Source organism: Heptranchias perlo, chromosome 25 (assembly GCF_035084215.1).
Source record: "Heptranchias perlo isolate sHepPer1 chromosome 25, sHepPer1.hap1, whole genome shotgun sequence".
In the NCBI taxonomy this organism is placed as follows: Eukaryota; Metazoa; Chordata; class Chondrichthyes; order Hexanchiformes; family Hexanchidae; genus Heptranchias; species Heptranchias perlo.
This window is the reverse complement of record NC_090349.1, coordinates 31,146,048-31,290,226: the sequence shown is the minus strand read 5'-3', so window position 1 is coordinate 31,290,226 and position 144,179 is coordinate 31,146,048. Positions and strand designations below refer to the sequence as shown.

The 144,179-nt window shown below is 44.3% G+C and overlaps 1 long non-coding RNA gene across 1 annotated transcript; it reads left to right on the top strand.

The window, feature by feature from the left end:
• The first annotated feature begins 41,253 nt into the window (after positions 1–41,253).
• On the top strand, positions 41,254–91,484 carry LOC137342392 (uncharacterized). The gene is made up of 2 exons (XR_010967246.1): positions 41,254–41,696; positions 90,386–91,484. It is a non-coding gene; the product is annotated as an uncharacterized lncRNA (long non-coding RNA).
• The last annotated feature ends 52,695 nt before the right edge of the window (positions 91,485–144,179 follow it).

Sequence of the window (144,179 nt, the reverse complement as noted above, 5' to 3'; positions counted from 1 at the left end):
AAAGGCTGTGTCATCCTTCCTAAAGTGTAATGCCCAGAATTGAACACAATACTCCAGCTAAGGCCTAACCAGTATTTTATAAAGGTTTAGCATAACTTCCTTACTTTTTTACTCTATGCCTCTATTAATAAAGCCCAGGATCCCATATGCTTTTTTAACAGCCTTCTCAACTTGTCCTGCCACCTTCAAAGATTTGTTTATGTGCACCCCCAGATCTCTCTGTTCCTGCACCCCCTTTAAAATTGCACCATTTTGTTTATATTGCCTCTCCTCATTCTTCCTTCCAAAATGCATCACTTCACACTTCTCTGCATTAAATTTCATCTGTCATGTGTCTGCCCATTCCACCAGTCTGTCTCTGTCCTCCTGAAACCTGTTACTATCCTCCTCATTGTTTACTACATTTCTGAGTTTTGTGTCATCTGCAAACTTTTAAATTTTACTTTGTACATCCAAGTTCAGGTCATTAATGTACATCAAAAAGAGAAGTGCTACTAATACTGACTCCTGGGGAACACCACTGTAAATGTTCCTTCAGTCTGAAAAACAACCGTTCACCACTACTCTCTGGCCCCTAGCCAATTTTGTATCCAAGCTGCCACCGTCCCTTTAATGCCATGGGCTTTACTTTTGCTTGGTATGTTCAAAAACAATTGTATACTATCAACAGAATGCACAGCAGCAACTCGCCAAGGCTTCTTCAGCTGCATCTCCCAAACCTGTGGCCTCCACCATCTAGAAGTACAAGGACAGCGGGTGCATGGGAACACTGTCATCAACAAGTTCCCCTCCAAGTCACGCACCATCCTGACTTGGACGTATATTGCCCGTTCCTTCATTGTCACTGGGTCAAAATCCTGGAACTTCCCTACCTAACAGCATCATGGGCGCACCTTCACCACACCTCCACTGCAGCGGTTCAAGAAGAAGGCCCACCACCCACTGAAGGGCAACTAGGGATGGCCAATAAATGACAGTTCTGCCAATTTCTTGAATCCATTTATACAGCTTCAGTGGCCTTCCTGGTAACCTGTTCTACAAACTTTGTGAGGAAAAAGTTCCCTCTGGCTTCTATTTTTCCTTCTTAATTTGCTAATTAGTAAGTTGTGTTCCCTGGTGTTTGGGCTCCTTCATCACAGAAAACAAATGGCCTGTATCAACTTTGTCAATTCCTTTCAAAATCTTTAAGACCTCAATTTTGGTCACTCAGAATTCTTCTGCTTCCCATAGAAAACAAGCGTGAGATATTTCAGTAATAACCGTTAATTACAATGAAAGCGCTTCAGTTTAAGTTAAATCTCGGCAGATTGATTGGGAGGAGATAGCAATGATTCAGGGCCTCTGATAATTTGAGTTTTTAGTCTATAAAGGAGGTGATTTAGTGACATCTGTGCAAGGAAAGCATTTAAAAAGCACGCCCTCCTCCCACAAACTCTTTGAACTGGAACAGCCTAAAGCAAAAACAATAAACACCTCAGCCACAGACCTGCAGCTCATTAGCATATCTCCTGCTTAATTTCAGCCAAGTATGCAAATATATGCAAAACACAACTCATATCATAATGACACGAGACGATTAAACAATTTTTATGCTTAAATATTCCATTTAATGAAATCAAACAGACTTGTGTGCATGACAAATTTACCCCGGCGTGAAGAAATTAGTTTGTATCAGAAACTGACACATCGGCGCAGAGTGAAACGACCGTGTATTTAAACAGGCGTTTCAATCCCTTTTTGTACCATCACGCGCTACTTTATGAAAGCTGCTTCATGGCAAGAAAGAAAAAAGGGGGCTGGAGGGACATTAACCCTTTGATCGCCGAACCTTTCTATAGGTATGTGCGGGGGTGACAGGTGTGTTTTTTTTTTATTCTGTCACCCTATACCTGCACAAGTGAGTCTCTGGGAGGCTGAGACGCTGCCCGGGTTCTCAGTGAAGCTTGGGCACTGTCTGTCACTAAAGGAGAAAGAGCTAATTTCTTGATTAATTACAGCCCCTGGATCAATCTCGGATACTAGTCGAAGGGTGATTGATTGCACAGGAGCTGTTCTCCTGAGTTTGAAAGATCCATCACGGCTCTCCGGTTATGAAATGTTTTACCATAAATGAAATGGTTCCCTCCTCCTCTGGTCCTGTTTTTTGTCTTCTTTTTACATTGTATTTTGCAGCAAAATAAAAAGAACGTTACATTTGAGAGTGGAGCTCCTCGATGTTACAGCGGGGTGGATTTGCTGCCTGGTGTGGTACTGGGCAATACAGACCAGGAAGGATCTGGATTTCATTGCCAAACTCTTCACCTGGCTTTCTCGATTGACAGAAGTCTCGATTATGAAGCTGTTGGGGAAACAAGGAAAGCTGATACAGAGAGAGATTTTTTTTTAGAAATGTAGCCTGGATAGTTTTAGGGGGCAGCTCTACCCTGCGGGTGGATGTGTCAAATGTAGGCCAGAACTTCACTATAGGCGGGATAAAAGGCACATGGAGGAAGTTCCCTCTCCAGGGTAGGTGAGTGCAGAGTGATATTGAGGAGCCTGGAGTCAGGATACCCTTATTTCCTCATGGTCTGAAACAGCTTGTGGCATATAGGGGAGAGGTAGGGAATGCCACAGCAAAAAAAGTAATGTTCAGCAGCCGTAGGGTTAAATGGACAGTAAGCAGTAGGTACCCGCGCAAAAAAGGGGTCATTTATTTGTGAAAAACCATTGTAAATCAAAGCGGGACTCCTTCGCCTAAAGCTCAACTTCTAGAAGAAGAAAAATAAACAGTCTGACCCAGCGTTAACTCCTGCTTTCTTGGAGCTGCGTATTCTTGCAGATTGATCAGCTTGAGGTCCCTTGAATGAGAGAGGCTCAGTTTTTTGGAATGCGTGGAGTTCTGTAGGGGGTAAAGCAGGCTCACTTTCAGCTCTGGTGAAGGACACTCCCACCAGGCCTCGTAACCAGAAGCCTGATACAAGCACTCTAAGTTTGTCGGGAAATGTTTTTTTCCCCATGTTTTGGAAATCTTCTTAACCCTGGAGCTGCTAGATGTTGACCGTAATCTGGCTGATTTAGGCTGTATCTGCTGGGAGTAATTTTTTCCCGATCCTCTCCTGAAAGCGCTATCTCATGCAGTTTCTTGGGTACCAGCTTCCCTCCAGTACCCCTCCCAAGGGACTATTCTTCACATACGAATACAGAGTAAGGAGATCATTTTAACCTAAAGTCAATGGAAAGTAAAATCGGACGGAGTGTAAAATGGACGGCAGGTCCAGTCCCTTCAGTTTCCTGCTGGGTGGGTTAGGTTAAAATTACCCGCTAAGTGTCAGCAGATGTTTTGACCATGGGGGACATCATAGCTGAGGCCAATCCTGTCCTCACCCCACACACAGATACATGCACTTGATAGTGATCAAGAAAAGGATCTCTAACTGATTTCTTCCCCTCCGTGGCCCAATGACACTGAGACCAAAAAAGTAGTGATCTACTGCTTTCCTGACTGAGATCAGTTAACTCAGCACAGACCATGGATGGAACAACATTTGCATTTATATAGCGCCTTTGACGTAGTAAAACAAACATTCCCGAGGCGCTTCACAGGAGTTTAATCAGACAAAAATTGACACTGAGCAAAAGGAGGAATTATGGACATGTGACCAAAAGCTTGGTCAAAGAGGTAGGTTTTAAGCAGTGCCCTAAAGGAGGAGAGGTGGAGGTTTGGGGAAGGCATTCCAGAGCTTAGGGCCTAGACGGCTAAAAGCACAGCCGCCAATGGTGGGGTGAAGGAAGTGGGGATGCACAAGAGGCCAGAGTTGGAGGAACACAGAGTTCTCAAAGGGTTGTAGGGCTGGACGAGGTTACAGAGATAGGGAGGGGCGCTAGGGAACCTGGGATTTTTCTGATCTACATGCCTCAGTGCCACACCAGGAAGTATATTTTCAAGTGGCACTATCAGGGAATTTATTGTGACAATTTTCGCACTTTTTGAACTTTGTGCTACTTTAATGTAGAATAAAAACCAGAAGTAATATATTCTGCATGGCAGTGTTTTAGGATCAAGGGATGGTTCATAATGTTTTTAGAATGTCATAGAGTCATAGAGTCATAGAGTTATACAGCACGGATAGAGGCCCTTCGGCCCATCGTGTCCGCGCCGGCCATCAGCCCTGTCTACTCTAATCCCATATTCCAGCATTTGGTCCGTAGCCTTGTATGCTATGGCATTTCAAGTGCTCATCCAAATGCTTCTTGAATGTTGTGAGGGTTCCTGCCTCCACAACCTTTTCAGGCAGTGAGTTCCAGACTCCAACCACCCTCTGGGTGAAAAAGTTCTTTCTCAAATCCCCTCTAAACCTCCCGCCTTTTACCTTGAATCTATGTCCCCTTGTTATAGAACCCTCAACGAAGGGAAAAAGCTCCTTAGTATCCATCCTATCTGTGCCCCTCATAATTTTGTACACCTCAATCATGTCCCCCCTCAGCCTCCTCTGCTCCAAGAAAACAAACCCAATCTTCCCAGTCTCTCTTCATAGCTGAAGTGCTCCAGCCCTGGTAACATCCTGGTGAATCTCCTCTGCACCCTCTCCAAAGCGATCACATCCTTCCTGTAGTGTGGCGACCAGAACTGCACACAGTACTCCAGCTGTGGCGTAACCAGTGTTTTATACAGCTCCATCATAACCTCCTTGCTCTTATATTCTATGCCTCGGCTAATAAAGGCAAGTATCCCATATGCCTTCTTTACCACCTTATCTACCTGTTCCGCTGCCTTCAGGGATCTGTGAACTTGCACACCAAGATCCCTCTGACCCTCTGTCTTGCCTAGGGTCCTCCCATTCATTGTGTATTCCCTTGCCTTGTTAGTCCCTCCAAAGTGCATCACCTCGCACTTTTCCGGGTTAAATTCCATTTGCCACTGTTCCGCCCATCTGACCAACCCATCTATATCGTCCTGCAGACTGAGGCTATCCTCCTCGCTATTTACCACCCTACCAATTTTTGTATCATCAGCGAACTTACTGATCATACCTTTTACATTCATATCCAAGTCATTAATGTAGACCACAAACAGCAAGGGACCCAGCACCGATCCCTGTGGTACCCCACTGGCCACAGGCTTCCAGTCACAAAAACAACCTTCGACCATCACCCTCTGCCTTCTGCCACTAAGCCAGTTTTGTATCCAAAGTGCCAAGGCACCCTGGATTCCATGGGCTCGTACCTTCTTGACCAGTCTCCTGTGGGGGACTTTATCGAAGGCCTTACTGAAATCCATGTATACCACATCCACTGCGTTACCCTCATCCACACGCCTAGTCAGCCCCTCAAAAAATTCAATCAAATTAGTCAGACATGATCTTCCCTTGACAAAGCCATGTCCAACAAGAAAAGTAATTCTGAACTTCTGATTGTTAATTCTGTTTTATTTTTGCTATTTATTTTGCTGCATTGAGCAATTACTCTGTGAAATATGTTGGTACTTTCTTCTTCAGTAGAAAATGATAGGAATTAGGAATGTGATCGCACGGCTCAGCAGTCATTCTCCACGACCTAGCTTGCACTGCTTATAACCCAGCCATGCTTGTGTCCCTGTTGCCTGTTGAGACAGGAGAATGACTCTGTGAGTAATTGCCCTGGCCGATGTGGTACTGAATCTTGCAGATCAGGAAGGTTTCAAGTTTGATTCCCAGCCTGTGCTGAGTTAGCTGATCTCAGTCAGGATGGCAACTGAAGCACAGTACACTTGGTCTCATTGCCGCTGGGCTAGGAAGGGGAAGAATCTGTCAAGGTTCCTGCTCCCAATTACTATCCGTCGACCCCTGCTGGAATGAGCACATATGTGGAGGTAAACCCAGGACTATGCTTTCAGGTATGCCAGATCTGCAGGACAATAGGGTGCAGCTACAAAGGGTGTTGAAAGGCAAATTTAGGACTGGCATCAGGAAGTATTTCTTTACATAGAGGGTGATCAACAACTGGAACAGGTTGTCAGGAAGGCTCGTTCAGGCGAGGACACTGGGCTTATTTTCCTTAAAACCATCTGGATGTTGTAATGGGAAGACAGTAGGATTGGCATTCTAGAATGATGACACTGAATGGACTGAAGCGCCTGCTTCATCACATCTATCTTGTGATTCCATGACCTTGTAAGTGGTGTGAAAATATGTTGCACAGCACAAAATAAAATGGGTCAATCAGTGCTTTGGTATGTACAGGGGTCAATTCCCTGCAAAGAAACAACATTGAGCTCCACTTCTGGGTCGATAAGCTGTCAATTTACTGGTTGAAGCTCATTGCAAGCATGCGAAGGATGCGCTCATTATAATGAGTGTTGTGTAAATGAGAAGAACAGGCTGACATACAGTATGCAACGGAGATGGGAACCAGACATCTTAACATGTCTCACCTCTCATTAAAGTAGATCAATTTTGATTGTGGGCAAAAATATTGACATTGTAGCCCATAAAAACCTATTAAATTATTTTATTGAATTCAGGATGTTCCGTGTGGCTCCTTGTTCACAGACCATTCCCCACACATACTTATTTGGCAAGAGAATTCAAGCTTGGATCTGGCATAATAGTTAGTGGGAGTGAATTGGATTATATCGATGGAAACTTCTGCCTAGATCAACTATGGATTAATCCAGACTCATCTGTCTTTAAGAGCAAAAGTTACATTCTATTCTTGTGGCTCTGTTATACAAGTTGCATCTGTTTTGCTTTCTGCTGCCCTCGATGCTCTGGTATTGTTACAGACAGACAGACCTGGCCTGCCTCCACAGCCACCTTGGCTGCTTCAGTGACAGAATCAGCACAGATGGCGAAAGAATCATCTCCCTTCCCAGGTGCAGTGACTCAGACATTTACACCGTGAGCTGCGGGATAATCGCTCTGCTATCATCCCTTAACAGTTGTTGCAGAAACAGCTGTGAAGTTCAGCTCTTTGTTTTTCAACTCCACTGTCTGTCTAAGTCCTCCTGCTTCTGACTGCTGCCCAGACATGGCTTAGGGTCCTGTCTGGAATCTGATTCTCGTAGTTGCTGTTTTTTCCAGCCCAGGAATCTGTAGAATACAGAGGGCCATTGAATACACTTAAAGATCACACAAACCGGGAAGCCCTCCACCCGATAGCCTAGTGGGTAAATAGCACTGCATGGTTTCGAAACGAGCCGTAGAGAGCAGGAAGATCTATGGTCTGTTCCGAGAGATGATTCATTTATATTGCATGAAAGTTACCTGCCACTGGCCAGCCCAAGCCTGGATGTTATGCAGGTCTTGTGGTAGGCTGACATGGACTGCTTCATTACTGAAGGAGTTGTGAATGGAGTGGAATCATTAGTGAACAGCTCCACTCCAGACCTTCTGATGGAGGGAAAGCCACTTAGGAAGCAGCTGAAGATGGGTGCCTGAAGACACTTCCACGAGGAGCTCCTGCAGTGATGTCCTGGGGCTATGATGCTCCGACAACCACAGTGATTTTCTTTTGTATTTTCTTATGACTCCAGCCCTTTTAATCCCATTGACCTTGTTTTTGCTAGGGCTCCTTAATGCTAAACTCAGTCGAATGCTGCCTGGATATCAAGGGCAGGTACTTTCACCACTCCCCAATCAAAAGCAAAATACTGCGAATGCTGGAAATCTGAAATAAAAACAGAAAATGCTGGAAAAGCTCAGCAAGTGAGGCAGCATCTGTGCAGAAAGAAACAGAGTTAACATTTCAGGTCAAAGACCTTTCATCAGAACTGAACTTTACTTTCACCTCTCCTTTGATATTTCACTTGTGTTCATGTCTGGATCAAGGCTGTGATGAGGTCTGGAGCCAATGGTTCTGGTGGATCCTGAACTGAGCACTGTGGAGCAGGTGCCACTTGATGCCACTATTGATGACTCTTTCCACTTTGCTGATGATTGTGAGGTGGATGATAGGGCTCTAATTGCCTGGGTTAGGTTTAAGCTGTTTTTTATGGCTAGGACGTACCAGGGCAATTTACCACATTTTCGGGTAGATACCAGTGTCATAGATGTGTTGGAACATCTTAGCTAGGTGAGTAGCTAGTTCTGGTGCAAAGGTCTTCAGCACTACAGCTGGGATGTTGTCAGGTCCCATAGTTTTTGATGTGTCCAATACTTCTTAATGTCATGGTGAACCAAATTGGCTGGACACTGAAATCTATGATGGTGGGTACATCAGGAGGAGGTCTAGTAAGATCATCTACTCTGTACTTTTGGCTAACAGCACTTGCAAACACCAGCCTTGTCTCTTGAACTCAACTGCTGGTGTCCACCATGGTTGAGGATGGGGCCTCCTCCTGTTAGTTGTCTGGATGTTCACCACCATTCTCGACTAGACATGGTAGGATCACAGCTTTGCTCTGATCTGATGGTTGTGGAATTGCTTAGCTCTGTCTATAACCTGCTGCTTTTGGCGCTTAGCAGGCAGGCAGTCCTGTTTAGCAGCTTCACCAGAATCATACCTCATTGTGAAACATGCCTTTCTACTCTCCAGGGTTGGTTTCCTGGCTTGAAGATGACCAAGGGGTGTGGGATGTGCCAGGTCAGGAAGACAGTAATGAACCAGTTGAGTTTTTATGATAATCTTCTGCTAGTCCACAAATTACCAGATTTATTGAATTCAATTTTGTAATTGGCTGTGGTGGGATTTGAGCTCATGACCACTGAGATTGCTAATCGAGCACCAGAACCACTAGGACATCATACCCAAATAGAAATGGCCAAATGGGCAAGGTACAAGTAGGCTGCCGACACCCATGGAACAATACTCTAGCACAAGGCACCCTTTTCAGGACCAGAGGGAAGAAAAGGAGAGAATGTATTTAAAGTAAAAAAAAATACACTATACAATGTAAACCCCTTTGTCCTTGGACCAACTGCCATGGAATTCTTCCTCCTTCAAGGACAGATATGTGCACTGAAGAGTAAGGTCTATGGTCCCTGGAATGTGACTTCAGTGTCCTCTTGCGTTGATGTGTTCACGAAACCACATACTTCAATGGAAAGAAAAGAAAAAAAACATGCATTTATATAGCGCCTTTTACAACCTCAGGATATCCCAAACGCTTTAGAGCCAATGAAGTACTTTTGAAGTGTAGTCAATGTCGTAATGTAGGAAATATGGCAGCCAATTTGCGTACAGCAAGGTTCCACAAATAGCAATGAGATAATGACCAGATAAATTGTTTTACTGATGTTGGTTGAGGGATAAATATTGGCCAGGCTAGAAATTATTGTTGGCGATAATAGTGGATGAATGCTTAACTAGGAACATAGGAACATAGGAACAGGAGTAGGTCATTCAGCCCCTCGTGCCTGCTCCGCCATTTGATAAGATCATGGCTGATCTGTGATCTAACTCCATATACCTGCCTTTGGCCCATATCCATTAATACCTTTGGTTGCCAAAAAGCTATCTATCTCACATTTAAATTTAGCAATTGAGCTCGTATCAATTGCTGTTTGCGGAAGAGAGTTCCAAACTTCTACCATCCTTTGTGTGTAGAAATGTTTTCTACTCTCGCTCCTGAAAGGTCTGGCTCTAATTTTTAGACTGTGCCCCCTACTCCTAAAATCCCCAACCAGCGGAAATAGTTTCTCTCTATCCATCTTATCTGTTCCCCTTAATATCTTAAACTTCGATCAGATCACCCCTTAACCTTTGAACCTCTAGAGAATACAACCCCAATTTGTGTAATTTCTCCTCGTAACTTAACCCTTGAAGTCCGGGTATCATTCTAGTAAACCTACGCTGCACTCCCTCAAAGGCCAATATGTCCTTCCGAAGGTGCGGTGCCCAGAACTGCTCACAGTACTCCAGATGCAGTCTAACCGGGGTTTTGTATAGCTGCAGCATAACTTCTGCCCCCTTGTACTCTCGTCCTCTAGATATAAAGGCCAGCATTCCATTAGCCTTCTTGATTATTTTCTGCACCTGTTCATGACGCTTCAATGATCTATGTACCTGAACCCCTAAGTCCCTTTGGACATCCACTGTTTTTAATATTTTACCATTTAGAAAGTACCCTGTTCTATCCTTTCTTGATCCATTTGTATAACACTCCTCTTTGCACTATTTCAATGTGGCTATTAACACATTTATTTTAAGTGGATTAATGCCTCTATTAAATTAGTGGACAGACGGATGCCATGCTGAAGGGTTAAGCATTCAGCTGCTAATATCACAATTGTACTTTCCAGCCTCTGCCTACTTGCATCAGTGAGAGGTTGAGCTACTTTTACACTAACCAGATTTGCTTGGATGTTTTCAGGGCTCATCTCTTGCTGTCTAATCACTTCAGTACCTACTGGAATCTCCAGGTGCTGCAAGTGGCTACAGTGAAAAATCAATCTGTCTGAGTGTAAGTGGAGCCTCATTAGTGGTGCCGTGTAATTGACATAATGGCAGGAGCAGCATAAATGCTCAAGCTTTCCTTACCAGCATCGGACTGCCACATGACAGCGTGCTCTGGGCTGCTAAAATCACCACCTGCATTGTTGGAACAAGTTTCAGCAATAGAGCAAGCTCTTGGACCCACAACATCCGGCAGTTCTTAATTTCAGTTAAGTGATCAGAAGCAGCCTACGAGCGAAAATCAGGCGCCATCCTCCAGGGAGGCAGGGACAATCACAGGGGTACTTATCATGGGTGATGCCTGCTGACTTCCTTAGACTGAAGAGCAGCCTTGGTAGAGGCCTGAGAGCAGGGCAGTTACCTGCCTTCCTAGTCGGGGGATATTGAGTTGCATCAACAGGGGAGGGGGAGCAGAAACTATCTGGCAGAGAGAAGAAGAGAATGAAGAATACAACACAATCATAAAAAAAAGTTAAAGAACAGGCTTCAAAAGTTCCTTTTGTACATATTGGGTTTTTGGAGGAAAGCTGTTTTGTGTATTTTTTGTGTAGTGGCTCCATTACGCTATTGAGCTTCAAAGTTATATAAAGCAGTGTAGCACTCTCAATGGCACCCTTAGCAGGTCAGGATTGGTTTACCAGCTTTAGGGAAAGTTCATCAATTGAAACTCTCTCGCACTGTCTGAGAGGCATTGAGCTGAGATAGGTTGTTTCAATCCCCACCAACTGGAGAAGCAGATTGTTTAAGAGCTCAATAGATTTGTAAGATGTCCGATTGCTACTATGATTGGTTAGGCCCATCAGCACAGATGGGTATCTGTGGCGTGTGGTGCATAGGGACTGCGCCTCTTTTCAAGAGAGGTGGGCTGCTGCGAATAGTGAAGAGCCTTGCAAGGTACCCGAGGAACTGCTAAGGGATGTTACATGAGAAAACATAACCATAGACAAGTCCGAACAGTGGCATAACACAGCAACCAGGGATTAAAAAGGAATATAAGAGAAAGGAAACATTTTCTTACCATACTAGATTAGTATTCACACTGTAGTGATTAATCCCAAAACAGGTTGTAGACCCCACTTAGTTGCTATGGTTTAGCAACAGAGGAAAAATGCCATTTTTCAGATCTATTCACTGGTTTGTGTTGTGTTAGCTTGATTGCAACTGAGGTTGCAATTGGGGCAATATAACTGGCTACAGTGCCTCTGGACAAGGGAGGGGAAAAATTAGCCAGTACCAGTTTGTGAGATCAGTACTGACTGGGAATGTATCACAACAGCAACTGCAACCACACCATCTTAGATTTCTATAGCACTCCTCAGGTAGAGAAGAATATCTTAGAGTTCTATACAAAAAAGTTGGAAGAGGAGACTGAGCATAGTTACAGAGAAAGATTTAAAGGAGGCTTTTGAAAGCAAAAATGGAGGTAGCAGAATAAAAGGGTTTAGGGAGGGAGTTCCAGAGGACAGTAGCATAGTGACTGAAAGAATGGCCATTAATGGTGGAGTGCAGAAAATGGGAACGAGGAATAATCCAGTGTCAGAGGTGTGGAGGGTTCATGTGGGATGTGTGGCTTGAACACATGGCAGAAGTAGGTGGGACAAGTTCTTGGAGGGATTTGAACTTGAGCATGAGGATCTTCTAATTGGTGAATGGGAAACCAGTAGAGCTAGGACTAGGGTGATGGCTACAGGTTAGTTTATGTGGGATAGGATGTGGGGTTCAGTATTCTGGAGAAATTGTAATTTGTGGATGTGAGGTAGCTAGCAAGGAAAACATTGGAGAAGCCTTGAGTCTGAGGTGGTAGCTGAGGAGGTTGATAAATCCACGTTCGAGGTATGGCGATACGAGTGAGAGCCTAGAGGTTTGGCTGGTTTTACCAACATTAAGAGGGAGGAAGTTACGGCTATCCCAAGTCTTAATGCCGGATAGTCTTTGAAATTTTATTAAGTAAAAGAAGCCAAATAAATGCAAATTGTAGCAGTAGTTGTTTTAGGCAATTGGTCAAGGTAGCAAAAGCAATGGAATCAATGGTGGAGACAGAATGCCACTAAAATACACATTGAAGCCGACTCCAAGCTGATGGATGATGGTGCTGAGGGGCAGCATAGAGATGAAGAAGAAGAGGGGACCAAGAATGGAGACTCTGATGTATACCAGAGGTAACCATATGGACATGAAGGGGAAAATAGATGCAAGGGTAATTTCAATGAATGCATGCTCCTGACATGGAGCCTCGCATGCCAGGAGTGTGTATTGGGAATTCACATGCCTGCCATAATGTTAATGGTTGGAAAATCATGGGGGAGAAGGGTTTCATGATTTCCCAATATGAGCTCCGAGAGGGCAGGTCTCCACCCTGGGAGGTCCCATTCATAAAATTTACCCTCATAGACTCTTTGTTTCGAACAGTAGGATTGGAAGCATGAGAGGCAAAGCCATGGAGGTGGACTGTGGAGAAGAGGCACTGGAGAAAGATAGCAAGATTGACAACGGCAAAAACCCATGAAGAGGTCAAGGAGCATGAGGAGTGGCAGCAAACTAACGTCACAGTTATTTCAGGATGTTGTTTATGACTTTATCTCCGGGATCCTCAGCGCTGTCATATTGGAGTGCTTTCACTTACCAACATATGTAGTGTGCCCAGAGATCTAACATTCATTTACATGCTGCTCCTCAGCACCATCATCCATTAACTTGGAGTCATCAACCTGCCTCCACCATTGAGTCCAAAGCTATTGTCCACCCTGTCCAAATTGTAGGGTCACAATTAGGGAGTTTTGGGCAGGTTGGCTCAAAGTTGTGAGGCAATGGCATGTTCCTTTGGCTTGTTCGAATTCAGGAGTCCCTCTGATCCTATTAACATGCTTGTCCTTCTCTTGACTTTCAGTACTGATGAAAGGTATAAACCCAAAATGTCGACTGCCTGTTCTCTCCACAGATGCTGATTGACCTGTTGGGCTCAATTTTAAACTTAAATTGCGAGGGCGGGGGGCTGCAAAAATTGCAGAAATGCAGGCGGCTCCAACCCGCCGCCTTCCGAGTTTCCCACAGACGCACCTACGTGTGCGCGGGTGTCCCGAATCCAGAAGTCCTGCCGGCAATTAAAGCCGGCAGGACGATAGTTAAAGAACCAAATGTACCTCATTGAGGTACTTAAGGCACTTGTGATATATTAGGTAGTTAGAAAGATTTTTAATTTACCTGGGCGGCTTTCCCACGGCTTCTGATTCACGCCTGGTGAAACCAGAGATGAAGGGCCGGATCAGGCAAAAAAAAAATGAAATAAATTAAATAAAAAATCATTGCACAAAGTTAAAACACAAAATCAACCTACCTTTCCACCCTGCTCTGATGTCCGATGTCTCCCTCACCGATCTCCCCTTCTTCACCCCCCCCCCCCCTGATGATCTTCCCCTCTCCCCCACCCCCCCCCGATGATCTTCCCCTCTCCCCACCCCGATCTTCCCCTCTCCCCTGCCCAGACCTTTCGTTCCAGCGCTGGATGACGTCTCGCTCTCTTTCTTTCTCTCCCCTCCCCTCCCCCCCCCCCCCCCCACCTCGACGTTGTTGAGGCTCCTGTTGGCAGCCAGCCTGTCACAGGTTTGCCATGTGCACCATTGCACCCCCCCTTGCTGCCAACCCGTCACCATTTCAAAAATTGAACCCAATTGTGTTTGCAGTTGTTTCTGTTTTAGATTTCCATCATTTGCAGAATTTTGCTTTTTATTTCTGTATATTGTAGTTTAGTGCAGCAGTTGTGATCATATGTTGTTTTCACCTTGAGGAAATAGTTAAATTTGAAACACTACTGTAAAATCTACGTGTGTCACTATTATTATTCACTTGTTCTTTTGCAGTTTAGTAAGTTTGTTTAGCAATTAAAATCTAATCACAGCCTAGTGAAATATTTATTCTGCTATCTTAAGAAGGCAAGAAAGATTTGATAAAACCAATAAGGAATAAAGTAAAGGAGTGGCCTGAGAAGTCAAAAATGTATAGATTAAAAAAAAGGTAACAATATGCAAAAGACACAATGATATCTTCGTTGTGAGACTGATAGATTTTTGTTTGATAAGGATATTAAGGGATGTAGAACCAAGGTGGGTAAATGGAGTTAAGATACAGATCAGCCATGATCCAATTGAATGGCGGAACAGGCTTGAAGGGCTGAATGGCCTACTCCTGATTCTACGCTCATGATTCAATGAGTTTGTTTGACAGGTCATATTGAGTGAATGATGTAGTTCCACCGTATACTGGGAGATAACAGGGAAAGGTTTGCCAAACATATTAATGGCCCAGAAGTTGCTGGGAGCGGCAAACCAACAGTGCTCATCGCTCCATAGAATTATACTAACTTACCTCTGCCTTTACTGGGTGCCCTTCCTCCTAAGGGAAGCTGAGACGAGCCCAGTGTCAGCTCCAGCAAAGCAAGGACCTGTGGGAGAAGCGAGAGCACCATGTTCTCCCCTCAACATTTTCATCAAACTGCAACATTAAATCCAGGAAGTAAAAGGTACAACATTAGAATCATTTGTAAAAACAGTTGCAGACAGCGAAAAAGAGAGGGTAAGAAGTAATCCAATTAAATAAAGGAGACAGAAGGGAAAAGTAAAAAAGAATTGTTTTTAATGACCAAAGACTATTAAAATAAGGAGTAATGGGACTGCGTACATTTAAAAGTTAATTTTTAGTTGTTTGGCGGTCATTAAGATTTACCGCACTGTTAAAACCTAGTTTAGACCTGGTATTTTTAAGCCTACCTGTTTTGTGGCGATATTAGTTACTTTCCAGCCGGGCAAATGAACAATTTGGCACTGGTCCATTGTTTCCACTGAATGTAGCAGGCGATATCCCTTTAATTCGAAGCAGTCATATCGCTGGCGCACCAGGAGGAACAAGTTCCGGATTTCCGCGTTTGACTGCACACGTGCAAACGCCAGAACTTGTTCCTGGATTTCGCCGCTAACATCAGTGAGCGCTGCTAAGCTCACCGTTCTTTTCTAAGCAATTTCTGGGCCAATACGTCATGGATATCACCTCTTCAACAGCATGTATATTCCTGCTGCAGACGCCACACGTTCAGTTTACTGAGGGAACCAATTTTCAATCTAACCAACTCCCCATTACCTGACTGCTGTCATTATCTGCTATTAATTTTAATTACTAACAATCTTTAAACATTCTTTCTGGATGAGTTCTCTACTAATAAATTGATCCTGTAAATATTTTGAACTTAAATGCTGCTCTTCATCCATTTCCACACAGTATTATCTCTTAAATCGTACAATATTGAGATTTGAGATTATTTTCACCGTTGAGTGGGTTATATGATTGAACAAATTTAAGTGAATTGAGATGATTGGTTTCCATCCAGTCCTATAATTGAATGGATATCCTTCTTTCTCCTCCCTGTGCTACCTGCCAAAATAGCTGCATGCAAACCTCTTCCTTCCGTACTCTCTTGATGTATCATACTTTCTGACAGGACCCATTTTGTTCATGGATCCCTCACTAACATTGAAACCATACAACAACCCATTTATGTTCAGGGTTTCCCATCAGTGGCACAGTTATAATCTAAAGTGTGTCCGCCATGGCTCAGTTGGTAACACTTTCGCCTCTGAGTTAGAAGGTTGTGGATTCAAGTCCCACTCCAGAGACTTTAGCACAAAATCTAGGCTGACACTCCAGTGCATTATTGAGGGAGTGCTGCACTGTCAGAGGTGCCGATTTTCGGATGAGATGTTAAACCGAGGCCCCGTCTGCCCTCTGAGGTGGGCACAAAAGATCCCATGGCACTATTTCGAAGAACAGCAGGGGAGTTACTCCTGGTGTCCTGGCCAATATTCATCCCTCAACCAACATTACTAAAAACAGATTATCTGGTCATTATCCATTATCATACTGCTGTTTGTGGGAGCTTGCTGTGCGCAAATTGGCTGCCGCATTTCCTACATTACAACGGTGACTACACTTCAAATGTATTTCATTGGCTGTAAAGTGCTTTGAGACATCCTGAGGTTGTAAAAGGTGCTATATAAATGTAAGTCCTTCTTTCTAAATGCAGTGCCACACCTGCTGTTAGAGGCAGAACATACCCATCAAACTAAGTGGTTTCATCCTATGCCGCTAATGGCAGTGCTTCCTCAACCTCCAATGGAAACACTCGAGGGGTGTGCCATTGGAGGAGGTGTGGACAGAAAAAACCTGGCTGCTGGTAGGTTGAATGACTGAAACTCTTTTGCTCACCTCTGTAGAAGCAGCAAAGTGTTTTTGTTACCGTTGGTCTATCCAGACCTTCACCAGACAAGCAACTGCACCTGCACGATTTGACTGCTGTAGTCACTGCTCCATATTGTAACTGAGTGGTTTCAACAGCAGTGAGACTGAGAGCTGCGACAGCAGAAACATCTCAGGAAGCAGTATTCTTATATAAAACACCTGCTGCCAGTTTCCCAGTGGTTAAGTGTGTCAATGCATAGTCAGGTCCCAGGTTCCATCCCTGGCCTGTGCTGAGTTAATAGAATACAGTGGGAATGGTTGTAGAGATACTATCATTGATACCAGCACCCTGGTTTAAAGTGGGAAAAAAACCACAGACAGGGTTTCCATTCCAGATCACCATCCCATAACCCCAGCTGGATAGGATGAGCACACACATTCGATGAGGGCAGGATTGGATTTGGGGGTGACAGCCTCTACTATCCGAATAGCCTGTCGACACTCATTGTCTCACACACGAAGAATGGCCGTGTGGGTGAGGTACTGGAGTGCACCCATCACCTTGGAAACTGTATCCCAGCAAGCAACATCGCAAATTTGATGGACACAAACCCAACATGAAGCCAGTGCCTTCAGGAGAGGCGAAAATTAGACGGGTGAATAGAAATCAAAGCTCGTGCTGAACCTCTTTGCTGCACCATGATAACCTCTTCAGTGATGTAGATTAGTAGAATGGGGGAGGGGTAGGCTGCTGTGTTTTAAATGTTGTGCTAATGAGCATACCTAGCTGATATGTTTGGCACTGACAGATAACACTTGTACCTTGACAGCAAGTGTTTCAGATGAGATCAGTTAATGACCAGCAATATTCATCTCCACGCAGTAAAGTGAGAATCGGCTTTATTCTCATGCAGATTAGGTCTTCCTCTGACTTCATTCCAAAGGCTGGATTCAGCAAAGACGTTTAACCAGTGCAGTAAATCAGTCCCCATGATGCATGCTTTCTAAGACGCACTGCAAATTAAACAGGAATTGGTTACGGGAGGGAGACAGCCCGCCTGTGGAACCATATCCCAGCTAGGGAGTCAATGCCTTCAGGAGAAGCGAGGAAGGGCGAAAACTGGAGAGATCAAAAAAACCCAGGAAACAGTAGGAACAGCTGGCCCTGTATCTTCAAATTCCTGTTGATTAGGCAACAAAGAGACACAGAAAGCCAGTGGTCTTGAGTCCTGTCCCGTTTCTGGTGCTGACTAATGTTCATTCTATATGTGAACATTTCCAGACAGTATTATCTTTTTAATTATACTGGGCAATACTGGGACTCCACGCTTGTGTTCATGGAATTACATAGAATTTACAGCACAGAAACAGGCCGCTCGGCCCAACTGGTCTATGCCGGTGTTCATATTCCACATGAGCCTCCCCCTATTTTAATTACCTCTTCCCACCCTGCCCCCCGTGTCCCTCCGTTCCCTTCTCCCTCATGAATGCATCAAACCTCCCCTTAAACACATCAATGCTATCTGCTTCAACCACTCCACATGGCAGCGAGTTCCACATTCTCACCACTCTCTGTGTAAAGCAATTGCTCCTAAATTCTTTATTTGATCTGTTGGTGACTATCTTATATTTATGCCCCCTTGTTCTGGACTGACCCACAAGTGGACAAAATGGGGACAATTTTAACCTAACCCATCCGTCGGGTGGACGAGATCGGGTGCAACGCTGGTTTTACACCCTGCCCTGGTTTTACTCTCAACTGAAGCACTTTGGGATGTTCAGAGGATGTGTTAAGGCACTATATAAATGTCAGTTCTTTCTTTTGTTGCTGTATTACCTGGAGTTCTGACAGCAGCTGGCAATAAGTCTCTCTGATTCTCACTCCTTCTCTGTGGGTGAAGTGTCCGGCCTTCACTAGGAGCCTCCCCGTAACACCACAACTGAGAGCTTGACATTAATGAAGTAACTCTGGGGGACAATTAAACCTGCACCTTCCTCTAACACACTTGGGACTGAACCTAAAATAAGCTATCCCGGTACTCATTCAATGTCTGAGATGGTGGCACACTTTAATTCACCCTTGATTTCAATTCTGTTTCCTTATCTTTCAGAACAGGGAAGCCCAACAACCTGCTAATCAGACCATCAGTGATTATTATTGGTGCTGGTTAGGTCAGGAGAACAAATTGTAGTGACATATGTCAACAAATGGGTGGGAATAATTTGAAGGTCAAAAGTTTCTGCAAATAATTGGCTTTGATTGAGCACAATATATTTACACAGGAAATAATTGGAGAAAAATGGGGAATATGGGCTCTGTGCTGTCACGCAACAGTGAAAGAAGGAATGCTTTGGTCACTATATGTTGCGACATTGTAAAAGCATTCATGAGATTTCCTCTGGTTGATATTTTTAGCAAAGGGACCACCCTTTGCAGAGGGAACATTTGCCCATGTTCCATGTTGTGAAATGTCTATGTTGATGTCATTGCACCAGTTGGATGCACAATCCACTTCATTTAATTTACTCCATTCAAATCTTCCAGGTTGCAAATATAAATGCAAGTTCTCGCCTTCTTTCCTTATGTGCCATGGTACACACTATTCCTTGCCTCTTTCCTTACTGTGTTGAAAATTCAGCCTTGTTGCACTGTCGCTTATTGTAACTCAATCTTTTCCTCATCCTTGCCTCCCAAAAGTCTTCCCTTCCTCCTGCAATCTTCAGGATTTTTAACACCCAATCTTTACCTGGTTGTCTCTATATTTTAAACCTTGTCCGTGTCCTGCGTCATTGGCCTTTACACCTTCGTTGTGGTGTAACTCCAAATTAGGCCATCCTGACTGCCGGAGACAGGAGTTTGTCTAATGCCCGAACTCCTGTTGCTTGATTTTGTGAGTAACGAGTGGTATGGGGAATGGGTGTCATAATTATTGGCTAATTCTGTTCCTTTCCGGATTTGGGTGTGATGAAAGTCAGTTATTTGAATGCAGGATGTTCGTGTTCCCTGTGAGAATAAAAGCATTGATTTGAAGAAAAATCGGTTGGAAAACTCTGAAGATAGAATATGGTTGCGTTCAGTGTAGGGTTGTCAAATCTGGTTGGATGTATTCCCAGAGGTTTAATCACATGACTTCCCGCCTTCATCCAACCCATCCAGTCAAACAGCCTATTTTCCCATCTCCAATATTTTTATAGCTAATCAATGAAAGTGTTCAAAGAAAATGAAAAAAAACAATGTTTTTAATGCCACTATGATTATTTATTTCTCTCAGGTTGCTCACATCATTGTCCAGGACATGAATCATTAATTCCTGGAGACTGCCGGACAATCCTGAAGGGTTGGCGACCCTAGTTCAGTGACCTGATCAATTGTCCTGAGAGGGTTCTGGTTCTGGTTCTGTTGCTGTAATTGGGCAATATACTTGGTTAGAGGGGGTGCAACGAAGGTTCACTAGATTGATTCCTGGGATGAGAGGGTTGTCCTATGAGGAGAGATTGAGTAGAATGGACCTATATTCTCTGGAGTTTAGAAGATGAGAGGTGATCCCATTGAAACGTATAAAATTCTTAGACCGCTTGACAAGGTAGATGCTGAGAGGCTGTTTCCCTTGACTGGAGAGTTTATAACTAGGGGGCATAGTCTCAAGGTAAGGAGTCGGCCATTTAGGACTGAGATGAGGAAAAATTTCTTCACTCAGAGGGTTGTAAATATTTGGAATTCTCTACCCCAGAAGGCTGTAGATGCTCAGTCGTTGAATATATTCAAGACTGAGATTGATAGATTTTTGTACACTAAGGGAATCACGGGGATTATGGGGATGGGTGGGGAAAATGGAGTTGAGGTAGAAGATCAGCCTTGATCTTGTTGAATGGCGGAACAAGTCCGGAGGCCCGTATGGCCTGCTCCTGTTCCTATTTCTTACTAGTGAGGCAACAATCCTGCATTGATTGACCCAGAGTTAAATGGCAGAGAGCCCGGAGCTCCGGCTCTGGCAGCAGTGACTCATCAGCAGCGCATCAAGTGGAAGTTGGGTGGGGGTTAGAATAAGCAGCACTGGGCGGCTTTGTGTCAGCGTTTCAAGGCCCTGCCCGCCGTGTTTGACCGGCCGCCCTTCTGATGCGGGTGTCAGCAGCAGGGAGGGTTTAGCTGCCCTGAGCCCCAGGGATCCCCTCCCTGCCCCTAGTACCCGCAGTGCTGTTTATTTCATAAGTCTTTCCATTTACGATCAATTAAGTAATCGGAAATTGGCTTGGATCCACCGAGAGTTAATGTCGAGGTGACGTTTTTTTTTCTCTTGCTCACTTTTGCTGTAAGTTTTATCCAAATGTGTGGGTGAGGGGACCATAGACTGCGATTTCTTTACAGTCTCCAGCTGAAGCTCGGTCGATGTAGTTGGCCGTGGAACTGTAATGAATCATGGGGGCGGGGGAGGTGGGGGACAGGTTCTCAGAGGGTGGCACAGACCAAGCAATGTGTGTTCTATTAACGCTGCTATAGACTCAAGCTGCCAAGGACTGGAGTTAGTAAAAAAAAAACTCCACAAAGCTGTCATAAATCTACTAGTCTTAAAGTACTTGGCTGTGTGAGGTGCAGGCTGTCCCTGGGCAGATGTTAAGCAGTGGATTTAGGCTGAAGGATTTAGGAAACAGGACCAAGCTGTGTCCCACCGAGGGCCCTCTGCTCCTGACTGATGAACGATTGATTCAGATAGAAATACCCCTGCCCCTCCCCCTCCCTTCCACTGGGTGGTGTGCCGGCTGCCAAAGTATACAATGGCTCAGATTTTCCTGCAATGTCGCCATCAGTGATGTACACCGTAAATTGCACCGTCTAGCTCGCCAATCCTGCCGTTGACAACTTGCTCCTTACTTTGCTAGTTAGAATACACACAGCGCCTCAGAAGCAACGCAGCCAATGGCCAATGGATGACCGCGCTCACAGGCTGTCGAAGTCGCACGGGTCCTTCTCCTGTCAGTTTCAAATGCGACCTCGACGTAACTAAAAAAGGGAACAAAAGTTATGTGAGCAAAATGCTATACCTCAAAAACAGCAATAAACAAACGACACCTCACAGCAGCTAAAAAAATATATAGGGCCAGAAATTGCTGGAGCGAGGCATCTCATGGCTTGCCCCATTAGTTCGACTTTTTCCCTCGCCCTTCAGCTCGAAATTTTTTTTTTGCCCCAAGCGCCAGCTGATAACGGCATGACGAGGGCAACGGGGCATCTGGGACCTTGGTAAACGACGGGACCAACGGTTTATCTTAACCGTCGAGATTTAGGGATTGAGAAACAGGAGAACGACTGAGAAGGAAATTGGTTGGATGAGTGTCGAATCAGATACAGAAAGAGAAATAGAGAGAGGGAAAGAAAAATTGGAATAAAAGAGAGGAAAAAAAAGAGACAGAAAGGAAAAGTAAGAGAAAAAAAACCTTAATTTGTTTTTAACGTACCGGCATCTGGCATGAATCCAGTAACTGCAAGCGAATACCATCGTGGAATTTAATTAATGGACTACAAGATCTCGATTTTAAATCCAATTGATAATCTATCATAGTATCATAGTAGGTACAGCACAGAAGGAGGCCATTCGGCCCATCGAGCCTATGCCGGCTTTTTGAAAGAGCTATTCAATTAGTCCCCTAGAATCAAATTAGCTGCTGGGAGGTGTCGTTTATTTATTGTTGCTTTTCAGATGGAGCATTTTGCTCACAACAACTTTTGTATTTGCTTTATATTCTGCCCTTCATGCCCCAATCAGAACCCAGCTACAGTTTATCCTCTGTCCCTGTAGATGTTTTGAGTGCATTGGATTTTGAAAACACACAGCCTTCTCTTCTGCATCTCAACCCCAATCCCAAACTCGATTCTTAATTTGGATCCTACCAGATGATCAATAATAAAATCACACAGGTTATCGTTGGCCATATGCAGTGATGTCATTAAATTTATTTACACTGGAGAAAGGAAGATGGAGAGAGGACCTTGGAGGACATGATCCAGGATTTATAACCCTAGGCTGATTATGTGACTTGGACTGAGTGTCGAATTAGAGGATGCAGGTTTTAAAATTAATGAGCCTTAAATGACACGAGAGATAAAGGGCTCGATTTTAAAAGTGAAAAACGGGTGGGTTGGGGGCGGGGGGCATTGAAAATTGCCACCATCTCAGCCCCGCCTCCAACCCGCCCATTTCTGGTTTTCATCGGGGCGGAAAGAGGGCGGGCAACCAACCCGCTCCCAGGAGGTGGGTCGGGCCTTAAAATCTTTCAAGGAGGCTTCGGGCCTCCATTTTTCTGGACTTCCTGATTTCAACCCCTTGGGGCTGGGATTCCCGGGCCTTCTGTTTTACGCCTCATGAAAGGAGGCAAGAAGGCCCGAGACTAACAGGTAGGTGCCTAGAAAGGTACAGCTTGTGCGCCCAGAGGAGCAGGAGTGCTTCCCCCAGACCCAACAAGCCTACCTGCACCAAATCCCTAGCGATCATGGACACCCAACCCCTGACTGCAGACCCCCCCACCACACCACTGATCACAGACCCCCGACCCCCGATCCCAGGCCCGGATCCTCTCCTCCGACCCCTGACCTCGATCCTCCCACTCCCGACCCCAATCCTCCCCCTCAATGATCGCGGAGCCCCGCGATGACACCCGATCCCGACACATCCCCCTCACCATGTCTGACCCCCGATCCCTCCCTCCATGACTCACGACCCCGTGCCAACCTATGCCCACCCATGGCCCATGCCCTCCTATGCCCATCCATGGCCTGTGCCCACTCATGCCCCCCCAGCCATACAAACAAAGACCTACCTGCAGACTTACCTGAACACGTCCTCTCCCTGGCTTGTCTCCCGTCCGACTGAGGCCAGTCTGTCAATCAGGCTGGTCAGTCGGACAGGAAACCGACAAAAAAAAAAGATGTGCTCACTTCAAAATCATAAGGATGTCCGGGAAATCGCTACTAATGGGTTTCCTGTCCTCAATTTGAACCCCCCGCCCCCTTCCCGGCTTGGTTTTAAAATCAAACCCAAAGAGACTTTGCTCCAAGTCGTGGGTCTGTGGAGCAGACTCCCAGATGATGCCCTGTCGCTCGACTCCTTCTTCAAAAAGCAGCTGAATAAATAGTTGGTGGGGATTGAGAAAAGAGGTTGTACAGATGGACCAATCAAACACTCCGTGGGGCACAGTGCCTAGGCTGCTGGGATAGGGCAGGCAAGAGACACGGATATTGTCTGAGGAAGGTTGAACAATTGAGTTAAGGGTTTGGAGGAATATGCAGAGGGTTCAGCTATTGCAAGGTGCTCTCCCTAGTGGTATTTTGCTATAGTATTATGAGGAAGCATTTATTGGAAATGCACCAGTTAACATTAAGCTTTTATGGGGCCCAGGATAAACACCTTGATTGACCTTCCCTAAACCCAGCAAGGGTCAGTCACAAGGTGAAGTATTTGAATACCGTTTCTGAAAAAAAGGCATAATCTTTCCAATCTCTATCTCCTTATAAGACTCAATTACTCAATGAGCACCCTCTGAATCCAACTTAAATATCGTCAGAGTCTTTACACAAGCTATACCGTGAGTCTGAAAAGGAACCTCTTGAAAGCAGTACTTAATCACAAGGGAGGTAACACAACCAGAAAACAGTCGGTGAGTCACTCAGTCAATCATGAGTGACTGGTATGGCATGTGGGAGCTGCATGTCATTACTGGAACGCTGTACCTCATAGTTGAGTGCATTGGGGTGGGAGATGTACATTGTGGGTGTGGGAGATGTAAATTGTCTTAGGGTGGGAGACATACAAGACATTTGGGATTTATATTTTTCTTTACCCGACTGAGCTGCTGTACAAATGAAGGACAGCTCCACCATCAGCATGTCCTGCTTCCAAATATTAGCTCCTCAATTTTGGAGGGTACACAATTCACCAAGTACACCTATTCAGAAGATGTAAAGCAGCTGCATGATGCCAGATGTGGTTAAAGAACCTGCTTTTATTTGATGCTCAATGTATAATGAAGACTTTCTAAAGCTAATGCTGCAGCAGGCTTTTCCATCCTGCTGATCTTGTGCATTTACTGGAGTAACAGGGCTTGCTTTCTAAAACTGACACACTTGTATAGTTGAATTGCCTTCCTGAGGTTGAGCTGAGGTGCATTACTCAGGCAGTTTAGAGCGAGCTCTATTCTTCAACTGACCCATGCTGTTCCTGACCTGGGAGTGCTTGATGGGCCAGTTAAAGGGTACTCTGCATCTAATTTGTGCCGTCTGAAATGAAAACATAAAATGCTGGAAATGCATGATGGATCTGTCAGTATCTGGAAGAGAAAAGACAGCTTAACATTCTGAGTGGAGACCCTTCATCAGAATTTAGATGAATTGTGCGCTGTACTTAGCCTGGGGATGCTTGATGGGCCATTGCGGTAATTCTGGTGCTGTTTGTGGTATCTGTACATTCTCAGTGCAGGGGACTCCATCCGTGGAGACTCTGAGCACTCACAAGATTAGAGTGGATTGATTGTGAATTTCCATGTGTAACAAGGTGTCAGAGCTGGCTGGAATCATACTTGGCATCCATCTGAGCACAAGCTCACTACTCTTTAACACTCAGTGTGCGAGAGCTGCCACGTGTGCAGTGCTTGTTAAGATTTAAACGTGACACATTCAGACAAACCCTGTTAATCCCCATCCCTTTTGATTCGAGCTTTACAAAGTGCCTCATTAAGCACTCCTCACTTAATCACGGTACATTTCAATGTTAAAGACTTCTCCTCAAGCACCTCTCCTGGCATATTTATTCTTAACAAAAATAATTATAGGAGTATTGCTGGCATAAAGAGTCCCCAAACACTTACTTTCAAAGGACTTTTTACACTGTCTGACAATAAGAACAGCCTGTGTAATGTGAGAACTCCTTCACTGTACCAAGGAGAACCACATTTACAATACCTGACTGGGTTAACCAGGAGCAGTCAGCAGCAGTGGAGAATCAACCGCGGCCTTACTCTGAGTGCCTGCAACACCAGTATTAGAAGATGGCCATCTTCAGAGGCTGAACAAAAAGTGGGTTCCATGTGGGTATATCAGAGTGTTACAGTGAGGGGTGTGGGGTATATCAGAATTACAGTGAGGGGTGTGGAGTACATCAGAGTGTTACAGTGAGGGGTGTGGGGTATATCAGAATTACAGTGAGGGGTGTGGGGTACATCAGAGTGTTACAGTGAGGGGTGTGGGGTATATCAGAATTACAGTGAGGGGTGTGGGGTACATCAGAGTGTTACAGTGAGGGGTGTGGGGTATATCAGAGAGCTTTTAGTGAGGGGTGTGGTGTATATCAGAGTGTTACAGTGAGGGGTGTGGGGTATAACAGAGAGCTTTTAGTGAGGGGTGTGGTGTATATCAGAGTGTTACAGTGAAGGGTGTGGGGTATATCAGAGCTAAAATGAGGGTGTGAGGTATATCAGAGAGTTATGGTGAGGGGTGTGGGGTATATCAGAGTATTACAGTGAAGGGTGTGGCGTATATCAGAGTTACAGTGAGGGTGTGGGGTATATCAGAGAGCTATGGTGAGGGGTGGGGGTGTATAAGAGAGTTATGGTGAGGGTGTGGGGTATATCAGAGAGTTATGGATTTTTTTTATTCGTTCATGGGATGAGGGCGTCACTGGCAAGGCCAGCATTTATTGCCCATCCCGAATTGCCCTTGAGAAGGTGGTGGTGAGCCACCTTCTTGAACCGCTGCAGTCCGTGTGGTGAAGGTTCTCCCATTGTGCTGTTAGTTAGGGAGTTCCAGGATTTTGACCCAGCGACGATGAAGGAACGGTGATATATTTCCAAGTCGGGATGGTGCGTGACTTGGAGGGCAATGTGCAGGTGGTGTTGTTCCCATATGCCTGCTGCTCTTGTCCTTCTAGGTGGTAGAGGTCGCGGGTTTGGGAAGTGCTGTCGAAGAAGCCTTGGCGAGTTGCTGCAGTGCATCCTGTAGACACTGCAGCCACGGTGTGCCGGTGGTGAAGGGAGTGAATGTTTTGGGTGGTGGATGGGGTGCCAATCAAGCGGGCTGCTTTGTCCTGGATGGTGTCGAGCGTCTTGAGTGTTGTTGGAGCTGCACTCATCCAGGCAAGTGGAGAGTATTCCATCACACTCCTGGCTTGTGCCTTGTAGATGGTGGAAAGGATTTGGGGAGTCAGGAGGTGAGTCACTCGCCGCAGAATACCCAGCCTCTGACCTGCTCTTGTAGCCACAGTATTTATGTGGCTGGTCCAGTTAAGTTTCTGGTCAATGGTGACCCCCAAGACGTTGATGGTGGGGGATTCGGCGATGGTAATGCTGTTGAATGTCAAGGGGAGGTGGTCAGACTCTCTCTTGTTGGAGATGGTCACTGCCTGGCACTTTTCTGGCGCGAATGTTACTTGCCACTTATCAGCCCAAACCTGGATGTTGTCCAGATCTTGCTGCATGCGGGCACGGACTGCTTCATTATCTGAGGGGTTGTGAATGGAACTGAACACTGTGCAATCATCAGCGAACATCCCCATTTCTGACCTTATGATGGAGGGAAGGTCATTGATGAAGCAGCTGAAAATGGTTGGGCCTAGGACACTGCCCTGAAGAACTCCTGCAGCAATATCCTGGGGCTAAGATGATTGGCCTCCAACAACCACTACCATCTTCATTTGTGCTAGGTATGACTCCAGACACTGGAGGGTTTTCCCCCTGATTCCCATTGACTTCAATTTTACTAGGGCTCCTTGGTGCCACACTCGGTCAAATGCTGCCTTGACGCCAATGGCAGTCACTCTCACCTCGGCTCTGGAATTCAGCTCTTTTGTCCATGTTTGGACGAAGGCTGTAATGAGGTCTGGAGCCGAGTGGTCCTGGTGGAACCCAAACTGAGCATCGGTGAGCAGGTTATTGGTGAGTAAGTGCCGCTTGATAGCACTGTTGACGACACCTTCCATCACTTTGCTGATGATTGAGAGTAGACTGATGGGGCGGTAATTGGCCGGATTGGATTTGTCCTGCTTTTTGGGAACAGGACATACCTGGGCAATTTTCCACATTGTCGGGTAGATGCCAGTGTCGTAGCTGCACTGGAACAGTTTGGCTCGAGGCGCAGCTAGTTCTGGAGCACAAGTCTTCAGCACTACAGCCGGGATGTTGTCAGGGCCCATAGCCTTTGCTGTATCCAGTGCTGAATCGAATTGGCTGAAGACTGGCTTCTGTGATGGTGGGGATATCGGGAGGAGGCCGAGATGGATCATCCACTCGGCACTTCTGGCTGAAGATGGTTGTAAACACTTCAGCCTTGTCTTTCGCACTCACGTACTGGGCTCTGCCATCATTGAAGATGGGGATGTTCACGGAGCTTCCTCCTCCTGTTAGTTGTTTAATTGTCTACCACCATTCATGACTGGATGTGGCAGGACTGCAGAGCTTTGATCTGATCCGTTGGTTGTGGAATCGCTTAGCTCTGTCTATAGCATGTTGCTTCCGCTGCTTAGCATGCATGTGGTTCTGCGATGTAGCTTCACCAGGTTGGCACTTCATTTTTAGGTACGCCTGGTGCTGCTCCTGGCATGCTCTTCGACACTCCTCATTGAACCAGGGTTGATCCCCTGGCTTGTTGGTAATGGTAGAGTGAGGAACATGCCAAGCCATGATGTTGCAGATTGTTCTGGAATACAATTTTGCTGCTGCTAATGGCCCACAGTGCTGCTGATGCCCCTCATGGATGCCCAGTTTTGAGCTGCTAGATCTGTTCTGAATCTATCCCATTTAGCACGGTGGTAGTGCCACACAACACGTTGGATGGTGTCCTCAGTGTGAAGATGGGACTTTGTCTCCACAAGAACTGTGCGGTGGTCACTCCTACCATACTGTTATGGACAGATGCATCTGTGACAGGTAGATTGGTGAGGACGAGGTCAAGTAGGTTTTTCCCTCGTGTTGGTTTGCTCACCACCTGCCGCAGGCCCAGTCTGGCAGCTATGTCCTTCGGGACTCGGCCAGCTCGGTCAATAGTGGTGCTACTGAGCCTCTCTTGGTGATGGACATTGAAGTCCCCGACCGGTGAGGGGTGTGGGGTATATCAGAGAGTTATAGTGAGGGGTGTGGGGTATATCAGAGAGTTATACCCCATATATCTGTGGGATATATCAGATATATCAGATAGTATTACATTGAAGGATATGGGGTATATCAGAGTTTCAATGAGGTTGTGGGGTATATCAGAGAGTGTTACATGGAAGGATGTGGGGTATATCAGAGAGTTATAGTGACGGATGTGGGATATATCAGAGAATTATAATGATGGGTTTGGGGTATATCAGAGAGTTACAGTGAGGGGTGTGGGGTATATCAGAGTTACAGTGAGGCATGTGGGTCTATCAGGGAGTTACAGTGAGGGGTATGTGGTACATCAGGGAATTATAATGAGGGGTTTGGGGTATATCATAGATTGTTACAATGAGGCATGTTGGTATATCAGAGAGTTATAGTGAGGGGTGTGGGGTATATCAGAGTGTTGCATCAAGGGGTGTGGAGTATATCTGAGGGTTTTTGTGAGGGGTGTGGGGGTGTATCAGAGAGTTTGTGTGAGGAGTGTCGTGTATAACAGAGTTTGTGTGAGGACTGTGGGGTATATCAGAGTGTTACAGTGAGGGGTGTGGGGTATATCAGAGTGTTACAGTGAGGGGTGTGGGGTATATCAGAGTGTTACAGTGAGGAGTGTGGGGTATATCAGAGTGTTACAGTGAGGGGTGTGGGGTATATCAGAGTGTTACAGTGAGGAGTGTGGGGTATATCAGAGTGTTACAGTGAGGGGTGTGGGGTATATCAGAGTGTTACAGTGAGGGGTGTGGGGTATATCAGAGTGTTACAGTGAGGGGTGTGGGGTGTATCAGAGTGTTACAGTGAGGGGTGTAGGGTGTATCAGAGTGTTACAGTGAGGGGTGTGAGGTATATCAGAATGTTTTGCAGTGGGAGTGTGAGGTATATCAGAGAGTTTTGCAGCAAAGGGTGTGGGGTGTATCAGAGAGTTATAATGAGGGATGTGGGGTATATCAGAGAGTTTTGCATTGAGTCGTGTGGGGTATATCAGATAATTTTGAAGTGAGGGGTATATCAGAGAGTTTTGCAGTGAGGGGAGTGGAGTATATCAGAGAGTTATAGTGAGGGTGCACGGGAATGTCAGTCTATATTTGGTGCTCAAGTGCTAGAGTGGGGCTTGAACATATGACCTTCTGACTAAGAGGCGAGAATGCTACAACTGAGCCAAGCTGAAATAGCTTGCTGACACTCACTGCCTGGGCTCACACACGTAGAACGGCCATTTGGTGAGGTACTGGAGGAGATCCGATACCTGTGGAACAGTACCCCAAAAAAGTCAGTGCCTTTAGGAGAGAAAATTGGAAGGAAAAAATTACCCCTCTCCAATATACAAATGGTAACACAATAATAATTAGAACTGTACAAATGGGGAAGCGGGCAGGAGTATTCCACCCTGACAGGCCTGGGCTGCTGTACACTGACAAGAGAAGATGGTGTGGAATTCATAGTCTCAGAAGACAGATCTCGTGTGTGCTTTCTGGCAGTCGTCAGCGCAAGGCTTCTACAGCAGTCTCCTCCAATTTGCCCCCAGCAGTATTGCACACAGGGTAATTGCTTTGTGCAGTGTACACTGGCACTCCTGATCACTGCTATGGCTAATTTCCTCCAAAATCGACCAATTCAAAGCTAAATTGAGATGAAAACAAACCGCAAATACTCTTGTCATATCCAATTCAATTGTGAACTGTTGCTGGTGAGGTAATGGAGTAATTCCTGTACTCTCCTTAGATCATTACATAGTAAACATCTTTTCTTTTTCACTCTCTTTTTTTGATCCCTTGCAAAAATAAGAAACAAGTTCTGGAGAATATTTAAAAGCTGCAATTCATTATTTGCCAGTTCTAATCTGATTTCCACGTAAGGAAAAAAAAACAACTGTTTTCCCCTGCGAATAGAATTTTTAAAAATCTTCCAGTTTTGTGTTTGTTGAGCTCCTGCTGTTCTCACAGTCCGGACTGACACTCAAAGATCTACCAAGGAGAGCTGTGCCCACACAGGGCTGTATCTCCACCTGCTGCGTGGTAGATGGAGGAGCTGCTGGTAACCGTGTGCACATGTATGCCAGGTAGCTCACTGTCATGTTCAGATATGCATGTGTCATGGATAGGACTAATATAAAATAAAATTGTATTCTCCTGTCCCTATGTCAGCCTGTTGATGTCTCTGTTGTGTCTTTGTGTCTGACTGGTTCTGTGTTTCTGTATTACTCTCTATATCCCATCAGGGTATCTTTTATGAAGCTGTCAGCCAATTGTGTAACTATCTGTAACATCATTACATTAAAAATGTCTGCTTGTGTGGGGCTGGGAGGAAGGGGGAAATGCCTCCAACCCATCAATCATCCTTAGATTTGATGGCATTAAAGTTCTGGCAAGGACAGGCCTGTTCCATTCAGGAGATGGCACCCACTGCTACGTCCGAGGGTTAATGGACAGCATGGAAGTCACGTGACATCCAGAGCCTCTAGACTGGAGATAGGAGGCACGGTAAGTTGTGTAGATGGGAGCAAGAAGTTGCAAAGGGACATAGACAGATTAAGTGAGTGGGCAAAATTGTGGCAAATGGAGCTCAATGTGGGGAAATGGTGAGGTCATCTAGTTTGGATCCAAGAATGACAAATCAGAATATTTTCTAAAGGGCGAGAGACTAGGAGCTGTGGAAGAGCAAAGGGATTTAGGTGTCCAAGTACACAAATCACTAAAAGCTAGTACAAAAAATGTAATCAAAAAGACTAACGGAATATTGGCCTTTATCTCAAGGGAGCTTCAAAAGTGAGGATGTGATGCTTCAGTTGTACAGAGCCTTGGTCAGACTCCATCTGGAGTACTGCGTTCAGTTCTGGGCACCGAACCTCAGGAGGGATATTTGGCCTTGGAAGGGGTATAGCACAGATTCACCAGAATGATATTGGGACTTAACGGATTAAATTATTAGGACAGGTTGCATAAACGTGGTTTGTATTCCCTTGAGTTTAGAAGGTAGAGAGGTGATCTAATTGAGGTGTTTAACATGACAAAAGGATTCAATAGAGGAGATACAGAGAAACTATTTCCTCTTGTGGGGGAATTCAGAACAAGGGGGCATAATCTTAAAATTAGAGTTAGGCCATTTAGGAGGAAGCATTTTTTTATACAAAGGGTAATGGAAATCCGGGACTCTCTTGACCAAAAGGCTGTGGATGCTGGATCAAATGAAATTTTCAAGACTGAGATCGATAATGTTTTGTTAGGTAAGGGTATCAGGGGATATCGATCGGGTAAATGGAGTTGAGGTACAGTTCAGCCATGATCTGACTGGATGACGGAACAGGCTCGAGGGGCCTGAATGGCCTACTCCTGTACTGCTGTCAGTTACACTCTTTCTCCAGTATTGAAGTTGTTCCCAAAGTCTAACACCACGCTGAAGGGAATAGTTTGCAAGGCTCCACACTCAGCAAGGAAACTCACTAAGACCAGAGCACAGGTCAGAGATAGGGCTATAACACTATCTGAACCCATATGGCCACCTAGCAATGTCCATGCTGACAGTGCAGCCTGACAAGAGTTAAGCTCCTGAAGTCTAACCTGGCCCCTAAAGTTAAATATTGAAACTGACAGTAAACTTTCAGTTGGTCAGATGCTGTCCTTATTGTTTTGCAGTGATCTTCAAGTAAGATTTCTGTTTAGGAAACGGGGAATAAAATGGTATTTCAAAGGGTAAAATAAATGCTGATGTTTTACTGCATTAGCTGCTGTCACCGGAGCAGCTCCTATCCGAAAGTGGTTCAGCACAGCTGCTTGACTCCAGGCTTCAATAGCTCGTCTCTGTAGGCCTCTCACTTTCAGCAGGCTAGAGGGCAGAGATTTGAAGTGTCAGAAATAAAGTGCTCCACTACTTCTGCTTGCTTTCCTGCCCATTTCCATTGGCCTCGCTTCCCTAGCTTGGCCAGAAACATCAAGCCTCTCTCAGCAGGCCAGCAAACATGCCACTTGTTGATGATTCCCATCATTCCTTGTTGCAGGATTTAATGATAGAATAATATTTACTGAGTAAACTGCTCTTGAGAACGGTATAAGCACCATAAAATGCCTTTAATGTGCAACGAGTGTTAGAGTGCTGAGGAGGGATAATGTGACAACTGTAGAAAGTAATCTGATTTGGCTCTTTCTGGGGCAATTGGAGTGGAACGGGCTTGCAAAAAAGGCTGTGGATCTCAGGGATAGCTGAAAGGAGGGGAACAGCAGGGGCAGATTATGTCTAAACAGAATGATGAGTTACTTTACATCTGCAGAAAGTCAAGCTGTGATCAGATGGCAAGGCACTGGGCAGCCAGCAGCCACTGGCAATGTTGCCTGTTTCTGAGAAAAGCCTTTGTGTATCACTTGTACAGAGAAAGCATATGCTGCCTGCAGACTGCATCCAGGGCTCTCTGCTTCTCATCTGAACTTGTAATTCCAAGATTAAAAAGGGGAATACATTTCATTTATGTACCAGGATGGAATGGCATTATAAAAACTGGAAGCTTTTATTGGCATTTTAATTATCTCCAAATGGATCAGCCCTCCCTTTCTAATGTAGCACAACAGACTGTTTTTCTCCATCTCAGTTTTCTCCCCATCTCTCTTGAAGGTGATGACACTTGTTCCACAGGCACATTTATCCTCCAGTACCTCGTCCAAGCAGCCATTTTCACGTGTGAGCCTAAGCAGTGAGTATGGATTAGCTCTTCGACAGTGGAAGGCATCAGCCAAAGCTGATCTTGTCCTTGCCTGACAATTCCATACACGCACTTCCCAGCAGGAGGCTGGAGAATGATTAAGATCAGGAACCCTGGCTGATTCACACCCATTCTAAGTCAAGGATTCTGAGGCCAATCGTAGAGATCAGCTGACACAGCCCAGGGATTGAACAATAACACCTCGCACTTCATAGTATTATAGTAGCAAAGTAGGTACAGGAGGAAGCCATTTAGCTCATTGTGCCTGTGCCGCCTCTTTGAAAGAGGTATCCAATTAGTCCCATTCCCACGCCCTTTCCCCATAGACCTGTAATTTGTTTTCCCTTCAAGTATTTATCTAATTCCCTTTTGAAAGTTACTATTGAATCTGCTTCCACCACCCTTTCAGGCAGTGCATTCCAGATCATTACAACTCGCTGCGTAAAAAAATGCTTCCTCATGTCGCCTCTGGCTCTTTTGCCGATCACCTTAAATCTACGTCCTCTGGTTACCAACCCTTCTGCCACTGGAAACAGTTTCTCCTTATTTACTGTATAATTTTGAACACCTCCATCAAATCTCTGCTTAACCTTCTCTGCTCTCAAGGAGAACAACCCCAGCTTCTCCAGTCTCTCCACATAACTGAAGTCCCTTATCCCTGGTACCATTCTAGTAAATCTCTTCTGCACCCTCTCTAAGGCCTTGACATCCTTCCTAAAGTGTGGTGCCCAGAATTGAACACAATACTCCAGCTGAGGCCTAACCAGTGTCTTATAAAGGTTTTGCATAACTTCCTTGCTTTTGTACTCTATGCCTCTATTAATAAAGCCCAGGATCCCATATGCCTTTTTAACAGCCTTGTCAACTTGTCCCGCCACCTTCAAAAATTTGTGTATGTGTACCCCCAGGTCTCTATGTTCCTGCACCCCCTTTAAAATTGTGCCATTGGTTTTATATTGCCTCTCCTCATTCTTCCTTCACAATCCTCTATGTTAAATTTCATCTGCCATGTCTCTGCCCATTTCACCAGTCTGTCTATGTCCCCCTGAAGTCTGTTATTATCCTCCACATTGTTTACTACATTTCCGAGTTTTGTGTCACCTGCAAACTTTGAAATTATGCCCTCTATACCCAAGTCCAGGTCATTAATACGTATCAAAAAGAGCAATAACACCTTGTACTTGTAGTAGAATGTCCTAAGGCACTTTATGGGGTGGGGTGGAGGGCAATAGATTCTGTGCAGGAATTAGGACAGGTGACTGAAGACTTGGTCAAAGAGAAAGATTGTAAGGAAATGTATGAAGGTTGGGAGAAATGTAGCAAGACTGAGGAGTTTAGGGAGAGAGCTCCTAAGTGCAGAGCTGTGATGGTTGTAGGCTCTGTCACCAGTGGTGGAATGGAGGTAAGGGAGGGGGGCACAATAGTCCAGAGTGAAGGGTGCAAACTGGAACTTAGGGTTGTGGGAAGACATCGGACCTTCCTAGGAACATAGGAACAGGAATAGGCCATTTAGCCCCTCGAGCCTGTTCCGTCATTCATTGAGATCATGGCTGATCTGTGATCTAACTCCATATACCCGCCTTAGCCCCATATCCCTTAATACCTTTGGTTAACAAAAATCTATCAATCTCAGATTTAAAATTAACAATTGAGCTAGCATCAACTGCTGTTTGTGCAAGAGAGTTCCAAACTTCTACCAACCTTTGTGTGTAGAAGTGTTTCCTAACTTCACTCCTGAAAGTCCTTGCTCTAACTTTTATGCTATGTCCCCTAGTCCTAGACTCCCCAACCAGCGGAAATAGTTTCTCTCTATCTACCCTATCGGTTGCCCTTAATATCTTGAAAACTTCGATCAAATCACCCCTTAATCTTCTAAATTCCAAGGAATATAACCTTAGTTTGTGTAATCGCTCCATGTAATTTAACCCTTGGAGTCCAGTTATTGTTCCAGTAAATCTATTCTACACTCCCTGCAAGGCCAATATATCCTGTCCTAGAGGGCTCAGTATAACAAGAAATACGCTGGACTAGATATACAATGAAAAAAACTAAAGTCCGTTTACCCTGCTTAGCATCTGTGAATTAACTATCAGATGTATTAACAACGAACCTCAGTGAAACCAAGCTGGACACTGTGTCTAGGTCTGATTTGATGGACTGTGGAAAGTTTGATTGGTAGTGTAATGTGACCCTGTCTGACCTGGGCTGGGAGGGGAGAGGCACTAGTATACCCTGCAGGGAGATCAGATTGCACATGAGGCTTGTTTTGATGGGCTCTCAGCTGAGCTTGACCGCCACTGCACTGCTAGCCGATTTGATCGTGGGGGTGGGGGTGGGGGGGAGTTGGCTGGAAAGTTCAGTGGGGGGGGGGGAGGGGAGTGGTAGGTGGGAAGGGGTGAGGGGGCGAAGGAGAGCAGCAATCACTGTGCCAAATCATTAAATTCTTTAATGCATCTTTCAACAGAACAAACGTCGTACAGGGCCTCTGGGATTAATTTATTTTAACTTCAGTGCGAGCCCATTTGTGTGTTTGTCTGTATCTCTGTCAGCTCCATGTATTTCTTTCTCAATCTTTTTGCCGATAAATTTCAGTCTGAAAGTTTCCCCAGTGTTGACGGTTTTGGCCTATGTGTAAATAACGTAGGGTAATCCATGCGATGGATAAAGAGATTGTTCTCAATCACACCTTCTGTCCAGACTTTTTATGGCTCCCAGCCTCAGACTGATGGCAAGTGAATACCCAGGTCTTGTCTTTACGTGGGTATCTATCAACTGTATGCTTTGTCCCAAGGGTTGGGAGTTTGTATTTAACAGCCAAAACACTTATAAAGGGGCTGCTTCACACCACTCAGAGGCAGCACTGTATTAGAAGGACACTCCAATAAGAACTGGCCTTGCACAGAGCACTGGTTCAAGGTTGGAGGGAATCCTACAATGACAGATGGTGACTTAGACCGTGCTGGTGAGAGATAATGTGACGACTGTAGAAAGTGATCTGATTTGTCGCTTTCCAGCAGGAGTCACTGGGAGTGATCAGGAGCTCTGGCTGATTTCCCCCACCCTAATCCAGGGGCAATGAGACCAGTGTCACACTCCAATTGTTGCTCTGGCTCAGATCAGCTGACTCAGCACTGACCCGAACCTGGGACCAGCCTAGTCGGTATGGGTATAGGCTGCCTTTAATAAATCATGAACCATTGGGTGAGCTATATCTTTGATGTTGCAGGGGGAGGAAACCATTTAAAAGTGGTTACTTTTATTTTTAATTTGTCTTGTATTAGTTCACCCCAGGTGAGAGGCCACAGAGGCAAACGGGGTAATATTCAATTTACCGCTGAGGCCTCAAACTGGCATTACGAGCCTGGCGTCCATTGTAGGAATTTTTCTTCCCATTGATTTCAGGTGGTTTCGATAACAGGTGCCCGACTGCAATACCAGTTTTACCCTTCAGCGGTAAGTTTGAAATTATCTCACAGACTTTAGTGAGAAGCGTTGGCAAACTTTTTCCATTTGTTTTCAAACGCTTGATACGAGTAACTTGACTGAGTAATTCATCATGTGAAAGACTTTGAGATATTTCAATATGATAACAAACAAAAACTTGCATTTATGTAGTGCCTCATCACGTCTCTCAGAAACAGTGAGAAATGCTTCACATCCAATGAATTACTTTGAACTGAAGTCACTTGAAAATGTGTCACATCACTGTGTGTGTAAGATAGAAGAAACATTTGCATTTATATAGAGCCTTATCTTGAATCTCAATGCTTGATATACAATGGATTACTCTGAAGTGCAGTAAAAGTTGTTATGTACACAAACATAACAGCTAGCTTGTGCAAAGCAAGACCCCACAGTGAACGATGAGATAAATGACCACTTAATTTGCTTTTGCTGGTGTGGGTTGAGGGAGGAATGTTAGCTGGGATACTGGGAGAGCTCCCAGCTCTTTGAATACTGCTGGGAGCTTAAAATCCGGTGGAACCACCAAAACAGGCTGATGAGGCTGAGGTTTAACGTCTCCGGGGGAAAGCACTCCCTCGTTATTGCACTGATGTGTTAGATGAGATTATGCACTCAAATTCTGGAGTGGGGCTTAGCACCTACAACACGGTGACACTGCTGAGGGAGTGCGACTAGTTGAATCTAGCATAGTAGCATCACACTGGACGTAACGCCTGGCTCCACTCTCCAACCAACCCCCCTCTCCACCCCACAAAAAAATAACAAGGTAGCTGCATTTGTCCAAACTCTCCTCCCCAGCACAGTGCCCCTGCAAACCCAGCCTTTGCGGCAGTTCAGACTATCCACAGCTGAAAAATGGGACCATGAGTTGGGGGAATGTTTTCCCTGCCAAAAGCATTAAGCAGACACCACCCCATCCACCCCCCCTCTATCTCTGCATTCACACAGTCATTCTCATTCCCTGATGGTTAGTTTCAATATTATTTGCTAATTACAGCCTTGTATGGATTTAATTAGGAAGAAACGCTCTCATTTTACTGTTCAAAGCAGATGAGAATTGATGCAACTCTCTCCGCATGTGTCCTGGGGGTTGCTGGGGGGCCACTGCTGGGTGTTAACATATATAATATACCGTATATATAAATAATGCGGAGGTAGGGGCCTCTTACTAATGTAAACTGCTTCATCAGCTCTTTTTGCCCCATCCCCCTTCACAGTTCCTTTTAATACCAGAGAGGCAGCAAGCAGAATAATTTTACTGTTTTGTTGGAGGCATCTGTTACTTTACACAGATTAATAAAAGTTCGAGGATCATGCTGGTTTCATTTGCGTTGATTTGCATATTAATAGCACGCATATTAAGCAACTACTTCAGAGGAAGAGCTGAATAATTGAGGGCAGCAATCCCGCACATTTTAACTCGATGTACCTCATCTATATTCCCATAACATCAGGGGATTCTGTGTGATTCTAGTCTGGTTGAAATTACCAAAAACCAGACCCAATTTGCATTGACCTTTCGTTAATACATTTAATTAAGCCCATTGATATGTAATGCTTCTGTTTGCGGGCCTGGTTAGACACTGACACACTGGCAGAGGGAACGTGATTGCACGGAGCCCCTGATGCCCTTTGCCTGTGTGTGCTTAGCCCGGGAATATATTCATGCCCAGGCCGATGCTGAAAGGCATGGATTGATGTCCCCAGGAACCTTGGAATGTCGGGTCAGAGGTCGGTTTCGAAACTATCTCTGCTCATGTGAACGTGGTTTCTCTATTAATGCAGTAAAGATTTTCTTTCTTTCCTTCCAGTTCTCTGCTGACCCTTGCCAAAGGGCCCTGCTCCACACCTGGTTTGACCGCCCTCCAGTATCTCGCCAAGTGACTGTGTGTTATGCCTGAGCCCAGCCAGTGAGTGCTGACAGGCTACTCAGTCATAGCCGGACAGCAATGGCAACAATTTATACTTAGGCCTTTAACATTGCAAGATGCCTCACAAAAGGGCAGATTGGACACTGAGCGGGAACAGGGAGAAGGTTAGGGGAGGTGATGGAAGTTGTAGTCGATATGAAAGGTGTTGAGGAGGCTTTTGAAGGAGGGAAACGCTCCAACAAGGTAGAGAGGATTAAGGAGAGAATCCCAGAACATTGGACCACAATTGCTGAAGGATTTGTCATTGATGGTGGAGTAGAGAGGCAAGGTGGAGGTCACATAGTAAACCAGAGTTAGAGGAGAAGAGGGTGTAAGCTGGGATGTAGGGCTGGAGAAGGTTGCACAGAAGGTTGCAGGGTGAGGCATCCTCAATGATCTGGAGGATAGGGATCCAGTGAAGGCTGCTAAGGACTTTGATGATGGGTGAGTGGGACTTTGAATGGGATAGAGGCGTAAAGGTCCGAAGTTTGTGAAAATTGGAGCTTGGGGGGGCCAGTGAGAAGGAAATTGGAAAAGTCGAGCAGCTAGATTACAAAGGAGTGGATGAGGGTTTCAGTAGCAGTAGAGGTGGTTCGGACTGAGATGGGTAAATATTTTGGAGGTGGAAATAGATGGTCTTGGTGACGGGCTGGATGTGAGGTTTGAAGCTTTGGGTCAGGCAGGACAGCAGGGTTGGGCACTGTCGAGTCAGCCAGAGCGAGCAGGAGGAGTTGGTCATGGGTAAGGGAGCAAAGTTTCTGGCAAGAACTGGGCAAGGTGGCTTTGCACTTGCTAGGGTTTTGTAGGAGGAAGTTCAGTTCATCTACAACTTTATGTCAGACAGCACAATAACAGTCATGGAGTCGAGGAGGGCATCACAGCTGATCTCAAGTGGGATTGATGACAAGGTGTTACAATTGGCCTAAGTGCCTCTGGGCTATGGAGAGAGAAAATCAACCAGGGCTCCTGCTTCTGATCGCTATAGAACAATCTCGGCTGGAAAGTGCATGTGTGTGGATATTGGGTGAGAATAGGATCAAACTCAGCTGCGATGCACCCCACAGTTGAATAGCCTGCTTACGCTTGCTGTTCAGGTTCACATGTAAAGAATGGCCACTTGCAAGGATTGCACAGAGGCCAGACGGACAACCTACCCCAGCATGAGTCATCATCTTCTGCAGAGGAGGGGAGAAAGTGGCAGTGAAGGGAAAACAATATTATCCAGAATCCGTGCAGAGTGAAACAGAGTGAAGCCCACTCTAATCTCTGATTTATTTTAACTAATTGTACTTTTTTTTTTGCCGTTACACAGTATAATCGGAGAGACTTTCTAGTTTAGCTCTTGACATCCATTGCTTGTCTCCTGACTGCTCGCTTGATTTTTTCTTTCCATTCCAACCGATCACAGCAGCAGTATAAAATCTCCCCAGCGGATTTTGCTTAGTTACAAATTACCGTTGAAAAATGAATTGCCTTGACAATATCTAATGTTTTGTGACATGCCACAAATACACGCTCAGTACTTTGAGTGGGGAAGGTACCTCATTGGAAATATTAAATTAAGCATTCTGAGAGCTGCGAGTAATTCAGTTTTCTGCTCTATTGCTCGTGGTTCGGTGGAGTGGATGATATTCCAGGGCACAGTCTAGTTTGTAATAAAGTGGATGGAGCTCGCGTATCGAGTTTCTGCACTGCTCAGTCGGACCTTCCTGCTCTCCTGCCTGTGGAGTTGATTTAAGACAGATTCAGACAGAGGCTGCATTCAAATGCTGGGCTCTTAGTCTCTGTAGGGTAGAGCTGAGCCAGATAATATGAGGGGGGGGGTGGTGGTGGGGAGGAGGGGGAGAAGGAACGAGGTAGATAGACAGTTTAGAAAGGAGGCTTGTTTCTTGTACATAATTACTTGTGGTAAGATGCTGGTAATCACAAACTGGAATGTGGAATTGTGACAGGAATTTGACTCTCCCCAAATCTGAAAGACTAAGTCCCTGACTCAAGTTTAGGGAGAAGGACTAAAATTATTTATTTTTTTCCCATTTATCTTCTCTCCTTTCCTGAAGACACTGACTCTTGTTGGAGTTGGGTCACCCTCAATACCTCACCCAAGTGGCCATTTTTCATTGTTGAGTCTAGGCAGTGAGAGTCGGCAGGCTATTCAACTGTGGGAGGGGGAATCACAACCAAGCCTGATCCTGTCCTTATCCGCCATCCACAAAGGTGCACTTTCTAGCAGGGGCCACTGGAGAGTGGTTAAGGAGTCTGACTCAAAGGTGCTGAGGCAAACTGTAGATCTTTCACTGCCACTCTGGATGAGATGAATTAACTCAGTGCAGAGATGGAACTGGGGTATTCCTGAGCTGTATCGCCCAGTACTACAGCAGGTGGTGCAGTTACCCTGCGGATGGTGCTTTTTAAAATTGCATGCTGTATTTTGCATTCTTTGTCTCAGTCTGACCGCCCCATTTGTTTCTTAACTGCCCTGTGCCACAGCCTCCACCCTCTGAGTCTATTAAATCACCTCCTCTGTCTTTCTCCTCCTACCTTTCGTTTGGGTTTATTCTTCTCGGGGAAAGATTTCCTCTGGTCCATATTTCTAGTGCAATCACACACCAATTCTTTTGGAACACATTTACCGTCTCATTTGAAACAGCGAGTCAGCAGAAATCTTCCCCCTTTCCCTCAGTCCCTCAGTCTCAAACTCTATGAGCTCTGGGCGTAGGGCGGCAGAACAAGAACAAATTTCTCTGTCGCCGATAATCCTGAACTCTGCCGCATTCCAGGCTTTAAAATAGCAATGATGTCAGGAACTGGGGATTCCAGGGGCCCAGCACAGGACGGGAGTTCAAACCTCAATTCTGATAGAATGGAGCTGCTTTATGGTGTCTTGACAAGGCACTATCAAGATCCCAGGGATGAACTAAAGGAGCTGGCTGTGTCAGGTGAGGACTGCTGTAGCTACACCGTTTGCGTCTCAATGACGGAGATGCGACTGTAATTTCTTCTGTTCTATCGATTGTGAACCAGCTGATCCATTATATGCCCAACGAGGCTCTACCTGTTTCTTTTGAATGTGATAAAAAGCTGTCTTTAATCAAACGAGTCGGATTAGACTCAAATTAGCATTGATTTCTTCTCAACGTCCTCTGCTCTGCATCACTTTCATTTTCTGTCCCTTGGGCCAAGGTCCCTCTTTAAGTAAGAGTGTTATTCAGATGTTGTTGAAGTGGTGTTGTGAACTGAGTAACAAGGGCACCACTGCCTCTTACAGGAGTTGTGCCTTTTTAATTGACGTGGATCATCGGACTGAGAGATGTTTCAGGTAAAGCCAAGACTCTACCTCAAAATCTATGTTGGCTGAATTAGGGGAAGTTTGCTTGGCTAAGTAATAGGTTATGGAGGTGTATGTTAATCTAGGCTGCCACAGCGCTGCATTGTTTGAAGATGCCGACCTGAGAAGACAGGTTAAACTGAGGTCTGTTAACCTGTTCTGGTGATCAGGTGGACATTACAAACCCCTATGACACTATTTGAAGAAGCGCATGCAGTCCTGCTGTCCTGGCCAACATTCCTGCTTCAAACACCTTCATCAAAAGCACATAAATTGGCTATTTATCTCTGCTGTTTGTGGGATCTTGCTGAGTGCAAAATTCGCTGCTGCGTCTGTGTACTTCAAAATAATCAATGCACTTCAAAGTGACTCACTCACTTGTGAAATGCTTTGAGATGTGATAAGGTGTTACATCAAAGCAAGCCTTTCACGATGCAGAACAAACTGTTCCCAATCTGCCTGCTCTCCTCAGAATTCATTGCCCTCCTGTCCTTTCTAAACCTCTCCCTCCATATAAACTCTCCTACCCATATTCACAGTCACTCCCTCAACCTTGCCATGTCCACGTGACCTCTCTACTCCCACGGTATTGATCAGACTAGAGAACTGATGCGGAAATGTTACCTGTAAGTCTAGTCATTGATTTTCCCTAATATTCTCTCTCACTTGCTGCATGAGAAAACAATTGTTCAGAATATCCACAAAATGTCTCAGCCCTGCCCTCCTCAATACTTGGTCCTCCTCTATCAGACCTTTGAATAACCGGGTAACTAAAATCCTCCATTAAACATTTACTACCTAATTTTGTAGTATGCTAATTGTATCCTTAATTAGTCAAACTAGTTATGATTTAGTTATTATTTATATTTATAGCAGCTTGGGTGGACCATTTGTTTACTAGTGGTGACCTCCTAGGGGATCACTTGTAGCAATGCTTTTTTCCTGGTGGCACTGGGTTAGCCCAATGTCACTCTACTAGTTTACTCCAAAATAGTCCTAATTCTGTAGCCCTTTTAATTTGTGCACACTGTGCCTTGTTCTGGTCAGCTTCCTGACCTGGAGGCCTATAACAGGCACTGCCAACTGCAAGGTCCAGCTGCACCAACATTGCTTCAGCTCCTCCCTGCAGACCAATATCATCTCTCTCTGTAACAATTAGATTCTCCTTAATAATTAGAGCAATATTCCCTCCACTTATAGAATCATTGAATCACACAGCATAGAAGGAGGCCATTTGGCCTATTGTGTCAGTGCCAGCTCTCTTTGAAAGAGCTATCCAATTAATCCCACTTCTCTGCTCTTTCCCCATAGTCCTGCAAATTTCTCCTTTTCAAGTATGTAACTACCGTCCCATCTCCAACCTCCCTTTCCTCTCCAAAGTCCTTGAATGTATTGTTGCCTCCCAAATCCTCATCTTTCCCTCAACTCTATGTTTGAATCCCTCCAATCAGGTTACCGCCCATGTAACTCACAGTACTGAAACGGCCCTTATCAAAGTCACAAATGACATTCTATGTGACTGTGACGATGGTAAACTATCCCTGCTCATCCTTCTTGACCTGTCTGCAGCCTTTGGCACGGTTGTCCACACCATCCTCCTCCGTCGTCCAGCTGGGTGGGACTGCACTCGCCTGGTTCCATTCTTATCTATCCAGTCGTAGCCAGAGAATCACCTGCGATGGCTTCACTTCCCACTCTTGCATTGTTGCCTCTGGAGTCCCCCAAGGATCTATCCTTGGCCCCCTCCTATTTCTCATCCACATGCTGCCCCTCGGCGACATTAGCCGGAAACACGTCAGATTCCACATGTACGTTGACGACACCCAGCTCTACCTCACAACCACCTCCCTCGACCCCTCCACTGTCTCTTATTTGTCACATTGCTTGTCCGACATCCAGTACTGGATGAGCAAAATTTTCCTCCGACTAAACATTGGCAGACTGAAGCTATTGTCTTTGGTCCCCGCCGCAAACTCCATTCCCTAGCCACCGACTCCATCCCTCTCCCTGGCCACTGTCTGAGGCTGAATAGACTGTTCGCAACCTCGGTGTCCTATTTGACCCTGAGATAAGCTTCCAACCACAAACTCGCTCCATCAGCACTTCCATAACATCACCCGTCTCCACCCCTGCCTCAGCTCATCTGCCGCTGAAACCCTCATCCCTGCCTTTGTTACCTCCAGACTGGTCTATTCCAATGCTCTCCTGTCTGGCTTGCCATCTTCCATGCTCCATAAATTTGAGCTTATCCAAAACTCTGCTGCCCGTATCCTAACTCGCACCAAGTCCTGTTCTCCCATCACCCCTGTGCTCGCTGACCTACATTGGCTCCCGGTCCTGGAACGTTTCAATTTTAAAATTTTCATCTTTGTTTTTTAAATCCCTCCATGGCCTTGCCCCTCCCTATCTCTGTAACCTCCTCCAGCCCTACAAACCTCTGAGATCTCTGTACTCTTCCAATTCTTGCCTCTTGCGCAGCCCCGGTTTTAATCGCTCCCCCATTGGCGGCCGAGCCTCTGGCTGCCTAGGCCGCAAGCTCTGGAATTCCCTCCCTAAACCTCTCCGCCTCTTTACCTCTCTCTCCTCCTTTGAGACGCTCCTTAAAACCTACCTCCTTGACCAAGCTGTCCTAATACCTCCTTATGTGGCTCGGTATCAAATTTTGTTTGATAACGCTCCTTTGAAGTGCCTTGGGACGTTTTACTATGTTACAAGCGCTGTATAAATGCAAGTTGTTGTTGTATATATCCAATTCCCTTTTGAAAGTTACTGTTGAATCTGCATCCACCACCTTTACAGGCAATGCATTTCAGATCATTGCATATCGATGCGTAAAAACACTTTCTCCTCATTTCCCCCCTGGATTTTTTGCCAATTATCTTAAATTTGTGCCCTTTGGTTACCGATCCTCCTGCCAGTGAAAACGTTTTTTCTCTCTCTACTCTATCAAAACCCCATATAATTCTGAACACCTCTATTAAATCTCCCCTTAACCTTCTCTGCTTTAAGGAGAACAATCTCAGATTCTCAAGTCTCTCCACATAACTGAAATCCCTCATCCTTGGTACCATTTGGTATATCTCCTCTGTACCGTCTCCAAGGCCTTGACATCCTTCTTAAACTATTTCATCCTTTTGATATCCCCGATTACCCTTTAACTGAAATTCAGATCTATCATTTACATCTAACTATATTTCAGAGACACTGATAATGCTCTAATTCTTCCATAGCTGCATATGACTGTAATTCAAACCTTTTAAAGCTTCTAGCATTAACATAAAAGCATTTTAAGGGTTTGTTTGCTTGCTGCTTCTGAACCCCTTCACCTTTATAACCCTGATTCTTGTGGTTTAATACAACTGAGACCTATCACTACTCTGTCTTTTTGTTCTGAAGGACCTACACCCAGAATCAACTAGAACAGCCCCAGTCCCAATTGTTTTCACAACATTTTGTGTCAAACTTTTGGCTCCAAATCAATTCAGATGTAACCCATACCTGAAAAGCTTACCTTCGCCAATTGTCCATAAAGGTGACCTTCGCCTTTCTGCTGAGGCCACCCAACCAATCATTCAGACTAATTATCCTGCTGCTCCTCTCTGACATCCCTGTAATGACGGGCACAAAGCCCGAGACCGGCTCTCTGACATGCTTACTCGTAAATTCATCAATCAAGTATGTGTGTGTTGGGAAGCCTTGCATTTTTATGTATGCGTGCTCACATTTTTGTATGTGTCCCATTCACTGGTTTTGACGTGTAACTGGCTGCCAGAACCAAATGGTTGGTCTTCCCTGCCTTAACGTACTGCTAGCTGCAGTGGCCCCAAGGTCTGTACCAATGGCTGGTGGATATAAAGTACCCTGATCTACTTCCCAGGTGGAAGAGGAGATTGGCATCTAGCCATGAGCAAGTTTGATGGAGCATCATCAGTCCCAGAAGTCTCCTGAGATACTGGGGAGGTGGAAGAGAAACTGCAAAAAGGGTTTGGAGCTGGAGTGGTTGGTAAAATAGGAGGAGGTCTGGAGCAGAGAGGGAGAGGAAGGGGAGGAAACAGAAAAGGCAGCTGCACAGATGACCTCAGTCTTAGAGACACAACAATCTTCGAGCTCCTTGGATTTGTTATTGGAAGTGAGGGTGGAGCAGGCAGGGGAAAGAGGTTTGAGGAGGTGGTTGGCCTTGGAGAAGAGCAACCAAGGATGGTGGTATTGGGATAAAAACAGAAAATGCTGGAAAAGTGCAGCAAGTGAGGCAGCATCTGTGGAGAAAGAAACAGTGGTATTGGAGGATGGTAGTGGAATGTGGGTTGTAAAGGAGATGAGGAAGTGGTCAAAGATCAAGACTTTCGTTGATCAAGACTTTTGATACAGAGAGGTCATGAGAGATGGTGAAGTCGAGGGGGTGACTGTTGTTGTGGGTGGGGAGTTTATCTGAAGGGTGGGATTGAGTGAGGATTGGAGGGTAGAGAAGCCAGAATAGAGGGGTTTAGGGGATTGTAATTGTAACAGTCAACAATGTGTTTCTTGGTAAAAAGGCTAAGATAGGGAAGAAGGGAGAATGAGATCTCATGAAAGTCAGTGTGGGGCTTGGGAGGGCAATACATGATCAGGATTTTAAAGGAAAGGTGGAAGTGATGAGAACAAGCTGAGATGCTTTAAAGAGAACAAGGTGCCAGAGGAGTAGCAGGAGAGACCAACGTATGACTAAACAACTAGGGCTATTCCGCTGCTGCGGCGATTTGAACTGAGCAAATGTTGTCAGGTGGAGAGGCTTCAGTGAAAGGGAAGGAATTGCCACATGTGAGCCATATTTATGCCAGGATATCGATCAATTCATCCATGGTGAGGTCGTGGATGCCGAGGTCCTTATTCACAAGGGAGCAAACATTCTGGGAAGCAGTGTGGAGTTGGAGGCAATAGCAGAGCCACTGGCAGGGTCAGGAGGATAGATGAAGAGGTGAGGGGGGTAGGAAGGTGGTTAGAGAGATTGGAGGAGAAATTGGACCTTGTCGCACCCGATTGGGTGGGGCCATTTTTCAGGCATTTGGGGTGGCTGCCTAAAACAGACATTAGGTCCCTCACATATGCAAATGAGGGATCTAACCCCCGTTTTAGGCTCCCTCTAAGAAATTGGATTGGATTGCTACCAAAAGGTAAGTTTAAAAAAATACAATTAAGAAAAAGTACCCTCTCCAACTCCACGGTACTTGCGATCGCGCCCCTGTTGCCGTTCCACCCCCATTGCAGGATTTATTTTAGGTGAGGCATGCGGCCTGGCATTCAGCAGTGTAAAATGTGTGAACTGCCTGTGGAGCCGGCAGCTCACCTGAAACCTTAAGATGAAGCCTGAGGACCAATTTTAGGTGGTCCTTGAGCCGGCCTCTTCTGGCCCATGCAGTGTGCGTGCCACCCGGCTCGTGCCTGAAAATGGCAGTGAACCAATTTATCCCCCATCAAATCTGGCCATTTCCCACCCCCTCTCTCAGCGGTGAGCACTCAGAGAATTCTGCAGGGTGTCAAAAAGTTTAAATGTGGCCAGAAACTCTGCTGGGTCAGGGGAGGGTAACTCAGTGAGCCTTGCCGTCATAAAGAAACATCCCAGGCAGCGACTCGGAAAAAAAACATAAAATGTACCCAAAGAAATTTAATATCTGGATTTCATGGAATGCCATGTGGTATACATGGAATCATGCACTGAGGCAAGTCCTGAATAATTACTATAGAATAATTGCCTCAGTCTCTGTAAGAGACCCAGAATAAATACAGCAGGACATTTTCTATTCACCAGAGTCTATAAGAGACCCTAAATAAATATTGCCGGACATTCCCCATTCACCAGGCTCTGACAGACACCGAATAATTACAGCAGGATATTCCAAACTTGCCATGCTCCGCGAGAGACTCTGAATAAATATTTCCCACTTATAGGACTCGACCTCTTTTTCTCCCGCTCTGTTTTTCTGTCTGTCTGTCTGTCTGTCTGTCCATCCCATGCTCTCCATCAAGACTCTCCCTCCTTCTCTAATTGTCTCTCTCTATCTAATTAAAACAACGATAGAATTTTTGAAAATTACAGACGTGGCTGGTATTACAGTAATATATGTGGTCTCTGTCTTCAGATTGTTGTGAGACACAAACAGCTTCTTTAAGGAAAGTTTTTTTCTTTGGAAACAAAATAAGGTTGTTACAGATTGCTTCATAACCCTATCAACAATCAACAATTCCAGCACAACCACACTAATCTAAACAAATCACTGGCACTGTTATTGTCTCAGTGCTTGTGCTAACTTGATGATATTCCACTCCATGTCTCTCGATGCATTTTATAACCACATTCTACACTATCTCTGGTTTCTGTCGTCACCATAGAAACCCTGTATCTGGAGAGGTTCTAGATTCTGATAATACTGGAAGGCAGAATGGGGCAAAGATTAAAAAAAAAGGCAGGAGCTTGTGGAAATGAGCAGTTTAAAAACACTCCAAACCCAACAAGATAAACACTACTTATCACCTCAAAGGCATCAGGGGCCATAAAACAATTTGTTCAGCAAACAGCTTCTCTCTTAAAGAGTGTATTGAACGAATTTCTCATTAAGCAGTTGCAAGTTCTTTTAAAAAAAAACTCTTGAGCACAGTATTGAGGCAGAGGCCAGTCAGTGCTTGTGCTTACTTCTGACTTTTTAACAGCCTATTGCTGGTGAGAGAAGCCAAAAGCATTTTGAGAAAAACTTTAATCCCTCTGCATATACACCTGTATTGCATGATAGAAATCTTGCATAAATTTTGATTTGAATAGAATACCAAATAATGGTGCTTATTACACCTTATGTACATTTTTGTGAGTAGGTTTCTTGACATGAAGCTTCCTCCTTTTTTCCATCCAATCTTCTCCCATCCTCTCCTGAAGACATGAGTGGTAATTTTTGTAGGCTTGCAGGAGATGGGTGAGGCAGGGTTATGTCCTGCCCAATTGGATGAGTTCTGATCCCAGTGTAACTTCCGGGTTCAGCCTCATTGTATCAATTCGGGAGAGCTCCCACCACGAATTATACCTCCAGTCGGGGAGTTAACTACTTGGGGGCCAGCAAGTTTGATATTGGTGCAGGATCACCTTAAAGGTAAAGTTATTTTTTTTAATGCCTAAAGTGTATAAGGCTTCGCCGTTGAATTCTTCGTGGCAAACAAAATGTCAGCTTCCAGAGCAGCTGTAGCAAGAGCCCTCAGATTCTTCACTAGAAGTGCTGATTGACCAAGGGCACCAGAGGATGGCGGCATTCTTTGGCATCCCATGCAGCAGCCACACAGACAAGCAACACAGGATACATGGAAAGACGTAATGGTGCATATCAGTGCTGAGTCAAACACTCAGAGCATCTGGAAGTAGATGAGGAAAAACTTTACAGATCATCTATCCCATAACCAACACCTAAAAACAAATTACCTAGTCATTATCACTGTTTGTGGGATCTTGCTGTGCAAAAATTGGCTGCTGCATTTCCTACATTACGACAGCAACTAAAAGTCAAAAAAGTACTTAATTGGCAGTAAAGCACTTTAGGAAGTCATGAGTTCATGAAAGGCGTTATATAAATGCAAGTCTTTCTTTCTTATTTCTTTCTCGGGAGGTCAGCAAAGGAACAACTATCTAGCATGACATTATATTAATTAGCTTTTCAAAATATGCATGACACCTATATTTCCTCCCCCTCACACTATCTTGTAGTACTTTGAAGGATTAATGTGAATGGATATTTTACAGCAGGATATACTTCGCCCCAGTAACTTACACCTGTAAGTGTTGCTTCAGTTACATCCTTAAAGGGATTCACTCAAATTAAATCTTTCCATCTTCAATGCAGCTGCATGATGCATGCACATATTACTATAGCCACAATGGGCTACACCATGACACTTGGTTATGACTGTATGACCTCTTGACAATTTTAACTTCTCACCTCAGCTTCTTTGGTTGCAGGAGAAGACTGCACATTACACTGGCAAAAATATTAGCAGTCATCTTTTGATACATTTATGAATTGCAGATTGGCTGATGTTGCTGATATTTCCTGTTGTAATTTCAATTGAACCTGAGGCATAGAAGCTAAGTGCTGTGGTGACTTTGACCGTCACTGGCAAAGAGTTTGGCTGGAGGGCAGGTTTCAGCATGCGGCTCAACTCTGTCACAATGTCACCAATGGATTGTAGTCTAGTGCATGGAGTCGCTAAACAATTTCTGATCTATGTGCATCTGCCTGTAGATCTGGTCACGTGAGGCTTGTCCTTATCTGGTAAAATCTCGGCATCATTTCTTTCCTTTTCTCCTTCCAAATAACATGAGTGTAACAGTATTCCTCATTGAGAAGCCCATGGTCCAATATAAATGGCACCAGCTGAAATTAGCAGTGGCAGCACTCTTAGCACAAATAAAAATAAATAGACTATCAAAAAAAAATCCTTTTCTGAAGCTTCCGAAAATAGGTCTGATAAAAATGACAGCTCACGTTCAGAGGTTGACTTCCTCTCAATAGCCATCCTCCTAAAAACCTGCAATGGCCATTTTATATGGGTAGGCTGAGCACATGTTGGAGTGAATGCTGGGAATCCATACATGTGTCAATTTGCATAAATTGCATGTTTATTTTAACATCTAAATGAAGCTCTTGCTTGTTCTGAGTGAAAGCTTCCAGCACTGATGTGCCAACTGACCAGAAGTGGTCGGTTAAATCCAAATGAGTGGAGATTCAATGGCTGCGATGTCCACCCGTAATTCCAATGACTTCTGCTGCCCTTCCCAACAATGGCATAACTGAGCTGAAAATCTACCCTATTATCTGTTGCTAGAGTCCAGCTCTGCAGGAATTTAAATGGTCGTTCTTCATGGGTGAGACTAGACAGTGGATGTCAGCAGACTTATTGACTGTGGAGTATATGACAGCTGAGCCTGATCCTGTCCTCACCTGATGTACAAACATGGTCACATTTCACCAGGGATCACTGGGCAAAGATCAAGAGTTGGAACCTTGGATGAATTTTTTCCCTTCCCCAACCCAGGGTCACTGAGATTAATGGTAGCCGTCCCAATTGCTGCTCTGGCTGAGATTAGCCAATTCAGTACAGATTAATACTGGGTCCTCCTAGTCTTTTAGCTCAATGCAATAGTAGCTGGTGCATTTACCCACTAAAGCAGTGAGGGAGCATCTGCGCTCAATGCCATACAATGTTTATATGATTTTGTTCATAAAAGTTGCAAAATTGTTACTGATTCAATTTACAAAAAAAAATGAATATGGAAATTTCAAAAAACGTTTGTCAAAATTATATTGCTTTTGTTCTGTTTGATGTCATCATTCAGATTAATGTTCATTTTGTAACCAGTAGGAACTTCACACTTGGCAGATACCCTTTAATGCTGAAAATAATATCACTCCAAATCTATTCCACACAGATAATTGGCTAGCTGGCACATTGGTCGGATGGCTATGTGGTTGGCTATTTGGATGCCAGTTTGGCTGCTGCTTTGGCTCACTGGTTCATTAGTCAGATGGCTATTTGGTTGGTTGGCTGCCTAGCCCTCTGTTTAGTTGACTCTTTAGCTGCCTGGTTAGCTTGGTGGCTGGTTGATTATATGGATAGTTGCTGATGGCTGATTGATTGGCTATCTAGTTGGCTAGTGTTTGGTGCCCTGATTGTTTGGACATATAGATATGAGTAAGAGTTTAATCTATTGAGATGGTTGGCTGAGTGGCCAGTTGGCTAGCTGGCCAGATAGTTGGCTGGCCAATTGATTGATATGGTTGGTTTGGTAGGTTGGCTGTTGATTCCTTGGTGATTGATTGGATATTTTGTTGATTGGGTGGTTGGTTATCTAGTTATTTGGATAGTTGCATTGTTCAGAATATGGTTTGATGCTAATGGGACGATTCTTGGATAATGGTAGGGCAGGTGAAAAATACTTCCATTATATCTGCGATAAACTCAGGGTTAATTAGAACTGTTCACCTTGCTCTTCCTTCTCCACATTAATGGGAACTTTCTCTTTTCCCACCCATTAGAGTCAATCTAAAGAGACCAAGTTATTTCCATATTCAAAATGGATGAAGAGACAAAGAAAATACGGCAAGTGAAGTATTTAAGCAGATGTTTAAGGAAGAAGGGTCAGAAAATTTATGATAGGTTACATTTTTGGGAAAGAGGTTAAAATAATAGAAAAAGGGAGAGAGAATAGGAGAGTAAAGGCAGTTGGACAAACAGATGTAAAGTGTTTAGAACATTTAATTTAAATATTTATTTCAATTTTGTAGGATTGTTACATAATAAAAGTACTGTTGGTATCCAAGTAGCATTCTTACAGTACCAGTAGTATTTATTTTACTGTCACTCTGTGGAATCTCAATCTTTAAAAATGGTTTGGCTGAGAGGGACTGAGAACAACCCTGAACAGCCTAAGGCCAAGAGAAAGAAAAGAAAAAACTTGCATTGATATAGCGCCTTCCATGACTTCAGGTCATCCTAAAGTGCTTCACAGCCCATGATGTACTTTTGAGGATGGTCACTGTAGGGAAGAACAACATAGAATCCCAAAGGGTCTTTTTCTTCTTCTTTCTATTATATGGTTCAGGAATGGAAAATCTGCAGATGTGAGAACCTAGCTTTATGTTCCACTAACTCCAGCATGTACCTGTATCCTTATTAAAGGATGCAGCACAACCCTTTAATAAATCAGCAAACTCTGTTTATCTATTTGTTTGAACTAATACACAAATGATGCTGTGTGGCTACTGGTTAGATTATAGAATAATTTTTTAAAAACCATTTAAAAAATGTTCTCCCTCCTGTTCCGAAGTTGCTAACTGATGCTGGGTATGGTTCCATGGGCTGGGTATCCTTTTGTACCTTGTGCAAGTAGCCCCTGCATACTTTACAGGTTTCCCAATCTACCTGTATGGAGTATTGAGTCAGGGAAGTTTATCTGCAACATTGGGATTTGGGAACTGATGCAGGTAAGTAGTAAGTGTTGGCAGGCTATTTGACTGTGATGGGCAGCATTGCCTGGCCCACTCCTGTGTTCACTCTGGATGCCTGTGCGCACACATTCCCTGGATAATGGTCAGGAATGTGAACCCTGGTTGATTTTTTTCCCCCTTTCTAGCTCCAGGATATTGAGGCAAATTGTAGCAAGCCTATTACCACCCCAGCTGAGATCAGTCTAATCAATATAAACTGGGAATCGAACCTTAGACCTACACGTCTCTGTGACACAGTTACACACTGATGTTACCAACTGACGTACTGGGAAAGCCTAACCACATTTTTTTTATTGAGCAACCTAGGTGAAAGGTCAAAGTCCATAGTGCACGATGGGCCGAAGGGCCTCTATCCGCGCTGTATAACTCTATGACATCACCAAGGTTTGAAAGAGCAGGGGAGAAGATGAGATGAAACAAAGAGTGGCTGGAGGACATTAAGTTTAGGTTGCAAACATTGGAGGCATGGCATAAAATCAGCCTGAGGGCTGCTCTTGAGCCATTCAACCCTGGAAACCATGCAGCAGGCAGGGAATGCAGATGTTCATGTCAGAGCTGACACAACGAAATGAGGGAAATCCTATATTGGACTGAATAAAACAAAGAGGGCAGGGAAAACTGATATAGTAACTACTTTCACAAAGAAGCAGATAACGGGGTTAACAGTCTGTACATGGATTTTTAAATGCTGGAAAGAGCTGTAAAGGGTTGTATATTATACAAAGATATCTTAGTTAGACAGCTGAAAAGAATGAGTGTGGACTCTGTCCTATAATGTGGTTTCTCCAGCCTTACTGTGCCAGCTATGCTGAAGGATTCCACCTTAAACAAGCCCTCTTTCCCTCAGATACTGACTTGACAAGCTGTGCATTTCCTGCACTTTCTGTTTATTTTCAAATTTTTAGCATTCTCATGTTTTTAAAACAAAAATCATTGTCCTTGTCTCCCTTGTGAGGATAAATAAAACACACTTTATACAAGTTGTTGTGTAGTGAAAAATAAGATGAAAAGAGAGATAGAATTGCTGCTCTTTGTTACAATTCCACCTTCGGAATTTGTTCCAAATCAAGGCATGTCTCGCTGGCACATGGCAGTGTAACCAGGGAATGATCACGGGAGCTGCAGGAATCCTCCTGCAATCAAAAGATCTAAATGTCTTCTTGTGTTACTTTATATATGAATTGGCTGTTATATTTCATTTCCAAACTAGTCTTTGAGTGGTAGTGAGGAGCTCTCATTAAGTTACAAAAGCTGGGCAAAAACTCATTGCAACAATATGTTGTCCACTTCTCATTGTTTGAAAGGAGAGGCAGCACATAGAATCATAGAAAGGTTACAGCATGGAACATTCGGCCCATTGAGTCCATGCCGGCTCTATGCAAGAGTAATCCAGCTAGTTCCACTCCCCCGCCCTTTCCCCGTAGCCCTGCAATTTTTTTCCTTTCAAGTACTTGTCCAGTTCCCTTTTGAAGGCCATGATTGAATCTACCTCTACCACCCACTCTGGCAGTCCATTCCAGATCCTAACCACTCACAATGTAAAAAAAGTTTTTCCTCATGTCATCTTTGGTCCTTTTGCCAATCACCGTAAATCGATATCCTCTGGTTCTTGACCCTTCCGCCAATGGGAACAATCTCTATCTACTCTGTCTAGACCCTTCATGATTTTGAATACCTCTATCAAATCTCCTTTCAACCTTCTCTGTTCCAAGGAGAACAACTCCAGCTTCTCCAGTCTATACACGTAACTAAAGTCCTTCATCCTTGGAATCATTCCAGTAAATCTCTTCTGCACCTCTCTAAGGCCTTCACATCTTTCCTAAAGTGCGGTGCCCAGAACTGGACACAATACTCCAGTTGTGGCCGAACCAGTGTTTTATAAAGGTTCATCGTGACTTCCATACTTTTGTACTCTATGCTTGCATTCATAAAGCCCAGGATCCCGTATGCTTTTTTAACTGCTTTCTCGCTCTGCCCTGCCACCTTCAACGGAAGGGTCAAGAACCAGAGGACATAGATTTACCCCGTACCTCTTTTAGAATTGTGCCCACGAGTTTATATTGCCTCTCCTCGTTCTTCCTACCAGAAATGTTAGGGAACCAAGGGTCTAGTGAGATGGAGGAACTGAAGGAAACCAGTATTAGTAAAAAAATAGTGTTAGGGAAATTAATGGGGCTAAAGACTGACAAATCCCCAGGGCCTGATAATCTACATCCCAGAGTACTAAAGGAAGAGGCCCTGGAAATAATGGATGCATTGGCGATCATCTTCCAAAATTCTATAGACTCTGGAATAGTTCCTACAGATTGGAGGGTGGCCCCACTATTTAAAAAAGGAAGGAGAGAAAAAACAGGAAATTACAGACCAGTTAGCCTAACATCAGAAGTGGGGAAAATGCTCTAGTCTATTATAAAGGATGTGACAACAGAAAACTTGAAGGGCATTATTGGGATTGGACAAAGTCAGCATGCGTTTATGAAAGGGAAATCATGCTTAACAAATCTACTGGAGTTTTTTGAGGATGTAACTAGTAGAATAGATAGGGGAGAACCAGTGGATATGGTGTATTTGGATTTTCAGAAGGCTTTTGATAAGGTCCCACACAAGAGGTTAGTGTGCAAAATTAAAGCACTTGGGATTGGGGGGAATATACTTGCATGGACTGAGAATTGGTTGACATACAGGAAACAGAGAGTAGGAATAAACGGTTCTTTTTCTGGGTGGCAGGCAGTGACTAGTGGGGTACCGCAGGGATCAGTGCTTGGGCCCCAGCTATTCACAATGTATATCAATGATTTTGATGAGGGAACTAAATGTAACATTTCAGAGTTTGCAGACGACACAAAGCTTGGGTGGAATGTGAGTTGTGAGGAGGATGCAAAGAGGCTCCAATGTGATTTAGACAAGTTGGGTGAGTGGGCAAGAACATGGCAGATGCAGTATAACGTGGATAAATGTGAGGTTATCCACTTTGGTTGTAAAAACAGAAAGGCAGATTATTATCTGAATGGTGATAGATTGGGAAAAGGGGAGGTGCAACGAGACCTGGGTGTCCTTGTACACCAGTCGCTGAAAGCAAGCATTCAGGTGTAGCAAGCAGTTAGGAAGGCGAATTGTATGTTGGCTTTCATTGCAAGAGGATTTGAGTACAGGAGCAGGGATGTCTTACTGCAGTTATACAGGGCCTTGGTGAGACCACATCTGGAGTATTGTGTGCAGTTTTGGTCTCCTTATCTGAGGAAGGATGTCCTTGCCATGGAGGGAGTGCAATGAAGGTTTACCAGACTGATTCCTGGGATGGCAGGACTGACGTATGAGGAGAGATTGGGTCGACTAGGCTTATATTCACGAGAGTTTAGAAGAATGAGAGGTGATCTCATTGAAACATATAAAATTCTAACAGGACTAGACAGACTAGATGCAGGGAGGATGTTCCCGATGGCTGGGGAGTCCAGAACCAGGGGTCACAGTCTCAGGGTACGGGGCATGCCATTTAGAACCGAGATGATGAGAAATTTCTTCACTCAGAGGGTGGTAAATCTGTGGAATTCTCTACCACAGAAGGCAGTGGAGGCCAAGTCATTAGATGTATTCAAGAAGGAGATAAATAAATTTCTTAATGCTAAAGGGATCAAGGGATATGGGGAAAAAGCAGGAACAGGGTGAGTTAGACTATCAGCCATGATCATTTTGAATGGCGGAGCAGGCCCGAAGGGCTGAATGGCCTACTCTTGCTCCTACTTTCTATGTTTCTATACAAATAATAGTAGAAAATCACTATCACTAGAGAAAAAGTACTGGGTAAACTAATGGGTCTAAAGGCTGACAAGTCCCCTGGACCTGATGGCTTGCATCCCAGGGTCTTAAAGGAAGTGGCTGTAGAGATAGTGGATGCATTGGTTGTAATCTTCCTGAATTCACTAGATTCTGGAAAGGTCCCAGCGGAGTGGAAAACAGCAAACGTAACACCCCTATTCAAGAAGGGAGTGAGACAGAAAGCAGGTAACTATAGACCAGTTAGCCTAACATCTGTCATTGGGAAAATGCTAGACTCCATTATTAAGGAAGTAGTAGCAGGACATTTGGACACTCATAATCCAATCAAGGAGAGTCAACATGGCTTTATGAAGGGGAAATCAAGTCTGACAAATTTATTAGAGTTCTTTGAGGAAGTAATGGGCAGGGTGGATAATGGGGAACCAATGGATGCAGTATATTTGGATTTCCAAAAGGCATTTGATAAGGTGCCACATAAAAGATTACTGCATAAGATAAGAGCTCATGGTGTTGGGGGTAATATCCTGGCATGGATAGAGGATTGGCTAACTAACAGAAAACAATGAGTCGGATAAAAGGGTCATTTTCAAAATGGCAATCTGTAACTAGTGGGGTGCCGCAGGGATCAGTGCTCGGGCCTCAACTATTTACAATATATATCAATGACTTGGATGAAGGAACAGAGTGTCTTGTGGCCAAATTTGCTGATGATACAAAGATAGGTGGAAAAGCAAGTTGTGATGAGGACACAAAGTGTCTGCAAAGGGATATTGACAGGTTAAGCGAATGGGCAAAAATTTGGCTGATGGAATATAATGTGGGAAAATGTGAAGTCATCCACTTTGGGAGGAAAAATAATAAAGCAAAATATTATTTGGATGGAGAAATGCTGCGGTACAGAGGGATCTGGGTGTCCTTGTACATGAAACACAAAAAGTCAACATACAGGTGCAGCAGGTAATCCGGAAGGCAAACAGAATATTGGCCTTTATTTCTAGGGGGATGGAGTATAAAAGCAGGGAAGTCATGCTACAATTGTACAGGGTGCTGGTGAGACCACACCTGGAGTACTACGTACAGTTCTGGTGCCCTTATTTAAGGATGGACATACTTGCATTGGAGGCAGTTCAGAGAAGGTTCACTAGGTTGATTCCGGGTATGAGGAAAGATTGAACAGGTCGGGTCTATACTCATTTGGAGTTTAGAAGAATGAGAGGAGATCTTATTGAAACATCCAAGATTCTGAGGGGACTCGATAGGATAGATGCTGAGAGGATATCCCTCATGGAGGAATCTAAAACTAGGTGGCATAGTCTCAGAATAAGGGGGTCGTCTGTTTAAGACGGAAATGAGGGGGAATTTCTTCTCCCAGAGGGTTCTGAATGTTAGGAATTCTTTACCCCAAAAAGCTGTGGAGGCTGAGTCATTGAATACATTCAAGGATGAGTTAGACAAATTTTTGATCAGCAAGGGAGTCAAAGGATATGGGGAAAGAGCGGGAAAGTGGAGTTGAGGTAAAAATCAGATCAGCCATGATCTCATTAAATGGTGGAGCAGGCTCGAGGGGCCGAATGGCCTACTCCTGCTCTTATCTCTTATGGTCTTATGGTTAGTTAAACACAATTTGCCTTTAACAAATCCATGCTAGCTTTCACTAATCAATCCACCCTCGTCCAAGTGACTATTAATTCTGTCCTGGATTATCGTTTCTAAAAGTTTCCCCACCACTGAGGTTAAACTGACTGGCCTATAGTTGCTGGGTTTATCCTTACACCCTTTTTTAACATTTGCAATTATCCAGTCCTCTGGCACCACCTCTGTATCTACTGCTGTTTGGAAGATTATGGCCAGTACCTCTGTTATTTCCACCCTTACTTCCCTCAGCAACCTAGGATGCATCCTATCCGAACCAGGTGACTTATCTGCTTTGAGTACAGCTAGACTTTCAAGTACCTCTTCTTTATCAATTTTTAGCCCATCCAGTATCTCAATTATATCTTCCTTTACTGAGGCTGTGGCAGCACCTTCTTCCTTGGTAAAGACAGATGCAAAGTACTCATTTAGCACCTCGGCCATCCCCTCTGCCGCCATGAGTAGATCTCCTTTATGGTCCCTAATCGGCCCCACCCCATCTCTTGCTACCCACTTACTGTTTACCTGCCTGTAGAAGACTTTTGGATTCCCTTTTATGTTGGCTGCCAGTCTATTCTCATACTCTCACTTTGCCCCTCTTATTTCCTTTTTCACTTCCCCCCTGAACTTTCTATATTCTGCCTGGTTCTCACTTATGTTATCAACTTGACATCTGTCATACGCCTCTTTTTTCTGTTTCATCTTACTCACTATCTCTTTTGTCATCCAGGGAGCTCTGGCTTTAGTTGCCCTACCTTTCTGTCTCGTGGGAATGTGCCTAGACTGTACCCAAACCATCTTCTCCTTAAAGGCCGCCCACTGTTCAATTACAGTTTTGTCTGCCAATCTTTGATTCCAATTTACCCGGCCCAGATCTGTTCTCATTCCATTGAAATTGATGCACCCAATGTTTAGCTCTCAATGTTTCCTACATTTAAGGTAAACTCTACAGCCCTGCTCCTATAATCTCCAGGCTTTAAAAACACAAGTTTACTGTTACCTAATTGCTATATGTTGATTTATCTTCTCTTCTCTCCTACTCTCTTCAACCTTGATGATGTGTGTCCTGGACCATGGGTCTTGACACTTCACCTGTGTTACTCAATGCAAAAACAAATGCCAGTGTCGAGGGAAGGGATGAAAAAAGAATAGAAGAAGCAAACCCTGCATCCAAATGTTGCATAGGAACGAGCTACATGCTCCATTTGGCTTAGAATGGGAAAACCTTGAATCTGCAACCTCTACCACCTAGAAGGACAAGGGCAGCAGGCGCATGGGAACAACACCACCTGCACGTTCCCCTCCAAGTCACACACCATCCCGACTTGGAAATATATCGCCGTTCCTTCATTGTCGCTGGGTCAAAATCCTGGAACTCCCTTCCTAACAGCACAGTGGGAGAACCTTCACCACACGGACTGCAGCGGTTCAAGAAGGCGGCTCACCACCACCTTCTCGAGGGCAATTAGGGATGGGCAATAAATGCCGGCCTTGCCAGCGACGCCCACATCCCGTGAACGAATTTTTAAAAAAAAATGTCATTAATGTTTATTCTAGGGTCAATTTGAGTGAATTAAAAAATACAAAATAAATTACCAGTAGCTGAGTGGAAATGCACTGTGTCACGGAATGGGGGGGCCACACAGTGAATGTACCACATTTGGATCTGATGATTTAACAAGGTACTGTTCCGTATGGAATTGAGCCATACAACAACAACGACTTATAACGCTTTTAACGTAGTAAAGCATCCCAGGAGTGATTATCAAACAAAATTTAACACCGAGCCACATATAGAGATATTAAGACAGGTGATCAAAGGCTTGGTCAAAGAGGTAGGTTTTAAGGAATGTCTTAAAGAAGGAGATAGATGGAAGAGAGGTTTAAGGAGGGAATTCCAGAGCTTAGGGCCTTGGCAGCTGAAGACATGGCCGCCAATGGTGGAGCAAAGAAAATCGGGGATGCGCAAGAGGCCAGAATTGGAGCAGCGCAGAGATCTCAGAGGGTTGTTGGGCTAGAGGAGGTTGCAGAAATAGGGAACTGCGAGGCCATGGAGGGATTTGAAAATGAGGATGAGAATTTTAAAATCGAGCCATACTGACGAGGAGGGCCCTAGCTTAAATCCTCTGTCGGTGATCAGTTAGCTGATCTCATTTGGGGTGATGGTAGAGTTACAGTACTACAACTGGCCTCAGCACCAATGGGCAAGGGAGGGGAAAAATGATCAGCAGGGGTTTCCTGATTGAGTGACTCATGCTAGAAAGTATGGACATGTGGATATTGGAAGACAACAGGGGGAAATGGAAGGGATTGAGAAACATAGGCCTTGAAAATGTATTGTGCAAATATTAGCACACACATAAGTATTTAAAAAGGAAGAGATTAGCGAAAGTAAACGTTAGAGGCAGAGACAGGAGAAATTATAATGGGGAATAAGTAAATGGCAGATGCGTTAAACAAATATTTTTTATCTGTCTTCACAGTAGAAGACACAAAAAAATACCGGAAATAACGGGGAACCAAAGGCCTAATGAGAGTGAGGAACTAAAGTAATTAAGATTAGTAAAGAAAAAGTATTAGAAAAATAAATGGGACTAAAAGCCAACAAATCCCCTGGACCTGATGGCCTACATCCTAGGGTTTTAAAAAAGAGGTGGCTGCAGAGATAGTGGATGCATTGGTTTTGATTTTCCAGAATTGCCTAGATTCTAGAGCGGTCCCTATGGATCGGAAGGTAGCAAATGTAACCCCGCTATTCAAGAAAGGACGGAGAAAGAAAATAGGGAAATATAGGCCAGCTAGCCTGACATCAATAGCGGGGAAAATGCTAGAATCTATTATTAAGGATGTAGTAACAGGGCACTTAGAAAATCATAATATGATTAGGCAAAGTCAACCTGGTTTTATGAAATGGAAATCGTGTTTGTCAAATCTATTAGAATCTTTGAGGGCATAACCAGCAGGGCAGATAAGGGGGAACCAGTGGATGTAGTATATTTGGATTTTCAAAAGGCATTTGATAAGGTGCCACACAAGAGGTTGTTACACAAGATTAGGGCTAATGGGATTGGGGGTAATATATTAGCATGGATTGAGGACTGGTTAACAGATAGAAAACAGAGAGTAGGGATAAACAGGTCATTTTTGGGTTGGCAGGCTGTAACTAGTGGGGTGCCGCAGGGATCGGTGCTTGGGCCTCAGCTATTTACAATCTATATTAATGACTTAGACGAAGGGACCAAGTGTAATGTGTCCAAGTTTGCTGATGATGCAAAGCTAGATGGAAAAGTAAACTGTAAGGAGGACGCAAAGAGTCTGCAAAGGGATACCAACAGGTTAAATGAGTGGGCAAGAAAGTAGCAAATGGAGTATAATGTGGGGGAATGTGAAGTTATTCACTTTGGTAGGAAAAATAGATAAACAGAATATTTTTTAAATGGTGAGAAACTATTAAATGTTGGTGTTCAGAGGGATTTGGGTGTCCTTGTACACGAAACACAAAAAGTTAACATGCAGGTACAACAAGCAATTAGGATGGCAAATGGTATGTTGGCCTTTATTGCAAGGAGGTTGGAGTACAAGAGTAAGGAAGTCTTGCTGCAATTGTACAGGGAGACCACATCTGGAGTACTGTGTGCAGTTTTGTTCTCCTTACCTAAGGGAGGATATACTTGCCTTAAAGGCGGTGCAACAAAGGTTCACTAGATTGATTCTTGGAATGAGAGGGTTGTCCTATGAGGAGAGATTGAGTAGAATGGGCCTATATTCTCTGGAGTTTAGAAGAATGAGAGGTGATCTCATTGAAACATACAAGATTCTAAGAGTGCTTGACAAGGTAGACGCTGAGAAGATGTTTCCTCTGGCTGGGGAGTCTAGAACTAGAGGACATAGTCTCAGGATAAGGGGTCGGACATTTAGGACTGAGATGAGAAGAAATTTCTTCACTCAGAGAGTCGTGAATATTTGGAATTCTCTACCCCAGAGGACTGTGGATGCTCAGTCGTTGAATATATTCAAGACTGAGATCGATAGATTTTTGGACTGTAAGGGAATCAAGGGATATGGGGATCAGGCGGGAAAGTGGAGTTGAGGTCGAAAATCAGCCATGATCTTACTGAATGGTGGAGTGGGTTGGGGGTCTTATGGCCTTCTCCTGCTCTTATTTCTTATGTTCTTATGTTCTCAAACCTGGTTATATTAAATAGGTTAAGATAGCCAAGGAATTTCACACAAAGCGTTTACTAATATTTGCAGAGGATCATTTCAAGGTGGGAGTTTTGAGGTGGGTAAATGCGGCTGAGATCTATAAAATGGTGACAGGCTTGATGCATCTAAAGGTCTTTTACATTCCTAAAAATTCTTCTGCAGTAACGCAAAGGCAGGCAACTGTGGTGGGGGGTGGGGAGAGGGTGGTGCAGGACTTAAGTCCTGGTCAGGCTTCAGTACAATGTAGCTAGAATATCTAAACAACAGGAAACAGCACTTAAAACAATTATCTGATTCAAAGCAATGGACATTTAGAAACTCAATGGGCCAGAGACAAGTCACTCTGAACTAGCTGATAGGAAGTCAGTCAACACTTTAACAGGGTCAGCAAGAGAGCCAAGCTCCACCCTGACACTGGCCTTTAAAACAGTCGTTTTTAGCGAGCTACAAAAAGGTTTTGATGAAAGGCTGGAGTGTGTTGATAAGGATGTTACTTTTTTTTTTAGAAAGATAAAGATTGGTGCCAAGGAAAAAAAAGGGGATTTTGTCCTTTTTTAAAATGATAGTATATATATTGCCGGGTCTCGTTCATTGTAAAACAGTAGTGAAGGAGCAAAGTAGCTTTTATTTCCTTCTAAAGGAAGTATGAAATTATCTATTATACTGCAAAATCAAACTGGTTCATCCCTCTTTCTCTAAATTACAGTGGCTTAGAGCGTCCCATCCTTATCTGGCTTCCCCTTTTTTACTAAGCTGGCCACATCTTCAGAGCACAGACGGATCCTCCAGTGCCCTCCAGAATACAAGTTCCTTCTATATTCTGCTCACGTTGGGCAGCTTGCAGACGAGTCCCTTATCTGCTACAGCACTGCTGCATTGTGGGATGTGTGTCTCTCTCTCTCTCTCTCTCTCTCTGACCAGCTGGATTCTTTTCAGGAGCTGAGTGTAAGAGAAGCAACCTCGGTGACCTTGGCTTCTGGCACCTTGGGCACAGATCTATACTGAATAAAGCAGCCTGCGTGCCTCTTGGGAGAATGTTTTGTGAGAATTCTTTTTTTTTCTCACTTTAGATACTATATTAAAAAAGCCCACAGTCACCAAGGGGGGAGGGATGTCATGTGAAATTTAAATGGATAACCCCAACAGCTACGATGCACGTCAGGGGGATGAGGGACTTCAGTTATGCGGAGAGACTAGAGAAGCTGGCAGAGCAGAGAAGGTTAAGGGGAGATTTAATTGAGGTGTTCAAAATTATATGAGGGGTTTTGATGGAGTAAATAAGGAGAAGCTGTTTCCACTGGCAGGAGGGTCAGTAAGCAAAGGAGACAGATTTAAAATAATTGGCAAAAGAACCAGAGGGGAGATGAGGAGAATTATTTTTACTCAGCGAGTTGTTATGATCTGGAATGCACTGCCTGAAAGGGTGGTGGAAGCAGATTCAATACTAAATTTCAAAAGGGAATTAGATATACACTTGAAAAGGAAAGATTTGCAGGGCCATAGGGAAAGAGCAGGGGAGTGGGACTAATTGGATAGCTCTTTCAAAGAGCTGGCGCAGGCACTTTGGGTCAAATGGCCCCCTTCTGTGCTGTATGATTCTATGATTCTGTATTTAGAGTTATTAATACAATTTTGCTTTTTTTACTGTTCAGAACCAAGTAACTTTATCTTTTAAAACCAACGTAAACATGGACTATGTCCTTTATCCAGCTGTGGGGTGTGCGGAGTTTAGCAGAAATAGCCCAATGAAAATTTTACAAAGGTCATTTTAAAGACTGCAATGTAGACGTCTTGTTAGATAGTTTGATGTCCAGACCAGATTCCCTCTGGCTGCCCTGCCTGACCTGATGCGACAATTGCTGGCCACTCCCTCCCAACCCAATCCAGCTCCCCGGAGCAATTCTAACCTGACCCATCTCCTGTTGGCAGCTCTGCCTCAAAACAATCTGCTAGCAGCTAACAAGTTAGTTACTCTTTATTTCTTAAAAGTTGTACTTTTAAGAGATCTGAAGAGTTTACGTTCATGCATATATCTTAAGAAACCACTGTAAGTTTTGGTTACACGGTGCTTATATATTCAGCTTTCTTGGCATGGTTTGGTGCAATTTCTTTGCTCTTAATCTCTAGGGTTCATTTGGGTCAGGGGACAGAGGGAGGAGGGGTAGGTCCTACCTATTAGTAATCATGTTGGTTGGGGTCATTTTCTTTTGCTGTCAATTGATGGGTTTCTATGCTAGGGTTGGAGGGGTAGGTTACATCAAATAAGCCTTCGATGATAGGCCTCGGGATGCCAAGACTTCTTCTTGTCTGGAAGCCGAAGGTGTCTTCATGGGCCTCTTGCCCAATCAGAGGAATTTTGAGATGCAGCTATTCAGTTGGAATCTTGCCAGGCATAATCTGAGCCAATCATTCTCAGTAAGGGGAGGACAGACACATAAGGATTATCAAGTTCTAAACGTTCATTTTTAAGAGATATGAATGAAATAAATAAAATACCTACACATTCAAATGAATGAATTTATGGCTGACTTGATGTTGACATTCGTGGTTTTCCTCTAATTTTACATTTCTACTTTATCAATAAACTGTGGTATTCTGAACTATCCTCTCTCATTCCTCTTTGAACTCAAATATATTGTGCTATATGCTCTTCTACCTCCCTACAGATATTAAGACTCATTGCACTGTTTTCTACTCTAACTTGTTTCTAAGCCTCAAAACTATGGATTCTCTCCCTCCCTCAGTCTTCCTTTCCTCCTACGATTTTCAGGCTTTTAAAACCCAGTTTTGGCATCCCTTAACTAGTACTACACTATCTTCCCTCCAATGCTTTTTAATTCAGGCTAATTTGGTTGCCCCTGGGGTCATGGCATTGATATTAGTTATGTAGAAGCCATAACAGCAAGCCACTCCTATGGGGAAATGATCAGAGGGATGTCAATAACCACCATGTGGATTCCTAATTCTTGTTTTCTTTCTGACTTTACACTTTGGGATGCCGTTCTTTCTAATCCATAAACTGATAGTGATCTAAACCCTTTATCGATGTTATATCATGCTCAATTCCCTACTTTTTATAAACAGGAAGCTGAGATTTCCTCTATGTAAAATTCCTCTACAAGGCGATTCCTGAATTTAATGTAATTCATTTTCATTGATCTTAACTGTGAAAACTCTTGCTGTTGGCAGGGATGTCACTGCTTTCTGTAGCTGAAGGGATCTGGCCATTGTTAAAATAGGAAAATGTTAGCATTCATCCTGTGTCTACATGTGCATGTTTTTTTATTGCAACCTTTCTTGACTTTCTATTTCATCAATACTACTAGTCAAACTACTCTGAATTTTCCTCTCTTCTCCTCAAGATCCAAGTACACCATCACATTCCTCCTTGCTGTATCTTCGCTCTTTTGAAATCAAGACTCACTGCACTGTCTCATACTTTAACTTACAACCTCAAAACTGGAACTTCTCCTTTCTTACTCATTCCTTCATCCAAGAGGTTGCCCTCGCAAGGTTCCATCCCTACCTGCCCAACACAACCAGAGCATCTCATAAGTACCCAATATCCAGAGTGAGAAAAGATCAGACAGCCCTTCAAGAACATTCCACCCAGAGTCCATGAATGATTATTCATTCAGGACTTCCCTCCATAACCATCTGTTGATCCCCTACTATTGCCAAGTCTGGGATCCGCAAGTAGAGAATGTTAAGGATCGTTAGTCAGGTTTCCTCCTACTGCTTGTCCGCATTCCGAGCCATCATTAAGGCCCGGGTGGCCACTACTATAAACATAACGCTCTTTGAATGCCTTCTGCGGTTGATGGGCCCTGCATGGATTATCCCTTATTATTTTGCTCTTTTGATTTAATTTATTACTTTCCTTTTAAAATCAGTTTGGATAGGCCAATCCTCCCCTGAAATTCTATTGCTGTCACCCCCTTAAGGGAGGGCACTTGTTAATGTCACAGTGAGGCAGGCTCTCAAACTTAATGAATCTAATCCACAGACAACCCTTCCATATCAGTCACAAATAATGTAAACAGCAAGCGTCCCAGTGGAACTCTCCTGGTTACTTTTTCCGAGGCAGAACATTTGCCATTTAGCACTACCCTCTTTCTTCTGTTGCCAAGTCAGCTCTCAACCCATCTAGGCAATTTGTCAACTATTCCATGAGCCTTAAATTTCCTAACCACTCTCAGACGAGGTACTGTATTAAACTTTTCTTGAAAATCCAAGTAAACTCCATTTACTGTATTGCTCTCTTCCATCAGCTTAGTTACCTCCTCAAGGAATTCTGGTAGGTTTTGTGATGCATGACCTCTTACTTCTAAAACCATGCTCACTGTTCCCTATGATACTTTAAATGTTCATTTATAGCATCCGCTAGAATGCCCTCTAGCATTTTCCCAATAGGGATGTTAGGCTAGCTGGACCAAGAGCTCTCTGAATTTTAAATACTTCTAATTTCTGCATTTCGTGTTATCTACTAACTTTTACATACGGATGCCTTTGTTACATTTCTTTGAGAAACTGAGGTAAAGAATCCATTCTTTATATCTGTCATATCCTGATCATCGGTAATAGTTTTATCTAATGTGTTCTTTAATGGATCCTCTTGTGCTTGACCTTTCTTCTACTTTTACCATAGTTGCAAAATTGCTACTCTCCGTCCGTGAGCCTTAAGTTTCCTTACTAGCCTCACATGAGGAACTTTGTCAAACGCCTTCTGAAAATCCAAATGGGGGAATTTTAATCTAACTAACCCAATGGGAAACTGACTGGATCGGAACGGTCGCCCGTCTTATACCTTGCCCGATTTTTATTTTCCATTGCTGGGTTAGGTTAAAATAACCTCCCAGGTATTTATTGCATTATTGTCTACTTATCTCTTACTTTTGGCAATACTTTCTTTGGCAATCGTTTTATTGGAATCCCAATCCGACCCACTTTTTGTTTCCTTTTGAAGTAGTTTTGCTTTTTTAACATGTTCTTTCAAAGTTGCTTCTTAACAGTTGTGGTCTAGGTCTTGTTATATTTTTCCTTTTTTAAATGGAATATGCTTTCTTCCCTCATCCTGTATAAAGGCCTTAAATGCATTCCCTTTCTCTTCTACACTTCTATTTTTAAGTTTGATTTCCCAATTAATATCATGTCTCTTTCAGTACCTCTGGACTCGACTTTTCCAATGCTCTTCTAACTGATGTCCCATTTTCACAAACTCCGACTTGTCCAAAACTCTACTGTCTACATCTTCTTCAACACTAAATCCTGCTTGTTACTCACCCCTGTCCTCTCCAGTTGCATTGACTTCCTGTTCTCCATGTGAAATGTATGAAGTGGGAGTGGAATATCCGAATAGATGAAGGCAAGAGGGACCCTTTCTCTCCAGGATAAATATTGTAAGTACTGACTCTTCCCACCTGTCCTATCTCAGGCCTAGGTCCCTTGGACAAAATCTTTGCACCATTTAAAACATGGGGAGGGGGAAGCATCATCATCAATAATAACTTTCTGCTTCCAAAACCATTGAAGATGCATTGGGGTGATTAGCCTGTTTTTATATTAGCACTTGTTCAGATCAAATTTTGGGAGACTGATGTTTGTGAACTGACTTGCTGAGTTTAAACTAAATCCGTCTCCCTTGTTCCAGTGACAGAATTATAGTTCCATGAACATTTTTAGGAATGATCTTGTCACTGACAATCAAACCTGGATGGAAGGAAACTTCAGACTGCATGAGAATGAGAGAGCATCCTTTGAATTTCATAAAGTCAGTGCCAAAGACTCTTCATAAGCCCTTTTTGACAGTGGGACCTCCTGCAGTTTGATCTTCCCAATTCTGATCACTATCCAGTGGCCCATGATAAAAAGTGTATGAGTGTGAATGCCCTCCTTACCTTCCTTGACCTCATTCCTTTAATGCAGTTGAGAACTCCATTTCCCTCCACTGCTTTTCCTTTGCAATCCCCTCTCCGCAGTACTACCTTCTCATTACACTCATATCTGTCCCTGTGCAGTCACTAAATCTCCTCAAGCAGTCTCTGCTCCTATGCCTGCACAGTCACCTTCAGTGTGCCCCAGGGCTCCATCTTTGGTTCCCACCTATTGATCACCTACATGCTCCCATTTAGAGATATCGGCCAGTAATTTCCACAGGAGTTCTCCTGATCATCTGCCTTAACATCAGCGGAAGGGCAGCAGCAAGCCTGGAGAAATGGGATGAATGGCTGTTTATACTGTTTCCCCAGAGTTTCCACCAAAATTACAGTAGTCAAATCGGGAACCTCCGTGGAAATTCTATCCCATCGTCTGCAAACACAAAGTTAGCTTCCGCCTGAATGTCTATGAAACCCAACTCTACCTTTCCACCACTATAATTGACATGAAGGCTGCAGTAACGGACTGCCTGTCTAATATCAAGTCCAGAATGATTCCCAGCTTGAACTGTCTGTTCCTCTGACCTTGGTTTACTCGTTCCTTGCCTCCTCCACTCCATTATTGGAGTCTGATCTTTTAGCCATTATGCCTCAGTCCTCTGGAATGCTACTCCAAAATCACTTTGCCTTTGCTACCCCATCTCATTGCTTTCAAAAGTCTTCCTAAAAACCCTTCCCCTTGCTTGTGGTTTCAGTTACACCCCTCTCAAATTCCTTTGCTTCTGGCCGATGCCCATCTCTCTCTCTAGTAAAACGATCTCAGATGGTCCTTTATGTGAGCGGTGCTATATAAATGTATATTGTTTTTGTTGTTAAAGGCAATGTTGATACTGAGTACAATGCTGCATGTCAGCTTGTTCACCAATAAAATGTCTATGGCTCCGCAAGTTAAGGTGAGAATTTGCTCATTGGCAGGATCAGGAGGAAAACAAAATCAATATCCAATTATCCATCGGCTGTGTTCTTACTGTGTTTAGTCAGGATTGTGCAGGCAGTGGATATTATAGTCTAGTGTGTGAATGTGTGTGTGCACGTGCGTATGTGTTTGTATGTCTGTGCAAGTGTGTATAAGAATAAAGAGTATGAGAAGAGAAATGGATTGAAGTTGACAGCAAGACAGATAAGCTGGGGGTGGAAGAGTGAGAGAAATAACTGGGGCAGGGAACAAAGAATAGGAACGAGCAATTGACAATTAAAGAACTGGGTAAAGAAATAAGAGAGTCTGAAAGAGTTTGTAAAAAGATAGAAACATGAGAGGAAAAAGAGGGACAGCTGAGCAGGGACTTTAATTTTCCCCAAAAGTTACTGTACAGATCAGTGATGCCTTCTTGAGTCCTCATTGCTGCAGTCAGGAAAGTATAGACACTGTGAAGGAGGTTTGCAATCAGTGGCTCTGCTGCATGTGTTAACACAGGCTCCACTACCCTGCTCTAGGGCCTTTTAACTTAATGACCAAACACTGCTTCCAGAGCAGTCAAAGTTAACAACTGCAGAAGATGATTGGATAATTGCCACATTCTCTGCCAAACACTGAACGATAAGAGTCAATTCACTTGGAAAAGTGAATGTTTGCCAGTTGCTTGCTGCTAACTGGTCACAGGATCACCTGGTTCTCTTCAAATCCAGTGACCTCTGCAGAAAAATGTGCACAAATGAATGTTGGGTGAGGGCAGAAAGATGCTTGATTGTGATGATCTCCATGGTCAAATAGCCTGCCTGCCACACCCATTCACTGTCTAGATCCATACATGTAGAATGGGCAAGGAGGATAGCTGGTGCCTGTGTAACATATCTCAATACTTCAGGAATGAAGGGATGAAAATTGGTGGGGAGTTTGGTGCTCGTTCACTACTATCCAGTCCTCAGCTGTTCCATTTTCTTCCACCATCACAATATTATCCATCTTTGCCCCCACTTCTCACCTTCCACTGCCATAACTGTAGTCTTTGCTTTGATTGCCCCAAGGCTCAACTTTTTAAATACTTCTGCTAGATGGCTGCCTTAATGGATGTTGTAGTCCATTAGACTCTAGCTGGCGTTGTATGGTAGACACTAGAGGGGATAGTCTGTTGGACCCATGGTGTTGTAGTATATTAAATCCTGTTAGACTCCCTAGAGGGTGTGGTCTGTCAGACCCCAAATGGTGCAGTATGTTAGACACTGAATGTTGCAGTATTTAGGCTGGCTTATCACATCTAGGACCTGGGTTCAAATCTAGGACCAATTTATGGGATGAAAGTCTCTTCTCCCTACTGGTTGCAAGGGGTCCTGTGTGAGATGAGTTTGGGCAATCACATTCTAGTTCCAAATCCTCATCGTCCCACAAAACTGTGACACTAATTGGCAATCTCACACCGAGAAGCCACAAGATGGCTTTTTAAAAAATTAGTTCTCGAGATGTGGGCGATGTGGGCAAGGTCTGGTTTTGTGGGAAGGTGATCCTTACTACCAGTAGGGAGATTATCCATCTCTAGTTGTCCTGAGAAGTTGGTGGTGAGCCTTCTCTTTGAACTCCTGCAGTCATTGTCATGATGGTGCTCCCACAATGATGTTGTGGTTAAGTAGGGAATTACAGGAATCTGATCCAGTGATGATGAAGGAACGGCAATGTATATCCAAGTCAAGATGGTGGTAACTTAGAGGTGATGGTATTCCTACACCATTGCTGCTCTTGTTCTTCTTGGTGGCAGAAGTCACAGGGGCGAGAGGTGCTGTCGATGCAACCTTGGTGAGTTGCTGCAGTGCATCCTGTAGATCGTACATACTGCGGCCAGTTTCTCTTCTTTGAGAAGGTCATTACCTAGCATATATGTGGCATGAATGTTACCTGCTACTTGTCAGGCCAAATCTGGATGTTACCCAGGTCCTGTCATAGGTTGGGATAGGCTGCTTCATTATCAGAGGAGTTGCGAATGGACCTGAACGTTGAGGAATTGTAAGTGAACAGCACCACTTCTGATGAAGGGAAGGTTATTAATGAAGCAATTGAAGATGGTTGGGCTGTGGACGATTGCCTGAGGAACTCCTGCAGTGATGTCTTGGGGCTGTGATGACTGGCCTTCAATAACCACTTTCGTTGTGTCAGGTAGGACTTCAGCCATTGGAGGGTTTTCCTTTCGGCCCCCCATTGACTTGGACTCCTTGGTGCTTTACTCGGTTGAATGCTGCCTTGATGTCGAGGGCAGCTACTTTCTTCTGAGGCTTGGGTCAAGAACATTGTTGAAGCAGTGTAAGGGGAGTGTTCGTCTGTTTCAACCCATACTACTATACCCGACATGAGGTGCTTGATTGGGTGTATAGAGAGCTTTGCTCTGCATCTAAACCATACAGTTCTTGACACGAGTGGTTGTTGCTGACATCAGTGCCTGAAATGGACACGTTCCATTCTGCAGGACTGACCTCCCTGCCACTTCTTTCATTCTCAGGTTGACCTTTGATCAGAAAGAAGATTCAAGAAGCCATCAAGGCTGTTAATAAAATGAGAGGGGTAGCTGGTGAGGTGTACATTGGGTACATGAGCAGGTGTAAAAGTTTCATCCACAGGTAGCTCTCCACTGTAGGATGGAGAACAGATCTGGATGAAGACTCTCAATAAAAAGAAGTTTCTGATTTACCTCAACTTCTCACTTGTTTTTCACCATGGTTATTTTCTGCACTGTGGGTCGTGACCCTTCACCTGGTATCTAAATAGTGAGGAAAAAATAGTGGAATTAATTGAACAATTTGATTTCACATTAAGTGAATAATCGAGAGCTGTATCTGAAACTTGCAGAAGCAGTAGGCCGTTAAATTAAGGAGATTGAGCAACATATGTCTGTGTGGTTAATTGGCTTAATTGCTTTTACTTGGACTATTAACACACTTGATCCAACCCAGCGATCTTGATACTGCCTTTAGTGTTGCTTACTCTAATCAACGGCAAGCGGTGGCTTCTATTACAGTGAAATTTCCAATTACAAGATTAACTTATAAATATTAATTGTAATCAGAGACCAAATAAAGCCAAGGGGTTATTAATAATGAATAACTTGGGTGGTTGAAGTTTTGTGTGGGAGTCATGGAAAGTTTTCTTGTTTAACTCAGACTTTTTTTTGTTTGAATGTAACTGATGGTTCTGTGTTATTTTTGGACCTGGTGCTAATTAGATGTGGTTGGAAATGTTATCTGGAGCACCTAATTGCTCACTACCCAACGCTGAAAGATTTTTTTCTTGTGGAGCAAATCAGAGGCAACCTGTTGGAAAGACATAGAAATCATGGACAAGAGGATCTGCTGGTAAATTTCTGCAGTTTTTCACATTTCTCTTTGCAGAAGGAACTGCGTTTGTGCAAAGAACTGAAATGTCCCATTAATGGGGTTGCTGCAGCCCAATGCTGTTTATGCCCTGATGCACCTTGGTCATCACTTGAGGCTTGCGATCCCACACTTATTGCTTCCATTATGAATGCGAAACAGTCCAAGCTGCAGGTCTCTTTTACATGCATGGATAATTCCCGCTAGAACATGGAGAGGGTAAAGCAATGGCTGGATTCTGATGCAGAACTCGGGATTCCAGTTTTCAAATCCCAAGTTTATATTTGAATTTCATGCATGTTGGGATTAGGTTTATCTATAACTATGGATGTTTTTCTGTTTCAACACTTGTGGTTACTCATATCAGGCACGGCAGGGCACTGCCCACTAACCTCGAGTTGGCCCTTCCTGTGAGTCATGTGACTGCTATATCCTTTTTTTAATTCATTCATGGGATCTGGGCGTCACTGGCAAGGCCAGCATTTATTGCCCCTTTCCCTAATTGCCCTTGAGAAGGTGGTGGTGAGCCACCTTCTTGAACTGCTGCAGTCTGTGTGGTGAAGGTTCTCCCATAGTGCCGCTAGGTAGGGAGTTCCAGGTTTTTGACCCAGCAACGATAAAGGACCGGTGATATATTTCCAAGTCAGGATGGTGTGTGACTTGGAGGGGAACTTGCAGGGGGTGGTGTTGCCATGTGCCTGCTGCCCTTGTCCTTCTAGGTGGAAGAGGTTGTGGGTTTGGGAGGTGCTGTCGAAAAGCCTTGGTGAGTTGCTGCTGTGCATCTTGTAGATGGTACACACTACAGCCACGGTGCGCCAGTGGTGGAGGGAGTGAATGTTTAAGGTGGTGGATGGGGTGCCAATCAAATGGGCTGCTTTGTCCTGGATGGTGTCGAGCTTCTTGAGTGTTGATTGAGGCTGAACTCATCCAGGCAAGTGGAGAGTATTCCATCACATTCCTGACTTGTGCCTTGTAGATGGTGGAAAGGCTTTGGTGAGTCGGGAGGTGAGTCACTCGCCACAGAATACCCAGCCTCTGACCTGCTCTTGTAGCCGCTGTTTTCACGTGGCTGATCCAGTTAAGTGTCTGGTCAATGGTGACCGAGGATGTTGATGGTGGGGGATTCGGCGATGGTAATGCCGTTGAATATCAAAGGTTGGTGGTCAGACTCTCTCTTGTTGGAGATGGTAATTGCCTGGCATTTGTGTAGCGTGAATGTTACTTGCCACTTATCAGCCCAAGCCTGGACTGCTTCATTATCTGAAGGGTTGCGAATGGAACTGAACAGCGTGCAATCATGTTCCTAGGCCACCTTCTCTACCTGGTCTACTGTGCCTTGCATTGGCAGCTTCAATATTCTCTTAGGCAGAAAACTCCTCTGCACTATTCAGTTTTGTCACTGCTGTAACGATAATTTGATACGTTCTGCTTCTTTAAGCTCACTGAGGCCAGCTTTGACCTGGAGCAAAATATTCAGTTTCTTAATGAATCTCTTCAGCTGTGTAACACTGCACAAGATTTTCACAATTGATCTGCGGCGAGTTCAAATTGTTGTTTTCCGAACTGTTCACCAATTCTTGCTACTCCATTTTCAGCGGAATCTACTGCGTTCTATCAACGCACTGTCACTCTTTACTCACAGCTACTTTTTGTTACAATTGGTGAACAGAGGAAAATCTAACCCGAGACATGGATTCCACACACAAATCTGTTTCAGTTTTGGTTTTCTTTACACTTTCATGTTTCTTTCTCTGATGTACAAATGTTGATTCTCACCAAAATGCAGACACTGAAGGAGATGGTCACAAACCCAGAGGAGCAGTTCACGTAACCATGCAAGGAAAAGAAAAAAATCTTAAAAAAAACTTCATAAAATCAGAGTGAGTTTGCACCCTGCAAATGAGACATCAGGAGTAGGCCATTCAGCCCGTCGTACCTGCTCTGCCATTTTGATAAGATCATGGCTGATCTGTAATCTAACTCCATATACCTGCCTTTGGTCCATATCTCTTAATACCTTTGGTTGCCAAAAAGCTATCTATCTCACATTTAAATTTAGCAATTGAGCTAGTATCAATTGCTGTTTGCGGAAGAGAGTTCCAAACTTCTACCACCCTTTGTGTGTAGAAATGTTTTCTAATCTCACTCCTGAAAGTCCTGGCTCTAATTTTTAGACTGTGCCCCCTACTCCTAGAATCACCAACCAGCGGAAATAGTTTCTCTCTATCCACCCTATCTGTTCCCCTTAATATCTTATAAACTTTGATCAGATCACCCCTTAACCTTCTAAACTTTAGAGAATACAACCCCAATTTGTGTAATCTCTCCTCGTAACTTAACTTTTGAAGTCCGGGTATCATTCTAGTAAACCTACGCTGCACTCCCTCCAAGGCCATTATGTCCTTCCGAAGGTGCAGTGCCCAGAACTGCTCACAGTACTCCAGGTGCAGTCTAACCAGGGTTTTGTATAGCTGCAGCATAACTTGTACTCTAGCCCTCTAGATATAAAGGCCAGCATTCCATTAGCCTTATTGATTATTTTCTGCACCTGTTCATGACACTTCAATGATCTATGTACCTGAACCCCAGGTAATAAGGCAGTTAAGAGAAATGGGGGCTCCCTGCCACTCACCATAAGTAACACCAGGTATACAGTACTCCATCCAGATATGGGCGGGCATATTGAATTGCAAATGGTAGGAATACATCATACGTTATATGTCCCATCATTTGTGCCATAGCCAAGCTGAACACTACAAAAGTCAATGTGTTCCTGGCAACTAGCATTGCTATGGCAAAGGCTCCAAGGGAGTGTAATTGATTATGGGCAAATCAGTTCAACCCTCCAGCCCTGTAATGCCGCTACACTTCAGACCCCTCACTGTATCACTCTCTGATTATCCAAACGCTCCACTTTTTTCAAAAATTCTACCCTTTCTTTGGCTGCCTCAGAGGCTCTCAGCCATGTTACACTGCTGCAGCCTTCCAAGGCCTACAGCAGGGATTACCCCCAACCCCACCCCCATCCCTAAGCAGATTCCCCAGTGGAGGTAGGAATCCAGCCTGGAACCTGCCCAGCATATTCAAATAACACTAATCCTGGGAAATCGGCCTGAGTCGTGGTACAGTTGTGAAGTGACCAGAAATTCCACCTCGCCATGGTTCCAACAGCATAAGGGCTGGGAGAAAAATTGGCTCAATAAGGAGAGGGAGCAATATGATGGCTGGGAGATATATCAGAGAATGATACGGTAAGGTTTGTGGGATCTACAGAGACAGTGGGAGTGTTGTATATATCAGAGGGTGATACGGTAAGGTTTGTGGGATCTACAGAGACAGTGGGAGTGTTGTATATATCAAAGAGTGATGCAGTGAGGGGTCTGAGATGTAGCAGTGTAAGGGGCGTAGGATATATTAGAGAGTATTCGAGTGAGGCATGTGGAATATGAGACACCATAAGGAAGAGAAAGCTTCTATGTAATGTGTGTGTTATCATGTCCACAGAACATCCCTAGGTGCGTCACATCCAATCTACTTTTTAAAAAATGTTATCATCATTATGTAAACAATTTTACAACACCAAGTTATAGTCCAACGATTTTATTTGAAATTTACAAGCTTTCGGAGGCTTCCTCCTTCCTCAGGTACGAGAAGCCTCCGAAAGCTTGTAAATTTCAAATAAAATCGTTGGACTATAACTTGGTGTTGTAAAATTGTTTACAATTGTCAACCCTAGTCCATCACCGGCATCTCCACATCATCATTATGTAGACAGATGTGGCAGCCAATTTGTGCACAGCAAGGTCACACGATCAACTTTGAGGTGAATAAACAACTCAGCGGTTGTTTTTGGGTGATGTTGGTTGCGGGAGGACTGCTTGCGAGGACACCAGGAGGACTTCCTATTCTTTTTCAGATTGTGCCCTGGGACCTATTGCATCCACCTGACTACGCTGGGAGATGGGGCCTCAGTTTAACATCTCATCTGAAAGGCTGCACCTCAAACACCACAGCACTGCCTCAGTACCGTAGTGATGTGCCAGCCAAAATTATGCGTTGAAGTCCCGTAGTGGGACTTGAACCCAAAACTTTCTGACTCAGAGGGCAGAGTACGATCAACTGAAGCAAGCCAGCATTGAGACATTGTAGAATTTGCAATAAAAGTGGTACTAATAGGATCCGAGTTTGAGGAAATGCAGTTGGCAAGATTGAGGTTTCATAATCTCTCCTAAGTTTGTAGTCCCTGCACAGTGGTAATAGGATAGCATCAGAGAGGCCCAGATAAGGGGCAGGGTGAATGCTGGGAACTCAGTCACCTAATGCTGGGTGTGGTGCCAATTGTGTTGCTATAAACACAGGTGCCTGTGAGTGCTCTTTCAAATGTTTGGGGAGTTTCTCCTCCCAGCAGCCTGCCAGCCCAGTATTGACTCACTAGGGAGCACAGCGTAGTCTGACTTCTCATTGTCATCGGTTACTGAGCCCAGCACAACAAATAAAGCCCCATTTACAGGAGATTATCAGGAGCTGTAACCTGAGAGTGAGCACATGACTTTCACAAAACCTTTTTTTTTCAACGTCCCCCTCGGTGGATTCTCACAGCTGAACAGCTCTTGTGTCTAATTTATTGTGGTGAGGAGACCTTGGTATCGAATGCAGAGGAATAAAACTGACATGATCTATGCTAATTGACCCCGACCCTCGATCACTTTGTGGGGATGACACACTAACCTTTAACACTGGCGCAATTCAATCCCCAGCGCTTTCCCCGTCTTGTATTCGAAATTCTAAGACAACAGCCAGCACCTGGATGGGAGTAAGAGCTGTGCGAATGCTCCAGTAAACTTCCTTTGTACGGTCTGAAAATTCTCCAGAGTGTTTTGTAATATACCAGACATTGATAATTCTACCCCACCTACAGATAAGCCATGCGATTTCGGAGAACAGTATGTTTGTCTTGGGGGTGGGTGAATGCATGTACAGTGGGTGGATGGTGTGTAGAGGTGGTGGGATCGGTGCAGGAGTTGTTTGGTGCACGTGTTGGAGGTTACATCAGAACATAGGAATGTACAGGAATAAAAAGGACTATGGTGGAATTTCTGGCTAGTCTTAAAGTCTTTTTAAAAAAAACACATCCTAATATATCTCTTAATCCCTCAATACTTCCAACCCCAAAAAACTATCCAGCTTCCTGTTGTATTTGCTGACATTATCTGTGACATTCATCGCCTGCTGTGTAAAATAGCTTTCTGTTTATTTACCATTCCCTGTACACTCTGCAAAGCCATGATGTTCCCACTGTATTATGTTGACCAGAGATCCGGGTAAAAGGGAGCCTGTGCTCCATATAAGCACAACATCTGGGACTTGTATACCCCAAGGTTCTTGTTTGCCGCCTTTGCTTTTGGCCCTTATTGTGTTGATAGTTTCATCGAGTTATCCACGAGGAACCTTAGATCCCTCTCCTATCTTGTGTCCTGTAGTTCACTGCCATTCATGTTGTATTTTCGCTGCTTATTCCCTTCCCCAGACTCATCACTTTCCATCTGCCTCTTGCCAGGCCAATCCTCTCCCCCCCCCCCCCCCCCCCATCCATCTACCCAGGTAGATCTCTGCTCATTCATTCACACAATAGATAGAATGTATAGCCCAGAATTTCCAATAAATACCATTCGGGCAGCCAGGGGCAGGAAATGAAGGTGGACGACCTGCACCCAATTTGTGCACGAGTTTGGGCTGCCGCTAAACTAGTCAGGGCTTTATTTTAGGTGGCTCTGGCGCCTGCCTGACATGAGTACGTGCGTCATTTCAGTATTGAAATGTGAGTCCTGATAGTTTTCCAAAATTTGTTGCTATTAGTCGCATCTTGCGCTGCACAAACTCTGACTAGTTTTTCAGACTTTGCAGCGACCCAACCAATGGTGCTTAAAGAGACCACTGGAGGCCATGGAAGAAACTGACAGGTAAGTTTTTTTTAAACTTAGGGCCTGTGAGTGCTCTTTCAAACTTTTTTAGAGGCAGAAGGAGCTAGAGTATTCCTCCTGCCACCACATTAATACTGATAGCCCCGCGCTCAATCCCCCTCCCATTTGCCTCCCTCTCCCCTTCCTGGACTTACCTGCCTGTCAGAGCCGGCTGAAATTTGAAGGTCCTGGACCGGCCAGCTATGTAGGGGCACCCGATTTGTACCTGTAGACCACTGGATTTATTCCAAGAGGCCTGAAGAAGAATTTAGGATGGCCCTCAGCCCTCTCTCTTCAGGCGTGTGAGTTTAACACGCCGATCATTTTGTGCCCGATGTGTTCTGTGATTTGATCTTCTAAAATGATATGAATTTCATTGTATCTGTAATGTAATTATTCCTCTATTTTGTGTATAAACACAAATATTTTGTGGTGATACCATTTTAACTGCATTATCAGTTATATCCAGTATTTTATATTTTTTCATACACTGTTAATTACATATTAGAAATACAATTTTAATAATATTTCATTATAATGTGGATTAGATTTTATTAACAACCTAATTCAGTTAATTCTGAGTTTTAATTAATATATTTTGCATTATATAGATACAATGTACAGGATATTGAATTAATACTAACAGGTGCTGGCTGTGTTTATAAGATGTATTTAGTAATAAAGTGCGTAATACCTGTATTAACAAACTGCTAAGATATATCGGTTGATAATGTTTCATTTTGGATCAATTGTCAATTTTATTGTACAATTTAAATTATATTTCTACGATTTTTTTATAAAAGGATACAGGGAAAGGGCAGGGAAATGGGATTAGAGTTCGATAGTTCCAGTTGAAGAGCTAACAGTGGCGCAGGAGCAATGTACTGAGCAGCCTCCTCCTGTGCTGTCATTTCCAGGATTCTAGTTTTATCCCCAGAGGGTTTTTGAATCACGTATTTTTCCCTCTTCATCCCGGTTTTTCTCCTCTTTTCTCCTGGTGGCGGGGTGACCATTAATATTGCAGACTGCTGATGGCCCGTGCTCGTCCCCCATCCCGTTTGTCTCCCCCTCCCCTCTCTGGACTTACCCGTGGGCTGGCTGAAATTTGAAGGTCCCGAGACATCCGATTTGGTGCTGGCCAGATTTATTCCAATGAGGCACGAGGATGAATTTAGGACGCATCCTCCGGTATTTTACGCAAATGGCCATTCTTCACACGTGAGCTCTCCCGCGAGGACCAGCAGACTATTCAATCAGGGAGAGGGCAATGCAGCTGGATCCAGTCCTGTCCTCATCAAACATCCACTCAATCAAACTTTCCAGCAGGGATTTCAGTGGCTGATATTTGCCCTCCTTAGACCAGGGATATTGAAGCCAATTGTAATGATTTTATTGCCACTCTGGTCGGCATCAGCTAACTCAGTGCATATCAGAGATGGAACCTGGGAGCCCCTGTGGCGATGGCAAATTCCCTATTCTCTGCAATTTCTGCCTCATTTGCCTGTTTCATACAAGTATCCATGGCAGACATGTTTAGTACTGTGTAAACTTGGAAGGTGGCTCTTGTTACCTTGACACATTGAACATTTTCTAGCACTGAGTGGGATCCATGTGGTGTAGGAGTTGGCACTGACTGCCTTGGCCTGCCTGCTTCCACTGCCCCTGAGCATCTGTCCTTGGGGGCTTGAATTGATTTGTGCCAAACAGGGTTCCTCCTCTGCCTGACTTGAGCCAGCAGCACTTCAACTGCTGCAACTGAGAACCTGAGGGCTCCCTGAGCTCCTGCTGACCTCACAGACATTTTATGTTAAGAAACTTTGGTGTTATGCTATGCTGTAAATCTGTTTGCTAGCTCAATTGTTAATTTTAAATCTGAGATTGATAGATTTTTGTTAACCAAAGGTATTAAGGGATATGGGGCTAAGGCGGGTATATGGAGTTAGGTCACAGTTCAGCCACAATCTCATTGAATGGTGGAACAGGCTCGAGGGGCTAAATGGCCTACTCCTGGTCCTATCTTCCTATGTTCCTGTTTTGTTGGGTACCTAACCACCTAAGCTGCTGCAGGCTTTTAAATTCTGCAACATCAGTTCTTGGCCCACAACAGGCAAGCAGTGATGTTCCTAATGCCTGGATTGTTTAAATTAGGCTGACCCCAGAAACTATCAGGTGGTAGGAACTAAGCAAGCACCAAATTACTTCGATTCAGGATTTCACCCAAGCAGTTTACATTTTGGAAAACTCTGGCCAGGCTGTTCAAAAACTAATTTGGTCCAAACCCAACCGATGGCATTCTGAACTCAGGGGCTTAAACACACCCACCTGGCTCCAGTTGTGGTTCTGTTTACTCTTCACTCCTCTTTCTCGCCCCCCTCCCCCCACCCCAAGCCAAAAGTGGTGCCTATTTGATTCCAACTTTGATTTTGTTAGTTCACCACAGGATTACTTGAGGCAAGTGATGACTTGGAGGGTCAAAGGGAAGGATCTGAGAAAAATTGAAAACCAATATAAAAAAAAACCTGTTCAATTCCTTTCAAAGCACTTAAGGGGTAACTTTGATTGTGGGCAATAGTGTAAAAGATATTGGATCAGCCGTCCGTTATTCGCCCATTATCCATCTCTTCCGATCGGGAGAGTCGTAAAACGGGAGGCTGATGCGATATCACCCGTTTTACACTATCGTCCAAAGACAAAATTACCCGCCTACACTTTACACAGAAGAGTATTACTGAAGCCAAGACGGAATTAAACACGTTAACCTTTATTGTTTACCCTTTAATAAATGTGGTTGCATAACAGGACACTCAGACCTGCACTCACTGCGAGCTCAACAATAGACCATTGATAACAAGGGCGTAACCAAAAGGTTCAGGCCGCCAAGCAGCGTTCCAATTTGCTGAAGTAGGTTCTGACAGGACCGCAGGGTGTCACCAACCCGTGAGGCTGTGGTAAACATAAGCTTCGCCCTCTGACATGCTTCTTGTGGGAATGCCTCCGGGCAGTAGGCCTTGCACAGACATACTTAAATTGGGAAAACAGAGAGAGTCTAAGTATAACACATGACTAACTAAGCTGCCAAGGGAAATTTGAGCCATGAGGGTTGGGGGGGGGCGCTGGGGGGGAGTCATTGACTCAATCCAAATAATATACCTGGCAGAGATTTTTTTTTAATGTTTCTGGAGAATAGTCCATCTCAGAACAAAGAACCCTTTTATCTTACCTTAAGTAGTGTGTATTAAAGCCTGGGTCTCTGTACAAAGCGATGTACCACAATTCATTATTAATTCACAGCACAGACGTGATGTATAAGAGTTAGTCAGATGTAACCTTAGACTCGACCTGAGGTGCTCTTCCAGGTGACTGATAGAGCACATTTTGCTGAAGTACGCTGGGTGCTGCTATCATGGTAGAGACTCTCAGGAGGAAAGAAGGATTCAGTAATTTAAAAAAAAAATGCCCAACAACCTAGAGAAATATTTTACTAAATTAAAAGTGACAGGAGAAAAAATATTTTTGTAGACTGTTTACTTGAGAGAGGCTGTATTTTTGGGAGAAATGTATGACTATTTTAATGGTTGAACTTCTAAATTTAGAGATAGTGAATATATATCATACAAACAAAATTTCAGGAGGCCCAGTCCTCATATTCTATTTATTGTATGAGCCTGTTAAAGGGCATCATGTTAAATGGGAACATTTGGTTACAATGCAGATGTGAGTAGGTTATTTAACTGATGGAGACATACATTACCGCCCTGTGACGAGGGTGAACATTGCTGTCCTAGCCAAATGGTTCCAAATGAAAGCACAGAGGCTGTAGAGAAACCAAGGAAAGTTATTTGGGCAATTGATAATGTATGACCTACCATGGGTGTTAGTCCTAGCCAGGATAGGTGGACAAGGTCCATCAGAAAATAGAACACAGAGCCAGGGGACTAGCTGAGGGGGATTGTCTTGTTAATACTTCTTCACAACAAAAGAAAAAGGGGAGGAGGTCATATTTCTGTTAAACTTGACCTTAAGTCTATGTGTTCCACTGAAATATCTCAACCTGTTCTCCAGCATTCTTCTAGTTTTGTCTAATGCAATGGGTTGGGCACCTATCTCATGGGCAGATGTTTCTCTGTTGTACCTCCATTTTCTATTTCCTTCAGCTACATCACTGGTATGTATGTGTCAACTTGGCTCTGAGTTAGAAAGTTTGAGAGTTCAAGCCCCACTCCAGAGCCATGAGAGCATTATCAAGGCTGACAGTTCAGTGCAATACTGAGGGAGCGCTGCATTATTGGAGGTGCTGTCTTTCAGATAATATGTTAAACCAAAGCCCTGTCTACCAGTGCAGGTGGATGTAAAAGATCCCATTGCACTGTTTGAAGGTCAGGCAGTTTCTCCTGGTGTCCTGGCCAATATTTATTGTTTAACCAACACTATCAAAGAAGATTAATCGTTCATTTATCTCACTGCTGTTTGTCAGACCTTGTTGTGCCTGATTGGCTGTCACATTTATTGAAATGACTGAGGGAGCACCTCAAAGGAGTAGTGGAGTTAGGTTTTTCTTAAAAGAAGGTTTACTAATGGGTTTACATGTGGATGAGATTAATTCAAGATAATTGTTGTATTTGGGATTAAATTAATAACTTTGATCATATTTGACACTTTAGTCTGAAGTGTTTTTATGTCATATGTCATTCATACAAAAGTTAGTTGAATGGTTCGATGTTCCTTAATGCAGGATTAAGGGAGTGATGAAGGGGGAAACAAGGACTGCTAATGTAGTGGGGCTTTGCGTAACTTTTCAAGGGAGGGGAACAAGCTGGTCACCGGAAGCGCTGTCCCAGCAACTGATGCTGGGCCTCTCCGGCTGCAATCCATTGTTCTCACTCCGTCTTCCGATCTCCCTCACCTTCAACCAGTTCTTCCTCATCGGATGATGACTCTTCCTGTTGCTCTGCCTCCTCCAACTGCAAACCTCTCTGTAATGCCATGTTGTGCAACACGCAGCACATTACAGTAATGCAACAGACTTTGTGTGGGGCATAGTGTAAGGAGACCCCCAGACTGATCTAGTCATCTAAATCTTTTTGCTTCAATAGCCCAACAGTGGTGCTCAATGGTGGGTGTTCATGATGGTCCCATGGCTGTGATTGTACCTGAGTATTTTGAGTGTTGGCATCCATGAGAAAGGTGATGTATTGGTTGGCGCTGGCAAATGGGGCACTGGTGATTGGGAGATGTGGGTGATGTCCTATGTAACAGCCGGGATGGAGCCTGAGGCAAACAGGTTAAGAGTGGTGCTGATTTTGATGGCCAATGGCAAAGCATGGCCACCTGGGCCAGCAGGCATCAGGTCCTGTTGCAGGAGGCCGCATTGATCTGTGACAGCCTGCCTGGTAAAGCGCAGCGTCCTGATGCCGTGCTCCTCAGAGATGGCCAGGAAACTGACACTTGGCCTAAGGCCTTCTACCAGCAGCCCCCCTCACCTGCTGTCTTCTAACAGGTCCACCTGCTGCTCCCCTGGTTATTGAGGCTGTTTCTGCTGCTCCTCTTCTTCCAACTGTTCCTAAATCCAAAGCAATGAAGCACAAAGGCTCCCATGATAAGCTGTGAAAGCTTACTCAAGGTAAGTAAGGCAACACCTCCCCCTCTTCCAGAAACAAGAAATCTCCAAGCACAAAAATCCCTCAGAAATCTGCTAAGTACAATACCACACAGGTCCCTTTGGTCTCAGTACCTGTCATTTAGTGTCTGAAGCCAACCCTGCAAGGTTGTACTCGGCGGGTTGGCTACTGGGCGGGCCTTCCAGCCCACCCAATTCGTACCACACCGGCGGTCTACTTACATCATTGGACCCCGATTTGCATGTATTCACGAGGCACCCGCCTGCTTCTGAAGTCAGGTATTAAAATGGTGGCCAGTGGGAACAGGGCAGTAAAACAAACTGATCAATTTTAAGGGCCTCCCCCCACCCTATTCCCACCCATCAAGAAACTCACTAGGTTTTTCACCTTGTTATCATCTATTGTAGGCCTGCTGTTAGAGGTAGACTGATGATTTTAGCTTTTGGGCCCCTACAAGACAGGTTAACAATATAAGCCCTAACAATCCCACCCCTTTTTGACAGATCAATCACACCTACCCATCTTCTCACCATCAATCCCATCTCTCTCCAGATACCCATCTCATTGGCTTTTGAACTTATTTATCTAGTCTTCTTAAATAGCCTTCCTTGGTAACTAATACCACAACTCTAATATTCTTTGGATGAAAAGATCTGTCCTGCCTTCCCTTTTATTCCTAAATTCCTGATCTTTAGCTCGTGTCCCCTGGCATTTGAACCTTTTGTCAGAATGAACAGTTCTCCTGGATCAGTATTGTTAACCAATCCCTTTCAGTTCTTGCCAGTAGGGATCATAGTATTTTTGCAATGGCGTTTTATTAATAGGAAAGTTGATTAAAAGCCATGGGGTCATTCCCATCAAGAGGTCTGTCAGTAACTTTATCACAGACACAGAAAATAAGGGATTAGCGGAAGGGAGTTATGAGAAAGTGGCAGAGTCGATGGATTCAGATGACATCACAAACGTGCAGCTGAAGTGCATTCATACATACTGTTCAATGCCTTTAACTCCCTTCCTATCTATTATTTTTATGGTCTCCTGCATTATCCTGATTTTAGTGTATTCAATTTAGAAAATACCAGTGACAGGCATTTACAGCAACTTGATCCGCGACTTACATCAGTCAGTGCATGTCAGGTGGTTTTATGTTGTAAGTATATATATATATCAACAACATGACTAACAAGAGGATATTATTATTTAATAATAAGACTATACATTGGGAATCATTAAGTCCAATACTTGTACAACAGATGGATACAATCAAATAATAAACCAAAGGCCATGAGGGGCAAGATGTTTTATAGAGGCGGTGCTCCCTGAGGGCGAGGGGAGGCGGTGCTCCCTGAGGGCGAGGGGAGGCGGTGCTCCCTGAGGGCGAGGGGAGGCGGTGCTCCCTGAGGGCGAGGGGAGGCGGTGCTCACTGAGGGCGAGGGGAGGCGGAGCTCCCTGAGGGCGAGGGGAGGCGGTGCTCCCTGAGGGCGAGGGGAGGCGGTGCTCCCTGAGGGCGAGGGGAGGCGGTGCTCCCTGAGGGCGAGGGGAGGCGGTGCTCCCTGAGGGCGAGGGGAGGCGGTGCTCCCTGAGGGCGAGGGGAGGCGGAGCTCCCTGAGGGCGAGGGGAGGCGGTGCTCCCTGAGGGCGAGGGGAGGCGGTGCTCACTGAGGGCGAGGGGAGGCGGTGCTCCCTGAGGGCGAGGGGAGGCGGAGCTCCCTGAGGGCGAGGGGAGGCGGTGCTCCCTGAGGGCGAGGGGAGGCGGAGCTCCCTGAGGGCGAGGGGAGGCGGAGCTCCCTGAGGGCGAGGGGAGGCGGAGCTCCCTGAGGGCGAGGGGAGGCGGATCTCCCTGAGGGCGAGGGGAGGCGGAGCTCCCTGAGGGCGAGGGGAGGCGGAGCTCCCTGAGGGCGAGGGGAGGCGGTGCTTACTGAGGGCGAGGGGAGGCGGAGCTCCCTGAGGGCGAGGGGAGGCGGTGCTCCCTGAGGGTGAGGGGAGGCGGAGCTCCCTGAGGGCGAGGGGAGGCGGTGCTTACTGAGGGCGAGGGGAGGCGGAGCTCCCTGAGGGCGAGGGGAGGCGGTGCTCCCTGAGGGCGAGGGGAGGCGGTGCTCACTGAGGGCGAGGGGAGGCGGTGCTCCCTGAGGGCGAGGGGAGGCGGTGCTCCCTGAGGGCGAGGGGAGGCGGAGCTCCCTGAGGGCGAGGGGAGGCGGTGCTCACTGAGGGCGAGGGGAGGCGGTGCTCACTGAGGGCGAGGGGAGGCGGTGCTCCCTGAGGGCGAGGGGAGGCGGAGCTCCCTGAGGGCGAGGGGAGGCGGAGCTCCCTGAGGGCGAGGGGAGGCGGAGCTCCCTGAGGGCGAGGGGAGGCGGAGCTCCCTGAGGGCGAGGGGAGGCGGAGCTCCCTGAGGGCGAGGGGAGGCGGAGCTCCCTGAGGGCGAGGGGAGGCGGTGCTCCCTGAGGGCGAGGGGAGGCGGAGCTCCCTGAGGGCGAGGGGAGGCGGAGCTCCCTGAGGGCGAGGGGAGGCGGAGCCCCCTGAGGGCGAGGGGAGGCGGAGCTCACTGAGGGCGAGGGGAGGCGGTGCTCCCTGAGGGCGAGGGGAGGCGGTGCTCACTGAGGGTGAGGGGAGGCGGTGCTCCCTGAGGGCGAGGGGAGGCGGTGCTCACTGAGGGTGAGGGGGAGACAGCTCACTGAGGGTGAGGGGAGGCAGTGCTCACTGTAGGTGAGTGCATTTTAAATGACCACGGTTTAGTGGGGAATTGTTTGTTTATTTTTCTATTGACTTGGCTTCTATTTTGCTGCAAGAGTGAAGCCAGATGTTGAGACTTGGATGGATCTGGAAAATCTCTGACTCATATCACCTCTCCAATCTACACTGCGATTACTATTTTATAGTCAAATGTTAGCCAGTGTACAAACCAATCCATTAGAAAATATAGCTTCTTACAACTGCTCTCCAGTTTCCTGAATCCTTGACCCTTTGGGATGAAGTTGATGAGGTTTCCCAGAAACTGATAAGTTTTGTTCATGACTCACTACAATTTTGTAGAAGCACCTGATGCCATCCAACAAGTGACCCATTCCTAAGGAGCTCAGTGAGATCTCTCAACCACATACCCAGCCAAGCCTTTGAATCCCACCAACTGTTAACCTTCACCAGCTAGACGGTATTGCTGAACGTGATATGACGTTGACATCAAATGTCAACAGCAAGCCATTGGTTATTGATGAACATTTAGTGGACATTTAAGAATTTCCACTTCATGTGCAGTTCCTTTGGAAGAATTGAAAAGAGAACATAAGAAATTTTAGCAACATGGAATGGATAGAGGGCCCAACAAACCTGTCCTTTTTGAGAGCTTAAACCTGCCTACTGACCTTCTCACCATATCCCCCCGATCTTTTGTCTCTCTAGAAACACATCAAATTGTTTCTTGAACCTATTATTGTAACTCTTTGATTACAAATGCATCTGAATCTTTAGCTGTAAATTTTTTAGGAAAAATGTATTAGCTATATATAATACTCTTTCCCTCATTTTGATTTTTGAATAAATTATTCAATCATGTGTCTCAAATAGCTTCAGAACATAGACAAGCTTAAGATTGTTCAGTACATTGACATGCATAGGAATGGAACTTGAGTTTCAGGTGAATGAAGCTAACGTGTGGCTTTGTTGAGGTTTCATAAAAAACATGAAGTCATATGTGACCTCCACGTCTGGTAGAAACCGTCCATGGATAGTAAATGCATTAACCGCCGTGAAACCACAGCCTACTGTGAATGGCTTCATTGAACGTTGCATATCTAGTGCCATGGAGGGCTGTGGGAAGGAGATGGGCCTTAGCCTGAGCTGGTAGAATTTGACAGCTATGACAGTTACTATGTTTACTCTGAGTACGACTGTGACGCCACAGACTTGTACAATTTGTTTAATGAACCTAATGATGATTCTGAGTTCCAAGGATTCGAAACGTTTTTTCAATGTTATGTCTCCACCATTTTCCATTGTAGTTATACAGTTTACTTTAAGCAATTTATTCATGTTTGGTTTCAACATTCCTGAGTATCTCATAATTGGTTTACATTTTGTATCTTTGGAAATTTTTTCATATTCAAAGTTTTCTCCTTTGTGCAAGCATGTCAGGTACACCACAGCTAGATGCAGGGTTAACTGCCACTACTCTGCCCCAACAGTGTGCCTCAGCCCCAGCCTCAGTAGAGCATCCCCTCCTGCACTAGTGTGACATTTTTTCCATTTCCCACACTTACCATCCTTACACCTGTTTGAGTGACATTACTAATTAACGCCAAATTAGGATTGGTTTTGTGCTGTAGGCCCATGCCCATGAGGAACTGGATTGCGATGGGCCAATCACATTTCACACAGTACTGTTATAGCCAGCAGGTAGAGGAAACTTTTATCCCATCAGTCTGAGCCAGATTGGAACCCAGGCCTCAGAGGTGAAAGGCCAGTGTCTAACCCACTACAACTTCCGGTTCCAATATTCAAAGATTTCTGATGCTTTCTGTTTATTCTTTTAATCTCAGTGCATCCTGTTCATCACAGATTAATAATATCCCAGGCCCTGAAATGATGGGATGGGATTCTGTCAACCAAATGCTTAGCACATTTGTTGGAAGTTCCTTTTAGTGAAGACTAACCTATTTAAAATAGTAGACAGAGGATTTCCAACAAATGTACAAAGTACTTGTATGATAGTATGCTATGGCATGATTTCAGGGTACCAGTGTTTGAAAAAATGAATAGCGTATAACTCTATTTTAAAACTAAGTTCCAGATATTGAACAGTAGCTCAGTGGATGAATGCACCTTGTGCTATAGCGCAAGCCATACAGTCAGAAGGTCTTAAGTTCTGTCCCCAATCTTACATGGAATTACATAGAAATTATAGCACAATCAGGCCAATTAGCCCAACTGGTCTATGCCGGTGTTTATGTGCCACACGAGCTTCCTCCCTCCCCACTTCATCTAACTCTGTCAACATATCCTTCTATTCCTTTCTCGCTCATGTACTTATCTAGATTCCCCTTAAATGCATCTATGTTATCCGCCTCAACTATTCCATGTGGTAACAAATTCCACATTCTAACCACACTCTGGGTAAAGAAGTTTCTCTTGAATTCCTAATTGGATTTATTAATGACTATCTTATATTTAAGACCCCCAGTTTTGGTCTCCTCCACAAGTGGAAACATCTTCTCGATGTCTACCCTATCAAACCCCTTCATAATTTTAAAGACCTCTATCAGGTCACCCCTCAGTCTTCTCTTTTCTGGAGAAAAGAGCCCTAGTCTGTTCAGTCTTTCCTGATAGTTGTAACCTATCATCCTGTGCAGTTAAATGATCTTAGCCAGGGCTGTGGTAGAAGTACCACACTGGATACGAGAAAAAATGCTACTGTTCCTTGCGCCAAGTGTTGCTATGGCAATAATGATGCAAAATATCATCACTCCATCATCACCGCACCATTTGGAAAGATCCATCCATATTTGGGCGGACTTATCCATCGGCTGTCGTCACTTTAGGAGAGGGTGGAGAAAAGGGAAGGAAATTCACATTTTTTTTAACTCTACCTTTCAAAACACCTAGGTATAGTAACTAGACAAATGGTAGAAACTATTGAACAGAAATTGCGGGCAGTTACAGAGAGAGAGAGAGAACAATACAGCGGAGATTACCTGACAGCAGTTGATAATAATCGAGGAAAGTTAAGTAACAGAGAGGAGTGATGTTGCAGGCTGCAGGAGCAGGCCCCTGAGCATCTGGAAGTCAGTGTTATAATGAGACACTCTCCCCTGGTTACTGTGGTCATTGTTTACCCGCGTCACATCACATTTCCTTCTCTTTTCCAGCAGTTTTATTTTTCGGACAAGCAGAACTGACCGCAGGAAACGCTACAGCTTTTGGTCACTTATCCTTAGGATAACAAGATCTGGAAAAAATAACCTCTTGTGTGACTTGTATTGCTATATAAAACTTGTTGATGTAGTAGCAGTCCTGGATAAATAAGGACAAATTCCTTTTCCTCCCCTTTTCTTCTCTCCTGCCTGAAGGTGCCAAGTCTTACCGAGGCCCAATTGCGTGGGCAGTAGGCACTCTCTGGTGCCTCACTCAAATGACCATTCTTCATTGGTGAGCCTAGACGGTGAGTGTCAGGAGGTTATTTAATCTTTTCCCACTCCTCTCCGCAACCTATTCAGCAGAAGTCACTAGATGGTGATCAGGAGTGGGAATCTTGGCTAATTTTATCCCTTCTGTAGTTCAGAGCCGCTGAAGCCAACTGTAGCGCTATTAATACTATAATACTATTGCTGTAATGGACTGGGAAGCGATTCTGTGGTGGTCAGCAAAGGAGATAGAAAGACTGCTTAAAAGCTACTCTGAAACTGTGCCAAATCGACGTCCGTAAGAGGGAACAACTTGCTCAAGATAAGAAAGCCTGGCGAGAAGCCATCCACGAAGGCACCTCCTCCTATGAGGCCCGTCGTATTACTGATGCTGAATGTAAACACCAGCTGAGGAAGTCTCGCTTGAAAAATCAAGATTCCCAACCTGCTGTATCTGGGATCCACTGTTCAATCTGCGGAGGCTCATTCCAAGCAAAGAACTCTACAAAGAATGAGACGATGTTCTGGCCGCCTCTTCCATATCGAAGGATGAACGACGAGGACTACTTGCTGCAGCGGAGATTAGCTAATTCAGTACAAACTGGGAATCAAACCTGGGATTTTGCTGGTCTATCCGCCTCAGTGCCACACCACGCAGTGCATGTACCCACTTAACCACTAGGGGGCACTCCCCTGGGAAATAACTCAGCAGCATTGCTGATCAACACCAAAGCCTGAAACATCCCAGAAATTGCAGAGGCTGGAATCGGCTGGCCATTCTTCTGAGCGGTTTCATCAATTTTTGAATGTTTAATGATGCAAATAAATATTTAAATACCTTTAATATCTAATTGGTAATCATTTTTACTATTGCATATTCCTTTAAAGGAAGGTTGTTACTATGGCGGCAGCTTTTTATTTTTTAAGTGAGGTTTCCTTTTGCTGATGTGTTATTCATAGGCCAATGGCTGCCCAAGAGTTACCACAGCCAGGCCCTGCCTGTCCCTCTCTGTAACCAGTGCTAGCAGGTGGATGAAAGCAGCCCAGCGTGCATCTCCCTTCAACGTTCCCACCTGTGCTGTGGGAGAACCACCTTCCTCCAGTCAGTAGCTTCTCCTGACAGGAGCAGTGCGATCAGGATCTCACAACATTTGGAATTGTATCTGGAAACAGTGTTGTGTTTCAAAAAGTCTGAAGCAGTGACCATCCTTTCAGTTATGGCATTCAGTTCAGATGTTGTTTGCTGATATATTGACCATGCTTACTAATAAACTTCACACTCATATCACTGCTTGCTACTAATCTCTGCATTGGTACATTGACCCTGCTCCTAGTAAATTCGACAGTGTTATGCTTACATTGCTCAATAATAAACAACACTATTGCAATTATCCGACTTAACAATAAAGTCTACATCGATATACTAAACGTACTCACTAACACTACATTGGTACATTTATCTTACTCACTAATAAACGACATTGATACACTGACCCTACTCACTAATAAATTCCATACTGATACTCTACCACTGCTCATTAGTAAACTATAGACTGGCAGATTGACCCTGCTAACTACTAAATTGTACACTACTACGCTGACCCTGCTTACTAATGAATCTACATTCATAAACTGACCCTGCTTGCTAATAAACTCTGTAGTGATTCCCTTACTGTTCTCACTAATAAACCTTACATTGAAACATTTATCCTGCTCAATAGTTAACTCTGCACTGATACACTTACCCTCCCCATTAATAAACTCTACACTCAAGTATTTGCTTGGCTAGGTCAGTAGTACTCTCACTTTTGAGTCAGAAGGCTGTGGGTTTAAGTCTATAACTTCAGCATATAATCTAAGCTGACATTCAGTGCAGTACTGAGGGAGAGCTGCATTATCGGATGTACTGTCCTTCGGATGAGACGTTAAACTGAGGCCCTATTTGCCTTCTCAGGTGGGCATAAAAGATCCCATGGCACTGTTTGAAAAAGAGCAGGGGAGTTCTCCCGGTGTCTGGGTCAACATTCTTCAAATGTCCCAAGGATTTTTTTTATTCATTCATGGGATGTGGGCATCGCTGGCAAGGCAGGCATTTATTGCCCATCCCTAATTGCCCTTGAGAAGGTGGTGGTGAGCCGCCTTCTTGAACCGCTGCAGTCTGTGTGGTGAAGGTTCTCCCACAGTGCTGCTGGGCAGGGAGTTCCAGGATTTTGACCCAGCGACGATGGAGGAACGGCGATATATTTCCAAGTCGGGATGGTGTGTGACTTGGAGGAGAACGTGCAGGCGGTGGTGTTCCCATGCGCCTGCTGCCTTTGTCCTTCTAAGTGGCAAAGGTCGCAGGTTTGGGAGGTGCTGTAGAAGAAGCCTTGGTGAGTTGCTGCAGTGCATCTTGTAGACTGCTTCACAAATGGAGATAGATAGGGAAAATGGATGCCAAGCCAAAGAGAGAGAGAGTAGGAAGCTTGGTTGAAAAGGTGGATTTTGAGACCATTTTTAAAAGAGGAGACAGAAGTATGGGGATAAAGGGGTTTATGGAAGGAGTTTGAGAGAGTGGCGTCAAGGCAGCTAAAGGCTGAGGAGAGTACACAAGAGGCCAGAATCAGAGCATCTAAGGGTGATTGAGGAGACATAACACTGGATGAGATTCCAGAGACAAGGTGGGGAAAGGCTATGGAAAGATTTAATGGTGAAGGCAAGAAGTTTAAATTTAAAATTTTGGGGGACAGGGAGCCAACGTAGTTCAGTGAGGATGGAAGTGCTGGATGAAAGTGATTTAACGAGAGGCAGGTTATGGGCAGCTGCATTTTGGATAAGTTGGAGTTTGTCAAGGATGAGAGGCTAGCAAGGAGGGCATTGAGGCAATTGGGTCTAGAGGTGAAAGGGTTTCAGCAGTCAAGGAGCAGAGGTTGGGGTGGAGACTGGCCACGACACACAGGCAGAAATAGACAGTCTTTGTAATGGATAGGATGTGGGGTTTGAAGTTTAGCTGTGGGTCAAACAGGTTCCAAGGTTCTTCAGAGTCTGGATCAACCTGAGGGAAAGACCATGGAGGGGGATGGAGCCAGTGCCACAGGAGCAGAGCTTATGGCAGGGGGTCCAAAATGATGGCTTCAGTCTTCCTGATGTTTAGTTGGAGGAAGTTGTGATTCAATCAAGACTTGATGTCAATCAGGCAGTTTGACATAACGAAGGTGATCTTGGTGTCAACAGAAGTGGTGGAGAGGTAGAGCTGGATGTTGTCAGCACACATGTGGAAGCTAATCTCGTGCCTACGGATAATGTCACAAAGGGGTAGCATGTAGATTGAGGAAGAGGAGAGGGTCAAGGATAGATCCTTGGGTGTCAGGGTGAAGAGTTGAGTGGGGAGTGGATTGGGGCAGGAGGTGCATCTCATGGAGGAAATGGGTGAGGAAAGGGAATGGAGGATGTATGGGAGAAACTGGAGAGTGATGGGAAATCAGGACTAGAATGGGTGGGAAGACTGGGGGGAAAGGAACTAGGGTTTATTCCCACTAATAAACTCTAAACTTACCCTACTCACCAATAAACTCCACATTGATACCTTTATATAGCTCAATGATGAAACTCTATAATGATTCCCTTACTCAGCCCAACAATAAACTGCACATGGATACAAATTACCCTACTCACTACTAAACTCTACATTGATAACTTAGTGTACTCACTGATATACTCAGCAATATACTTTTCTTTTTCATTAATAAATTCTACCCTGATACACTTCAGCTGCTCACTAATAAATCCTATACTGATATACTCACACTTCTCCCTGATAAACTCTACACTTAGAAGGTTTAGTAATAAACTCTACACTGATACATTTATCCTACTCACTAATACTCATACGCTTGCATTGCTCACCAGTAAACTGTACACTGATACATGTACATGGCTCATTATAAGCTCTATGCTGATACATTTACCCTACTTAACCTAGATTCTGTGTGAAGCATGTGGCAGGGAGTGAATCCTGATTAAGTTTGAATCCTGAGTGGCAGATAGTTTCTGTCAGACCAGCCTGAATCTAGAGTAAGTTTGATAGAGATAGATTAACAGGAAACAGAGTGAGTAAATAAAGAACTAAAGACATCCCGGGCTGCTTTGCATCTGAGCCAGGTAAGTGAGGAAGAGCCACTGACCCTGCAATATTCTGTTAACACAGAGTGAAGTGAATTCTTTTACTGGCCTTGGAGTGAAGGAATTTGGATGCCTTGTGTTAAATGTGTTCAGTTGGATTCTGGTCAATTGTTGCTACATTTCACAATCTGCACTGGATCCTCACTCATTTCATCAGATGTTGGTAACACATTACAGAGATAACTTTAAATGGAATTCAGACATATCTCTAAGTTTTGGCACAGACAGAGTTACAAAAGAGAATTGACAAAATTGATCCAGAAGAATTGTTCACTGTAGCGAAGGGTTCAAATATCAGGGGCCACAAGTTGAAAATTAAGGAGTTTGGAGTAAGAAGGAAAGTCAGGCACATGTTTTTCACCCAAAGGGTAAATAGAGTCATGGAATAAATTAAGTGTTATTTATTCAGGCCAAGAAAAGGCTGTCAAGTTCATCTGCACTCGCTCCATTTCTTCCTGGACTCATCCCCGTGTCCCTACCCTTCCTTCCTGCCCCCAACAGGAAAGATCATTGAGTGGGCAGTATTAGTAAGTTCATGAGACAATTGAATGTGTGTCCAGAGAGAGAAGGGATTGAGGGATATGGTGAGAAGATGGGTAGGTGGGGTTGATCTAGGGATGAGCTCATTGAAGCTAATGGCCTTTTCCTGTTCTTAAAACTTTTTACATTAACATTATTGTTTGGATTTAATTCATTTATGTAGCCAAACAATGAAACAAATGAGTGACATTGGTACTGAGTTTAGTTCGCTGACTCTGCATCCAACTCGTTTCATACTTGACCAGGGAGCAGTGCTGGACTGACTCCATGTCCAGTTTATATTCCAGTCCGAAACACTGTAACAATGATTGCAGCTGCCCTCTGGACAGCATGTAATGAGAACAAAATCAAAATCAAAAGCTGCTTAAGCTTCCCTAATGGCCCAGTGCATAAAGGCAGCACTAGCAAAGGTACTTAGCCGTACTACAGAAGGGACCGAGTTTTGATTGCTAGTCTATGCTGAGTTAGCTGATCTCAGCCAGGACAGTAGCAGGACACTGCAATTAGCCTCAGTGTCCCTGGACTGGGGAAGGGAAAACCAACGAGGGTTTTCCCTCCTGATTAACATTCAGTGACTCCTACTGGATAGTGTGGGTGTGTGGACATCACAATCAGGCTTGCCCTCCGAAAGCCCAAAAACCTTCTAATTCTCACGGTTTGGCCTCACACATGAAGAATAGCCACCAAGGGCTGCTGGAGGAGAGAAACAACCGTCAATCTGTCCTCTGGCAGGAATCACTGGTCCTGAAATTCCTGCAAAGCTGCTCCGCCGATGGAGGAATGGTAGCACGGACCCTAAGTCCACCGGATCATTTCCATGGACTGGGCGGGCTGGCGATGCCTGCGAGTAGGCATCAGAGGTGCCCACCCCTAGATCACCCAGGAAGATCAGAGCGGTGACTTGGTGCTTTGGCGGCAGAAAAGGAAGCTCAGGAGGGACCCAACGATCAAATAGCTTTTCTTGAATTTCGGCTCCTGATGGAGCCAGTGGAACAATTTTTAAAGTTAATTGATTCTGGAAGGCATTGATTACCTTTGGCCCGTGACAGTTTAGGACCTTTCAAAAATGATCAGTCAAACTCATGCCAGCTCTCAGTTGCTGAGAGTTTTGCTGAGGTCTTATAAAGGCTTACTAGGCGGAATTCTCAGGGTAGCCTGGGAACTCCATCAGACACGCCTCTTTCATGTGGCGGAAGTTGGGGGGGTGGGTTTGTAGGGCTGGGTCTGGATGAAATGCTCACGGCTCCCCCTGCTAGAAAATGGCTACATTAAAATAAGAACGGGATGGAATCTTAGTGGAATCGGGTTCCATCCCAAATTCTGGCTGCTGGCCGCTGACACACCCATTCTTTACTCTTGATCCAGGCCGGAATTTCGGCCCCGCTGTCTTCAGGAGAGAAGGGGGAAATTTGGAAAATTGTCAGTGCTGTACTGCTTATCTATCACTAGATGTCACTAACACGTTTAGTAAGGGTCAGTAACATAGCATGCTGAGGACATCTAGGGGTGAAGCATCATCACTGCAACTGCCCGATTTCAGCATTGACTCCGTCAGTAATGGATGCTTGGGACAGGGGAATTTGAATGGATTCCTAGACTCCCAGTCCCAGATGTCTGTCTGGGAATACTCCAAACATCATCAGTAGCTCGAAAGAAAAGCTCAGTGCGATTTTTCAACACTGTGATTTTTTGTTGCCTTGTTGTAAAAGTTGTTAAATTAAAATGGGGTTTGTAAGAAATATTTGATTGGCAAGAGTGGCTATTGGCTAATGATTGGATCTCGGTAGCTTGGCGTCTGCTTTTACCTCCACAGTTTAATAAAGCTCTGGGATATTTAAAACACCCGTTAAACACTCACTGCTTCCTGTTCTCCTCTTTTTATATGGACAGTAGTAGTGCCTGTAAATTTGTAATTGAATTAAAGCCCGGAGAGAAACAGCCCACACAAATGCCAAAGTCGAGCAATAAAAAAAATGTTACTGTGCCTCTGAGATCAGTTTAAGCTGAGCAGACGAGCTGACAGAGTGTAGACTAGAGTATATACATTGCAACAGACAGAACAGAATGAGCAGCATGTGGTGCTGACACATGGCTCCCTAATCTCTTACTGTAGGGTCAAAACACATTAAAGCCTTTTTAAGAAAAAAATCATTTCAAATAACATGACTTTTGCACTGAATACAAATTAATTTTGGAACAGACGTGTCCACTTCTGGAATTTTTTTGGTATCTTTGGTGAGATTTATCTTATTGTGTTGTCCCCGATTAAGTCCATTTTCTTTTTTCAGACACAGAATCAGTTGTCCTTTCATTTGAGGCTGAGGGTCAAAATATCTATATATTTCAGACGTACCATGACCCTGGGATTTAGTCCTTTAAGGAGGGCCTGAAGGTGTTGGAGAGAAGCTGGAAGTGACTCAGTTATTTCAGCTGCCTCAGCTCCTGAATACTGCGCTAGCAACAAGGGGCCACTGCTCAGAGATTGAAGTTAAAATCAAAACTGATCAGGGTTCCTGTTTCTTCATTAATAAAATGCAATCAATAAAATGGCTTCATGCACTAATTTTCACAACGGGCATGTCTTGCTTAACAAAGAATGAAGTTGAATTTACTTCTAAAGAGATGCTGGCAAAACAGGCTTGGATACGGAAGTGTGTGGAATGTTTTAAGTCCTAATTTGAAGGGACACTACGGAGATGATTCTGGGATGTCTTAGGGTGTTTGTTTTGTGGCAGTATATAATACAGATGAATAATGCATGTTTTGGGGTGATTCTTTTGGGGGGCAAACTATGCAGGCAATAGTGGATGTTTTAGAGTAATTGTTTTATGAGATATACAATGGAGGTTCTCATGGATGTTTTGAGGTATTTATTTTCTGAAGTTACGTTATGGACGTCATTATGGGAGGTCTTGGGTTTATTTCATGGGATACATTATGGAGGTGCTCATGTGTGTTTTCGGGTTTAAGGTTTGTACTACGGAAGTGATCAGGGGTGTTCTACATGCTTGTTATGAAGGTACACAATGGAGATCATTATGGGGTACCTTGTTTGTTTGTTGTATGGTATGTGCTATGGAGGTTGTTTTATACAGCATATTATGGAGGCGATAACAGGTATTTGGGGCTGTTTTATACAGTATGTTATGGAGGTGATTACAGGTGTTTGGGGCTGTTTTATACAGTATATTATGGAGGTGATTACAGGTGTTTGGGGCTGTTTTATACAGTATATTATGGAGGTGGTTACAGGTGTTTGGGGCTGTTTTATACAGTATATTATGGAGGTGATTACAGGTGTTTGGGGCTGTTTTATACAGTATATTATGGAGGTGGTTACAGGTGTTTGGGGCTGTTTTATACAGTATATTATGGAGATGATTACAGGTGTTTTTTTTTTATTTTTTATTCGTTCACGGGATGTGGGCGTCGCTGGCAAGGCCGGCATTTATTGCCCATCCCTAATTGCCCTTGAGAAGGTGGTGGTGAGCCGCCTTCTTGAACCGCTGCAGTCCGTGTGGTGACGGTTCTCCCACAGTGCTGTTAGGAAGGGAGTTCCAGGATTTTGACCCAGCGACAATGAAGGAACGGCGATATATTTCCAAGTCGGGATGGTGTGTGACTTGGAGGGGAACGTGTAGGTGGTGTTGTTCCCATGCGCCTGCTGCCCTTGTCCTTCTAGGTGGTAGAGGTCGCGGGTTTGGGAGGTGCTGTCGAAGAAGCCTTGGCGAGTTGCTGCAGTGCATCCTGTGGATGGTGCACACTGCAGCCACAGTGCGCCGGTGGTGAAGGGAGTGAATGTTTAGGGTGGTGGATGGGGTGCCAATCAAGCGGGCTGCTTTATCTTGGATGGTGTCGAGCTTCTTGAGTGTTGTTGGAGCTGCACTCATCCAGGCAAGTGGAGAGTATTCCATCACACTCCTGACTTGTGCCTTGTAGATGGTGGAAAGGCTTTGGGGAGTCAGGAGGTGAGTCACTCGCCGCAGAATACCCAGCCTCTGACCTGCTCTCGTAGCCACAGTATTTATATGGCTGGTCCAGTTCAGTTTCTGGTCAATGGTGACCCCCAGGATGTTGATGGTGGGGGATTCGGCGATGGTAATGCCGTTGAATGTCAAGGGGAGGTGGTTAGACTCTCTCTTGTTGGAGATGGTCATTGCCTGGCACTTATCTGGCGCGAATGTTACTTGCCACTTATCAGCCCAAGCCTGGATGTTGTCCAGGTCTTGCTGCATGCTGGCTCGGAATGCTTCATTATCTGAGGGGTTGCGAATGGAACTGAACACTGTGCAGTCATCAGCGAACATCCCCATTTCTGACCTTATGATGGAGGGAAGGTCATTGATGAAGCAGCTGAAGATGGTTGGGCCTAAGACACTGCCCTGAGGAACTCCTGCAGCAATGCCCTGGGGCTGAGATGATTGGCCTCCAACAACCACTACCATCTTCCTTTGTGCTAGGTATGACTCCAGCCACTGGAGAGTTTTCCCCCTGATTCCCATTGACTTCAATTTTACTAGGGCTCCTTGGTGCCACACTCGGTCAAATGCTGCCTTGATGTCAAGGGCAGTCACTCTCACCTCACCTCTGGAATTCAGCTCTTTTGTCCATGTTTGGACCAACGCTGTAATGAGGTCTGGAGCCGAGTGGTCCTGGCGGAACCCAAACTGAGCATCGGTGAGCAGGTTATTGGTGAGTAAGTGCCGCTTGATAGCACTGTCGACGACACCTTCCATCACTTTGCTGATGATTGAGAGTAGACTGATGGGGCGGTAATTGGCCGGATTGGATTTGTCCTGCTTTTTGTGGACAGGACATACCTGGGCAATTTTCCACATTGTCGGGTGGATGCCAGTGTTGTAGCTGTACTGGAACAGCTTGGCTAGAGGCGCAGCTAGTTCTGGAGCACAAGTCTTCAGCACTACAGCTGGGATGTTGTCAGGGCCCATAGCCTTTGCTGTATCCAGTGCACTCAGCCGTTTCTTGATATCACGTGGAGTGAATCGAATTGGCCGAAGACTGGCTTCCGTGATGGTGGGGATATCAGGAGGAGGCTGAGATGGATTATCCACTCGGCACTTCTGGCTGAAGATGGTTGCAAACGCTTCAGCCTTGTCTTTTGCACTCACGTGCTGGACTCCACCATCATTGAGAATGGGGATGTTTGCAGAGCCTCCTCCTCCCGTTAGTTGTTTAATTGTCCACCACCATTCACGACTGGATGTGGCAGGACTGCAGAGCTTTGATCTGATCCATTGGTTGTGGAATCGCTTAGCTCTGTCTATAGCATGTTGCTTCCGCTGTTTAGCATGCATGTAGTCCTGAGTTGTAGCTTCACCAGGTTGGCACCTCATTTTTAGGTACGCCTGGTGCTGCTCCTGGCATGCTCTTCTACACTCCTCATTGAACCAGGGTTGATCCCCTGGCTTGTTGGTAATGGTAGAGTGAGGAATATGCCGGGCCATGAGGTTACAGATTGTGCTGGAATACAATTCTGCTGCTGCTGATGGCCCACAGCGCCTCATGGATGCCCAGTTTTGAGCTGCTAGATCTGTTCTGAATCTATCCCATTTAGCACGGTGGTAGTGCCACACAACACGTTGGATGGTGTCCTCAGTGCGAAGACGGGATTTCATCTCCACGAGGACTGTGCGGTGGTCACTCCTACCAATACTGTCATGGACAGATGCATTTGCGACAGGTAGATTGGTGAGGACGAGGTCAAGTAAGTTTTTCCCTCGTGTTGGTTCGCTCACCACCTGCCGCAGGCCCAGTCTGGCAGCTATGTCCTTCAGGACTCGGCCAGCTTGGTCAGTTGTGGTGCTACCGAGCCACTCTTGGTGATGGACATTGAAGTCCCCCACCCAGAGTACATTTTGTGCCCTTGCTACCCTCAGTGCTTCCTCCAAGTGGTGTTCAACATGGAGGAGGACTGATTCATCAGCTGAGGGAGGACAGTAGGTGGTAATCAGCAGGAGGTTTCCTTGCCCATGTTTGACCTGATGCCATGAGATTTCATGGGGTCCAGAGTCAATGTTGAGGACTCCCAGGGCCACTCCCTCCTGACTGTATATCACTGTACTGCCACCTCTGGTGGGTCTGTCCTGCCGGTGGGACAGGACATACCCAGGGATGGTGATGGAAGAGTCTGGGACATTGGCTGAAAGATATGATTCTGTGAGTATGGCTATGTCAGGCTGTTGCTTGACTAGTCTGTGGGACAGCTCTCCCAATTTTGGCACAAGTCCCCAGATGTTAGTAAGGAGGACCTTGCAGGGTCGACTGGGCTTGGTGTTTTGCCGTTGTCGTGTCCGGTGCCTAGTGGTCCAATGCCGGGTGGTCCGTCCGGTTTTATTCTTATTATGACTTTTCGTAGCGAGATTTTACAACTGAGTGGCTTGCTAGGCCATTTCAGAGGGCAATTAAGAATCAACCACATTGCTGTGGGTCTGGAGTCACATATAGGCCAGACCGGGTAAGGGCGGCAGGCTTCCTTCCCTAAAGGACATTAGTGAACCAGATGGGTTGTTACGACAATCCGGTAGTTTCATGACCATCATTACTGATACTAGTATTTTAATTCCAGATTTTTATTTAATTAATTGAATTTAATTAATTAATTGAATTTAAATTCGCCAGCTGCCGTGGCGGGATTTGAACTCATGACTCTGGATTTCGTCCAGGCCTCTGGATTACTAGCCCAGTAACATAACCACTATGCTACCGTACTGTGTTTGGGGCTGTTTTATACAGTATATTATGGAGATGATTACAGGTGTTTGGGGTTGTTTTATACAGTATATTATGGAGATGATTACAGGTGTTTGGGGCTGTTTTATACAGTATATTGAGATGATTACAGGTGTTTGGGGCTGTTTTATACAGTATATTATGGAGATGATTCCAGGTGTTTGGGGCTGTTTTATACAGTATATTATGGAGGTGATTACAGGTGTTTGGGGTTGTTTTATACAGTATATTATGGAGATGATTACAGGTGTTTGGGGCTGTTTTATACAGTATATTATGGAGATGATTACAGGTGTTTGGGGCTGTTTTATACAGTATATTGAGATGATTACAGGTGTTTGGGGCTGTTTTATACAGTATATTATGGAGATGATTCCAGGTGTTTGGGGCTGTTTTATACAGTATATTATGGAGATGATTACAGGTGTTTGGGGCTATTTTATACAGTATATTATGGAGATGATTACAGGTGTTTGGGGCTGTTTTATACAGTATATTATGGAGATGATTACAGGTGTTTGGGGCTATTTTATACAGTATATTATGGAGATGATTACAGGTGTTTGGGGCTGTTTTATACATTATATTATGGAGGTGATTACAGGTGTTTGGGGCTGTTTTATACAGTATATTATGGAGGTGATTACAGGTGTTTGGGGCTGTTTTATACAGTATATTATGGAGATGATTACAGGTGTTTGGGGTTGTTTTATACAGTATATTATGGAGATGATTCCAGGTGTTTGGGGCTGTTTTATACAGTATATTATGGAGATGATTACAGGTGTTTGGGGTTGTTTTATACAGTATATTATGGAGATGATTCCAGGTGTTTGGGGCTGTTTTATACAGTATATTATGGAGATGATTACAGGTGTTTGGGGCTGTTTTATACAGTATATTATGGAGATGATTCCAGGTGTTTGGGGCTGTTTTATACAGTATATTATTGAGATGATTACAGGTGTTTGGGGCTGTTTTATACAGTATATTATTGAGATGATTCCAGGTGTTTGGGGCTGTTTTATACAGTATATTATGGAGATGATTACAGGTGTTTGGGGCTATTTTATACAGTATATTATGGAGATGATTACAGGTGTTTGGGGCTGTTTTATACAGTATATTATGGAGATGATTACAGGTGTTTGGGGCTATTTTATACAGTATATTATGGAGATGATTACAGGTGTTTGGGGCTGTTTTATACAGTGTATTATTGAGATGATTACAGGTGTTTGGGGCTGTTTTATACAGTATATTATGGAGGTGATTACAGGTGTTTGGGGCTGTTTTATACAGTATATTATGGGGGTGATTACAGGCATTTGGGGCTGTTTTATACAGTATATTATGGAGATGATTACAGGTGTTTGGGGTTGTTTTATACAGTATATTATGGAGGTGATTACAGGTGTTTGGGGCTGTTTTATACAGTATATTATGGAGATGATTACAGGTGTTTGGGGCTGTTTTATACAGTATATTATGGAGGTGATTACAGGTGTTTGGGGCTGTTTTATACAGTATATTATGGAGATGATTACAGGTGTTTGGGGCTGTTTTATACAGTATATTATGGAGGTGATTACAGGTGTTTGGGGCTGTTTTATACAGTATATTATGGAGATGATTCCAGGTGTTTGGGGCTGTTTTATACAGTATATTATGGAGATGATTACAGGTGTTTGGGGCTGTTTTATATAGTATATTATGGAGATGATTACAGGTGTTTGGGGTTGTTTTATACAGTATATTATGGAGGTGATTACAGGTGTTTGGGGCTGTTTTATACAGTATATTATGGAGATGATTACAGGTGTTTGGGGCTGTTTTATACAGTATATTATTGAGATGATTACAGGTGTTTGGGGCTGTTTTATACAGTATATTATTGAGATGATTACAGGTGTTTGGGGTTGTTTTATACAGTATATTATGGAGGTGATTACAGGTGTTTGGGGCTGTTTTATACAGTATATTATGGAGATGATTACAGGTGTTTGGGGTTGTTTTATACAGTATATTATGGAGGTGATTACAGGTGTTTGGGGCTGTTTTATACAGTATATTATGGAGATGATTACAGGTGTTTGGGGCTGTTTTATACAGTATATTATTGAGATGATTACAGGTGTTTGGGGCTGTTTTATACAGTATATTATTGAGATGATTACAGGTGTTTGGGGCTGTTTTATACAGTATATTATGGAGATGATTACAGGTGTTTGGGGCTGTTTTATACAGTATATTATGGAGGTGATTACAGGTGTTTGGGGCTGTTTTATACAGTATATTATGGAGATGATTACAGGTGTTTGGGGCTGTTTTATACAGTATATTATGGAGGTGATTACAGGTGTTTGGGGCTGTTTTATACAGTATATTATGGAGGTGATTACAGGTGTTTGGGGCTGTTTTATACAGTATATTATGGAGGTGATTACAGGTGTTTGGGGCTGTTTTATACAGTATATTATGGAGGTGATTACAGGTGTTTGGGGCTGTTTTATACAGTATATTATGGAGGTGATTACAGGTGTTTCGGGCTGTTTTATACAGTAATTTTAGAGGTGATTACAGGTGTTTGGGGCTGTTTTATACAGTATATAATGGGGGTGATTACAGGCATTTGGGGCTGTTTTATACAGTATATTATGGAGGTGATTACAGGTGTTTGGCAAGATAAGAGACAGAAAAGAAAAACTTGCATTTATAGAACGCCTTTCATGACCTCAGGACGTTCCAAAGCGTTTTACAGGTGATGAAGTGTACTCACTGTTGTAATGTAGGAAACACAGCAGCCAATTTGGTACAGCAAGGCCCCACAAACAGCAATGAAACAATGACCACATAAACTGTTTTTTTATGTGCTGTTGGTTGAGGGATAAATATTGACCACGACGCCGGGGAGAACTCCCCTGCTCTTCTTCAAAATAGTGCAATGGGACCTTTCACGTGCACCTGAGAGGGCAGACAGGGCTACTGATTAACGTCTCACGTGAGACGGTACCTCCGACAGTGCAGCACTCCCTCAGTACCACAATGGAGTGTCAGCTTAGATTTTGTGCTCAAGTCTCTGGAGTGGGGTTTGAACCCACGCCAAAAATAACTCTCGAGCTTTAATGTCCTTGATTGCTGATTTTTATTTGTAATGCAATGAAATAACTTGAATTTTATCAACAGCAGTCAGCAGGGGTACTGGGAGTGAGAAGGATTTAAAGCTGCAGATGGTTCCAAGGGACTGAGCCCCTCTGTGAATGTGTTTATAACATAACAGCTTTGCTGAAAATGAGATCGGTGTCGCTGAGCTCTATTATAAAGCAGTTGTCTCCTGAATGAAATTACTGCCTTGATACAGCCATTTAAGTTTATAGAATTTCATGTGAATTACACACCAGTGCTATCTATTGAGACCCACTGTGATCAGATGCTGGCTTTCAGCTGCGAACTGGAATTTCTCCCTTTCCTTAAACCAGAAATATCTCTGGAAATAAAAACAGAAAATGTTGGAAGCATTCAGCAGGTCAGACAGCATCTGTACACAATTCTGATGAAGGGTCAACGACCTGAAAAGTTAACTCTGTTTCTCTCTCCACAGATGCTGCCTGACCTGCTGAGCGTTTCCAGCATTTTCTGGTTTTATTTCAGATTTCCAGCATCCGCAGTATTTTGCTTTTGTAGAAACCTCTGGAATGGGCGCCTGCATTTCCAGCCATTTGATTCAGAACTCAGAGCTACAAATCATTTGGTTCTTTCTGGTATTCCTTTTTTGGGTGGAGTTTTTCTTTTGTTTGTCACCGAGGTGAGAGATAGAATCATGGGGCTATAAATTGGGTCGGGTAGCGCCCGTTGTGTATGCATTATGCAGCCTCCTAGGGACCCAAAATGGCATCCGGAATGCACGCGCACACTTCCAGCGTGATGTGCGCCAGACGCCATCTTGGTAAAAGCGTTTGCGCACAAGCAGATAACGAACGCCAGCAGCATGTAAAGTAGGGAGAATATGTGGTTGATCAGTGTGCAATGCTGATTTAAAGGGATAGATACGATTTTGGAACTCAATGCTCCAGCCAGTGCGCTGTCTTAACCACGCACAGCTGAACAGGTCATAGGCGGCCTGGAGGACCCTCCCACCAGCGCTATTTAAAGGAATCATGCAGATGTTGCAGGTTAGTTGCTGGATTATTGCTTCTGGCTGCTGGTACAATTGTAAATGTCCGTTGAAGCTTCCTTTACTTGGAGAAAGTTGCAATATTATATAGCGAGTGGTCTGGCAGGTCCTGCATTACTGTTTGTGGCATTTAAAACAGTGTGCTGAACAAGGTTGCTGCCAACCATGGGTGGCCTGCGAGGGCTCCCGCTGGGCATTGATCATGACTGGGAGCATGCAGAGAGGCCATGCAGATCAGGTCAAGCTGCGAGGAGAGGGAAGAGGAGAAGGAGACACAGGACAGTGAGCAGGAGGTCATATCCCAATGAAGGCCATCAGGGACCAATTCTCTTACCTCAACCTGAGTGAAGATCAGTGCTTCTGACGGCTGCAGTTCATGAAAGAGGTCGTGACGGAGATTTGTCAACTGCTGCAGCCACAACTGCAGCCTCAGAGCAGGGCAAGGACAGCATTGCCTGTGGCCGTGAAGGTAACTGTGGCACTGAACTTTTATGGCTCTGGATTCTTTCAGGCTGCTGCATGCGATATGTGCAACATCTCTCAGTCTGCAGTGCACTATTGAATAAGGGAGGTCATGGAGCCTCTGTACGAGCTGCGCAACAGATTCATAATGTTCCCTCTTGACAGACAGAAGCAGAATGCGTGGGCACGAGGGTTTGCTCACATTGTAGTCTTCCCCATGGTGCAGGGGGCCATTGCCTTGCTGCACATTGCCATGCGTGCTCCACATCTCAACTCGGCCATCTTTATGAACAGGAAGGGGTTCCACTCCCTCAATGTGCAGCTGGTGTGCAACCACAGGCATCGCGTCATGCAGGTCAATGCCGCTACCCTGGCAGCAGTCATGATTCCTTCATTCTGCGGCAGTCCAAAGTCCTACTTATCTTTCAACTGGCATGGCAAGTCAAAGGCTGGCTATTGGATGACAAGGGCTATCCCCTCATGAAGTGGCTCATGACTCCTGTCAGGAATGCGCACACACGTGCAGAGCAGGCCTATAATGAGAGCCATGCAGCCACACGAAATGTCATCGAGCACACCGTAGGTGTCCTAAAGCAACGCTTCCACTGCCTGGACCGTTCTGGAGGAGCCCTGCAGAACTCAGCTGAGCAGGTGTCAAGATTCGTTGTTGTATGCTGCATGCTGAACAACCTGGTCATTATGAGAGGTCAGCCCTTGCCACCGCTACCCAGCAAGACCCTGAGCCAGAAGCAGAGGAAGAGGCGGAGGAGGAGGAGACGGAGGAGGAAGTGGAGGAAGAGGCTGAGGAGACAACAAGGTGCACAGGCCCTGTCTGCCACGGCTCTGCATGCTCACCTTATTTATGAGCGATATCAGTAACCTCAACGACACCTCCCCATTCGCTAACAGTCCTACACTTCTCACCTTTCTTCTCCCACATGACCATCAAATCATCCTCCTTATGATTACACATTGCTTCCTCCCTCAGCTCATCGCATAAATAAAACCCACCACAAACTGCGACTTCAAATACAAATTTTATAAACTAACACATGAAATCATGTATACAACATTACCCTATTCACCCTTGTGCATTCCCTTAGTGCATGTAGTTCATGTGTCTTTTCCTTTCCTAATGCTCCTACGAGGTGCATCCCCAGTGGCTGGAGCATGGGTGGTGGAAGGCTGCTGATCTTCAATTGAGGAGAGTGCAGATGGCCATGGAGGATGACCTCGAGCAGCTCTGGGCCAGGAGGACCCGGCTTCAGACTGCACCATCTCAGCCTGGGCTGCAGCAGTCTGGCCTGGCTGGCTGACAGGCAACAGCAAGAGCATTGGTGGAATGACAGGGGTGGGAGCAGGAATGCTGTCATCCTGAGAGAGGACAGCAGTTTCGACTGCCATAGCGCCACCGCCAGTTGCACGGGGCAACGCCTCAGCACGACCGGGTGACCTGCTGGAGAACAGATTACCAGACAGCTGTGACTCCCTGGAAGCCCCGTTCCACAGTGGAACCCAGAGCCATGATAGCAGCAGTCTGAACTCCAAATGCAGCAGTCAGATCTTGGATGGCAGATGTTTGAGTTGCAGTGGAAGCTGTGACATCGGTCATCAGACATTGCATCATGGTGGGTTCCACAGGTGTGCTGATGGAGGTGACCATACATTCCATGTGGGAAAGGATGGACTCCAACCTCTGCGCAAAGCCCTGTACCAAGTTTGAGATGGACTTCTCCATGCCCTGTGACATTGTGCGCACCAAGCACTTGGTTGTGTACGCCCATCAGCCTTCTTCTGTAGCCTGGCCCATCAAAGTCATCATCTGACTCCTCTGCAGCAGAACTAGTGTGCAACATCGTCCTCCGGCGAGCTGGTACCTGTGGTATCTGTTCCCCCCGCCCCGGCTCCTGCGCACTTGTGCCCAAGGTCTCACCACGTGCAGATCCCTCCTCTAACCTAGTCTCTACACTATAGGTAGTGTCAGTGTCTGAGCTGGTAGCTGCAAGGATACAGGATGGTCCTCTGTGCGTCCACCTCATCCACCAAGGCCTCTAGTGAGTCATACGAGAACCTTGGTGCATGCTCTCTCGCAGGCCCAGCCATTAGCTTTTTCTTCCACTACCTATTGAATTGACAGTGCACCTCCCCTTTAAGAGGAGTAGGCTGCCTTTAAGTAGTGCTGGCCATGCCCCATATCGGGCTCCCTGCAGGTGCGTGCAGCCACTTAGCAGTGCAGGTAGCGCTGGCTGCACGCAGCAATCATGCAGATTATCAGGTAGCACGAATCTCATGTGCTGCCTGCATCGCGATGACTGGGTGTGGGTTAATCGTGCACCATGACCCCCGCGCCCGGTTTCGGGGTTATGCAATTTAACCTCCATAGAATCATATAGCACAGAAAGAGGCCATTTCATCGTGCCTGAGCCGGCTCTCTGACCAATTAGCCCCACTCCCTGCTCTTTCCCCATAGCCCTACAATTTTTTTCCTTTTTAAGTATTTATCCAATTCTCTTTTGAAAGTTACTACTGGATCTGCTTCCACCACCCTTTCAGGCAGTGCATTCCAGATCATAACAACTCGCTACACAAAAAAAAATTCTCCTTTTCTCCCATTAGTTCTTTTGCCAATTATCTTAAGTCTGTGTCCTTTGGTTATCGACCCTCTTGCCACTGGAAATAGATTCTCTCGATCTACTCTATCAAAACCCTTCATAATTATGAACATCTCTATTAAATCTCCCCGTAACTTTCGCTGCTCTAAAGATGCTAGTGCTGAGGAATGGAACACTCTCCCAGACACTGGAGGAGCACCCCTACTCCACCAATGGAACACTCTCCCAGACACTGGAGGAGCACCCCTACTCCACCAATGGAACACTCTCCCAGACACTGGAGGAGCACCCCTACTCCACCAATGGAACACTCTCCCAGACACTGGAGGAGCACCCCTACTCCACCAATGGAACACTCTCCCAGACACTGGAGGAGCACCCCTACTCCACCAATGGAACACTCTCCCAGACACTGGAGGAGCACCCCTACTGCACCAATGGAACACTCTCCCAGACACTGGAGGAGCACCCCTACTCCACCAATGGAACACTCTCCCAGACACTGGAGGAGCACCCCTACTCCACCAATGGAACACTCTCCCAGACACTGGAGGAGCACCCCTACTCCACCAATGGAACACTCTCCCAGACACTGGAGGAGCACCCCTACTCCACCAATGGAACACTCTCCCAGACACTGGAGGAGCACCCCTATTCCACTAATGGAACACTCTCCCAGACACTGGAGGAGCACCCCTATTCCACTAATGGAACACTCTCCCAGACACTGGAGGAGCACCCCTACTCCACCAATGGAACACTCTCCCAGACACTGGAGGAGCACCCCTACTCCACCAATGGAACACTCTCCCAGACACTGGAGGAGCACCCCTACTCCACCAATGGAACACTCTCCCAGACACTGGAGGAGCACCCCTATTCCACCAATGGAACACTCTCCCAGACACTGGAGGAGCACCCCTACTCCACCAATGGAACACTCTCCCACACACTGGAGGAGCACCCCTACTCCACCAATGGAACACTCTCCCAGACACTGGAGGAGCACCCCTATTCCACTAATGGAACACTCTCCCAGACACTGGAGGAGCACCCCTACTCCACCAATGGAACACTCTCCCAGACACTGGAGGAGCACCCCTACTCCACCAATGGAACACTCTCCCAGACACTGGAGGAGCACCCCTACTCCACCAATGGAACACTTCTGTTTCTTGCACCAGCCAACCTGTGGCCTCTCTGAATTAAATTTCCACCTCAGCGATAATTAGTATTGAATTTGGGGCAATTTTGTGATGTAGCCTGTGCCCACTAGTAACTGTTTTCAAAATTTATATCACACAGGACCCTTACAGCTAGCAGAGAGAGGTGACTTTCATCGTATTCATCTGGGTTAGATGTAAAACCAGGTGCCAGAGGCGAAGAGCTTGTGCCTGACACACTACACCACGCAATAGCCCAATGCTTTTTATTTCTACATTTCTTTATGTCTCAGGGCAAGAGAACAGATAGGTCTTTCTTCCTGACCTCTGCTTGTGCTGTTCTGTAAGTGGCCACCAGGAAATTATGTGCGAGGAGCAAGGGCGTTTAGGGGAGATTTTGGTAAGAAGAATATAGAAAATAAACTTTAAATTTGCAACCTCCACTTCCACCACCATTACACAAAAAGACACAATCTGATTCCTTAAAAATAAAGTGTCTGGTGTTTGCGTTCTGTGATAGAAGGAGGTTGATTAGCACTAAAATGAATTGGCAGAAATAATTTTGTAAGTTCACGTTCTGGCTCAATGAGTGACTGAGTCATGCAGATCCAGAAGGTCGCAGGTTTCACTCTGGCTTGTGCTGAGTTAATGATCGTATTCAGGACAGCGGTTGCGATGGTACAATTGATTTCAACTTCCTCGAACAGAGAAACGATGAAACCACACGGGTCCTCATACCTGCTCACTCTAGAGTGACCCCTGCTGGAAGGAATGTGCACGCGTGTGTTCACATGTGTGTGCGCATGCACGCGTGTTTGGACATCAGGTGAGGATATGGTCAAGATTGGTTGTGATGGCCCATATAGTTGACTAGTTTGCTGATACTCCAGGATAGATTTACTGTGTAGGCCTCTGATAAGGCATTAGTTAGACTATGTGTTATTAGCACCTGCCCAACTATTAGTGTGTTCACCCTGCCTGATTTTGCAGAGTCAGCTTCATTTACAGTGAAAGCCAACTCCTGGTCCATATTGGACTTGGCATTAGGGGTTCATTAGAAGCCAGTGGAAAATTGGGTGTAAGTAGCCCTTAAAGGGTTACTTACAAGGGTTGGTAGGTAAATTTTAAAGAGATGTGACAATTTAAAGGTAAGTAATGCATATGGGGACAAATATGTCTGCAGCTCTTACAAAAGCTGCTGATATTGTATGTCAGCCAGTACAAAGGTTGTTTGGGTAACAAAAATGGCTGGCAAAATCGAGAGGTTGGCACAATATATGCGGAGGTAGGAAATTGAGCTTGTGGCCAAGTGATGGTTGGCAAAGCAGAGGTGGTGGTGAATGAGGTGGTAGCACTGTTTGCCACCCCAGAGCACCCTTCCCATAAGAGAGCATGAAGGCACAACTGACTGTAACTGCCACTCGCTGTGCCAGCCCTGTGATGCATATTAACTGATCCAGAGTCTGTGAAGATGGTTCCAAATGGTTTTTGCCAAATAGGTGCATCTCTCCCTGTAGTTACAGGTGGGAGGAAAGTAGCAGGTAGTTGCAGTCTACCTCTGAGTACGGCCTGACTTGCTTGGTATCCCACCATTGCTCCTGCTCTTCATCCTCTGAAATACATAAGTAAAGGGGGCTTCACATTCAGAAATTCAAATATACCAAAAAAAAATGACTATGCCAGAACACTTAGAACAAAGCCTCCTCACCAACCAAGTGGAAACAAAAACCAAGTCAAGCAAGAAAAAAGATTCAGAAGTAGCCTCAAAAGGCTACTACAGATCTTATTGTAGGGCTCTTTAAACCCACTTGTGTAAACAGTGCTTTCTGTAGCATCTTCAATGGCCATTTTATATGAGTGGGTTGATGACTGAATACTAAACTGGTGTTAATGCAAACTGGCAGTTGCTTCTGGCACCAGTAAAACAACAACCATACAACTGAATGAGATACTATCCAGAGTGATGGGTCGCTGCCTATTTTTCCAATCGTTCGGCCCACTTTACACCCACTTACCAGGCGTGGCCCATCAGGAAACCTATCTCTAACTTCTCAGCACAGGTGTAATGAGCGACTCCTTGAGCAAGATCATGGAGGGCTGCTGGGGCCTGTCGAGGCCAATCCAAGTGAGTCAGTATTTTCAGGAGAGGAGAGGAGGAATGGGGAGGAAACCTGAGGAGGGGAAAAAAAACCCACCCCATCCAGGATTGCTAATCGTATGGTTAGGACTGTGCAATACTAGATTCTGTCAGGGGAGCACATTATTAATCCTGTAGGATTTAAGATTCCTAATTGTTTTTTTCAAATGAACAATTGTTAACCTGGTGCAGTTTTTTTGGCAAAGAGTTACTCGTGCTGTCACACCAAATTCCTTTCTCCGGTTTTTTTTGGGATGTGGTGCGGGTTATGGTGGGCGAGGAGCAGTGACTGATGGTGAGATTCTCTTGGTCTGATGGTGCAGTACATACAGAAGCTGACCATATCAGTTGTGGTCAGGCTATCTGTGGATCAATTGTAGTTTCCAGTCTGTTTTTCTCTCATGATGCATTCATCAATGTCAGTGGCTGGTTGATTAGATGAGGCGGCTGGTTACAAACCCTGCCTCTTCATTGATAGCAGCTGTGCTTGCCCTGACTCTGCATGAGAAACCTCGGCTTTGGATTTACATTCTAGTGCCTGGTTTGTACTCAAGCTGTAGATTTGGTTTGAACAGCTTGTTTCTTTTTACTATATTGATGCTCTTATAGCCCATGTCCCAAGTAAACTGAATTTTTTCTTTCAAAAGTGGGGCCTATATGTGAGTTAATATTGTACTCTTTCGAAATTGATTTGCTTTGCTCATCAAGGTGAAGGATGCCAGTGCTAGGAATAGAACCCTTTCCATTTCAGGCACCCAGTGTCAGCATCAAACACTCCCAGGTCAGATACAGCACAGTTAGATGCACAGCAAAGCTCCCTGTACTCTGCCCAAAGAAGTGCCTCAGCTCAAACCTCCGAAGAATACCCCTTATTGCATTTTCCATTTCCCACAACAGCCATCGTGTGACGTGACTGGAATCGACCATTTTAGTTCCAAATTAGTGGCAGTTTTTGTGCTGTAGCTTCATGCTGGGAACTATTTTGAAACTCATTTTGCGTAAGATCCTAACAACCAGCAGAAATAATTGACTTTCGTCCCATCGATCTGGGCTGAGTTTGACTCCAGAGGTCCCTGAAGTGAAAAGCCAGTGGGGCTGGAAATCCTCGCCATTGGGATCGCACCCTGCTGAACTCATAGGAGTTTGCAGGGTCAGTGGGAGGGCACCTCATTAGTATAAGGCAGGCAGGTGGGCATGAGGATTTCAGGCACATCCTTGGTGCCTGCCTGCCCACAGTAGCTGTAATCGCACCACCCCCCCAAACCAACCACGTCTTCTTTGGCTCCCTCTGTTAGGGGTGGATCTCCCTTTTTATTTAAAAAAAACCTTTGGCGGCTTTGTGGGTCCTGGCCACTACTTTAGCCTGGATCCCACTGATGAGGCCCACATCTGCTCACTAGTACGTTTCGCTTCATTGGGCATGCTGTCGTGCACTCATATGCCAAGTCCTGACTGAGTCAAGAAGTAGGAACTCCTGGCATAGGTTGTCCCTGTCCCTGACTCTGTCCCATTGTTGTCATTTGCCTTGTAAGGGGTGGATGGAGGTTTGGCCCCTCACGAAGCAAAGAAGAAACTCTCTGATGCGGCAAGACAAGGCAAGAGACCATCTAAACCTTCAGAACCCTTGAGGAATTTTGATCCCAGTGTTTTGTTTGAATTCAAATTGTGTTGTCTACATGTTACTAATTAATTGTCTTGGATTCTATTTGGGATTAAAAATGACCACCTCCACCTCCCAGTATGCTCCATCTCTCTTATTCTCTATCACGCGCTAATCTCCAGATGTCGGATTGAGTGTGTGACTCTCAGTCATGCCAATGCCACTCTTGGTCCAACTGCCAGAAGGTTCATGACAGTGGCACATGCTGATTTGCTCTAACCTTGTCCCAGGCTTGGTGTAGATATAATCCTAAGAAATAGAGTAAGAGATTTGGAAGAACACAGTGAGAGAGGAAGAGAAGAGGATGGAGAAAGAAAGTACAAAAGAGGGAGAGAAGAGAGAAAAAGGGACAGTGAGCAGTTGGATAAGGGAAGGAAGACAGAAGGGAAGGAGGCAGAAATTAGAAAAAGTGAAAGGGAGAAATTCCATAATATGTGCACTTGACATGGGACCAGTGAATCTGCCTCATGTACTGCATACCTAAACTTCTGGATTCAGGCCTTATTATGTATTCATAACAAGCACGCATTTCCAATGTGTGCTGCATCTGGGATCTTGCATACAGAGAAGTGGGACCTCTTGTACTGCTGCAGTTATTTAAAGGGTAGCAGCAGCCATTCAAAGGGAAGGGGCAGTTTAAAGGCAAGTGACAATTAGAAGACAAATAAAAAATTCAGCCAGTATCTATATAACTGATGGAATACCTCAGGAACTAAACCCTCCTGCTGTTGGGATAACAAAGTAGAAACATTAATGTATCTCAACTCCAGATACTTGCCTTTTCCCCACACCTCTTAATCCCTAACAAAAATATATCAATCGTAGCCTTGAAAATTTCAATTATCCCAACACCACAGCCTTTTGGGGGTGAGCGTTTCAGATTTCCACTACTCTTTGTGTGAAAAAGTGCTTCCCAATTTCACTCCTGATTGACCTAGCTCTAATTTCAAGATTATGCCCTCTAGTTCTGGATTCTCTCACCAGCGGAAATAGTATTCCAGGAAAGTTATTGCCTTCATTAGGAGAGGAGAGAGAATGAGTAGAGATCTGTGAAGCTGAAATCCAAATTACTGGTTTATTTAAAGGGGCTGAAGAGTGCAAGAGGAACTGTTCCTCAGCACGCAATTCCAAAACATCAGCCAACTTTCTCCTTGTCCCTCTACAATCTGTCACACTTTATACCCTTAACGGAGTGAACCATCACAAACATTTTTGCAATGAATTTTCCTGCTGGCCACGAAGAGGTTGGATTTACTGGACATACACAGAGACCCTTTCAGTGATGGCCTGGGCATGATATGCCCTGATACCAGCACTCCCATGGCAACAGCCCTGACATCACTGTGCGATTCACTTCCCAATCGTCCAGGGACTTTCAGTCGATAACTTTGATTCTCTCTCTCTCTCCTTCTCCCTGGCATCTCCCTGCAAGACTCAAGATTCCATTTCATCTGATTTCTAAATTAAATATTTCCTTCTATATTTGTTGCTTTCCGCTGTTATATTCTTTCTAAAATCTTTCAGAGCATAAATGCAGCCTGAACAGATTTGTTGTAAGCCTGCACTGGGCCCGCTTTCTTCCCCTTTCCTTTTCCTTTTAAAATAAAAAAACGCTAGAACATTTGAAATATTCAATCACAAGTCTGCTCGGTCTTTTTAATAAAACTCCCATCTTGAAATGATAATCACAAAAGATTTCCTAAAAAATTGTTATCAGGCTCCAGCCGATGTAATATGCTTGTGTGACACTTGAGGTTTGAGTGGTTGCCTGCTGCCCTCTCTCAGGGGCCGATCTGTTTGTAGCCGTTGGCAATCGTTCAGGCCGCCTGGTGAAATAAATTGATTTTTTATAGCTGCTGTGCCACGCGTTTAATGAATCTGTTAGTAGCTGCTCTCTGCTCAAACCATCCCGGCCTTCTCTGAACCTTGATTTCATTAAACAAAGAGGCTCCAGCTCATCTGTTAAGAAAAGGCCGTATCTTCCTTACGTGGGACAACTTTAAAAAAAAACGTTGTTGTGCTTGCTTGCTAGACGATACAGAGAGCTGCTAGGCTAAAGCAGAGTACTGCATTCTGCACAGGGTCCATACAGTGTTGGGAGCTTTTGCTATTTGTGTAAATAAATACATATGAAAAGGCCCTTAAAACCAAACTCCAGTGACAACCTTCTACCAATCCTACAGTGAAACATGTGAAAATACCATTTTCTCTGGTCATCTGTGAATCAATGTGGAACAAAATATCTTTTAAAATTGCACTAATTTTTATAAAATTGTGTAATACTTCTGTTCGTCCTAATTTTCCTCCCCCAAAAGTGTTGTACTATTGCACAGTTTGCCGTCTAGTACCTTACACAAGTGGCCCATTCTTTGTGTGATCCTAGGCCAGTGAGACCTAGAAATTGGTTTGCGTCGGCCTGCAAGTGGGAACTGGGTGCAGGGAACTATCCCTGCCTTGGAACGCGTAGGCCCGAGGCAGACCCGAAATCAGGTCTCAGGCATCATTTACATGAGTCTGGCGAGCTGAGGGCACCTGTTGGGTGCCCCCAGAAGGCTCAGCGGTGAATCGGATTTAAATTTCAGGGCAGTACGTCACCGGCATGAGTCCTTGCCGGTGGAGGAGGTGAGAAGTGATTGGGACCGAGTTTTTAAAAAAATTCATTCATGGGATGTGGGTGTTGCTGGCAAGGCCAGCATTTATTGCCCATCCCTTAATTGGCCTAGAGAAGTTGGTGGTGAGCCACCTGCTTGACAACTGAGTGGCTTGCTAGGCCATTTCAGAGGGCGATTAAGAATCAACCACATTGCTGTGGGTCTGGAGTCACATATAGGCCAGACCAGGGAAGGACGGCAGGTTTCCTTCCCTAAAGGGCATGAGTGAACCAGATGGGTTTTTACAACAATCCAGTAGTTTCATGGCCACTATTACTGATACTAGTTTTTTTTTAATTAATTGAATTTAAATTCCCCAGCTGTTATGGGGGGATTTGAACTCATGACTCTGGATTATTAGTCCAGGCCTCTAGATTACTAGTCTATTAACATAACCACTATGCCACCGTACCCTATATGCTGGCACTCCTGCTCCTCATTCAGGTAAGTACTTTTTAAAAAACTTACCTTTTTGGTGGCGGTCTCCAGTGGTCCCTTTAATGACTGCTGGTTACAGCGGGTGTAGACCTAGTTTTCCTGCACACAGTCGGTCCGGCGTTGGCAGTGTTCAGGGCAGACCAATTTTGGGAAGGGGACCTGAAACAGTCTTTAGGCTTCTTATTTGCATATGCATACTGTTTCAGACGTGGGCCCTGGACACGTCTTTTTCTGCCTTCACCAATATGGCCGGCGGCGCACGTCCAGCGCTGAATGTAGGCGTGCATGCCGTCCACCATATTGGTACCCTTTTTACGCTGCGTCAACCAATTTCTAGACCTGAATATTCGCCAGCTATTTGACTATAGAGGACATCAAAACTATGCCCAATCCTGTCCTGACCCAAGGTCCACGCATGAAAACTTTCCAGCGTGTAGTCGCTGGATAGTGATCGGGAACAGGAGCCCTGGCTGATTTTCTCCTCATTAATCCAGATGCGATATGGCCAATATTACTGCCCCAATTGCTACCTACCTGGCTAAGATCAGCCAACAGCAGAGTAGAGACTTTCTAGTCTGTATGGCCCATATTTGTCACTCACACTGGGTAGTGCATGTTCCAGAATTGCTGTACTAATTATGATTCTGGGTCCCGGTCTGTTTTTTCAGACTTCATGTAGTGATCTGTTTACTGGACGATTTGATAATTTTGCCCTGTTTGCAAAGTGAACTCATTGGTTAGTTCTCAGAGTGCATGAATCGGCCCAATTTTGATAAGTTGTTCCACTGGGAATGTATTTTTTCCTCTTTTTTTTATATAAAGCTCTAAGCTGTTGCTGTTTGTTGTAGTCGCTCGATTTTTCTTAAGTGTTTCAGTCGCAAGTGAACGACAAAACTAAATGTAGCACAGCCGTAAACAATCAGCTGTACATGTCAGAGAAACAGCAATATCTTCAAACCCAATAGATCACATCTCTATGGTTAATATTCCAAATCAATTTGTTACACATAATAACAATTCCTGTTTTATCTCCATACCCAACTTGACCTCCAGGAATGGGGGGGGGGATGTAGAGAAGGGGGTGATATTGATCAGAGCTCAGGTGGTTTAAGATCAGTTTCATCTTATCTTGGTGATGGAACCCCATTAGATTTCAAGCTGCCGTAGATTAATGGAATGTGCAGAAGAAATATTAAACACACCTCAACTTGTCTCTCTGAGGTGTTTACTGTAGTAGAGGAAATGTCAATCTCGGTTTTAGTACAAGTATAGACTTCAGATTTAGAACGTGTCCAAGTGTGAAGAAGGGGATGGTGAAGATTTAAGGTAAAATGAAGAAAATGCCATTTAATTTTATCCCTGATTTCTGCTTTACTACTTGAGTCTCCTTGTTTCATGTCATATAAGTTTTTCTATATAAGTGATGGGTCAGTAGCTAAATACACCACATGATGTGCAAATAAGCCATCCAGAGCAAGAAACCCCAGGTTCACTTCTTCTTCTGTGCTCTGTGCTTTGAGGCAGCAATATGGTACGACAACTGGCCTCTTTGTCACTAGGCTACGGAGGTAAACAAAATTAGCCAGAGTACCAGCTCCTGATCACTATCTAGCGACCCTTGCTAGCAAGTGCATGTGTTCGGGTGAGGACAGGATCAAGCTTGCCTGTGATGCTTCTCACAGTAGAATTGCCTGCCAACACTCACTGTCTAGGGTCACACGTGAAGCTTGATCACTTGGGTGAGGTACCAGAGAGCATCCATGCAAGGGTTAACAGGATACATTTTCATCCTTACCGCCTGGACATAAAGCATCATCTGGGCAGAGCACAGAGAGGAAAGTCAGACAGCAAGTCTGTATTGGAGTTTATCCGATTCTCCTCTTTGCCCTCTGCCCAAGTGACACTTAAACCTCAGGCGGTAAAGACAAAAATCTACTAAAGTGTCCCCAGCAGAGGAGGGGAGTAAATTGGAATTTTGAAAAAAAAACCTTTTCTTTTAAAATCTGCAAAGGCATTCAGCAGATGTTTCACTTTAAGGAGTGCAGCTGTCAGATGCGAGGTTCTCTTACCATTGGCTGCAGTCCTAAGTATAAATGGCCTAACCTGAAAGGAATTAATGTGAACCTAACAATCTGCTCTTGTATTAAGACCTCCTGTTGAATCAACTATAAACATGGAATTAGTCCCGTGTGTTTGCTCTTTCTTGCAATTGTGTCATTGTATGTTATATTGCAGCCCAGCAGTTCCATGGAGACCAGCACCTGACAACAAATGTATAAAGGAGAGGGCAGGGTAAGGAGGCCGATCTCCCATGACAGAAACAAAGAAAGGCAAAGTTAAAGCACCTTGAAATCTCAAAGGGTTGATGTAGCTCAGCTGTGAATATTTGTTGGTTCTAATCTCTTTATGGTGTGGAAGCAAATATTTTTCATTAATATATAGTGGTGTAATGATTTTAAAATTACAGCAAATTCATTCCATCATTAGAAGGTATTAGGCACGGGATAATTGATGGCTGATAGTCTAGCTCGCTGCTTGGATGTGACAATGGGCTTTAATTGGATGAGGTAGCTAGCTTTATCTACAACCCAGGAAGCAATAACTTTGAAGCAATCACTCTTGACTTTGGGAAGGAGCCCTGTGGTAAAGAAATCTTTAAAATGCAGCCATCGCTATACAAAGGGATCATGTCAAGAGCCATTCCCAAACCCATAATCCATCATTGACCCTTGCAATGAATTTTCCTGGGAATTCCTACCCAGGCTGGCAGCAAGGGCAGTCTTAGGGTTTTGGGGACCCAGTAAAAAAATCACTGGGGCCTCCTTTGAGTTAATTGCAATGCCACATTTTTTTGCGGGGGGGGCAAGTACAAGAAATTGCTAATCCTAATTCATCTAAAATGCAAGTTGAACATATGATACAAAAAGACTAACAGAATAGTTTTTTTTAAACAGATGTCTAATCATATATTCATTGTAAACTTCCTTGGTGACTGATTAGGAGACTACCAGCATCCTTCGATGTTGGGATTGGCTGATTTGGTATGTGCGCTGCTGCTAACAACTGAAGATTCCTACTCCAGCACTTTCCTCCAACAGACAAGCAGACCACTGAATTGGGATCCATCAGGGGGTCCCACATGCACCCTTTGCCACACATTTCAATCAAGCTAATGTGAATCACCTTGTTGCAACAGTTTGTCATTCTTTCTTTCCCCCAAGTCTTATCATTGAAGGATAGGGGACGTGAGTTTGAGGTTTAATCGAGCCCCTCTCCCTCATGCAAATCAATTTATTAACTTTAAATTCCAGCACCAGTACATTTCTTTAATGAGATAAGCTTAGGAATTAATGCACTGCATCCTTGCCCTCAAAATAGAATCAATCCCCTTCCATAAGCCCTAGAGAAAGATATGTTGCTTGTTCAGACTATTAGATGAGATTATATTGCATGTTCCTTCCTCACTCAATGCTTCTGACCAAAATTCTTGACAGGGTCAATTTTGTTATATTTTATGCAAATCTGTAGCCAAGGAGAGGAAGGGAAATATGGAGGGGAGATAACTACAGAGACAGGCAAAAGAGTGCAGTAATTATTTTAAATGAATTCATTGCAATCCAGTCCCAACTCTGACTGATTATAGTAATCCATCATCTTATATCCCATTGCTGACTTTGAAATCAAATAATCACTTGTTAGTCTTTTACAAAATTAAAACCATTGACTTCACCAATCATTATAGGCAATTATTGGTCACATCTAATTGATCAGTCATCCTCTGAGATCTATTCAACATTGTCAGCATGTCTGTGTGATGATTAGAATTTCATTTAACTCCCACAAGAATGGACTCCAAGAAATAATGGTTTTGTTTTTCTATATTTTAAACCAACACTTTTTTTTTACTTTTCCTCCTCAAGAAATTTCAGACTCTATACTCACATTCTTCTGTGTGTGTGTGTGGTGGGGGGTGAAATGGTCTGGAATATGCTATCCAACACAATGATCAGACTCTATCAGCTGGGTGGGCACGGGCAGTCTAGGTGACAATTGTGGGTAGGAGGGTTCTGTTATCCTTCCCTGTGGTAGTGGTAGCAACCCCCCACGCCCATGGTCTTAGTCATGTTCTAGATGCCTTGTTAGCAGAGGAAGAACCTGTGGTCACAGGAGGTACCTGGATTCCACACCCAAGGTGGGCATTCGGAACTATGCCCTACTCTTTAGTGCCACCCCAGATTGTTGTGTTTGTATTTTGAGCTATTGGGATCATTTCTTTTTCAGATGGGGAATTTTCAATCAAACTAATCAATGTGTAACATAAATATTGACTCCTGCAAAAACTATTGAACAGCCCCATAGGGCAAACATCCAATGGCAACCTTAATATGAAAACCGGTTAACAAATCCTGGTTTCAAGTAGTGAAAATAGCAGCTGGTATGTGACATGAAGACTAATTTACCTTTAATATAATAAAAAGCTACTTAACTCGGAACAAAATAGGAATGAATAAATAAGAGGCAAGGGTAAAATTGTAACTATCAGCTATAAATAAGTAAATAAATAAAACCTGACATCACCAATAGATGTAATAGGCTAAATAAACTAAAGTGAACAATAGAAGTAACTAAAAGAAATTAAATTAAATTCATCTATAAATCATAATTCAGGGCATATCAGCACTAGAAATTGATAAATAAGTAACTACAGTACAATAAATAAAGTGGATAATGGGAGCACAGGCAGTGGGTTCGGTCTGCTGGATGTGAGAATGTGTTGTCAGTGACACCGTCTTGGACGACCACACATGTGGGAAATGTCTATGTCTTGAGTTATTCCGGTTCAAAGTCGTTAAGCTGAAGTGCGAGATAGAGACACTCCAACACATAAGGGAGGGGGAGGAATATCTGGCTAGATTACTCCAGAACTCCGTCATACCACAAAGTGAGATACAGGTACAGAAAGAGAATTATGTGATTTATCAGCAGGGTAGGGGGTACCTAGTGGAGGTAAACAAGGAGGAACCACAGAAAATGGTCCTGTCAACAGGTATAATGTACTTGCTCCCTTTGGGGATAAGGAAGAAGGTTGTGGGGAGGATGGCCAGAATGCTAACCAAGGCACTATAGAGCAAGTGGCAATTCAAGGGGGGGTGGGGAGCAGAATAGAAAGATTGTAGTCTAAACTGATTCAATAATAGGGGGTTTATGGGTATCCTCTGCAGTCGCAATCGTGAGTCCAGGAGGGTGTGTTGCCTACCCAGTGTCACGGTGAGGGACATTTCGAAGAGGCTGGAAAAGAACTTAGGAAGGGAAAGAAACAATAGTCATGGTCCATGTTGGAACCAATGAAAGAACAGGGGGGAAGTCCTGCTAATGGAGTATCAGGAGCTAAGAACTAATTTAAAAAAACAGATGGCTGGTAATGTCTGGTTTACTATCCTAGCCACATGCTAATGGGCGTAGGGATAAACAAATCAGAACAGTGAATGCGTGGCTGAAAGAGTGGTGTGGGAAGTGGTTCAGGTTCATGGGATACTGGCACCAGTACTGGGGCAGGAACATAGGAACAGGAGTAGGCCATTTAGCCCCTCGAGCCTGTTCCACCATTCAATGAGATCATGGTTGATCTGTGACCTAACTCCATATACCTGCCGTAGCTCCATATCCCTTAATATCTTTTGGTTAACAAAAATCTATCAATCTCAGATTTAAAATTAACAATTGATCTAGCATCAACTGTCTTTTGTGGAAAAAAGTTCCAAACTTCTACTACCCTTTGCATGTAGAAGTGTTTCCTAACTTCACTCTTGAAAGTCCTGACTCTAATGTTTAGGCTATGTCCCCTAGTCCTAGACTTCCCAACCAGCGGAAATAGTTTCTCTCTATCTATCCTATCAGTTTCCCTTAATATCTTGAAAACTTCGATCAAATCACCCCTTTAATCTTTTAAATTCCAGGGAATACAACCCTAGTTTGTGTAATCTCTCCTCGTAATTTAACTCTTGGCATCTGGGTATCGTTCTAGTAAATCCACGCTGCATTCCCTCCAAGGCCAATATGTCCTTCGCCCAGAACTGAACACAATAGTCCAGGTGTGGTCTAACCAGGACTTTGTATAGCTGTAGCATAACTTCCACTCCCTTGTAAGGAAGGAATGTACCGCTGGGATCGGCTGCACCTGAACTGGGCTGGGGACAAAGTCCTTCCAAAAAGACTAAATGGGACTGTAGAAAAGACTTCAAGCTAGTAAAGAGGGCAAGGGTGGAAATATTATTTAACCTAAAGACAAAATAAAGAAATGAGAGAAAAGTATAAAAAGAGATAAAGATAACATAAATACTTAGCGAACAGAAAAAAAACTATAGGAGATAATATACCTGTTAAAAAATAAAGCAGGATTAATGAAAAATAAAAGCATATTAAATTGCCTGTATAGCACTACACAGAGCATCATCAACAAAACAGGAGAATTGGAGGAAGTAATTAGAAGTGAGGAAACAGATAGCAGGGATAATGAAAACATGGCTGCAGATAGGACAGGATTGGCAGTTAAATGTTGCAGGTAATAATGAATTTAGAAAAGATAGGGAAGGAAGAAGGGCTAGCTGCGTTAATCAGAAATAACATAATAACAGTAGCAAGAAAGGACATAACTAACAAAGAGATAGAAATAGATTCTAAATGGATTGAGATAAAGGATAGGAAGAGATTGGTCAGAATATTAAGGGTACAGACCACCATAAGGAAGTGGAAGGAGAAATATGTAGGCAAATATATGAAACGAGTAAAAACACAGAATCACAATCATGGGGGAGTTTCAACGACCCCAAATTAAACTGGCAGGGAGAGGGAGTGAAAGTGGAGATGAGGATGGAATTTTTAACTGTGCACAAGACTCCTTTCTGACCTAATATGTAAAAAGCCTAACAAGGGAGGAAACACTGCTGGACCTAGTAATGGGACATGAACCGGAGCAGATAAGAGAAATAAGCATGGGAGAACACCTAGGTAGTAGTGATCATAATATAATAAAGTTTATGATAATGATTGAGAGTTATCAATAGTACAAAGACCAAAGTACTGTAATAGATTGGGGGGAAAAAGCCAACTATGAGGATGAAGGTAAGAGAGGTAAATTGGAGAAAATATTGACAAACAAAGAAGTAGAACAACAGTGGGCAATATTTAATGGAAAGATCGAGTTCAGGAGAAATATATTCCACCAAAAGTAAGAACAAACTAGCCAAGAATGAGATGCCATGGACAACTAAAAAGGTGGGGATAAGATTGAATCTAAAGAAAAAGGCATATGCAAAGCACATATACAATAAAGGAGATGATGACAAAAGGGAATATGATGACTTTAGAAAAGAGGTAAAAAAGATAATTAGGAAGGCCAAAGAGTAAGTATAAAATGAAAATATCAAAGACTATAAAAAGAAATAGTAAGGTATTCCATAGGCACACAAGTAGCAAAATGAGAATTAAGGTAAGGATAGGGCCATTAAGGGATGAGCAAGATAAACTCACGGGAGATGATAATGAATTGGCAGGGATATTGAACAGATACTGTGCCTGAGTTTTCACTGAAGAGGCTAACAAAGAGGAAATAACAAAGTAGAGGCAGTCAAAAGGGACATTACAAAAATTAAGATGGTAAGAAAGGCGACAATAGACAAACTAGCCAAGCTTGAGGACAAAACCCTGGGTCCAGTTGGATTGCACCTGCAGATACTCAAAGAAACTAGAAAATAGTAGAGGCACTAATGTACATATATAAAAAATCAAAGGGGAAAGAAATAGTGCCAGAGGACAGGCAGTCAGCAAATGTAATTCTTATCATCAATAACTAATCTAGGGAACTATAGACCAGTTAGCTTAACGCCAATGGTAGGAAACATACTGAATCTTTGCCAAAAGGTGAAATGACAAAACAGCTAGAGACAGAGAATATAATGAAAACAAAAGCATGAATTTCTAAAGGAAGATCATGTTTAGCGAACCTTATTGAATTCTTTGGTGTAGTAACTGAAAAGGTAGACAAGCAATACAGTGGACTTTCAGAAGACCTTCGATAAGGTGCCACATAAGAGACTCATGACAAAGGTCAGGGCATGTGGAGTCAGGAGCGAGGTAACAGAATGGATTAAAAGATGGCTACAAAACTGAAAACAGCAGGTAAGAGTTAAGGGAGATTTCTCTGACTGGCAGGAAGTGGGAAATAGTGTCCTGCAGGATCCGTGCTGGGACCACTGTTATTTAACATATACATAAATGATTCGGACTTAGGAATTGGAGGTAATGTGTTGAAATTTGCAGATGATACGAAATTGGAGGGTAGAACTAATAATGCAGAAGATTGCACCATAATACAGGAAGTCTTAAACAGGCTTGCACACTAAAACCCGGATGTGCGGACAGTCTTTCCACGTCGGTCGGAGCAAGTTCCAGCCCAATGTGTTTTTGTGTTTAGAAAGGCTTTCAATGACGTGAACACTGGTTTTATACAAAGTTTTTTTTTCTCAATCATCAAAAGCAAGAAAATAAATTTGTCAAATTGTTCCCGCAGATATATCCATATTTCTTGTTCCAATCTCTCCAATCTGCATTTTGTTCATGGGATGTAAAGGACAATGTGACCTCTTCTTCCTTAGTTGTGTTTTCAAAGGAACTTAAGGAATATAGTCCAGAAGGCATCAAACTGATCTCTGCTGTCCTGACTCTTCACGGTTGTAGTGGGATTACCCTTTCCGGAAACTACCCCAATACTTGAATTCTATTTTTAGGAGGAGGTCGGAAAAGCTCCTTTTATGCTTGTGTTTTTTAAACTTCATTATTCTTAAAAGTACTGCAGGATTTTTACAGTAGACGCAACACAAATAAACTTGGCTCTCTTTCTCTCCATCTCTCTCTGTCTTTCTTCCCCATCCTATGTTTACTCTCTCTATTTGTCTGTCCCCCTGTTTCCTTATTTCCCCTTTTATATCCGTCTTTCCATTTCTCTCCCGTCTCTTCAATTCTGCCCTTGCCTTTGATTTTTTTTCTCTCTTTCTCATTGTTTCTCTCTTTCTCTCTAGTCATTTAAATAGGTCAACAGGACTCTTTCCCCTTTGTGAGTGAAAAGACCCCTGCAATGAATGCCCATATTAAAAACAGGGCTAGTAAAATTGAAAAGCATTGCCTAGCATTTTCAGTTAACTGGAACCCAGATTGTAATACAGAAGAACAGTGAGTAACAAAATGTCCATTGGTTTTTGGCAGCTCATTTAGAACCATGTCCTATTCCCTGACTGAGAGCAAAGTGTCACTATTTCTGGCTGCTATATCACAGAAGACAAGAGCTGGCTGCTTTTGGCTCCCACCATCAGTACAGCTGCATGAAACACTCAGGGATCTCACCCCATCGACTGGGTCCCAGCAGAGTCCTACTGAGCACGCTCAAAGCTTGACGAGTGACTTGAATGTTTTTTCAACACTCAGACACAGATCTGATTGGAGGACTCCCTGGAGTACATTGCAGAGAGTCATGAAGTACTACTCAGCCCCACTCCAGAGAAGTTGCTTGTTGCCAAGACGTGTGTTTGTCTGGGTTTTAACCAACTTTCATGATCGTAATTTTTATTTTAGATAGCAATGATCGAAGAGGCTTGTCAACAATATGCAGCTTTTTTGTAAAGGTCGAACGGCATGAATTTCCACTCTCATTCCTCATATATAAATCTATTCTGCAGTTTCCATCATTCCTGTACAACTGTTAATTCAAATAGCTTTAAATAAACTATGAATAGTAAGCACAAAATATTTCATCTGATATGTTGCTTAAACTAGATTTGTATTAGTATTCTGCTCTCTGCTGAAAATCAGCAATATTTGATAAACCCTTTGCGTGAGCACTCCAAAAGTTCAGATGAGTAAAGGGATATCTGGTGAGGTACTGAGCGATAGACCAGAAATGACCTTGGTTCCATGCCTAGGGTGTCCTGAATTAACTAATCTTAATTGAGGCAAAAGTAGAAACACTTTTAATTGGCCTCAGTGCCCCAGGACTAGTAATGGGAATAATCAAGCGGGGTTCCCACTTCTGATTCACTTATAAGTGAATCCTGCTGGAACGTGCTGGTGCACAGTTAAGATTGGTCTCAGCTATAATTCATTCACCATGAACAGCCTAACAATATGCATCATTTTACCAATCACCGCTGGCAATTCCCAGCTCCACCACTTCCATCAACCCCTCGACTTGCCCCCGTGCTATTAAACACCAGGAAGACCAAAGATATTGTCTCCAGCCCCTACCAAAAATGTTGTTTCCTTACCACTGCCTCCATCCCCTTCCCCAGCTACACTCTCAGGCTGAACTAAGGCATTCACAAGCTTGGCACTTTATTCGATGGAGCTGAGCTTTAAATCCCACATCCACATCTGATCCATCACCAAGACCACTTGCTTCCATCTCTGTTGTAGTGTGCATTTCTGCCCCTACATCAGCCTTCCCCCACCCCCCCACCCGCCACTGAAACTCTCATACATGCCTTTGTCATCTCCAGACTTGACTACTCTTATGAACTGGTTTAGGAGACACCACATCCAGGTCCTCTCCAACTATCAGTGGCTCTGGCATCTCTCCCATTGCTGTCACAACTAGTACCAACACCTCTCTTCTGTCCTTACCTGAGGTTGTTGCTACTGCAGTGGGAAAGTGGGAACATTGTCTGGCTCCCCTAGCACCCCCTCCACCCCTGATGTCAATTAAATGTGGCTGAGGGATCAAGGGTGGGTGGCTGAGATTCCTGCTTGGGGGGTGGGGGGATGGTAATTTCCTGCACCATTCTAAGGGGTGGGGCTCCAGCGGTAGGCCACCTTGCCTCAATTTTCCTGCTCTACTGAGGAAAATCCAGCTCTGATCCTCAATTTTGAAGAACATCACTCCTGAACTTGATCCTGTGCTCACCCAATGTCCACAAATGAGCACTTTCTGACGGGAGCACAGGATGACAATCCAAACAAAGAACCATGGGTGAATTTTTTTCTCCCTAACTGAGGGGATGGGGCATCGCAACTGCTGCACCACTGTGATCAAATAGCTCAGCACAGACCGGAGATTGAACATGGGGCCTTCCTGGTCTGAATGATGTAGTATTATATTAGGTGGTGATCACCAGACTAGGGAGCAGCTTCAAAAGCTGGTTTAAATCATGAAATGAGCAGGCCCAATCAAGGAAAGGCAATACAGAATGGGATTGGTATCCACATCCCAGCCCACACAGCCCTCTTGGTGAAATAACAACTCATGTTGGCAGTAGGCAATTGCCTAGGGAAACACAATGAGAGTGAGCAAGAGGAGGAGGGAATAAGTGAACGGAACAAATATATTTAAAAAAATTCCACTGCTGTCTTAATAATAGACTATTGACTTAGCCAAGGTTTAATGACCTTATTTGCATGCATAATGTGACTCCAAAGGCAACAGCAACGCAGACCGGTCAATAACCTCCATCTTTCTGTGCTGTCAAGCTGCCAGCCAGGGCCTTGGTCAGGGCCTAGCATAGGTCCAAGTCCCATTGGGAATAATAGTCGAAGGGAACAGAGCGTGCTTATAACTCAAACTCTGCCACAGGACCCACAAGATGCTGACATTAGGCATCGGTCATGCATATAAACCTGACAAAACACCAGTTGTTAAGAGAAATATAATTGAAATACTGTAAATATTGACTGAGTCCTGGAGACAGTGAGACTGTTTTTAAAGGGGCATTATCTATTTTCTAGAAATGTATGACAATTCCCTTTTTAATTCTTTGCCAAGTACTCAGCAGAATAATGTGAATTGTGTAAACATCCCCATCCTCAATGATGGCGGAGTCCAGCACTTGAATGCAAAAGACAAGGCTGAAGCGTTTGCAACCATTTTCAGCCAGAAGTGCCGAGTGGATGAGCCATCTCGGCCTCCTCCCGATATCCCCACCATCACAGAAGGAGTCTTCAGCCAATTAGATTCACTCCGCGTGATATCAAGAAACGGCTGAGTGCACTGGATACAGCAAAGGCTATGGGCCCCGACAACATCCTGGCTGTAGTGCTGAAGACTTGTGCTCCAGAACTAGATGCGCCTCTAGCCAAGCTGTTCCAGTGCAGCGACAACACTGGCATCTAACCGACAATGCGGAAAATTACCCAGGTATGTCCTGTCCAAAAAAGCAGGACAAATCCAATCCAGCCAATTACCGCCCCATCAGTCTACTCTCAATCATCAGCAAAGTGATGGAAGGTGTCGTCGACAGTGCTATCAAGCGGCACTTACTCACCAATAACCTGCTCACCGATGCTCAGTTTGTGTTCCACCAGGACCACTCGGCTCCAGACCTCATTACTGCCTTGGTCCAAACATGGACAAAAGAGCTGAATTCCAGAGGTGAGGTGAGAGTGACTGCCCTTGACATCAAGGCAGCATTTGACCGAGTGTGGCACCAAGGAGCCCTAGTAAAATTGAAGTCAATGGGAATCAGGGGGAAAACTCTCCAGTAGCTGGAGTCATACCTAGCACAAAGGAAGATGGTAGTGGTTGTTGGTGGCCAATCAGCTCAGCCCTGCAGGAGTTCCTCAGGGCAGTGTCCTAGGCCCAACCATCTTCAGCTGCTTCATCAATGACCTTCCCTCCATCATAAGGTCAGAAATGGGGATGTTCGCTGATGATTGCACAGTGTTCAGTTCCATTCGCAACCCCTCAGATAATGAAGCAGTCTGAGCCTGCATGCAGCAAGACCTGGACAACATCCAGGCTTGGGCTCATAAGTGGCAAGTAACATTTGCGCCAGACAAGTATCAGGCAATGTCCATCTCCAACAAGAGAGAGTCTAACCACCTCCCTTGACATTCAATGGCATTACCATCGCCGAATCCCCCACCATCAACATCCTGGGGGTTACCATTGACCAGAAACTTAACTGGACCAGCCATATAAATACTGTGGCTACAAGAGCAGGTCAGAGGCTTGGTATTCTGCGGCGAGTGACTCACGTCCTGATTCCCCAAAGCCTTTCCACCATCTACAAGGCACAAGTCAGGAGTGTGATGGAATACTCTCCACTTGCCTGGATGAGTGCAGCTCCAACAACACTCAAGAAGCTTGACACCATCCAAGACACAGTAGCCCACTTGATTGGCACCCCATCCACCACCCTAAACATTCACTCCCTTCACCACCGGCACACTGTGGCTGCAGTGTGCACCATCCACAGGATGCACTGCAGCAACTCGCCAAGGCTTCTTCGACAGCACCTCCCAAACCCGCGGCCTCTACCATCTAGAAGGACAAGAGCAGCAGGCACATGGGAACAACACCACCTGCATGTTCCCCTCGAAGTCACACACCATCCCGACTTGGAAATATATCACAGTTCCTTCATCGTCACTGGGTCAAAATCCTGGAACTCCCTACCTAACAGCACTGTGGGAGAACCTTCACCACACGGACTGCAGCGGTTCAAGAAGGCAGCTCACCACCACCTTCTCAAGGGCAATTCGGGATGGGCAATAAATGCTGGCCTTGCCAGCGACGCCCACGTCCCATGAACGAATTTTTAAAAAATCCGTCACTGTGTCATAAAAGTACAATTGCATTGTTAGCGTGTGGTTACATAGAATTTACAGCACAGAAACAGACCATTAAGCCCAACTGGTCTATGCCCTTGTTAATGTGCCACACAAGCCTCCTCCCACCCTATTTCATCTAACCCCATCAACATATCCTTCTATTCGTTTCCTCCTCATGCACTTATCTAGCTTCCCCTTAAATGCATCTATGCTATTCACCTCAACTACTCCATATGGTAGCGAGATCCACATTCTCACCATTCTCTGTTAAAGAATATTCTCCTGAATTCCCTATTGGATTTATTTGTGACTATCTTATATTTATGAACCCTAGTTTTTGACTCCCCCACAAGTGCAAACATCTTCTCTACATCTACCCTATCAAATCCCTTCACAATTTTAAAGACCTCTATTTGGTTACCTCTCATCCTCCTCTTTACTAGAGAAAAGAGTCCCAGCTGGTCCTGTCTTTGAACAATCCTAATCCAATTCCTAGTGTACATGAGTTGTGAGGCTGCAACAAAAATATGCACAGCTCCTATTGTTTTATTTCACAAAGGTAGGTCCCATCCCCTTTCCACTACGTCCTCTACCGAGGACACTGACCAGGCCCCCTCTCATCCTAATGGCCATTGCCCGTTGATGGCTATTGCCCATTGATACCCATTGCCCTAAACAACTATCCTAGCCAGTGAGTGTTAGAAGGCCATTATCCATGAGGCCACAACAACAAAGTCTACTTCTGCCTTCAGCCAACATCCAGATACAACTTTTCCAACAGACGTCACTAGATAGTGATCAGGAGTAGGAATCCTGTCCCACTTTTTCTCCCCCTCCTTATTCCAGTGGCACTGAGACCAATTTTAGCGTGTCTACTACTGTGGCGGTTGGGATCAGCTAACTCAGCATCAGCTGTTTTAGTGGTACACAGGGCATTACTTTTACCCCATGAGCCATCGGAGAGATTTGTGTACCTTCCGAAAATCTGTGCTAATAAACCTCCTTTGTTGATGCCATGGTCCAACACAAACACATCATCACTGTATATTCAAACAGTCAGCAGAGCCGGGCAATTCAAGCTCTGGGCATTCCAGCAAAGCTGTTCTCCCTCTGCTCCTAGATCTACTTGAGCCCATTGTAAACAAACAACAAATGATTCACATTTGCAAAGGAAGAACCAGAATCCTTTAGAATAAAACTGTAGGCAGAACAGGATACATTTTCTAATAGTGTAGTTTACTCCCAAATGATTAGAAAGCTCACCTGAGGTGTAGTGAGCTTCTTGCATACAATTTTTCATGGTCAGCTCATCAGCATAATTATGCATAGCTCCAGATACATATTTGGATACCTGCAGGGAGTGCAACAGTGGGAGCAAAATATTGCTGAGGAGATGAAATTTAAAGCGATGTGCAAAATTAAAGGGAAGTGCCAAAATGGAAGGACAAAAACCTTTGCAGCCTTTGGAAAGGCTCCAAGGCATTTCTGCTCATTGGAGCCCTTTGCCAATGCCAAAGGGAGAGGGGGCTAAGAAGCAGCATGTAGAAATTAAGTGAATGGATTCAAGCATGGGTCTGGTGGCAAGTAATATAGCAGCCCAGAATCGGATGCCATGTTTGATGGCTGCTGAACTGGAGATGGTACTGTATGAGGTGGTTGTGAGGAGAATGGGCCAGTTTGCCACTCAATGCCATCATCCCCATAAGTCAGCATTGTAACATTCCTGGAAAGAGTTGGAAGCAGGTGCTGACGCTGACCTTCACTGTCGCTGGCAGTGCATGTTAATGGCAGGTGTCCTTGTGGCAGATGGCACAGCTCTACTGACTTGGCCCTTGTGAAAACAGTTCCCTATGGTCATTGCCTGGTAGGTGTGCCAATACAAGCAGTTATGGCTAGCAGCATATTGGCAGGTGTGCACAATCCAGCTATGCTGGCTTTTGATCTCACCCTAGCATGCTTCTTTCATGCAGTAACAATGGAAGCATGAGATCCTACCTTAGGAAGTGGAGTCTTCATTTGTACTAATCCTTTGCCAAAGCGAGTTAGGTGCACCTCTGTCTGTAGATGGGGATGTGAGGGTACCAGTCCCTCGCATCCCTCTGCTGGCCTTCTACTTCTTCCTCCAGTAAGCTAAGATGGGGGGGATTTCCACCAGAAAACCCATTGGTGGCGGTGATGAAGCTGCAGAGGGGGAAAAAAGTGGCAGCAGAGCAATTGCCACAAAGGTTCCTCAAAACAAAAAAAGAAAACCAGTGCTGGAAAAGTCTGAAAACTCTGAATGCAATGAAATGTGATCTTTAAATGAGCTTCCATACACTGCTGAGGCCTCAGCAATGCTAGCCCATTATACATGGGTGCAAATATCATTGAGCTCCCTGCGGCATCAATGTTCAGAAACAGCGTGCAGGACGAAATCAGTTCATTTCCATATTTGATGGGGTTCCCTCCTGTTTCAGGTGCGTGCTTTCTGCCCCCTTGTATTTTCTGCCATCTGAAATGCATCTGATGAGCTAAATGGGTGAGGTTTAGCATTGTGGATCTCTGCCCACTGTTCAGCTCGAGTTCAGCCAATCTGTGCCAGAATGTTGGGCGAACTTGAGTGGAAAATCCACATTAACGTCTTGATTTTAACTGATTCAATGCACATTTACAATACTTTAGGTAGAGTGTGGCTTGGGTATTCTGCCTCTGTGCTCGCTGGCCTGCCATTTCCCGGTCATTAAAGTGAGAGAGTGGAAAATCGCTGGCTGGCGAGTGCGGAAGCAGAGAAAGACTGGCCAGTATGGTGAAATATTCTGATCATGTTGAATTATATTATGGAGATGATTTTATATTTGCAATAGGCTTCTTTCGAATTGCTTGAGGAATTGCTTTCGACTGGCCGGACACTGAGCCTGAATAATGTGATGTTACACTGACCCATTTACACTGAACAATTAATACATTAGCATTCAGAAGACAGACACCGGGGTCATTAGTTTACTGATTAAATGTGAAACGTTTGTAGGAAATGCAAACTTAAAAGAAAATGATCCTTCTTATACAGTTAATAGAGCAGATTTCCATAGAAATGACTGGAATGCGGATAGACGGACCTATTTAAGTCTGTACATTTAAGGAGGTTTTACATTATAAAAAAGGGGCCAATAGCAAACACACCATTCTCCTGCTGCTGGCTGCACTTAGAAACATCAACTACCCACTTTTCTGTGCATCTTGATAACTGCCATCAGATTCCCCAGCTTTGCTTCTGCCTGGCATTTATTGAACAATGAAAAGCGGGTGGAAATACAATGAGGGGAGAGCAGTACTGGGAATTCGGTAAAGAGACTGGTGCAGCAACGTGGAAGTTTCTTTAGATAAAACGAAGATTGAAAGGAGGGAAATGATCTTAGAAAAAAAAAATTAGGTTATTAAACAGGAAGGTTCAATAATGTGATGACATTATAGGTTCATCAATATATGCCAGTCACTATATCTTTATTTTACAATTTGAATCTAACGCTGCCAAGTGGCAACTTGCCCTGCACTCCCACCTCATACAGCTACATTTCAAAAGAGCAGGGTTCAAAGCAGACGCTTGCTGGCTTTGCTGGAGGACTCTGTGTTGTGAACTGTAAACTGAACAGATAGAAATTCCATTCCATGTACACCCATGACAGGCAGGTGCACCTCCTGGTGTAATTGGACCCATTCCAGGCAGAACGTGGGCGCAAAGAAGCCCGGTTTGGAGCACCAACCTCCCCCGCCCAAACAGCGTCGGAAACACGTCCAGTGCCATATTGCTTTTTTGTGGGCTGTAGAGACGTCCCTGACGGCCACCTAAAATAGGCATTAGGCACCCTTGAATATGCTTTTAAGGGGCCTAGGGCCTGTGTTGGGACCCAAACTGGAAACTGGTCTACCCTAAGCGTAGCAGGCGGTGGGCTAGGTAGACCAGGTCTACATGCAATTAACTTGCAGTCCTTAAAGGGACTGCTGTATGCCGCCATCAAAAAAGTAAATTTAGAAAAAATACATAGCTCATTGTGGAGTCGGGAGTAGGACCTAGACTACTTACACAAAGCTCCAATGGAGAATACTGTTAGAGGCATTTTTAACACGGAAAATATTATTGTAAAGGTAAGCTAAAGCATTTTATTGCAAATTTTGTAATTTATTATGTCGATTATACATTATTTCCAGTACTAAGTGCTCAGCTTAGTAGAGAACTTAAGGTAGCTGTTGCTAATTACCCATTTTTGATATGCGTTATTTTGGATTTTATTTTTTGGTGGTTGTCATTCCTGTTCATTATTGGACAAACTAAATGTACCATTTTCGGTAGATTTCAATGGCCTAGAATTTGCTGTAGCTGGTCAACGAACAGTGCCGGCCATTAGTTAGACTTGCCCTTGTCTGTCTTAATATTTTGTGCGACAAGTTGGTGGAAGTGGGAGATGGAAACGGCGCAGCGCCCCCTACGGGGCATCTGGGATCTGAGTAAACAGGGCAAGCAATTGTGTATCCCCTTAACCAATCAGATTGAAGGATTGTAAAATTAACAGCACAAGGAAGTGTAAGTTAGAATGGTGAATTCAGTGTCAAATCAGGTGCAGAAAGAGAAATAAAGAGAGGGAAAGAAAAAGTAAAAAAACCAAAACGATTTAAATTTTTTTAAAAACTCAAACAACAATTAAAACCTGAAGGAATGAGACTCTACACTCCAGTTAATTTTCAGTGCCAGAGAGGTTGACTGGCTGTAATTAACACTTATCATGTCATTAAAAGGGTGCTTAGACTTGAAATGACTTGACTTAACTTTTTGTGGCGAGTTTAGTTCATAGCTATTGTGCAAATACAGGAACTTCCCGCTGTTCAATGCATTTGAATGGTAAGGCAGAAAGTGAGATGCCATTTTCACGAAAGTGGCGCATCTCAGGCAGCAACTTTTGGATTTCCGCATTTAACTGCGCATCTGCTCTCGCCTGAAGTTGCTGTGGGATTTGCGCATAAATAACAGTAAGCGCCATTTGCTTCACCGTTATTTTGACAGCAGATTCTAGGGCCATTATGTTCCTATGTTAGTCATCAGTGTACATAGGCAAGTCTTTCAGCGGGGTTAGATGCTCGATATCACTGGGGACTAAGTCTCTCATTGAAATAGAACACTTCTATTTTGGGACCTTGGTTCACAACCGCCCACATTAATGAGGTGCGATTCTCTCTCTGCTGGCTGTAAGGATTCTAAGTGTAATAAGTGTTTGGCAGTCTCACGCAGAGAAGCCACAGGAATAGTGAAATGCCAAAGTGGTACAGAGAGCTGCTTTTCTGAAACTGGAATTAAGTCACCTAGTTGAAGTTTCATCGAAGGAGTTTTGCTCTGCAGCTAACTCATGCTATGTTTGATCTCAGAGGGATAGGACAGTGTAGAGGGATCTTTGCTCTCTATTTTAGACTATGATTTAACTGATGCGGGTGTGCTTCATGGGGCAGTGTAGAAGGAACTTTTATTCTGTATCTAACCAAATTATGAGTGACCTGGGAATGCTCGGTATTGACACTAGCATTGGTGTTCGGTTAAAAATGAAAAAGTAATTCATTTGTTAACTCTAATATCCATCAGCTTTAAGAGCAGAAAAACTCACCAAAAGGATACATAAAATAAAAATGAGAGATAGGACACCACCCTGGATTTGGAGGGTGGCTTCTACATTCGCCATGGAATTATGATTGGCTGAAAGGAACACATCAATTTAGAATAATATTTTCATCTTTTTTTTTCTGCAAAACAGGAAAGGAACTGCATGCTTGCACCTCATCCAAACAAATTCCAAATTGATTCCAAGAAGGCTAGAATATTCCAGTGCTTGAAACGGTGCTGTATACAGATGTGAACGGGTGTATCCACTGTGTTGTGCACTAGTTCGCACCAATGTGAGAGAGTGTATTATTTCAAGGTATATCTGATGGTAACATGATTTATCAGATCTAGTAATGGAAAGCTTAGCTGTTACTTTCAACTAAAAGAGTGATTCTGTTTTCAACTGTAGGAAGATTCTGCATGAGGCTCTCTTTCTGTTATAACTCTTTATAAAGTGGCTTGAAAAGTACCATGGCAGGACTCACTGTGCCACCATCTTGTACACTGCCAAGATGAATACTTTCCATGAAATGACTGACTCCATCAGTCATTTCTGGCTTCCAATGCAGAAATTCCTGATGACATGGACCTTTTAAACATTAACCAAAGCCTTATTTGTTTTAATAATCGAGGCTGCTTCATTGAGGTGGGCCAGACTGGAGCCTCACAGATCATTCTGACTCCAAGTTAAATTTGTGCTAGCTCTGGGAGCCAGAAAGCAACGATTGTGGAATTGGCTCCAAGTTAATGATTCCTTTTCTGAAGTTCCTGTCTAATACATTACAGGAACCATTAAACAGCCTTACGTGGACCAGCCTGGGACCTATCTCTCTCCTTGACCATTTTGTTTAGAAATCATCTGTATTAGACGTTAACTGAAAGTGACAGTCAAATCAGTGATTCTGCCATCAAAAGTTTGTGTATTAAAATGTAATTTGAAGAATAGCACTTCTCCTACACAGGCATTAGTGCCATTTTTATATTGAATGGTATGAGCAGACTGGGCTCAACTTTCTCAATTGCCTAATGCCATTTTGGTGCCCAGAGAACAGGGCTATTGCCTAGTCTTGGAGGATCAATCCAGAATTAAAATCTGAGGAGGCTATAGTGGTGTTAAATCCACTTGTAGATGGAACGGAAAAAGGTTTGGAGAAGACGCCAGTCAGCGAAGCAGAAAGGTCCAGGTCAGATGTAGGAGAAGACAGCAATGGATCCAGGATCTGTCGGACCAGAAAGGTTCAAGATTCCTAGTATGATTTGTGCTGAATTAGCGGATTTCAGCTGGAATAGCAGTTGGGGTGCTAACAGCTGGTTACAGATGGGAGAAACTAGACAGGATTCCTGCTTCCGATCACTCTTCAGTGTTTCCTGCTGGAAAGTGCATATGTGGAGATCAGATGAGGACAGGATCGAGTTCGGTTGTGGTGCCTTCCATGGTTCAGTAGTCATGCCAATATTCATTGTCTACGCTCACACATGAAGAACGACCACTTGGCTGAGGTACTTGTGGATGGCCAGCATCCATTGTACTGTGCCCCATTGAAAGTCATGGGGGTGATTTTAAACTCCAAGAGCAGGTGGGGTTGGGTAAGAGTTGAAAATAGTTGTTTTTTTGGGTCGCAACCGCAAAATTTTCAGACTTTGCATTCCCAGTGGGAAGTCTGTACTTTTACGCGCTAACGTTAAACCCGGAAATAAAGCCGGGTTGCGGTCGCGACCCAAAAAACAATTGTTTCCAACACCCACTCGTTCCCAACCCGCCCGTTCTTGGGGTTTAAAACCAGCCCCATAATCTTCAGAAGAGGATAGAAAAGGAGAAAAAAATTGCTCCTTGAGGGTGGGGGATTTGACTGTACTGAACCTTGGTACGTAGTTTTAAAATCATAGTCGAGTCTCCGCCTTTACCTGCAGTGTGAAATAACTCCCTTAAGGAGAGAGAAGCCAGCAACCTGTAATGTGAATTAAGTCAACTGTGGCATTCAAAAATGGACCTTGCCCTCCTCTGGGATTGACCCTGTTGTTGCCAAGACACTTTTACTCATTTTGTCCAGGTAGCCAAATGATTAACATAGTGCAAAACAAGCTCAAAGTGTGACCGAATCCTCCACAGCTTTCCCACGCACATTGGAACTTTTACAAACGAACAGGCTTTATCTCCTGGAATGTGTTATTGCCTGAGCACCATTGACCCTGATAACAAGCAGAGAGAAAGGTACAATTTGGCAAAACAGGAACCAGAATCTGGCTGTCTGACAATTCGCTGCAGCTCTGAATTTATGCGTTGAACTATCATTTTGGTCCTTAATTGAGACAATAGTGAAAACAAAGGAAATAGAAGTTGAATCTTTTTTTCCCTCCTTTTATCTTATTCGCATTTTAATGGAATCCCTGAACAGTCGCTTATATAACAATCAAGATCTGCTTTCCAAAACTACAACCCCCATCTGATAGTACGTTATTGGACTTGTTTATAGTAATCCATGCAGTTTGGTTGCAGTGATTACTTTAGTGCCATTCCTCCATTGTTGACCTTGTCTCAGTTGTAATGTTATTAATTTGCACAATCTAGCATATGAACGAATAATGATATAATTAACTGGCTAACTGTGAAGGATCCTGAGAATGACCAAGTCTGCACTGCTAACCAGTGCTGGTCAGCATTCACCGGCACTTTAACAGCTGAGTAAACATTTGATTAAACAGTTGCTCAGCCTTTGCTTCCTGATGCCTGTTCTAACTAACCAATAAGTTGGTTGTCTCAGCATCATCAAACAAAAAACAAACAAAAGTGCCCTCTTTTTAGAGGGGCTCAACTAATAAAGAATTAAACCATAAAAACAAAGGAAACGTATAAAATTAAATAATGTTAATACCTTTGGCCACTATGCTCTCCAGTCCCTGCGGTACCCACCGGTTGCGGAAGGCCCCAAGGTGCTTGCTGGCGTTCACCGCGTGTTCCTTCTCCAGGACCACCGGGCGCGGACAAGACTGTGGAAGAGAGGCAGGCAGAGTGACCACTCCCATAGGATGCATGTTGGTGCTTTAAAAGGATTAGCACTTTTGTTCTATTCATTGTTGTTGTCCCAAAACCAGCACCCTGAGCAGGCTGCTGCTCTATGCTTACTGGCATTTTAAAAGATGAGCCATTGAGTTCTTCAATGTGCTGAGCAGCACTGCCCACCAATCTACCTTCTGATACACCGATCAGTCAGTTATTGATGATGATTCTGACTCCTGCTCAGATCAATCACTATAGCCGGGTTCCACTTTACGGTCGGTCAGTGTGGCAGTCCAAATTCCATGAAAGTGAGTCCTCTCATCAGTACATCAGTACTCCTTCAGAAAGTCACTTACAAAGACATGAGGGGGTGGGGAAGGGGTGGTGGGTGGGGTTGGTGGGTGGGTGAACTAACTTCGGAGTTTCTCTCACTCCACTGCCGTAACTTCAGCGGAAACCCCATTTACTAGGGCTGTTTGTCCTTGTAAGGCTGTAGCAGAGAGGAGGGGGGTTAATTTTAACCTAACCCATCCGGCAGGAGACTGACATGATTGGATTGGCCAGCCCGTTTTATACCCTGCTCGATTTTACTTTCCTTTGACTTCAATCGAAAGTGAAATCGGGCAGAGTGTGAAAAGGGCAGCTGATCCAATCCCATTGGATTCCTGCCAAGTGGATTAGGTTAAAATGACCCCCCACATTTTATAGTTGTTATAGAAGTGTACAAAATGTTCAATAGCATATATAAGGTTAATCTGCAGCACTACTTCAAGGTAAGCCAAGACACTAGATCAAGGGCTATGGATTAAAAGAAACGAGAAGACAATTTAGAACAGATGTCAGGATCACGCAGACTGATCAACACTTCAAATAGTCTTGGGTAATAAAAGCAAAAGCCTTAGACTCATTCAAGAGACAGTTAGATGATGTAAGTTTTCTTTATACTGGTTGGCTGAATTAAAATGGGTTAAGTGGACTCCCTCGTCTGTATCTATCTTGTGATCAGCAAAAGGGAATTCTTATTTTCTGCAATAAGCTAGCATAACACTCTCCAGAACTCTTTTCTATTCTAACTACTGCAAACTCTTTTTATTGGTTTACAAGTGAGTCGCTTCTTATCCCTGACTTTTGGTAAGTTTTTGTGGGTGGTAGCCACTGCTGGAGCCGTGCATCTCGAGACACTACATGTTGAAAGCCAAGCACTCACTAAAACCGGAGGCACGAGTCAGAACTGAAACCATGTGTTGTTCTATTGGCCATTTAATAGACAGTGTCTCACAATGGTCTGTCCCATATTCCAGCAAAGCAACTGATTATACAATGTAGCTGTAAAAGGAGCATTGGTTACTTCACAGCTCTTCTCAGTTTTAACATAGCTCAGTCTGTCTCTTCTCAACTGAGGAGACAAATCTGCTATCTGTGGGGGCCCTTCACTGGCATTGGAAGATGTCCTCGGCTGAAATGGGCACTTTGCCTGGACTTGGAATGGGTTCTCAGTTGAATGAGGTCCTTGTTTGGTTTTGGAGTTGATTCCCTGGCCTATTGCTTTAGGTCATTGAAGCAGGTAGCGTAAATGGAGGCAACCAGATGTATTTCTTGAGAGAAAAGGGATTGAGGTGAATGGTGAAAAGGAGGGACTGATCTATTAGAAGTGGATGGGCTTGGTGGGTTCATTGGCCTCTTCCTCTTCCAGAAAATTCTTTATGGTTTTATCATTTTTGAATCTAGTTCTCTGATTTCACCATTTCTTGTCACCTTCTGTTTTAATTTGTATAACATTTTGCAGCCTCCTCTTTCTGTAGAACCTATTTCACTGTGAAACATGACTAACGTGGTACAAAAGACAATTTCAGCAGTCAGCATGCATCAGTGACTCTGTAATACGTAAATGTTTTAGAATGATAAGGCAATGTCTTTTTTTATATTGCCCTAACTTAAATATGTTAAGTAGTTCTAATTTGCATAATTCATGTATAGTTTCTTGCTTTTAGCATAATAAAAGCATAATTAGGGCTGTTGCTTTTTACTATTTTCATAAATGATCTAGCTGTAGGTGTTGAGGGGATGGTCCGCGAGTTTGCAGATGACACTAAAATTTGTGTGAGTGTCAGGATTGCGCCGGAGAAAGTGCTTTGGTAAGTGGATCTAAATGTGTTGGGGGAATGGGCCAAACTCTGGCAGGTGGCCTTTAAGTCAGATAAATGCAGTGTAATGCACTAGGACAGGATCAATACCAAGTGTACTTACACGCTATGTGGTACCGAATTAAAATCAGTTGAGAGAGAAAGGGATCTTGGCGTTATTGTTCGTAACTCTCTAAAGGTTCATGCCCAATAGCGAGAAGCCGCAGCCAAAGTAAACCGAGTATAAGGTTGTATAAGTAGAATGACTCAATATAAAACAAAGTACACCGTCTTGTCCTTGTACCCTGGTTAGACCGCATTGGGAATACTGCATCCAGTTTTGGTCCCCTCACATGGTGGGTGATATAGAAGCTTTGGAAAAAGTCCTGTTAGGGCTCATGGTTGCTTTTCTGCTGTTCTTTTTCTTTCTCCATATTCTGATTTTGGTTGCTCCTCGCCTGGTAATGTGTAGACATATGGCTTTTTCATTCTTGGGGTGGTTCCTTCCTTTTATTTTAGTGAAGTTTGTGTTCTTCCAGATGATGGGGGATAATTAAACACTTTCCAATTTGGGCACGAACAATCAGTGTTAAGCATTCCCAAGTCAGAAATAGCATGGTTAGATGCAGACAAAAGCTCCTGCTACATTGCCCCATCAACGACTTCCAGATGAGGTATAAAATGAGTTAGATGTAGAGTAAAGTTCTCTCCAGCTGTCTCTTCTCATTCCGAGGGCTGCCTGTTAATCCAATCCACTTAGTTCTGGACTGCATTTTACTCCAATCTCCCTCATTCCGCTAGTCTCTGAGATGCCTGTCACTCCAATCTCCTGCCTCAATCAGTGCCTGAGCTGTCCATCACTCATATCCTTCTGCCTCAGCCCTTAGGCTGCCTGTCACTCCAGTCCCCTTGCCTCAGTCAATCCCAGGGCTGCCTGTCACTCCAATGCCCTGCTTCAGTCAGTTCCAAACTACAAACCATTAACAAAGTGCTTGAAAATCATTGCTAGCTTTAACATCTTTAGGCAGAACACTGCAGCCTAACAGTAACACTCTGCTCGTGTCTACATCTGACAGCAAAGAGGAAAACAAGCTCCCCCCCCCACCCCCCACTGTGTACATTCATTAGAAGCCTTTCAGCCTTTGAAATGAAGATATTAAATAAAGCGAGGTGGAAGATCCCTGCCCTTTATTAGGTGATGTTCAAACCAAACACAGCACAGGATAAGCCCAACATCTAAACATTTCTTGCTGGAGGCTCTAAGGTGTGAGGGGCCAAGGTGGGTGTCGTCGTACATGGGGCAGGTTCAGCGGCGTATTTTAGCATGCTTCCTTCAGGGCTGGTTATTTACATACATCCCTTAATTACCATCTGTGCACCCAGCGGCGCTCTCTCTACAAAGCGAATGCTTCCATCTGTTGATGCTGCTCTCTTACAGCGATCCAAATTTTTCTCATCTTTGTGTCTTGGCAATGAATGTCTTATCCTTTTTTTAAAATGTTTGTTTGCCCGGAGCTCATCTGGGAAACATTTGCTAATTCCTTTTCCCAATGAGTTTGAATCATGGAAAAATGTAATGTACAAAAAAATTGTCAATCCTACTTTCAAATAATCCAGATTTCCTTTTGTATATTCTTCAATGTAAAATGAATTCAACTATTGTAATAATGTTTCTCATTAGAGTGTTATTATATGAGTCTTAGTGTGATTAATATGCACTGGCAACTGTCTTTTCATGAATATTATTATCAGTCTTTCATCTCAATTTTATAAATATTTTGGAAATCAGGAATAAAAGTATCTCTTAAGTTCCTCTTATGTTTTAATTAGTAAAGATTGTGACCAAATGATCCAGACCAGATTCAAGTTAGCTGGCCTCCATCAGACTGCAGTTAGGGTGTTACAATTGGACTCAGGACCTAGGTAAGGGAGAGAAAAGATTAGCCAAGGTTCCTGCCTCCTGATCACTAAAAACAGGAAGCCCCCGCTGGAAAGTGTAAGAGTGTGCTAGTCAATTGAGAACAGGATTGGGCTTGACTGTAATGCCTTTCATGATAAAATATCCAAATGACACTCACTGCCTAGTATCACCTGTGAAGAATGTTTCTTACTGGTGGGCCTGAAGAATGTAACTGAGCCTGGGTGAATGCCTTCAGAAAAAAAGAGGGAAAAATTGTAAAGGGTGGGGGAGAAAGAAATAAAAAACTCAGAATACATTCTCCTTCATTTTATTATCTTTGCTCTTTCACTTTTTGTTTTCAAATTCCTCATTTCTGGTGGGACTAGTAACCTGGTCACCACTATGACTGTTACAGAGCAGCTGGCTGCCGAAATGGCACAATCAGGTTTGACTTGAACATGATGGCGTTACAAAGAGCATAATGCTCCGAAAAGGCATTACTGTGGCCCACTAGGTTGTGGACAAACAATGAGGAGCAGGACCCTGGCCATCTG